Source organism: Haliotis rubra, unplaced genomic scaffold (assembly GCF_003918875.1).
Source record: "Haliotis rubra isolate DU_JTF1 unplaced genomic scaffold, ASM391887v1 Scf1634, whole genome shotgun sequence".
In the NCBI taxonomy this organism is placed as follows: domain Eukaryota; kingdom Metazoa; phylum Mollusca; class Gastropoda; order Lepetellida; family Haliotidae; genus Haliotis; species Haliotis rubra.
In genome coordinates this window covers 1-138044 of record NW_025765597.1, presented here as the reverse complement: position 1 = coordinate 138044, position 138044 = coordinate 1, and the positions used below count along the sequence as shown (strand labels likewise).

General features: G+C 40.8%; 2 protein-coding genes and 3 long non-coding RNA genes across 5 annotated transcripts; 3 read left to right on the top strand and 2 right to left on the bottom strand.

Annotated features, from left to right (window-relative positions):
* The first annotated feature begins 30469 nt into the window (after positions 1-30469).
* Positions 30470-31332, top strand: LOC124271800 (putative ankyrin repeat protein RF_0381). Its single transcript, XM_046706952.1, has one exon. The coding sequence runs from the start codon at positions 30541-30543 to the stop codon at positions 31330-31332; it is 792 nt and encodes a 263-aa protein (XP_046562908.1). The 5' UTR covers positions 30470-30540.
* Positions 31333-31723: 391 nt separating this feature from the next.
* On the top strand, positions 31724-33025 carry LOC124271796 (serine/threonine-protein phosphatase 6 regulatory ankyrin repeat subunit B-like). The gene has a single exon (XM_046706949.1). The coding sequence runs from the start codon at positions 31724-31726 to the stop codon at positions 33023-33025; it is 1302 nt and encodes a 433-aa protein (XP_046562905.1).
* Positions 33026-35597: 2572 nt separating this feature from the next.
* On the bottom strand, positions 35598-41718 carry LOC124271798. The gene is made up of 3 exons (XR_006897140.1): positions 41642-41718; positions 41042-41090; positions 35598-35653 (listed from the first exon to the last, which is right to left on the bottom strand). It is a non-coding gene; the product is annotated as an uncharacterized LOC124271798 (long non-coding RNA).
* LOC124271799 lies at positions 37442-60435 on the top strand. The gene is made up of 3 exons (XR_006897141.1): positions 37442-37452; positions 43158-43161; positions 60317-60435. It is a non-coding gene; the product is annotated as an uncharacterized LOC124271799 (long non-coding RNA).
* Positions 60436-63713: 3278 nt separating this feature from the next.
* LOC124271797 lies at positions 63714-64709 on the bottom strand. The gene is made up of 2 exons (XR_006897139.1): positions 64601-64709; positions 63714-64005 (listed from the first exon to the last, which is right to left on the bottom strand). It is a non-coding gene; the product is annotated as an uncharacterized LOC124271797 (long non-coding RNA).
* Positions 64710-138044: the final 73335 nt, after the last annotated feature.

Sequence of the window (138044 nt, the reverse complement as noted above, 5' to 3'; positions counted from 1 at the left end):
CCCGCGTTACGTATTGTTACGAATATCGACACAGAATTTCCTTCGACAAAATGGGATCATCGCGTCAACTCAACACGTTTGTGATTAACGCAGCGTAACAATTGGGGTTAATACAAACATGTTGTATCGCGGAACATGTTCAGAATTGAAATAAAGCCTGGGCGGCGAAGTTTCGTTAAACCACGCCGAATTCGGAACATCACGGGTACAACGAGCGAAGTCATTTCGCAACCGCCGACAGCCGGAATATCATGGCGTAAACAGTAAACTGGTTACCGTACCCGGTTTCAAAAATACTATCAGAATATTTATTATTGCCGGAATATTACGTAAATCATGAATTACCATTAGCCAGAAGTTCAATAAATCGCGGAAAATGTAAGATTGAGCGAAAGAGTTGAAGTATATTTCGCTCACGCCCCAGCAACACGTTCCGCTAAATATCACGATGCGGGACACCAAATCGGCTCGTCAATATCAAAACCCAATGGAATCGAACCCGGTCTTCGCCTTCGTTTGTTTAAACGTTTCATCACCAGGTTACCATCGTTCCCCACATTTGCTGAATATCCGCAGCGCAGCAGTTCAACTGCCAGACATCACCAGCCTAGTATGCATTTCACCGCGTTTGTTTCAAGATATTTTCCTTCCTTCATCCACTTCACCGTCATTAATAAACGCATAGAATACGCGTCATAATATACCAGTCAGCAATAATTTTATATTATTGACGTTTATACAGCACAGACCACGCACTTAAAGACAGGCGCCAGGCTTTTTCCTCGAAGTCAATTAACGGTACAGTCGTCTTCAGTTTGTTGAACACGACTTCGCCGCATCATGCCGAAGTTGCCGGGAAGTTTTCCCCATTCCGCGAGTACCATCAACATAATCGCCAGTTCAACGGATATAGGATTGTTCTTTTGAAATAGGTCGCATCGTACACCGATAAGTTGCATCAACACGGAAGAGCTCATATCGCAAAGTTGACTCAATATCTGTCCGCCGGATATCACCGTCATTCGCATTAGAGCCGCGCTGCCATAAAACAGCAGGTAATATACCGATGATGATTCGAAATGAAGTGATGACGTCTTCATTACCGTAGACCGTGATCCGGTCAGAATTGTTCAGTAACATGCCAATGTAAGAAGTATCGACACAGGTCGCCGACTTAGCGCCAGCGAAAGTTGAGCTGATTCCTCAGTAGCTCAATGATCTGTTGAATAGCTGTCAACTACGTTTGTTTCATTACGCTGGTCTGCAGTTTCGTAATGCCTGGTCATCGAATGAAGATAACGAATCATCTATAAGTCACCCGTCGGTCCTCGATCATGAGAAGCTGATATTGCGATTGAAATTTAAAATAGAATAACATTTTCTCGAATTTAATGCTGTGTCTCAAAAACTTCCTTCATTGATATCGCCACAGATGCGTGAGTTTAGACATCATTAACACGCATATGTTCTTTGCTTTACTGGATATTTATTAGCTTTCACGAAACTGTTGAGGAAATACTTCAGGAACGTCATTACGTCATCACCACAGCCATGTTAGATCATCACGCTCGACGCCAATAGATGTTATTTACGTAAATTATCTCATCATCTTAAGAAGTTGGCGTCGAACAGCCAGTACGAAAGACGTACCAAAATCAGTTGTTAAGCAGTCAATCGCATTAGCGTTTGAAACACACTTTCAAAAAGGCCGGGCAAGTTTCGACTCGTCGATACAGATGTGCGCCGTTACGTTTATCTTCATACAGCGTCGCAGTCTCACTCGTTATCAGAAGTTCTCATACAACTTACCTCGTTATCAGAGTTCATAATGTCAGTCTCTGGCCTGCCGTCAGAGTTCATATCGCAAACTTCCGTCGGTTCATACCGCAACTTCACTCGTTATCAGAACCATAAACTTCATCGTTATCGTATCTCATAATGCAAACTTCACCATACGCAGCGCCTACCAGCCGTCAGAGTTCTCATATCGCAAACTTACCGTCATCAGAGTTCATACGCAAACTTCCGTTAGTCGAGTTCTCATAATGCAAAACTCGCTCCGTTATCAGAGTTCTCATATCGCAACTTCTACCATTAATAGAAGTTCCATAACGCCTCACGCCTTCATACGCAAACTTCACCTGTTATCAGAGTCTTCATAATGCAAATTTTACTTCCGTTATCAATGCAACTTCCACCGTTACCAGAAGTCTTCCATATCACCAGAATCCGCCGAGTTAACCGAGGAAACTCACCGGATTAGTGAGATGACGTCAATATTAAACACCCGGAAAATATTTTGAATCAGTCAGTTGCGATTATACGTTTGATGTAAAATGCCAAAACAAAGTCAAACAGCAGCGGAACACGTATCACAAAGCGCGCAAGCCAGTGGCGTAAATTAAGCGGTGGGGACATCTACGTTACAACATCGCCGAGCCGAGTTGTCATTGCGTAGAACATAACGCCGACAAAGTCAAGGGTTTGGGAATGACAAGTCAAGGAAAATGTCGGTTCGGCCGTCGGCGTTGGGAACACGTTGGTGATGGTGAAAACGTTTCAACGGTGATTGTTCGCGTAACGATTCTCAAAGTCGTTCATCTTCGCTGGTTCAATCACCAAAAGCGACACCGACAGCAACGACGAGATCGTGATACCGTGTCGTTTTCGACAACCACAACGATTTCATCAAAGACAAAATCATCAATAGTACCAGGCGATCACGAAAGGGTTAACGTTACATCTTCGAAGTCGACATGCTACCGATGATCGTACCAGTTACGAAGCCGTTAAGAACCGCGGCAGCGCGAATGCGTTCCGTCGTTTCGGTTAAAGAATGGCATCGTCGTTTCACCACCTCCATCTGGCTAACATGGTTCAGCAATCTCGTGAAACCATACATACCGGCAATCAAACATACATTTTACCAGGTCGGGGCACCAGAACGTCCGGTTAAGGTTGAGCCAACATAATGCGGGCGTCCGGTTCATAATGTTATTCGTTGCTCATAACATTCTCAATAGTTATCGTTCGTTAACGACAGCTCAACAGGCCTCGGTCAGCACCGATTCAACATATAAGTATTTCAAACATAACATCAACATAATCAGTTATCTCAAAACATAACATGCTCGACAGTCGGGCATAATGATTTCATACCAGGCATAATTACGGCAAATCGGGCAAGGTTATAACACATAACAAGAGCAACGTCATTCGCCCATATAACCGGGGCATCTCAGCCATAACGACATCAACAAGACAGACCAAAGGCGTAACACCAGGTTTATAACGACATCGTCGATCACCAAAGCTTATAACGATAACGCGTTCGCAACGCCTGATCAACAGGTAATTACCACCAAACAGGCATATCAACATATCGGGGTATCTCAGAGCTCATGCGAATCCGGTACAACAGTAATCAAAATAGTTAAGAGCGCGTCGGCGATAATGGGCCGTTTCGGCGTCTCACTATCATTACTCAACAGGACTGGGGCAACAGGTCATACGATAAGCCTTCCAGAAATATTTGACTGGCCGGTTGCATCGTCAAATGGAACAGGCTTCACGTCGATTCAGCAGCAATTTTATTTGTCTAATAACATTAGTCCGGTCGCGGCACCGACCGTTCCATCGTATTATTTGACGCCAGTATTCTGAAGAAACGACGGTCAATAACGGGTTCAGCAGACAGGCCTGGTTATCGGCGCCGGTTACCCGGCGCCGAGGTTTCAATTGAGCTAATGCGGGATGGGGGTCATTATCTGCGGAAAGCCCGACGGAGCTGGGGCCGTTATCTGCACGGAGCTGGTCGGAGTTTGCCGGTTTCGAGGCTTCATTATTCGTTAATGCGGAGCCGAGGTTTGCACGCAATGGGGTTTGAGTTCAGCACGCGAGCTGAAAGAATTCGTTGAACCACACGTGAGTTGAAAGCTTCGATCTTCGTTTATCGCGAAAGCCAGTTTCGTTATTCAATGCGAGCTGGAGCTTCGTTGATCCGAAGCCGGGCTTCACCACGGCTTGGCAATGGCCATGTCGTTGCTGTGCTGCGTCGCGAAAGATAAAACATATGTTACCATAAATCAGTTACCGGTTCGAAAGGTGCTCAACCATGCGCCTGGCGCAGTCGCGTATATCGTCAGTACCGTTTCAAACGCCTGATAGCGAAATTCGCGTTCATCCACCAAACAGGTTCAGATGGCGGGCCTACTGGAATGGCGGAATGAAAATGGCCGGGAGCGATTTAAAAACGTGAGAAGCTTGCCAAACATGTCGCATCATTGACGTCAATAAAGTTATTGATACTGAACAAGATCCCGTATTGCATTTATAGCACAGCGTTCGCGACATATGTCCATCACAAACGGACGAATGGCAACTGTTTTGTTTCGTGCCGACAATGCGCTTGTCAACAATACGAGCGACACCGAGGCGACCGCTAAGCAGCGATAAAACAATTTTGGCGTAGTAACATTGAGTTTCGAAACGTAATGACAAGCGATACAATACGGTCGAAGGGTACGCCCATCCGCTCGATTACACGGTGAACGTTGCCTGTTTTCGCCGGAATACCTTCGTTCATCGACTGTATCCCCGATGCCGCGGACGCAAATAGACTTCACCGAAATGCAGTGGCATCGACAGTCGTCTCTTTATGTTACTCGTTGCTTAACCTGCCGTCATCGTTTGTCAGAGCATGAGGCGGGAGCCGCAGTCAGCGTAACGGTTCGGTTGGTTGTTCGATGCCGCACCGGCTACCGGTTTGGCGACACGAGTTCGATCAGACAAAGTCCAGCGATAAACAAAGTGTTTGTTAATGAGCCCAGTACCGTGACGTTATGAAACAACCGTTTAGTCTTCGATCAATTCTCCGTTAGACGTATACAAATGTTAGCGCCGAATAAAAGCGTTTCTTTTCCTTCCACTGGACGCGGCAATATCGCACCACCGAGTGGGGACATACCGTAAAATATGTTTGCCAGTTACGTACAGCCAGTTTGCTTCAGCCAATGGCGCAATATGTCCAGCCGACTCTCGACACCAACAGCACGCACGCTGCCATGAGGCCAATTAGTAAAGAACACGACAGCACTCCGCGAATCGACAGATGGTCGCGACTAAAGCCGTTGAGCGAAAATCATCTCAGTTTCACCGCAACAGCACGGTAGTCGCTAATAGTCGTCGCGTCGCCCAGCCATCACCGGTAAGCAATGCCATATGCCAGCCCCGTACAATTGGTTATTTCGTTGGCAATAGTTGCCGGGTATACGGCTTTTTGGTCCAAATCGCCATCACCTCACGGTCAGCATCTTTGATGCGTCCGAAATTTCACCACACACAACGGCTGCCCTGCTCAAGCACCGTCACTGCAGGTGCCGCTAACCGGCACCAGCCAGAACAGAGATGAGTCTGCGAAACAAACCAGAATCACGTTAAGCGTGAGATCGATAATCAGAAATGCCGCCTTTCCGCACAGTTGGCGTGGTGACAATGACGCCCGCACCACAATCTTCTCACGCTAACTCGCCGGTAAGCCGTAAAGCTGGAGAGGTATACATATTCATTTTTGCCAGTATCATTGCCATGCGCCGCTGAGTCATCGATGACGAATAAAAACTGATTTTACTAAAGATTGTGCCGTACCGAAGCCGTCAGGCTGCGCCAGTTTCAGGTCGCAATATCTTCCAAATACAGTTGTCAACAGTTGCGTCACGCTGGTCGCCGACTCGTGCCGACAGATTACGTTTGTCGTTCGAACAGTAAAATGTTGATGGTCGTCGTTTTTGTTATCAATTTTGGTCAGTTGACCGTTAACATAAATGAAATCATACCTGAATAGTAAGTGTTGCAGAAAGTTTTGTTCAAGGCACAGCACAGCTCAGCCAAAACGTTGTGGTCATTCGGTACATTGGCAGACGAAGAATAATATTGCACGATGAAAACGAATTGGTCAGATTACCTGTTAATAAGCTTCGCAACCATGCATTGCAAAAATACTTTGAAAAGTCACTGTTTATCGTTTCGTTAAGTATGCACAAAATACTGGTATTTTGGTATTGACTGCTTTCTTCATAACAATATCAGCAATATAAGAAGTATGTCGTTATCATATGTTCAATAACAGCCGGCGCTGGCAAATGTTAAAGCTATGTCAACGTTGATTGCCGCGGCTGCTTTTCAAATGATGCGTTTATCAATAAACAGCTTTATCCGCAGCTGAATGCGCCGTACATACAAACAGCTGACAGCCAGGCTGGTTCAAACGATATGTTCAAAGGATTGCCGTTAAAGCCATCCGGATTGCCGCACAAAGCTATCCAAACAAATTATTGACGTTAAGCCGCCGTATATCCAACACGACCGCATATCCGGAACAAGCCGATCACGTAGTACCAAACGTTGACGTAAGCCAGTTCGAAATGTTGATTAAATGCAATATCCAAACAATTAAATGTCATTATCACGTTAAATCACCAGTATCGGTTAAAGCCATTGTACGGTATCAATAGACGCACGCATGGAGGGATATTGACGATGCGCACACATGCACATTCTTTACCATTCGACGTTCGACGAAGTCATGAAATTACCATTAATCAATATGAGTCGGGAGAACAGATTATCAAGATAACAAAGTTCCATTAAACAAACCTCTCAAAACAAAGTGTTGTTCATCGACCAGTAAAGTTTCAGAATTGCCGGTGATAAAATGCTAGCCAGTCCGTTTGCCGGTAAAATAAACGGACGTCCATCACGAACAAGGTTAACGAATAGCAGATTGCTGGTTGAATGATTGTTGAAGTTCGACAACAATATTGTCACGTCTGGGTGTCAATGATACATTGCCGAACGGTCAGCTGCTGGCATTGAAAGAAGTATGTCCAAAGGCTCTTCGTTCTCATCGTCTTCATCAAAAACGACGTAAGCGAACAACAGGGAGGGCAACTTCAAACGAACAAGCAAAAACGACATATCATAATATCAAAACAGCGTTCGGGGAAAGTTCAGTCGATATCGTGCCATACCGGTCGGATGGTGTTTCGCATGTCCGGTGCCATGTTTCGAAATGAACATCGATAACATTTCGAGATGCCGAAGTCATCAACGGTTCACGGGCGCGTAACTGGCGTCCCAACGTCGTCGTATTCAGATCGACGTAACTTACCCAACAAGCTATAGTCACGTAATATATCAGCAGCAATCGTTACTGAGCTGCGTTCGTAACGGTAAGAAACAGAAGTTTATTCACCGAGTTTATTACGCTCGTTCCACCTTCCATTGCGTTAAAAGCTGACACTTACGTATTGTTCACCCGATATAAGCTTTCCGATTACGTCATCATCGATATGAATATTTCGTATTTCTCGTCATCATTACGGTTTTCCGTATTTACCGTTTCGATTAGTTTTCTCCGGCATTTATTTCGTATGATTGGTTCGTCATCAATTTTGTTTCTCCGGCATTTACTATATTTGCGATATACCGTCACGAGCCCGATATGGTTTTCTCCGGCATTTATTTGCTGCGTTTCGTGATTGTTTTCCTCCGCGGTTTGGTTTGCTGCGTTTCGGGATTATAATTCGTCACGATATGGTTTTCTCGGCATTTTATCATTTCGATACCTTCGCCAATATCTGATGTTGTTTTCTCGGTGGATATTCGACAGGTTTTCCGGTATTTCATTATTTCGTGGTTTTCGATTTATTCACTTTCAGTCTTGGAATCATTCATAATACGCAACGTCGATGAAGGAAATTACGGTTTTAAGATGGGGATATTGTTCATCCTCGTTACGACGGGGCGCTTCCTCAACCATTAATTGCTCTTTGCTCTTTGAATATCGTTGCTCGGGTATTGTCGATGAATATCCAGTCGATATGATGTCATCGTCGCGTTACGCGTCTTAATGATCATGACATCATAATGTCGGTCGGTTCCACAACGACGTTCGTAATGAAGTCATCAAAGGGATTGAACAAATACGCCGCCAATATGCAGGGCAAACATCATCGGCATTGAGCAGTTAAAGTCGATTATGCAAGCGGAAAGGCTCGGTGGGGAACGCCGACGCCCCTTCTCGAAATTAGCGTATCGCGACGCTATCTGGCGGATGATTATCTCGTCCAGTGTTCGTCCAGAATTTCAGGTCAGCAAGTCGGGTCGCCATGTTGCATGAAATTGCTGGAATGTTAATTCAGGGAATATGACGCCGTATAGCCAGTCATCGGTCGAAATAAATCTGAGTTCTCGGTTCAATACCAATGAACGTCATCAGCGAGTTGTTGGCGTGCCGGTAATTCAATTCCAACACGGAATCATCGACGACTTTCCGAAGATAGTTCGCGCATATGTCATCAACGGTGTCAATGTTCGAGGATATGATTTTCGTTGTCATAGCTATGCCGATGACGCCATAAATACGCAGGATGTCAAAGTCCGATCCCACGTAAACGTTGCGCTGAACTGGGTGATACGGTGATGAATTCGCTAAATATCACCGCAGTTCGAAGTTCAGCTATTCATTCGTCTCGTCGGAGTTCAGGACGTGTCGAGTCGATTTGTCGAAATTCACCAGCGAAATGGACATCACGAATCATATTCATTGGTTCTTCACGACGTTGTGCATACGCATGCTGGCGCAGCCACCGAAGTTTCACTTGAACGACGCGGTTGGTAATGAAGCCAAAGTTATCAGTACAGTATATCACGTACGCGCACCAGTATCGTTAACGTCGGGCGATTTGTCACGAACGCGGCATACGCATAATACGTTCAACTTCCGAAGTTTCAAATCTTTATGTACATTGCTCGATTAATAATAGATTTCCAACAGTACGCACAGTTTTCGATGTTCATTCGTCACCATATCGCACCAGTTCAATAGTGGTTATTCATTGTCATCTTTCCGGAGGAAAGGAGACGGATGAAGTCACCACCATTCACAAAGACTGTATAATGTCAAATAAAGGGTAGAGAAGCACTCCGTGTCTTACCAGCGTTATCATCGTACGTCAATCGTTTGATAAAATCAACAGAAATGTTACGTGTTTGAAGATTCCGTTATTTCGTGAAATCCAGACTTTCAAATCACGCCTATTGACCAGGGGATAAATCGGTATTCACCATTTTCAAGAATGCCATGCTCATGAATATTCAGAAACAAATATTGCCGGCAGATATTCGGCCCATAGTTAATATCGTTCGCTGCGCAAATATCGTTATCGGGAATTTCGCGATTCGCCACCCATCGACTGGTCTATCTCGCTGAAAGAAAAGAACACAGATGACGCTATTCATAACGCACCAGCTTCCACGGCTGTTGGTAAAACATACCAGTACGTACCGAATAAACATCATCGAATCAATGAATGACCGTTTTCGTCCAATTTCGCCCGCCGTTTCGTCAATATGTTCCGCTGACAAACGAATGAAATGTTATCCTCATTGCCAGAAAACGATACAACAATATGTCACGTGGATTAGTGCGAGTTCATGTTATGTCACGACAATATTTCGTCAATGCGATCGAACAGTCACGTCTTCAACATTCGTTGACAGCCATGCGCTCAGCGAACAGCCGTTCAACCGCTTCAAAAATCATGGCGAGAAACGGAGCCATTTCGTCGCGATTCTCCTCGTCACGACGAATGGGATACCTTCGTATCGTTTCAAAGCGTTGTTCTTAAATCCGGTTTTACTTTACCATCAGGATTGTTCCTGTCGTAACCTTCGGTTAAAAGCACAGGTGCGAAGTTCGAGTTGTGTTGAAAATGTCGTGTCGCGAGAGGTGAAGAGGTCCGCATCAATTTCATAACGCCTTTGGCGCTATTCTATCAACCAAACAGCCAACAACATTACCCTCAACACGATCATCAACCGATAATACAAAACAATACAATGTGAGTTTCGAGCTTCATTATCTTTGGCACAATATTACAGCGCATCAACGTAAATAGTTACCTATCACCCATGCAGAAACAAGGCATGAGTCTCGATACCGACACTTTCCGTAATACGCAGCGACAAAGTTCTTCAGACCATACCGCACGCGATCGTCACCGCATCTCGATATCACGAAAGCAAGATACTATCAACATAAATAAAGCCGTACGATGTCAAGTTCGAACCGACAACTAATGACAAACAACATGATAAAGATAACAGAAAGCTACGCGCCGGCGAATCACTACGATAAGTGCTCGAGAAAGGAAAGCGTGTCCGCCCTCATCGGCATCACCGTCATTGCCATAAATTCAAGCCGATTCATCGCCCGGTTCGGGAACGTATGCAGCATAAACAACAGAATATCGCATTTCAATGACGCAACAAATGATGGAAAGTTCGATGCCCGCTCCAAACTTCGAAACTTCGAAATGTATTAATGCAACATATTAAACCAACTTCAACAACGTCAGCATTAAACGTTTTATCTCGTCGAGAATATCGTCAGACGGCGACCGAAGATCAAGTATAGCAATAAAACACAGCTGTCGCCGCATGGAACCAGCGTACAAAAATGATCGCCACGTTACCAGAGCCAACACGGTAAACACAGCGCACTCCGCCAGCGACCAATGGTCAGCCAACAGAAGTTATCAAGGCAATCAGCGCAGGTTTCGCGGAAGGAGAGCGCGAAACAGGTCAACATTCGCTCACAAAGTCATCATTGTGCCACCGCGAAAGCCATACAATCACCGAGCAATACAGTCGGGGAGTATCCACGGCGTCAGCAGCCATACCAAAGACAGCTGGCGACCACCGAGGTTCTCCGCAATGATGACAGAACAATAAATAAGCACGCATTAAGACAGAAAGGCGAACTGAATGCCGATCAAAGTTCGGAACGGTCATTCTGTTGCAACAGAACGCAACATGTCAATACGACCATCGCCTGATGACCATTACGCATATCGATATTTGCAAAAACAATATTGCAAGCCTTCATTCGTCTTCATCAAACAGCCCGCCATCCATACAGCTGGTCGGTCTCCAAACCGCTTCATCCGAGACCACCACCACTTTAGCCAGACGCAACTGACAACAATAAACAAGAAATAAGTCTTTTATTAAATCAATAGCTTCCGAGCACTTTGAGGAATCGATAGTCCTTACGACAACATGTCAACAAGTTCGAACATTGCCGAGCCCGCAGTCGGTAATTGAATATCGACGAATCCATAATAACGAGACAGACTTTCAACAATCGCATAGATATTCATACATTCCATCTTATCATGGTTATCAACATACGTTTGTTCACAGCGCCAAACCAATATACCGTCCTTATCGATACATATCAGCACTGCTCCAGACTTCGACAGTATTGCGAAGCGATCGAAGTCAGCCTGTTCATTGTTCACATAAGACTCGTCATCGCCAGAAGATCACAGTTCCGCCAAATAGAAGAAGAAACCATTCGATTCGTAATGCCGCTTCCTTTCTCCGCGAAGCTGAACACCTTCCTTCAGCCATCCGCAGAATTGTATGGTCAATTCCCGCACGAGATATGAACATCCGGCGACGATGAAGTCAACGTCAGCTCGTCGATAGCTGTTCCGTCAGTTCATTAAATTCCGGCGATATTCCGCAGCAATCAATATCAGCGGCATATGAAGGGCATTTTCCAGTCAACTGTTGATTTATCGGTAGCCGTATCTCGAAAGGACAACTGCGTGTCGTGCGGAAACTGCGACCGCGATTCAGTCCGCCCGTTTCGATGATAACGTTAATCTTTCCGTTCGTTCGTTCGAGATCGTTATTCGTTCAGCCGTAATCAACGTTCACATTTGCTTCAATAAAATCCGTCTCGAGAATCGTTATATCTTCATCAACGTTTCAAATTGCAGCATGGATGGGGATAACCAACATCATCCTACCGCAGCATTGATTGTCAACAGAAACAAACCGCCGTTAAAATACGACGCACAACAGCTGGAGTTGTCGGCGTTGTCGCTAAACAAGGACGTTCTTCCAGTACTAATCAATCACCAAAGTCCATCAATAACCTGTTTAACAAAGTTAACTTTTCAGTTCAACAGCGTTCTTCAGAACAGCGCCGATTTCAGACGAAGCAGAAGCGGCAGTTCATTATCTGAACCAGATCATCGGCAAAACCAGCTACAGTCAATAATATCGTCCTTCCGCCGCACAGTATGAACCCGAAATATTACGGGATTCCATTGGGTATAAAGCAATTTACATCGTCCTCGGTCGAAGGTAAAAATCGTCCGTTCTGGATCGCACTGCTCAACAAAGCAAATATCATACACGCACCGTTTCGTCGTTGTTTCGAACATTCGTTCGACACCTTTGCCCAACAGAAATTCGGTTGGCGTTTGAAAGGCAAACCAACGTTAAGGAAATGAAAACGGTCCATCTACCAAACATGAAACCGTTCCAGCAAAGAACAAACAGCCGCCGCAAATCGCAAAGCCGGAATTCTTCCTCGACGTCCGCCCTTAAAGGTTCCGAGTTTATATGTCGATATTCCACAACGCCAATGGCGACATCGTCAAGGGAAGTTATTCCACCGCAGACATTAATCATCGGTGCCTTTGCCACGCCGTTACAGAAAACGATAATGCCCGTTTCAGCAGAAATCCAGCCGTTGTAAAGGATTGTTCGAAACACCATTCCGGTCGTTCTCGATATCATCAAATAATGCTTCACCATATGAGGCAATGATGTTTCACCATATTGAATATCCCCGGAACATTAGGCGCATGCTTCGATCATTTCCATCCATATCAGCATAGATAGATATGGCGTAAAGCCGTTATCTCCAGTCTGACATCTGTCGGAACTCTTCGTCCAGAGTCATATCCAGTACAATTGCTTAACGGCAACGAAAATCAATCGTTGCGATCTGGTCAACAGTTCAACAACCGCAGAGCCGCCACCGTCGGAATCGTTCACATGCAGCATCAATTTAACCGTAAGTGATTCGAGAGCCGAAAGTCGCCGTTATCATCGTTCAACGTCAATATCATAATAGATGCGACGATGATTCACCAACACCAGCCTTTGAATAATATCAGACAAACAGTATCCGTTCGTCCTTCACACATTCAAATAAATCGTTAAAATTGTGCAATATTGATTGAAATCACGCCGTCCAGATCGTCTTTCTTTCATATCAGACAGCTGCCATCACCGTATCGCATCACGTTCCTTGAACCACCCCGACATGTAGAGAAAGCCGACTCGACGAGATCGTCAGCACGACAGCAACGCTGAAGTCGCGCTCAATATTGTCAACAGAATCACCACCGTATCGAAAGAAGATTCCATCTGTAAATACGTCAGTCGTCACAAAGTTATCAATTTCCGCTCGAAAATGCCGATGTTCATTGTCTGACCATGATCAAATGCCGAACGAATCATCTCGTTAGTATGACGACGATCCGGTTCGATGCGTTGTATTCACCGATCGCCGTTATCCATAAGCTTTCCAAGATATCGCCAAATTAACGTCATTTTGTAGCCTTTACTGACAGTCGATCGTTGTTTGATACAGAAATAATAAATGTTCGAGCGGGGACAAAGACGATTTGAAAACAATCAAAGATGGATTGATGTTGAAACACAAATCCGTTTTCATCGTGTTCCAGATATGGTAGTCGCGTTAGGTGATTTTGTTCGATGTTGGTCAACCGGTGATAGTAATCCGAACAGATCTCTTCAATACCGGTGGAGTCCTTTCGGAATTCCTTCCGCCTCCCGCCAGTGAGAGAGCCCATAAACAGACATCCTCCTTCAGTTACCAGCAACAGAACAAAGAATCACCGTGGCCTGTTCATTCCAAACGTCATGTGTTGAATTCCCAGCGAAAATATGCTTCGTTAACGTAATCGGCGAAGTCGTTTACGCCTCGGTTTTCTCCGTGAAAGCTGGTTCGTTTTAATACGACCAATAACCTCGCCTTTCATTTGCCCAGCATAGTCACGTTTATTACCGCAGCCACCACACCGGTTATCGATCTCGATGATCAGTAAATCAGCATATTATGCCGTCAGTCTTAATCATCGTCGATTCGACAGTTTACCGAACAAAATGCTGGATATTGCCGTCTCCTTTCGGTAAGCTTCATTTCGGCCGACGTTAGCGAGTTTCGTCCCTCTTCGGTTTTCCGACAGTTCCAGTCTTATTTCGCCAGAACCGCATCTCCTCGAGATGCCACGTTACTACCGCAGCAAGAGTTGTTTGATTCGCCGGTCACGATCTACGTTGTTTTATTTCGGAATATCGAAGACGGTTACACCAGAAACAATCAGTTTGTCAGCCGATGACACCAGCCATACCACGCAGTTTATAGGAGCACTTTCCACAATACAGTTTCTACCAGCTCATAATACCAAATACCCATAAAGCAGTTTCGATTTCCCGCAACTTGACCAGCCATTATTGTCAGATCGAATTGCTGCAACATACGATACGTCAGGTGACGCATAGTCACGTATCGTTACCTTTAGCGCACAAATGATATCTAAATAACAGAGAACTTTGGTTTACGGCGCAGAAAGAACGCAGCCCACAAAGAAGAGTGGCTGTCGTTCGACTTTTACGGCGAGGTAGCGGGTCAACAAGTCATTTGACTGTTATTACGCACTCAGCATACTTCGGTAAAAATTACGCTTGCTCAATAATAGTCAGCCGACGCGTTCGTTCGAAAGTACCAGGTGCGGACAACGTTCACGAAAGATCGAACAATACCTCAAACATCTACATTTACGTTAAACAAACAGCATGTATTGTTTTGACTGCCATGTTGTTTAACCAAATTACAAAGCCGGAATGACACCCATTAAAGTTGCCGTTCTTTCGACGGATTACGACATGAATCGCTGTTAACAACACGACACCATAAAGTCGAGTCCACACCGTATAGCCTGACCGTTCTTCACGAATCATCCTGTCCCCAGCCACGATATGTTCGTCGAAATTGCCCGATCAACGATTATAACAAGCGTCAGTTTTCAGCCCGCAGCTGATAACACGTTGAGATAACCGTATGAACTGTTAGCACACTTCACCGTCACGTTCTTCCCGTTTGAACCAGCATCGGTCATTGCGTTGTGCCGAATGTTTATATCGCCCACGGTAAATCATACCGCTCACGAAGCTCGTTACAGCCAGCACCGCTAATTTGTGGCGTACAGTTGCCGCAGAAATGTCACGCTGGTTTACCTTTGGCGTTGTTGCCGCATTGCTGGCACCGCTGGCATTTTGGCGCTGGCGTTCCAGTTGCCGCAGAAATAAAGTTAACGTTTCTTTTCATGGCTGCCGTTATAAATGAAATGATGCCCGTAAACGCTTATATCCAGCTGAAGATGCCACTGAATAAAGCAAATACGGTACTGAGTAAGCGGTTTCACGTGAATGCCGTCGTTACTGGTTTATCGGTCGCTTCGATTTGTTTGATGACTTTGCCGGAATACAGGTGGCGTTTTGACGCCAGACTATTTACGAAACATGCCGGAATTGATGATCTTGCGAGCGAGAGTGGTATTTAGTGGCATACGAACCGCTAATATCCGCATTGAGTATCGGTAGCACACGTCTTCAAACGAAAATTCGTCACGCATTTTGCGCCCGCGCAAAAGAAAGGTTCACGTGCCACCCGCTGTCAGCGTTTCATAAAGCGTTCACTGGCCAGCTGAGTTTGTTTGTCACGGGCGAAGACAAACGCCGTTTGCACAGCTTCAGTTAACAACATACGCGGTTTTAATGTTCACGGCACGCATTTGCCGCACGTAGCGTACATGGCGACTTCATATGGTATACGCACGCAATTATTAGTTAGTGATTTAGTGATCGACTTTGAAGAAAATATCTATCACTTTCATCATTTAACATCAGCACGCATTATCGCACTTCGTTCGAACTGTGAACATTAATATGCAACAGCTCGAAGTGACAGCAGAATGTAACATGGCAGCCAAATAACGCCTCGTCATACCGGTCAAAGTGTTTGTATTACGCATAGCTGGCCACCTGCATTACGGCCGTTATTACATGAGAATCTGGAGCGATGACGTTTGGCCAGGCATTTTCTGTTAACAATACGCTGCGCGTGTTACCGTTTGTACCATTTGGAGACCAACGCGTTAGTTTTTCACGTACATTGGCTCCCGCCTTTCAGAACTGCTCGGGAGAAAGCGGAAGAATGCGGAATGATCTCATCGCGTCAGCAACAACAGAGCGAAAATAGCGGTACTGTTACCCTGCCTGGCGCCGGCATTAATGGCACAACAGTGAATGAGCCGCCACTAAAGGCTGCCATCTGGTACCGAAGCTGCGTTCGCAGCATAAGCAGCTACGCATGCACGTCGCAGCCTGTACACGACAAATCTCATTACTCACCTCTTCAAAGATATCACTTGCTGGCGTGAAGCGTGGTTATACTGGAAAGCACGGTCATGAAACACAGAACTTCCGAAATTGACATCCAACCAGCCGATAACCAGAAGAAGAACATTCGTCAATCGCCTTCAACAGTTGTTCATCGTCTCCATCGGTCGAATTTTGACGTTTTGAAGTAATATCGTTAAACAACGGTAATAAACGATCATTGGCGCGACGAATCCATAGTCATAGAAGACAGCAAACCAGAACAAATCAAAGACACAAAGAACCACCAACGACGAAACCGAAGAAAACACGGTGAAACTATCGCGCAGACGCTAACCGGCGATTTATCAAATACTTAACAGATCCAGCACAGATATCGAGGCCGGTGAATAACCGGGATGAACAAGACAGAAACACGCCAAACAGCGCGTATCAAACCAGCGATACGTAATGTCAGGCGATGTTTTTATTTAAAACATTGCGCAACCATTATAGTGTTCAACCTGGTCATTGGTATGTATCTCCGATGTTAAAGTCATCAAACAGCCAGGATATCCATGTCAGAAATATGAATTGGATACCGTTATCACGTGAATTGTCATCGAGACAGCCGATACGATTATTTGTTCATCCAATCACGATCAATTACCCGCCATAGCCGCTAAAGAGTTAGTAACACTATTGAATGGTTTACGATCGTTACGAAGCCGATTGGCGTTCGCTCCGCCAGCGGTGAAGGTATGCCGAAATGCATGCGCCGAAGTTCAACGTTAGAAAGCAGAAATACCGGAAAGATGTGATCATTTGCGCCAGCCGATGAAATGAAAGCTAAGAATGATATTGGGGTACGAACAAACATTAATCGGAGCGATATAAAGAACACTCATCGCAATGGTCGAATTGCATGGAGAATTGCGTGGATGAACGTATCAGTCACGCATTTAACAGCGGTAACAGCCTGACGAACGTAACGTACACTTTACTATGCCGAGAAGATGGTGCTTCGAGTTAAAGTCAAATCCACCTGAATAATCGAAGACGACGATTCGAGCTGGATAAAGATAAGGTTTGATCTGATTCGTCACCAGCAAATGGTGGAAATATCAAGTCATCTGGCATTTATCATTAACAGCATCTTTGATATGCATTACGTTAGCCTATCGTTCGAACGAAATAAATGTCATTCAGCCGTCGAGACAGACTGTGCGAACAAATGATGACGACGATTTATTTATCAAGATAATTTATCAAGCGCTGAGCAGGCGACGCCGATTTGAAAATAAGCTTCATTCAAAGGCATGAGACAATATGCGAGCGTTGATCTGTGATTATCAGGCAACAACAAGCAACATGAATAATATTGTCAAATTTTCAGCGAGGCAAGGCATAAAATTTATGCGCGGCCGGGTGTTGGCATTTATTCATGTCACGAAGCTTGACTTGAGGCTTCGCCCTGCTGGATCGGCCTTTGATCGACGATCACCAGGTTGCCGAATATTCCTTTAGCTTTACCTTCACCACGGGGAACCAACCCTCGGTTTATAGTGGTAAAAACATTTCCGCCATCGTAGCCACCAAAGCGCCGTATAGCTTCATACGTCGTCGATGGTAGTCTGAAATTACGGTGAAAGCAATGGCCAGATCGCTTTCGGTTGCGCCATACTTATGCCTTCACTTCGCATTGTAAAGTTATTAGCAAACATTTATATTTACAGAGGCCAATTTTGTTTAAATTGTGATATTGTCGTTCTTTCGCGCCGATCGATTTTTGTTCTAACCTTAATATCAAGGCGTACCAGGCACCAGCTGTTCGTTAAAGTCGAACAAACGTGATACAAAGAATCATATGAATAAACATTCACATTTGGCAATATTTTTGTTTGCTTCATTAATGCATTACGCCCGAAATGCCAGGATGGTCGATACCGTAGCCGAAAATGCGATTGATCAGCGAAGAAATTAAAGTTGTAGCAATGGTTTCATTGAATCGTTATTGCTTCGGTATTAAGCCAAACCACATAAGAACAGCCCGCTATCAATAAATAGTTCATTGGTTTGTTTGCCGATCATATGTCGGGTGAGTTAGCACTGCGACAAACATGCTTTATCATCAGCTGATACGTGCGAGATCATTATGTTCGCCGATATTGTTGATAAAGGTCACTTCTACCAATTGTCAATATATAATGCGCATGGACATATTTTGTGTGATCGTTGCCGGAAAACTGAAAGTTGTTGTTTTATTGCATTGTCGAGTTGCCAGTCGCAGGGAATATTGACATTTTATTTAGTGGATGTACAGCTCATTATTTATGTTTTTACGCCGAATATAGCAGCGTATTTCGCCGTCCCGCATGACGGTCACCTGACAGGTGGTGAAGGAAAGGTGATCGACGTTATGAGATTTCGAACCAGCGCCTGCCAAAATTAAAAGTGATAATGGGGAAACATGTTTTGAAATAAAGCATCGCCGTTAGTGACGGCCACCTCGTTCATCTGCGCATTCAACGCCCACGTCAATAGGTGAAAGTTCTTTATGAAGACCGAACATTGTCGCATGCTATCCTCTCATCCTTATGGTATAACGCAGAAAAATGAAGATATGAAGAAGGGATATGTACTGTTTGTTAAATAAATAGAATGCATGTTTTTGTTATTCATTTATTATTAATATCGATTTCAGAGAACTTGCCAAACAGATGTTTTCTGGTTCTTTCTATACAACAAAATATTAGAAACTTCGTCGAACAATGATGAAAAGTTGTTTCGACGTTAGCATGGAATATTGAGAGAGAAATATTGCCGAATGCACATTTGTTGTGACAGGAAAGTTGAGAGGCATAAACTATTTCCTGTTCCTTTCAATTGACCTTGGTGATGATGACGAATTCGTTATTGAATTCCTTAGATGAAGAATAGGTCATGATGGGTGTTTAGAATAATATGCTCATGTATTTATTGTTGCGAGAGTTGATATTATTATTTCAGTGGTATATGATAAGCCAGAAAGTGATCGATAATAAAACGACATTGTCACGAATAATTTTTGATATTGTCATCCCTCTGAAGAGTGTAAATATCACAATGAGTTCCGGACAGCGAATTTCCTCACAACAATTTCTGCAATCACAAAAGTTTCTGCATTACGGGTAATCAAATCGCATGGGAATTTATATGTACGCTTTTTTCGCCGACAAAACAGCACGTGCTTTATGATGAAAGAGATGAACACTTTAATCGGAACCTTTATTGCATTATTTTTGGCACTTCTTTGGGGGTTATTTGTCACAATATACCGGTTATTTCATCAAAAAGATTTCAATTTCGTGACAATTAATGGTTTTTACTTTACTATCAAGCTTCGAAATATCATATACCTACTTCGTTACCGATTTGAAACTTAAAGTAAAGTAAATGTGAATTCAACTCTCTTGTAATAGGTTCCATTTCCAGGATACGGCCACGTAATTTAACGTACCTTACCTCGTCCCTTTGATGATGCTAAAATCAACAAAGACTCTGCAGTCAGATGGCAAAGTTTCCGTCGCAAAAAATCACAAAGACTCACCTCACTACTAATCAAGGTCCCTACCAGTTTAATGAAAGGGAGACCCAGAATAGTTTATGCGTCTTCTGCCCCAACGCAAAATGCAGCTGGAGCGAGGAACAGGTACTCGAATTGGCTGCATCTGAGTTTGAGTATGTTTCTTCTCCTCAATGTCCATCCTAGTACGACATTCGGTAGTCAACTTTTCTTACTCACGTCATTACTTACGATCGAGGACACAATGGGGTTTGTTCATATTTTGATTGTATAGAAAGAATGAAAAGTAGGATGCATCTCTACACTTTTGCTCTTAAAACAACTACTAGTAATCAATTGTCTTGTTCATTTGTATAGAGTTCTTCTAAAAGTCTGAAGTAATTATTAATAATAGAAATGAATAACAAAAACATGCATTTCAGTTATTTTGTAAACACCCATGTGGTAAGTCGTCCACTGTACCATACACTTCAATTATAATACTATGTTATTAGTTCAGTTTCATTTTTCACACACCGAAGTACGTAGTCAGGTTATATACCACAAGTTGAGGTTAACTTCTGTCGCCTTTCGTGCAGGAACAGTTGAAATAGCCTGAGTCTCGTGGATAGTGGGTACTCATCCGTCTCGCGATTTCCCCAGATAAAAGAGAATCACTGGATCATAAAGATAATGGCTGCTTCCTGTTGACGTGGGAGCGTTGAATGCACAAAGATGAACGAGAGTACATCACACTGGCAATGTTAAAACGAAACGTACTATTTTCCAAAACTCACACGGCATGATGTGACGATAGGAATACTTTCTATTATAGACCACTTCAGGAGTACATCAGACAGCAGGTTAAAGTCACGCCAAACCTGGTTCGAATCCTCACATGTACAAAGTGGAAGCTCGTATTCTAGTCCTGTCCACGCACTGTCCAATCATTCACCCATCTCATCAAGCGGAGCTCGGATCAAGACACACGGAGGACCTTGATATATGCCGTTGATATTTACCCCTGCTCTATGTCTGGCAGCAGCAATAATGAATCAGCATCCCATTTTCGCAAATGAGTGGGCTTTCCATGAACTCAGACATTATACATTTGTAACTCAGTGGCTCGCAATATAAAACTGGTGAACTAAATCCTGACACCAAAGTGAGCAGTCACAACAAATATGTCCATGGTCGACTATATAATCCGTAATTCGAAAGCTATAAACCCACCCGATCCTGATGAGTGGTAAGAGAGGAACATGGTTTTACGCCGCTTTGAAGCCAAAACTGCTAATATCACGGCGGTATAACACCAGAATGGGTCCACATCAAAATAATGTGAATCGAATGGGTGGTCAGCGGACGCGATCGCTGCGAATTCATCTGAATTGATTTACACCGCCTTTGATTCTCATACGGATCAACGCTGGCGAAGCAGTTGTTCATTGCATGTCATGGATATGCATGGCTCTTGATTACACCGTTAGCAGGTTGACGTTCCAAGTGATTTACCCACCGACTACCTCCGCTGTCCGCAACCTGAAACAAACCAACAGGTATCACGAGCTTTTCAATGCAGTCGGCATCCCTTTCACCTATATGCGTCATGCACGTATGATGTTTCAGCTTAAAACAAAGCCAAATCCAGCTGGAATCGGCGGTTTCTACGAGATTGCATTTGAGATAGTCGGGCGCATATTCATAAATGGGATGTTTATGGCATGATTCCGAAGACCACGTTTGTTCTTCACCACCATCTTTGGTGACGAAACAGTTACAGATTTACATATATTGACAGTTGAATATAAAAATCATCAACGAAGACAGTTAAAAAAGAACCAACATCGACGAAACAAAATTAACTGTAACATAAATGTTCATTATTAACAATGCAAAATAAAAACATATTACAGATCGCCAACAAACCCAGCCGGATGGATCATAATAGGGAGGATGGGAACCCACAGCACATTTGCTTCCTGCACGGACCCTTAGCTGACTTCACACCATCCCTTTAGCCTGTGCTGGATTTGTTGTGTTGAAATTTCACCACAATTAAAAACACAATTGTACTACGATGAAGGACTCGATGGGCTTAAACTGAATGTTTTAGACTTTACGTACCCCTCCTCATGAGGGGTTAGTCTCCCATGAAGCAGAATTGTAAAACAAAGGAACAGAAAGGGGTGGGGATTACCTCTGCGGCTCCGAGATCCGAAACAAAGGTCAGTCAATAAGTTTTAACATGCAGGTGGGCTGATCCGGAAAAGCTCAAGTGGTTAAGAGATGATGAAATGTTCAAGCTGATATTTTGACATTTCATGACATACCTTATACCTCATGCCAATAATGGTTGTCACCCCTCCCCACCCCCAACCCCCAATAATAACACACCCTCAAACCCCAACCCAACACCCCACCCTCAATTTCCTAAAAAAAAAATTTGAAGGGAGTGACAACCATTACTGGTGCATGAGTATATTTGTTGTTGCCAATGAATAATCACAAGAAGATCAAGCTTTATCACATGAAATATATCTCAAATATCATCTCGAAAACGATTGGGCGGGTCTATCCAATGATCTTCTTTAATCTCACCATGCCAACCCTCCAAGTTATACCAAGATAAATAATTTTCAAATCATGGTCTAGTTCATGGTCAATGCCAACACTAAGGGCTCACGCAAACTCTAGCACTTTGTCAGTATCTTTGTTCGTCTCCACCGTCGATCATCAGGAACTGTTCCCTTTGAGTTCGTCCTCTGCAAACAAGATTGAAACATATTTATTTCCAATGAGAGGAACCGGATTGGTAAACGCAAGCATAAGCCTCATATGAATACCGCTCCGGATATGATTGAAAGAAGAGTAACATATGTCATCTGGGATGGTAACCGTCCTCCTGCATTTGGGAATGGAACGGAACATGGATCGTCTGGTTCTTGTATACTTGTTCTAGCTCTCATAAGGTCGCTCACACGTCTTCATTGAAGAGAGGGCATTGGTCTGAGGGTGGATTTGGCTCTTTAACTTCAAGCTCGCCAGTGTCTCTCGAAGTTAGAAAACTATATACATTACATTTCGTCAAACATTTTATATTGCATGCATGACAATTACATTCATATTACACAATTCTCAATGCAAGTTCGATAACGAGAATTATTACATTACATTTGGGAGTGGTGCTTTATATCTATTCATACATTAATACTAACATTCTATTACATACCCTAATATCATTCTGCACTCGCTCATGGTACAACACCATTGATGGTTGACATTGTAGCAGTACAATCTGTGGAGATACATCTCCAGGAAATCAATTCTTCTGCTTTCCTCTTGTTGACTCTGTACATGTAACCTTCAGCATACATACCACCACTTGAAGTAGGCAGGAACTTGTAATCAACTCTCATAACTGATCATAGGCCATTGTGAAAATGTTACTAGCTCTTGTAACAATATGTAAGATATGTAAGTGTACTGTATGGCGCTGACTGAGTGAACAAATTGATCATTTTCATTCACATTGATTGAGTGAACCATTAATCAGTATCAATATAATCTCAGTGAGCTTAAACTACGTAAATTAGCTTAGTAAATCCAATTCATATTTCACAACATAGTTCAGAATTTACAGCACCCAGTGACTCTAATCCCTTTATAACAAACATTGGCACAACATCAAGGAGATTATACTGTATTAACAAAATTTTACCTCACGGGAATACCCTCATGAGGACATAATGACAAATAAACATCACCTGAGCACATTGCACGCACATGTATATGGACATGCATCACGCATCGCCGTAACTTTTAGCATGTGTTTCTGTCTTGATGAAATCAGCGACACATGTCCCAGTTACAATCTGAAGGAAGTTTTCACATCCGTGCGTTATTCACCCCAGCCTTCAATCTGTAACAAAGGATCTGGTCAAAATATTTTGTCATCGCCAGTTGAAAAGATCTGCATCGTGGATTTCACACGGCGTTGGCATACTTGATGTTTTCTTCAGTTTCGTCATTACTTGAGGTAAGTTTAATAAGCTGTGTGTGTGTGTCTTTACAATTTTGTTTGTTTTGCTTTGTTTTAGCGCATATGCATCTCCTCCTGTGGAGGTGGGTAGCCCCAGTAGTTAAAGCGTTGGCCGTCACGCCGAAGACCCGGGTTCGAATCCCGGACATGGGTACAATGTGAAGCCCATTTCTGATGGTCCCGCCGTGATGTTGCTGGAATATTGCTAAAAGCGGCGTAAAACCAAACTCAGTCAGTCAGCCCCTGTGGAGGGGCGGTGGGTAGCCTAGTGAGTTAAAGCGTTGGCTCGTCACGCTGAGGGCCCCTCTGGCTGCAAAACGCAAGCATCAATCCTCAAACAGATGCCTTCTTCTTTCCCAGTTTGCATTTCATCAGCTCCCTTTGACAGTGCAATAGAACTCTAAGGGATCTGCCATGCTTTATATATATTGTACTTTCCAAATTGTGTGACGTTACAGCTTCACACCTGTAAAATCTGATGATATATCTCTTTGAGAAAGGAGAAATTATAGGTGAGGTGAGGTGAAAGTGGTTTTACGTCGTGCTTGAGAATATTTCGGCTCATATGACGACGCATGCATGTATGTAAGTGGTATGGCTGCTTGTACTAGCCCAGACTGAAGCTGGTTTTATAGTGCTAGCCCACTGGAGATACCATGCCGCAGTGAAGCATGAATACCCCACTCAGACACATTATACTGACTCCGAGCCGACCAGTCCTTGTTAAAATTCCATTAATGCCGAGCGCCAGGCAGGACCAACAAGTACCATATTTTAACCCTCTGTTGGTATGACGCGGTCGGGGATCGAACTCCGCGACCTTCCGCTCTCCGGGCGGACGCTCTAAGAGAACATGTAGGATTCAATGTACATGAAAAAATAACACGTTCTAGTGCACATTGTGCTCAAATGAATTACCGACAGACTGGTGCACACACACGCAGCATGTGTTAACTTAGGAAAACATTACAGCCAAACGTCCACATCCGCTCTAAGTTCCCGCGTGTCTTAGCGGCCATGTACGTGATAGCAACGGAACTGAAGAAGTGATCAGATGTTGTATTTCCGGCATCGTTATCTTCTTCAAAACAATCATCTTATGCGTAATACAAACCACACTGAGTTGGTGTAATAAACAGATTTGTCACTGTGAAGGCATTCACAATGAAACAGAAACACTACATGTTACGATTCTGCTTGTGTTCACTTCAGAGTATTGCACTGTGTTAATGTTCCTACCTTGAAGTTCAAGACAGAGTGCGACATGCGTTAGCGACTGAATATTTAATGATAAGAAAAAGGGAAAAGTGATAGATATTTTCACGTAACATGAGGAAAGAGTGCAAATATGTGGCCAAGGTGTGATCCTTTCATCACTAAACTAATAGTGCGTGCGTGTACCGTGTCTGTGTGCGTGTATGTGAGAATGTATGTACATACGTGCATGCGTGCGTGTGTGTGGGTGCCACTGAGGGAGAAGAGAGAGAGAGCGATGGACGGAGAGAGTGCGTGCGTACATGTGTGTGTGCGTCCGTGTGTGTGTTGATTTAACTGAAATATTGCAAACTGTAGCGTTTACAATATTCACCCCATGACAAAATAAAATAAGCTAATAGTGAACGCTTTATGAGAACTAGCAGGGGTGACAAAATAAAACAAACTAATAGTGAACGGTTTAGGAAAACTAGCAAGGATGACAATAGCTATAACACATTAGCGTCCATGACTTCCAGATATGGTATTAAGATACGCGTGCGAATGTACAAAATGCATTGACGAATTTTCGTTTGAATGCATGAGGTGAGGTGACATGGGTTTAAAACACTTTTTGCATTACTCGTACGGGATAATGCCGATTTCATAATGCCAGCACACTGAAATACCACTGCTCTGCAACAGGATCTCATCATTTCAAAGCCTCAACATGAGCCATTTATGAAAGCTGTGCAAGTAGATGATGCCTTTCTTTCGGGCGTCAGTACGAGGGACATACTTTTCAAACACACTGTTGTTGTATTCGTTTCATAAACTTCAAGCAGAGTCTTGGAGTGAGAGTGGGGAGGTAATCAGAGTGCAAACAATGAAAACAGGCAAATCCGTTGAGAAAAAACGACCGATGTGTAATAGTTTTTAAGCAATGAATTGAATATTCTTATTTCACCAAATAGCCTGACACAGGCGCATTCAGACATTAAATTACTTCTTTATAGTACCATGTTGCTTTGGTAATTTTATACATTTTCAGTACTTATTAACATCTTCAAGCAAGGATTAAAACATTTTAGGCATCGACCATTTTATAGCAACACCTGCATACTAGGTCCTGGTTGGAAGCTTGCAAGAAAGAAGCATTAACTATTTCACACAGCAAACTAGGACACCTTATACACCCTAAAGTCTGCTTGGTACTTAAACCAAGCATGAACTATTTCCACACCTTACACACAGCAACTAGCACACCTTATACACCCTAAAGTCTGCTTGGTACTTAAACCAAGCATGAACTATTTCACACAGCAACTAGCACACCTTTATACACCCTAAAGTCTGCTTGGTACTTAAACCAAGCAAGAACTTAAAACTATTCATGAAAAGTAGTACATGGTTGTATTCCCTGTACCGTCACATATAGGTGAATACTCAACTATTCAACTGTACGTTAATTGATACAGTATAGTTTTCGTTGACAGCTGAGAGTACAATTCTACGGTTCAAGAGAAGCAAGGAGGGTTGACAATGGCCGTGCACGGTTGTGCTGGTGAGAGAGTGTTATACTTCAAGTTCATACAGTTTATCTCTAACGTGTTATCTATTTCTGAATTTGGAAAACTGATAACATTCAGTTTTAGCCCTAATTATATTAAATCGATTCGTTGATCAGATGAATTTCGATGGAAGAATATCAGTAAACTTAAGGATAGGATGTGAGATATCTCAAGTGTTTCGGTTCGTGAAGAGGACAGGTCAAGGTATACCTGAGTGCGACATTGGCTGTCCTAGATATGGATCTGACTATGAATAATCATGTTATTATCAAACCTTTGATTCGGCTATAGATCGCCATATCATGGCTCGTCAAAGGGCAGCAACCTGTCTTTATTACATGATTAATCACATTTCAGCTATGGTTTGGCATGGAAATAGTGAATTTAAGTTCACTGACATGAAACTGTCAACAACATAGCATTTGGGAATGTCAAAAACGGCAAACATTTTACTCTTACATATGTTTTAGTCACATGGGCGTAGTACAGCATAAATGCATAGATGGTTTATGAAGTGAGCAACGATTGTCGTTGTCATGGGGTGATTTCCTCATTCTCATGGAGGACGTTTAGTCTCCACCTGGGTACCAGGAAAATATTAACATGTTATCTTTTTTTTTCAGACAGACGCTTTGTCAACATTTGTGGTGAGGCAAAACATTAATTTTACCAAGTGCTTTGGAGTGCATGTGCGCCGGAGATATCGTGACTTGTGTTGATTGCCCCACATATATACGTAAAGACATCAAACGATTGCATGAAGTGACAACTTATCTTCCGCAGCAAGACTAAAGATATTTTCATCAAATAATGCATACATGAATAAAAGTTCTCTGTAACTAAGATATCATTTGTCGCTAAAGATGTAATACAGTAATCAAAGCTAATGCGACAGTCCGCGAATACCTTGACAAAACTGACATGTCATATGTTACTAGCATATAAAACCTTGGGCTAACGCTCAGTCTATGAATCTACACATTTTTGATAATAACAAATAAGCCAATTTAAAGTTAAAAGGAACCCCAATGATATTGGCAATTTAGAACCTCAGGAAATCAAAACTTGCTTTACTTAGATATTTAGTATTATGGAGGGCTAGGTAGAAGGGAAAATAATGTGGCTCAGAGGGTCTCCCTCTCTGAATACATGAAACATGAAAACAGATATCCTATCTGGTAATAAGATAATTGTTTCTGAATTGTAACGCCATCTTTGTTATATTCCAGAATCGACCAAAGCGTTAATAGATCATGACCATACAGAATACATGTCTACTTACTTTGAGAGGTCATCACTAAGACTGTTAAAACAACATGGCATCATCTTTATCAAAGGGAGATCTGGTTCTGGTAAGTCGAGACTGGGACTGAGACTCCTGTCAGAGGTAGCCAAAGAGGAAGGACGAACTCCACTGATACTAACATCAGCCAAAGAATGGAAGCTTATACCACAAAGAAGGAGACAACTTAAATGCCAATATATTATAATGGTCGACAACATTTTTGGGTTCGAGCAACTTTGTCGAATCGACTGCAGACGAATGGTCAAGATTATTTAACGTAATATGGCCCTCTGTAGAAGCTGGTCATGTTTACCTGATCATAACATCGAGACCGGAAATCAGTGCTCAGTGTGAGAGACAACTGCAGAGTAATCGCTTAATGAAGAATATCACCCATGTGACAATTGATGACGGACAGTATTCTCTTCGACCAAATGAAAAAATGAGGATGCTGAAGATCATGTGTCAAAACAAAACCAACTTCACGGAGAAAGAAATGGAACTGGTGGCTCATTCAGGGTCAAGTATTGGCTTTCCTCAGTGTTGTAAATATTTTGCTGGGAGCAAGCAGGCACAGAGTAAAGGAGTTGAGTTCTTCCTGAAGCCACATGATTACATTTTGGAGGAGGTAGACAGGTTACAGGAGAGTGATGGACTTGGTTATTTTGTTCTGTTGCTGGTGCTGCTGAGAGGAGGATGTCTACAAACACATGATCTCCTCACACGGCAGGGTACAGAGGAATTCCAAGAATCCCTGCAGATTGTGAAGGAGATCTGTTCCGGATTACCTACTTATCACAGTTTGGCCAACATCAGACACAAAGCTGAATCCTTCTGCGGTATATATCTGGAACACAGTGAAAACGGATTTGTGTTTCAACATCAATCCATCTTTGATTCTGTTTTCATCAGTCTGTCCAAGAATTATCCAGACATTTGTATCAGAACGTGCTCTGTGTCAATGCTTGTCGAACTTGTCAAAACAAAACAAAATGAAGGCGATAATGATTTGGCGATACATCTTAAGGAAGAAAACTATGGGATGCTAGCTGATCGAATTACAGATGTACTACTAACACCTGCACTATCAAGACAGATCGTCGACCACCCTTCTCTTAAAGATGAAGTATTCATTCAGCATTTGATCCATAAGTGGATAAATGAGAACAAAAGTATCAGCATTTTCAAACAGAAATTAAACAATAAGGTACAGCTTTGTTGTGACGACTTGACACATGGAATCGAACAAAATGAAATATTTACAGTGGAATATCTTCTTTCTTATGTTGTACAGAAACAGTTGAAAGTTCTGACAAAGAATATATTTGCATTGGGGCTTGACCATTTTGAAAGAGACATTTTGCAGGAGTGTTTACCTTGTGCAATCTTTGTGAACAACAGTGTCCTCGTCAGGTCTCTCATTGATTTTGGCCTGAGACCAAATGCAGCTTGTTTCAGAGCTCTCTGCATGTCAAGGGGCATGGACAAAGACATGTCTGATACAGTGTGTAGCTTTGTCCTGATGCCAAGAAAAGACGAATCACAGTTTGAGGACAAGTTCACATGGGACTCAATATCCAATGTACACAATTTTTTTAAACTGGCTGTTCTATTTGGAAATGCATTTATTGTGGATTTCGTTGTGAAACATTTGAAGGACCAGGACAGACGTCAGACAGAGTTCAAACACTGTTTAGTGCAATTATTCAAAGAGCTGAGTGTTGGTTATAGATCATCTGCATATCAGCCATACAACATGGAGCACATAAGCGAGATAATCACCACACTCCTGAATACTGGGTGCAATGTTGACGTTGGGCACATGACATTGTTAGCAGCGACTCATTTATCCACTGCAGCTCTCAAAATCCTTACGGTTCGTGGGGTGAACGTGATCAACATACGTGCCCAAAAGGTTGACCCATATAGTCGTGAGGAGTACTATCCCACTGCTCTACAGCAAGCAGCTGCTTATGGTGTAGGTGCATGTCTGCTTGAGTTGTTGGAGCTGGTGGGAGACAGTCACCAAGAGATACTTAACATTAGTACATCCCTACTTTTCATTGCCATTAAGCATGGTAATACTGGATGTGCCAATCTACTTCTGGACAGAGGAGTTCCAGTAGATGTCCAAGATGGAGATGGCAACACACCACTACATCTGTCTGTCTGGTATAATCAGTTAGAGTGTGTGAAGTTGCTGATCGGAAAGCATGCACCTGTAAATATTTCTAACTTCCGGGGATGCATTCCAATGCTATGGGTAGAGCATCTGTGCCGTCCATACATAGACATAGTGCGAGCGTTAGTACAGGCAGGTAGTGATATCGAAGGTGTAGATATAGACAACAAGACAATCCTTTACAAAGCAGCTGAATGTGGAGACCTAGCAATGGTTAAGTTTCTGCTAAAGAATGGTGCTGATGTCAATGTTGATGTTGATGACATTGTATCAAATTTTCCTGCAAAGATTGATAAGCATCAAGTCTGTAAACGTGCCATTCTTGCAGCATGTAGGAATGCCGATATTGACGTGGTGAAATGTCTGCACGAGTCGGGTGCTTCCCTTGACATGACAGATGTCACCGGTGAGACAGTGCTTCACAAGGCAGCAAGATCGCCGACTGACACTATTGACAAACTCAGATATCTTCTGGATATCAGAAAGGACCTTTTACAAATTGTGGACAGTCGGGGAAGAACAGCTGCATTTGCAGCAGTACTGTCTTGTATGGAGACTGGAGACGATGAGCCTCTGTCTTTTTTGCTGGAACGAGGACTTACTGTGAATCAGACAGACAAAGATGGACATAAATATAACCTATTGTTTTTTCTATTTCATAATACATTTGGGGTCACACTTCATGCACGCACTTTAGATAACATAACCAGATTTCTGTTGGGTAAAGGTGTCGACCCGAATGTTCAAGAAGCAACTGGCAAAACGGTTTTGCATTATGCAGCAGAGAAACAGACTGGACTATTGAACACTTTGTTGCAAGCAGGTGTTGATCCAAATATTAAAGACAAGGACGGGAAGACTGCTTTACACTATATTGTTGAAGGACGATGTAGTGACAATGTTAAATTGCTACTTAATGCAGGAAGTGATCCATGTCTTCAGGATGCTATGGGTAAAACAGCTCTACACTGTGCAACTGAAAGAGGAAGGACTGACATTGTGAAGCTATTGCTGGACACACCCATTGATCTGCAAGTTCAAGATGTAAGGGGCAAAACTGCCCTTCACTATGCATCTAAAATCAACACTGATATTCTGAAACTACTGTTAGATGAGGGAGCTGATCCTTGTATTCAAGATGGGCTTAGAAAAAAGTGCTTTGTTAAATGCAGTTGTGATTAACAATTATGCTGGTGTTAAGTTACTTCTGGAGAGAGGAGCTGATCCTTGTTTAAGCGACCAACGTGGCGTAACTCCACTTCATTGTGCATCATGGCACAACGACGGGGAATGTCTGAAACTTCTGTTGGCACACAATGTAGATCTGCATGTGCAGGATGAGAATGACAGGACATTACATCATTATGCTGCTGAAAGTTTAAACGTTGATAACCTAAAGGTTCTCCTACAGAAAGGTCTCACTGCATTCTCAAGAGACAGATTTGGCCAAACACCTCTGCACTGTGCAGCCAAATGTGAAGACGTTGATAGTATAAAATTTTTAGCTGAGGCAGATGCTGACATCTCTGGGCAAGATTGTGACGGAAAGACAGCACTGCATTATGCATCAGAAATGAATTGCTATAAAGGTGTTCAACTTCTTTTAAAGGAATTGGCAGATCCAAATGTAACAGATCACGAGTGCAAGACTCCACTACATTTTGCTGCAGACAATCCTTTCAGCAGTGCAACTACCACTCTTCTCTTAAAGGCAGGCTGCGACCCAAATCAACAAGACAACCTTGGAAAAACACCCCTTCATTATGCCGCTGGGTGCAGTGACAGTACTGCCGTACTTTTGGAGAATAATGCGAAACCAGGTGTGACAGATGGACTTGGTAGGACTGCTCTTCACTATGCAGCAGAGAAAAGCAACGCTGAACATTTGAAGCTCATGCTGCTTAATGGGGCTGATCCATGTGCCAAGGACAAATTTGGCAAAACAGCTCTTCACTATGCCTCTCATGCAGATTACAGAATTTGGAGTGACCACCCTAATTCTGCAGATGAGACTAGAAGGGAAAGTGTTCAACTTCTCTTGGAGAAAGGAAGTAACCCTGGCATACGAGATCAAGATGGAAAGACTGCTCTTCACTATTTAGCAGAGAAGCAAGGCTGTGAATGTATAACTCTAGCATTGGCCAAAGGTGCTGACCCATGTAAGCAAGACAAACAAGGCAAAACAGCTCTGCATTATGCTTCACAACTACCCAATAGTGAGTCTGTGCAGCTGCTATTGGAAACAGGTGCTGATGTATCAATAAGGGACGAACATGGCAAAACAGCTCTTCATGATGCAGCAAAACATGGAAACGTGAAAACCGTATCATTACTCCTGAATCAAGGAGCTGATAAATGTGCCTTAGATGAACAAGGAATGTCACCTCTCCAATATGCAGTGACACGAAGAGTCTGTGTTATTGCTAAACCTCTCATGGACCACGGCTCTGATGTGAATTTACTGAGTTATTGCGGGAAGACAACTCTCCACTATGCAGCAGAAAAAGGATGTTCAGACAGTATTAAGCTGTTGTTACAGAGAGGCGCCAATCTTAATAAACTAGATGGGCAAGGCAGGATGCCACTTCATTGTGCAGCACTTGCGACTGAAGGCTGGTGTACTCGTAATGTAGAGACACTCTTACGCTTAGGTGCTGATCCATCTGCTCAAGACAAAGAGGGAAGGACGGCTCTTCATTACGCGGCTCAAAGTGAAAATCATAGAGCTGTGAAACAGATTTTAAAGAAATCTGACGTTGCAAGGATAAAAGACCAAGAGGGAAAGCTAGCTCTTGACTTTGCGAAAGAGACTGGTAACATTGAGATTGCGAACCTGTTCAAAGATCTAGCTAAAAGTACTAGCTCTGCAAGGTGATTGTAGTGAATCTCAAGTTCAGAAATGGGTTGAGGACTTTTTAAAATTTGGAAGACCAGTGCTGTGTATATAAGATTGTAGATGACAATGTCATGTATAGGCTCGTCCTGAAATAGAAAGACAGATATTGAAAAAGAGCTTACATCTTCTGCCTCAATGGTGTTTTTGCAAACTTTGTACAAAGTGTCGAAGGGATATCATGCATGTAGTGTATCAGGCAGTAGTCAGTATTGATTCAACGTGTGCAGTCTGTTTACTAACTGGAATATTGTTCAGAACTGATTCACTCAGTAATTCAAAGACATGTTCTCAATGAGTATTGAGTGACTTATTGTTTCTGCCTCTGTCGCCTGTCACACCAAAACCGCCTTGAGCAAACATGACCTATTCATCAGTACGGAGGCTTAATCCACAGTGGTGCCAAACTATGCTGCTGGTTATTACATACTGGTACCATGGATGCACTCCCCTGACAAATATTACTCAATGATTGTATAAACCATAGTGGCGTCTTTTACCTAATGATAACTATGAAACAAAGTGTGACCATGTTTGCACTCTCCTTCCACAAACCGTGTGGTTGGTACTACTATTATACACTGATGCCTTGAATGCTCTGTGCTGTGGATTATGTCTCAATGGATCCTTGGGTACACTATAGTGGCGATGTTTACCCGATGACAACTCTGAAATAGCATGTGATCATTTTTGTACACTGGTTCCACATACGGTGTGCTGGTGACAATTGCTATATACTGACGTCTTGGATGCACTGTCCTGACAATTATTACAAAATAATACCTCGGGTAGGATTTCACGTGATTTAATGCTGACATTTGACAAGTTGGGAACAAATATGACACATTAATACATTTCAAGAAGTTTCAAGAAGTTTTAAGGTAGACATGTGAAGGAAACTTCCATATTTGTTGCATCAGTGACAAAAATGATGTCCGATGCAATTCCCTATTTTGATTTATACCATACGTTCCCGAATTATTTCAGGCGAACAAATAACTAGATTTATGCTAATGACGGGTGTCACCGGTGGGGCAGGATACGCTCACTTTTTCTCGAACACCTGGTATCATTACCTTTCATAGTGATTCACCAACACATGCTCTGTTATCGTATCACATGGTGACAATCATTGGATTGTCTGGTTCAGACTTGATTTGTTTACAAAACATCATACAGCTGTAATACTGTTGAAACAAATATCTGCTCATGATATAGTCACAATTGTACAATCCACTGTGCTTTTGGCAGAGATTTCTTATGAATCTGGAAAGGGTTTTGTCACTTCTGTGTACAAGAATAAAAGTGTCAATTATCAGAAACTCATACACTGATTTCACCGTGATGTCAGTAGCTAACATTGATACCTTATATCACCCAATGCATATATTTAAAATCATAAAAGAGCTCAAGCTGCATTGTAATTGTTTGTATTATTGTATCAATAAAGGTTGTATTCAGTGTTGAAGTGAAAGTGGTGTTACCGTCGACAGTGACAGGACAGAGGCTACGTGGAAGCTATATGAATGAGAATAGGAGCATAAAGGCGTTATGAAATTGATACGAGTAGCTATGGGTTTTGACGGACCTCACCTCACCTCGTAATACAATCACGGCGTCAAATCTCACGGTATTTAATGTTGAACAGCAATTTTTCCTTCTTCCGAGAACTGTTTACCTGTACTTTTTAACCAAGGACTTTTTGACCGAGGACTTAATTCCTATAATCTGTGAGAAAAACCGTTCCTCTTGGAGTTAAAAATTAAACCGTTCATTTCTGCTGCTGGTGGTGGACGTGTGCAGGGGAACATCCGCCATTGTGTATTCATCGTGACGAGAGAATCACGGCCAAGAATGTCCGACTTATCTGTATGGTTTTAAGCGAGGATTAGGACAAGACAACTGTGTTTCGCTGAGAGAACGCACCCAAAACCCTTTCTTGATAATCCAACAGAGGCTAAGTGCTTGACGATTTAGCTTCAATGTTAAAATGAACACCACACAAAAAAGAGTGTGTATTATTAACGTATGGCCTGTTTTAGTCACGATTGGCTGAAATATTGTCGATGTGACTATAACTCATAACTCACGCACCTGAATCCATAGTATGTGTTGTGTATGTTTTCACAATAATGAAAAGGATGCCTACAACAGTTTATGCGCTTAGTCTCTCGGTCTCCAACGGTGTCTGTGATCTCATCAGGGGAGGTAACCGCATGTAAGACATAAACGATACTGAAACAGGTAAGGGTGGACGAAAACCCGGATATTTCATTCGAGTGAGAAGTTTGTTTCCTCCTCAGTGTGTTTATTCAGTAATACTGAGGACACAAAAGTGTTTTACTAACTGTATGGAAAATAAGTGCATTCCAAATTTTCGTCGCAGTCATCTGTGACTCTTTCTTTTTTTCTTTTTTTTTGATATGTGAAGTCGTTAGTAGTCGAGTGTTAGTGCTATCAAAACCCTTTAGATCACGAAACGTTTCAGAAAATTTGTCACATTAATGAATTTGCACATACAAGATGCGGTCTCGTCTGCGCCTCCCTATGACAGATGACCTCTGCCAGCAAATCATTTTGTTCTGAATGTGTCTATGTAGGTATAACATTCTGAAAAAAATATTTTGTCATCGCAATGTTTTCAAAATATATAGACGAATGAACGATTTAATCCCCTAGTCTATTCGTATGGTGTTGTGAAAGGTCTAAGGTTTCTACAAATAACAGAATGCTAAACACATGTATTTCTGTTATTTTATAAACAATTGTATGTGGTATCTAGTCCACTGTATCATAACCTTCACGATAATAATTCTGATATTAGTTCAGTTTTATTTTTTTCACACACTGAAGTGTCTTTTGTTAGATTTTACCGCAGCCTTTGGAGGTGCTTCCTGCCTTGTTGCAGTGAACATTTGACATAGCCTGAGTCTTTGTGATAGTGGTGACTCATCCGTCTCCACTTCCTCCCCAGGAAAGACTGATAATGAATGCTTCCTGTTGACTTGGAGCGTTATATGCACAATGATAAGTGATTGAATATATACTAGGCACATAAAGAAACTGTGCATACACAAATTTAAAATCTAAATGTATCAAACCTGTGTATACACATAAGGATTTAAACTCAGAGATTAGTGACATGTATGCATGCATGTGCCACGTTCCGTGACGTCAGTGGGTTCATCCTTGAGACGTGCAATACGTTGTTGCACGTGCATTCCGGGAAAGAGAAACAGAGCAAATGAATGCCACACAATACTGTCACTTTGGAAAGCTCAACCCCTGCCCTTGCGATCGTTCAAAAAATTAAACGGCTATTGAAACGCATAGCATGCCAAGGCTGACGTATGCACAACGTCATGAGGCCAATGGGATGGTCCAATGGAGGAATGTCTCAACGACAAGTGGCTGCACATTTCCACTGCCACCGTGGGGGAATATCCATTTCTGCACTGGTGAGACTCTACCAAAACACAAATGACGTCATCGATCGGCCACGTTCTGGACGTCCACGTGTAACAAGGCCAAGACAGGACAGATGGATAAGGCTGACCCATCTTCGCCACAGGTTTCAGACTGCAGTGATGATTGCCCGAACCATCCCAGGACTTCGCCGTATCCACCCCAACACAGTTCAACAACGTTTACGTCATCACGGGATCAGACCACGACGTCCCGCCATACGGCCTATCCTGACATAACGTCATCAACAAGCTCGCCGAATGTGGTGCCGAAATCATGTCCGCAGACCCTTGTTTTGGTGGAGACATGTTGTTTTTACAGATGTGTCCAGGTTTAACATTTCCCATAGTGGTGGACGTCAACGTGCCTATAGACGCGTGGGAGAACGTTATGCACAGGCCTGTGTCTTGGAGAGGAATCGCTTTGGTGGTGGTTCCGTGATGATTTGGGGTGGAATAACAGCACGCCAAATAACTCCTTTAGTGATTGTTCAGAGCAACTTAACTGGTGTGGGCTACAGGGATCAGATTCTTCGACCGGTGGCAATTCCTTTTCTGCAACGTCATGGCCCTGGGTTAACATTCCAACAAGACAATGCCCGCCCTCATACGGCAAGAGTTGCTATGAATTTCATGCAACACCATAACGTTGACTTACTGCCTTGGCCTGCAAATTCACCGGATTTCTCCCCGATAGAGCAATTTTGGGACGAGATGGATCTACGTCTACGCCGTCTTCCTCATCCGCCAGATAACGTCCTTGACCTTGCAACAGAACTCGAGAGAATCAGGCGTGACATCCCACAAGCCTTCCTTGCACGTTTGATAGGCTCTATGCGTCGTCGATGCACTGCTGTTCTCAATGCCGATGGTGGACATACCCGTTATTGAGCTTGTGGCATGGTCGTTTGACCCCTGTCCCGCTTGTTGACTCGTGACGTCATTGTGATTGACTTTTCAATTGAAATTCTCCCGACTTGTTATGGTCTCATGATCCCTCCATTAAAGTTTATATGTACCTTTGACATTGTTATCGTACTTATCAACTGGGATAATATTTGACAATACACAGTTTCTTTATGTGGCTAGTATATGACCTGACAATATTAAAATAAAGAGCAGAATTGAAATGGACTCATTGAGTCATTGGGATAAGCATAACCAGGGCTTGTTTCGCCCCATCATGGCAGGATCCCTGCACGTCGACGTCCCGACTACGTAGACCGAATGTGGCTCGTACGGGTTGGAATCCCATCTTAAAACCATAATTTCCTTCTAATGTTAGCATTCGTATTAATGAATAGAACCAAGACTGAAGAGTGGGAAATAAATCCAAAAATACAGAAATAAATACCAGAGGAAAGCCATATCAAGATGTGGCAGAATATAATCCAAAAATACATAAATAAATACCAGAGGAAAGCCATATCAAGATGTGGCAGAATATAATCCAAAAATACATAAATAAATACCAGAAGAAAGCCATATCAAGATGTGGCAGAATATAATCCAAAATACATAAATAAATATATCAAGATGTGGCGGAATATAATCAAAATACATTGAGTAAATGCAGAGGAAAAAGATGCCATATCAAGATGTGGCAGAATATAATTCAAAAATACATAAATAAATACCAGAGGAAAGCCATATCAAGATGTGGCAGAATATAATCCAAAATACATAAATAAATACCAGAGGAAATATAATCCATATCAAGAATATAATTCAAAAATACATAAATAAATGCCAGAGGGAAAGCCATATCAAGGCAAAAATATAATCCAAAAAATACATAAATAAATACCGGAAAAAGCCATAAAAATACCATAAGATGTGGCAGAATAAATCAAAAATGCATAGAAGAAAGCCATATCAAGATGTGGCAGAATATAATCAAAATGCATAAGTAAATGCAGAGGAAGCCATAAATGTGGCAAATATAATTCAAAAATACATAAATAAATACCAGAGGAAAGCCATATCAAGATGTGGCAGAATATAATCCAAAAATACAGAAATAAATACCAGAGGAAAGCCATATCAAGATGTGGCAGAATATAATCCAAAAATACAGAAATAAATACCAGAGGAAAGCTATATCAAGATGTGGCAGAATATATTTCATACATAAGTGTCAAGCACCAACGCAATGGAGAGTGGAACGAACATGGAGAGTGGAACTAACATGTCATCTAAATAGTGGGTAGTCACGTAGCTTCTTCTGTTTCTTACCATTTTGGAACTGCGGGTAACTCAATGCCTGATTCTGCTGCTGATGCCTTACAGTGACTATAAGCTTGTTGTTAGAAGTTACATCCGACATCTAGTGCAACAGCAGTGGGACACCCATGTAGTTGTACCCATGAACCCATTGGTAACAAGTAGCTTCAACATCTCAAGTAGTTGTATCAATGAACATTCATACTGTGATTTTCAGAAACATAGCTCGGACATACAGAAGCTTACCTACATCCATTAATTGCCGTGCTGATCATCAGCTGGGACTTTTCCCAAACACTGTTGCAACTGTTATGAGTATGTGTTTTTGCTAATTATAATGTCACACTACTTAACTTTTAGTTGTTGTGGGTCACAAAAGTTTAGAGCGCCGAGTGTGGATTTAAACTCACACCTTGAACTTAAGCTATGCAAGTTCACTTGTAAAGAGTTCGTTTGGGGGTTGCCTCCCCTTTGTTTGTTCCGCTTACGGTGTTTTTGATGGAAGACGGTGGGATTGGGAATACTTTGGATTTTCGCTCTTCTGTCTGCCAACATTTGACGTTTCAAGCTCGACCGTTTGAACTTTCAGCAGCTGTTAACAATCTTCAATCAGTACATCTGTTTTCACTGGGAATATCAAGACTTTGGTCAGTCAGTATTTTAGATTTGTGACCCAATATTTTAGATTTGTGAGCCTGTAGTATTTGTATTAGCAATCTGTACTGTCATTCATTGTAACCTTGTTTATTCAGTATACAATTGAATATTATAGACTAGTCTGTGTTTATTTTGCTGGCTTAAACGGGACTAACAAGCATTTTATCACAGCAATTTCTAAACTGTAAGGCAACAAGGCAGTTTTTCGGTCAATTACAGAACAAACACTTGTTTTGGAGGTTTGTTTTATTAAGACTTGTTATCTTGTCATCTCTGACCTATCCACGACTTCCTTAAGCCCGAGTTAATTGGTTGGAATTTCATAGGCTCCTCATTGGATAATTTGGCGCAACCATCATGGACCATTTTATTGTCTTTACAATTTCAGATAGTAAAACTGAATGTGCATGTGTGCGCGCGTGTGTGTCTCCATGCGTGCGTGCGTGTGTGCGTGTGTGTGAAAAGAAAGAAAGGAAGGAAAGTATTTCTTATTTTAGGTGGTTGTAAACGTGGTATATGTGGTAATTTTAATTGTTTGGATAAGCTATACGACAATCAACGTTTGGATAAGCTATACGGCAATCAACGTTTGGATAAGCTGTACGGCAATCAACGTTTGGATAAGCTATACGGCAATCAACGTTTGAAAAAAGCTGTACGGCAATCAACGTTTGACATAAGCTTTACAGCAATCAACGTTTGCCGAAGGGATGGCGTAAATCCACCCGGGGTACCATGTAGGTGACATTGTGGACCATATGATAACGACATAAATAATGTTCAGCCTCTTTCCTTGCCTTTATGATATTGTTTATGGAGAAAGCAGTCTATAATTATAAAATGCAAATGTACATTAAATGTGACTTAAAACATACTTAACGAGTATTCGTAGTGAACTTTTTTCAAAATATTTTTTGCAATACATGGATTTTCAAGCTATTGAAAATAAGAATTAATCTATTAATTCGTTTTCGTCAGTTGCAATTAACATGTTCTTTCAGTCCTGCCAATGTACCTCACACAATAATTCAAGATATTACAAAAGTACAAAGAGTACAAACGTTTTTGAAACCAGAACAGTATGTACCTTGAATAACAGATAAAACTCTGCAATATACTCATCAAACTAAGACATGGTTCGTTTATGTTAATAATAACGAAAGTCAACTGTTAAGAATTGATAACAAAGACTTTGATGATATCTATAACAATAAATCAGTGTATTTTACTTGTTCGGGCAACAAACAGCAAATCTGTCAACAGGGTCGACATTACAGAAGCTGTGTACAGGGCAGTTCCCCGAGGAACCGAGTCCACAATAGAGATCTGTTCCATCGTTGCCCTTCAGTGGCGCCCGGCCAGCAGGACACAACTGGAGATCAGAAAAGAGGCACATATCTTGTTGGAGAATCTTGTTCATTTCACGACTATAGGGCTTGGCTGTACGTTGGCATAACATATACACATAAGAGCAAAAATGATAAAATAGACACAGCAATACACACAATTAACCTTTTTACAGTAAGTAAAATCAGTTTTTGATGTTTTTCATTGTTACGTCATCAGGTGTAATCTATGGGAGCAAAACATAGGTTTCTGTAACATGTTAACCAATGATATATTTAACAATTTAAAAAATGGAATAATAACATACCTCTCTCCGAGCTTGCAGCTATGCCCCTCAGCAAAAACGGGGTTAGCAGCTGAGGAGACAGAAAAAACAAGGTGCAGGGGGCGTGTATCACACATAACTAGGGGAATTGGTCACGGAGAGTTGTTGGATGGGTGACCGTGTTTGGCAGCTTGACCCTAACGAGTTTCTAGGATATCAGTCCTCCCTCACAGCAAAGCACATATAACACATGTGGTCTCAAGTTTGTTTCACAAATCATCTCTGTTCAGCAAGCTGTAAATGGGTACCCGGTGGGATAGGTCAGTATGACTTTTAACCTTCTAGCGCCTCACAGGCAGCTTGGGTTAACAGGGTAATAGTGAGTTAGCGCCTTGAGAATGCACGTGCCTGGATACAGGGCTTTATAAATAGCCATTAATAATTGTTAATGGTGAAATTTGGTTACGTAAAAGGTCTGTGTATTAGAGGTGAGGCTTAGTTCAATGCTTGAGCCCTGGGGCATGGAAGTTTGGATTAAAATACATAGGATTTCCTTGACCAAATACCTAACCCAACTATTATAGCAAAATAATAGTGTAGGAAGGAAACCAACGAGTTGACACAACGTATGGCATTGCTTACCAGTAGGAAATACAAGTACTTCATCTCAAACATTCTGTTTGACACGACCGTTCCCTTGTGCATTTGCCGTACTGTATTTGCAGACAGACTGAAGGATGGTCTACATGCAGATGTTACTCACTCAACAGCTGGAGGTCGGTTATCTCGATATCGATTCGCAAGGTCATGTGTCATTCTTATAAAATTGTGTAGCCTCAGCACAAAGGTCTATCTTCACATGTGGTATTAAAATAGGGATAGTAGCTGTGTGCACATATATTGGAATTGTCAGAGTCAACTTCGTTTATGTGCAACACACCTGCAGTGAAAACAAAATATAAACTAACTGTACATAATGACTAAACACATATTTTTGCAGCCGTATGATCCCCTCGGAGTTGAGACTGATAACACGATGTGCCGCTTGAGATTGACATCCAATGATCGAGGAAAAAACAAAAGCACTTTTGATATTGGCGCTAAACAAATATTAGCAATTTATAAATATCCCCTTGTAAGAATACATTCTAACGGGAAAGGGTGGTCAGGTTCATTGACTTGGTTGACACTCGCATCGTATCCCAGTTGCGTAGATCGATGCTCATGCTGTTTATCACTGGACTGTCTGATCCAGACTCGATTATTTACAGACCGCCGTCATAGAGAATATTGCCGAGTGCGGCATCAAACAACCAACCAACCGTTACATACAATTTCCGCAGCTCAGTAGGTCGCGACACCTCAATACTCTAATAAGCGAATGACTTCAGCAGGGTTAAATAGCGGAAATGAACAGATAACCCATAAAGGGACAACTAATCAGTGCACTTACTTCTGATTGATGCTTTTGCTCAGTGGAAGATGTATGTCTATTCTCTATTTACGTCCCTTACGAGAAGCATGGGTTACTGAAGATCAATTCCAACCCGGATCTTCGCGGAACGAGAGATAGAGAGAAAGAGAGATCATTCCACCACAAGGTAAAGAATGATTCAAACACGAAAGAAACCAAATCTACAGCGACCACACTACTCTTTGGCTTCATTAACTAATCAGGGTTATCGACTAATGGGATATTTCGAGCAGATAAAGATTGTTTATTGCCTATGCTATTGTGTATTGTATCACTTTATCATTACATTTCCAAACTCAACAATGTTCTCACACTAAAGGGTGTTTTTATCAATATAAGCAGTGCTATCTGTGTGTTGTGCTCGCTCGGAATAGGTTCATCCTGGAACAGTAGGTCCTTGATAATACTTCCATGAATTGTTGATAAACACATTGTCGGCACAGAGCCAAACAGAGTTGCCCATTTGTCCGTTTGTGAATGGGACGTATAGTCACTTAATTTGCTATTTTCTCGTACAATACGGGATCTTGACAAACATCAGCAAATAAACCCCTCAATGGCGCTGTGTATCAATGATACGGTATATGAACATATAGCTCCCTCGGTCACACACACCATGCCGCCCCATCTATCCCGGCTCATTTCGGTTCCACCCATTCCAATTCGACCCCACCCATCCCCAAGACAAGTCTGTGGATCGCCTCTTTGGTTTAGTGGATGGACGATTTGCCTTACGAGCAGACACATCGCTGATACAATTCCAGGTCACACCATATCAAAAGACGTTTAAAGGCGGTACTTGTTGTCTCCCTGCCTGACCCCTGCACCAAGAGTATGGAACAGGAACTGCTCGGGTCAGAGTCAATATACTGTGGCTTGGTTGACTATGAAACTCTGGTAGCATATGGTGTTGTGCTGGCACTGTCACAAAAGCTTTTGTCCTTGTCCTCGCTGACCCATGAAAGTTCATGTTGCTTTTTAACTACTTGTAATACGACATAAAGCCCCGTGCAAACCGCAGCTCCACGTGTAAGATGTAAACCCCAGCTCCACGTGTAAGATGTAAACTCCAGCTCCACGTGTAAGATGTAAACCCCAGCTCCACGTGTAAGATGTAAACTCCAGCTCCACGTGTAAGATGTAAACCCCAGCTCCACGTGTAAGATGTAAACCCCAGCTCCACGTGTAAGATGTAAACTCCAGCTCCACGTGTAAGATGTAAACCCCAGCCCCACGTGTAAGATGTAAACCTCAGCTCCACGTGTAAGATGTAAACCTCAGCTCCACGTGTAAACCCCAGCTCCACGTGTAAACCCCAGCTCCACGTGTAAACCCCAGCTCCACGTGTAAACCCCAGCTCCACGTGTAAGATGTAAACCCCAGCTCCACGTGTAAGATGTAAACTCCAGCTCCACGTGTAAGATGTAAACCCCAGCTCCACGTGTAAGATGTAAACCCCAGCTCCACGTGTAAGATGTAAACCTCAGCTCCGGGTGTAAACCCCAGCGCCACGTGTAAACCCCAGCTCCACGTGTAAGATGAAACGTTGACAGACGCATGTGTTTTATCCACTGTTGTCGATGCTCTGCTGAACCTACATTCGTGGCCATCGCGACTTTCTTCAAAGTACCCTAACATAAATATACAATGGAACGGGTCCAGTGCGACAAACAAACCACTTAGCATTACACGATTAAGTTCATGTTAGAATTATGATCATCGTACTGCTAAGATCGATTTGTGGAAAAGGGCCCTGTGCATTTTGTTGTGCAACTCATTATTGAAGTCATCTGGCTCTGGAGAGCTGTCGAATATGATATGACCTTTGAGATGCCCCCGGATACCTGTTGAATGTGTCATGAATTTTGAGATGCCCCCGGATAGCTGTTGAATGTGTTATGAACTTTAAGATGGCCCCGGTTATATGTTGCATATGCTATGTACTTTGAGATGCCCCGGATTGCTGTTGAATGTTTTATGGACATTTGGCATGCCACCGGATTGCTGTTGAATGTGTTATGAACTCTGAGATGCCCCCGGTTATATGTTGAATATGCTATGAACTTTGAGATGGCCCGGATTGCTGTTGAATGTTTTTAGAACATTTGAGATGCCTCTGGATTGCTGTTTAATGTGTTATAAACTTTGAGATGCCCCCGGTTATATGTTGAATGTGTTATAAACTTTGAGATGCCCCTGGATTGCTGTTGAATGTGTTATAAACTTTGAGATGCCCCCGGATCGCTGTTGAATGTGTTATAAACTTTGAGATGCCCCCGGTTATATGTTGAATGTGTTATAAACTTTGAGATGCCCCCGGTTATATGTTGAATGTGTTATAAACTTTTAGATGCCCCCGGTTATATGTTGAATATGCTATGAACTTTAAGATGCCCCCGGATTGCTGTTGAATGTTTTATGAAATCTGATATGCCCCCGGTATATGTCGAACATGTTATGAACTTTGAGATGCCCCCGGTTATATGTTGAATGTGTTATGAACTTTGAAATGCCCCCCTTATAGCTGTTGAATGTGTTATGAACTCTGAGATGCCCGCGGGTATATGTTGAATATGTTATGAACTTTGAGATGCCCCCCGATAGCTGTTGAATGTGTTATGAACTTTGAGATGCCCCCGGATTGCTGCTGAATGTATTATGAACTCTGAGATGCCCACGGTTATATGTTAAATATGCTATAAACTTTGAGATGCCCCCGGATAGCTGTTGAATATGCTATGGACTCTGAGATGCCCCCGGTTATATGTTAAATATGCTATAAACTTTGAGATGCCCCCGGATAGCTGTTGAATATGCTATGGACTCTGAGATGCCCCCGGTTATATGTTAAATATGCTATGAACTTTGAGATGCCCCCGGATAGCTGTTGAATATGCTATGGACTCTGAGATGCCCCCGGTTATATGTTAAATATGCTATGAACTTTGAGATGCCCCCGCCAACCGTAGTACGTGTAATATCACTTCGAGAAACGAGCCGATCCGTGATGAAGGTTGCATATTTTCTCTGCTTTGTTCTGCTCGCTTTGATATTTCTAAATCATTCAGAAAGTAATATTCCTATTCCGCCAGTGCAAGCCACTGCTTCAATAAAAAAAAAGCTAAGGGGCAGTTTAACTACTACCATGAAACTACGCAAGCCCTTTCTCAAACTATACTGGGTAAATCAAATTGGAATTGGAATGTGTGCCGATCTTTGTAAGGAGACAGCAAATTGCAATTCGTACACCTTTACCACGGACGCCTTGAACTGTCGACTGGCTCATGGCTCAGGTACGGATCGTCAATTTAGACACATATCGACTTCCGAGGTAAGTTGAATTAACATTTAGCCCTTTTCGACATGGTCACTGGTACCTGGTGGTGTGGGGTATTACAATGCTGGTAGAAAGTCGTGTTGTGGGGACATCAAAACAACCTGGTAAATCTCCTGATCTCGTGAAACATCTGAACTACTTTGTCAGTGTCACTTTTTTGGATGTGGGATGACTTTAGACCCAGCAGTTTAGAAGGTCATCACACCATGACTTTGACCCAGCAGTTTAGATGTTTCCAACACCATGACTTGAGACCCAACAGTTTAGATGTTCCCCACACCATGACTTTAGACCCAGCAGTTTAGATGTTCCCCACACCATGACTTTAGACCCAGCAGTTTAGAAGGTCATCACACCATGACTTTGACCCAGCAGTTTAGATGTTTTCATCACCATGACTTTAGACCCAGCAGTTTAGATGTTCCCCACAAAATGACATTGGCCCAGCAGTTTAGATGTTCCCAACACTATGACTGTGACTCAGCAGTTTAGATGTTCCCCACACCATGACTTTGACTCAGCAGTTTACATGTTCCCAAAACCATGACTTTGACTCAGCAGTTTACATGTTCCCCACACCGTGACATTGACTCAGCAGTTTAGATGTTCCCAACAACATGACGATGACCCAGCAGTGTAGATGTTCCCCACACCATGACTTTGACCCAGCAGTTTAGATGTCTCCCCCCCCTACACACACACACTATGACTATGACCCAGCAGTTTACATGTTCCCCACACCATGACATTGACCCAGGAGTTAAGATGTTCCCCACACTATGACTGTGACACAGCAGTTTAGATGTTCCCCACATCATGAGTTTAAACTGTCATCCACTTAGCAATAGTTGTTGTCAGCATTCACATTCAAATATTTTCCAAGTGTTGAGAATAAAATGTACTAACAAACATATGGCGTCATCATATAATCAGAGTTGGGTTTCCTCAGTTAACTCAGCAGTTTCTGGGAATCAACAGAGTAGAGTTTGCATTATGGGAGACTCTGATAACAGAGTAGAGTTTGCATTATGGGAGACTCTGATAACAGAGTAGAGTTTGCATTATGGGAGACTCTGATAACAGAGTAGAGTTTGCATTATGGGAGACTTGATAACAGAGTAGAGTTTGCATTATAGGAGACTCTGATAACAGAGTAGAGTTTGCATTATGGGAGACTCTGATAACAGAGTAGAGTTTGCATTATGGGAGACTCTGATAACAGAGTAGGGTTTGCATTATGGGAGACTCTGATAACAGAGTAGAGTTTGCATTATGGGAGACTCTGATAACAGAGTAGAGTTTGCATTATGGGAGACTCTGATAACAGAGTAGAGTATGCATTATGGGAGACTCTGATAACAGAGTAGAGTTTGCATTATGGGAGACTCTGATAACAGAGTAGAGTTTGCATTATGGGAGACTCTGATAACAGGTAGTAGAGTTTGATAACAGATTATGGGGAGACTCTGATAACAGAGTAGAGTTTGCATTATGGGAGACTCTGATAACAGAGTAGAGTTTGCATTATGGGAGACTCTGATAACAGAGTAGAGTTTGCATTATGGGAGACTCTGATAACAGAGTAGAGTTTGCATTATGGGAGACTCTGATAACAGAGTAGAGTTTGCATTATGGGAGACTCTGATAGCACGATATGTATGAAAAGGGTCAACATGTATCATAACGGTACATCTGTATATGTTAAGTCAAACTACCCAGCCTTACACGACATAATGTATTACATTTTTTTTTAAGAAAGTGTGTTTCAAGGCACTAAATACGTTCTTCAATATGACTGACTTGGCGGCTATTTTGAAAATTTGAATTAACCTTGAACAAACTGGTTTGAACACATCTTTTTCGTTTTAAATTATGTTGTTCGATGGCTTCTTATAAATGATGTGAATGAATTTACATGCAATAACATCCTAATATTGTGAAAAACCATGTCAAACACGACCTGTTAATCAAGCATGAGTAACATATTGCAGATCTATAACATATTTCTGTAGTGATAGAGATTGTCGATATCACGTGTGACTGTTCTGCATGAAAATATGTTGTTCCTGGAAATATGAATTGTAGGTCCTTCAAACTGTTTCACTCCTCAAGCCGTTGTTTTGTATAGTTTTTCACGAGACTGTCATTTTGGAGAAAGCAATAAAATATCCGAAAGAGTTAAAATAAAAGGGGAACATATTCACATTGACTTAATGAACATCCTAAACTCACACATCTGTGGCGATGTCAGCAGCACTTCGATCTGTGGAAAGGAGTTTTAGGATTTTAACATTAAATTCAGAAAATACTCCTGATTGGTCTGTCTAAGTTTTCCAATCACAATATCAACTTCTCACTGTAACAGTCGAGTTGACAGAGACGACCTCGTGGTTCGTTCTCATTCATTGTTGATAGGCATTTTGAAACACGGACCAGAAGAGTCATAGTAAGTAAGTATGGATTGAGCAATATTCCAGCAAGATCACGGCTCGGGTCACCAGAAATGGGCTTCACACGCTGCACCCATGGGGGGAATCAATCCTGGCTTTTCGCTTTAACCACTAAGTCAGCGAGCCTGACCAGCTGATCCCTTTAGTCGCCTCTTACGACAAGCATGGTTGCTGAAGACCAATTCTGACCCAGATCTTCACGGTTCTACAGGTAATGGGGAACGTCATCACTCATTTTCAGGAATCCATCATCAGACATATTTTACCACTGTTTTGCCTTGTACAACCAAGGCATGGAACGGATTTCTGCTGACAAATGGTACGGGGGATGTGGTGGGCGAGATGACTAAGGCGACAGGCTAGTGATCCAGCGAGGTTGAGGTGTCGGGATTGAGCCCACCTGTGACCGGATGTAAAAACCTTGGAGTCAACTTTGCGTGCAGACTCTTTCCGTGTTGTCACAACCCCTAGTGTACAGTACACAACCCTGTGCACTTAAAAGAACCCACGAATCCGTTGGTATATATCCGTTGGACAAAGTACTGTGACTATGTGTCCCAGTCCACCCAGCTGTGAATGGGTACCTCGTAAGGATGGGAAAGCTGCAATAACTCGGCGCGCCTTGTTGCAGCAAGAGTCGTATGTTCCCCAGTGAGCTGAGATTGATAATAAGATGTACCGTTGAGATTGACATCCAATGATCGAGGGAAAAATACAAGCGCCTTGAGTATGCACTAGTGCGTGGATATGTGCGCTATATAAATATCCAATAATAAACTTATTGCTGTTAAAATGGTTTAACTTTGTTCATATAATTGCTGTACATTTTCCAATGCATTTTATTGTGGCAGATGATTTGAAGGACTGTCCGAGGGGCCTATGCAAGACGAGAGAGAAATGTCTGAGAACCAAACATGGAGTGAGGAAATGCATCGCTATAGAACTGGGTAGTGTGACTGGCTGTTGTTCTTGAACTGCGGATGATTCCAGTAAATACAATCTTACATGAGGGGCGGTGGGGTAGCCTGGTGGTAAAGCGTTGGCTCGTCAAGCCGAAGACCCGGGTTCGATTCCCCACGTGGGTACAATGTATGAAACCCATTTGTGGTTTCCCACATCGTGATATTGCTGGAATATTGCTAAAAGCGGCGTAAAACCCAACTCTCACTAACTCACTCACTCAATCTTACATTTTCCACTGATTTCTACTCCACACGTGTGTGGACTTCTTAACAATGAGAGTATGAATATGGTTATGTAATATTCCAGCAATATAATGGCGGGAGACCAAAATGTCTATTAAGTATTTTTTTAAACCAGGTTTGGTATCAAACCCGGGACTTTTGCGTGACGACTGACTGACTGGCTGACTGAGTTTGGTTTTACGCCACTGTTAGCAATATTCCAGCAATATCACGGCGGGGGACACCAGAAATGGGCTTCACTCATTGTACCCATGTGGGGATTCGAACCCGGGTCTTCGGCGTGACGAGCGAAAACTTTCACCACTAGGCTACGTGAACACAGACATATGTAGGGACAATTCTAGGCATGTTCCGCACGTGCAACATGACATAGACACATGTAGAGGAACCCCAAGGCATGTACAGCACGTGCATCATAACACAAATACGTGTTGGGACAACTCGAGTCATGTAGAGCACGTGAGTCCCACATACGACACATGCAGAGGAAATTCATGTACAGCACGTGCGCCACTCATATCAACACAGACATGTGTCGGGGCAATTCTATTCATATTCAGCACGCGGGCTTGGATAACGACAACTGCACAAACAATGTACAGCACGTGAGACATAATAGACACATGCGGAGACAATTTAAGACACAATGTGTCGTTAAACAACAACCAAATTGCTTTATTGAGAGGGTTTTTCGCCGTTTTAAAGTCACAGAGTCACATATTTGTGACAATGTTTTGGCCTATATTATACATATTGGGGCATGTGCACTCACTTAAGCATCATAGTGATGCAACAAAAGACTTATTATCCCTCACGACTTGACTGAAATCGATAATTGAAACTTTGAGGTGAAAAGCTACCAAGCAGAGAAGACTTGCCATATGAGGAATGTAACAATTGCTCCGTACATCAACAACTGTAGCACGCGGTGTTGTTGGTGTTTGCCTAACTGGTTTCATTCACATACTTGTGCATAGGATATTCGTAAAGAGCGCTCCAAGGGACATAACTCTATGGGTTCGCTTGAAATAATGTTAGGCCGGTAGAGGGCGCGAAATTCGATTTACTGCAACTTTGAATTAATTCTTAAGAACATTTTCATTTAACATTGTAATCTAAATACATTGTACATAATTGTTTTGCGAATAAATTTTATGGTAGCTTCCCCAAGGGCTGATAGAGTTATTGAGAGAAATACATTATGTGCTTTTAGAGAAGTGTGGTGTGACCTTAAGGAGTACAGTCAACAGCCTTCAAACACGCCTATCACGAACTGACGGATATAAGGAATTGTTTCGGGCTGCCTCTGTCCAGATCACTCCCTGTATATTTCAGTCGAAATGCATTATACAGAACCATGGTTATAACGAACTAAAATCTGAGCAATCGCCACACGTCACAGTGACCAATATATCTCACTTGGCTGTCAGTATTTTCCCAAACAACAGGTAATGTAATGTTTATCGAGAAGGTAGCTCCAGCCAAGTGTTTTAATCCCATGTTCATGTCTCTCCTAGATTCGAGATTGCGTCCATGGCACTAAGCGTTGACAGAAGCATGTGTGACATTGGCAAGGAATCACAGTCAGCGATCCTATTCACTTATCAACTGTAACTGATGGTTCACCAAGCACCACAACACGAATTTCAATGGACAATGGGATGGTCTCAGTAATTGTGATCGATACCTGGGGTCTATAGCTGGTCTGTAACACAGATGTTGACATTATTCGTGTATCACTGAACACTAGAAACAAAAATCAAGGACAAAACATCGACATGAACGCCCTTATTTGTTTAAGTTTTGATTTTATAAACTTGTTTTGGTTGAATGTTCCAACATTCAACATTACTCATCTCAGAGAGATCATTGCATCATAGGATCATCAACGACAGGATTTAGTCATTTTTTGAGAGGTTGGATAGGGTAATTATTTTATCATCTTACAAAAGCAAAAACGAAACCGATCAAACGTTTTATAATTCAAAATGTATTTGAGAAAAATAAACGAAATATTTTAGGATGTATTATTCATCAATGTTACGCCTAATATAGAAATGTTGAAACACCCGTATTGCTTTAAGCATGGTCTTACCGTTTGACTTACATACATCAAATTAACCTTATAATATAGAACAAACTTTATGGATAACAACTTCTTTTTATTCGTGAGTGCGACGTTTCGATACAGATTCTTGTACCGTTGTCAAGCATAATGGGACATGAGTGAGTGAGTGAGTGAGTTATTATTTAACGTCACATCGGCAATATTTCAGCCATATCGTGACGAGAACACTTGACATTAAATAGAATATATATAGAAATAATAAAACCTGTCGACGAAGGACAGTAAAACAACTAGAATATCACAATTACAACTAAAACTAGTACTGAGAGTTAAAACTGATAGCACTATTTGGACAATACAATTTAAAAACAAGCTATAGATCGCCAACACCAGAAGGTAGATCACCAAACTAGGGACCATGGGGACTTACAGTACTTTGGCTACCTGCATGGACCCTAGTTGGATTTACACCATCCCTTCAGCTGCTGGCGATTGTAAGAAATGTTAGCTATAATTAAAAAGACAAGAATGCTACGTCTAAAAATCCTGGTAAGTTTAAATTGACTTTGAAAGTTTTGGGACTTACGTACCCCTCAGGAGGACAATAATTTTACACTACGTCAACCCCTTTGAGGGTACAGCCACTAACAATCTCAGTAACTAATATAAACTACCAATAATAAAATATTTATCTATTTACAAATCAGTTAACAAATCTAATTCTCTTAAAAATTCAACTATTAAATGATAATTAACATTATAAAAAGATCCTTCAATGTTTTGACACTAAAATATTTATCCCTTGTGATGGAATATTCAACACAGTCAAGCAGGACATGCTTGACCGTGATTCTTTCATCACAAGGGGATAAAAAACGGAGGATCCTCACCTTTCAATAGGTACTCATGAGTATATCTTGTGTGGCCAATACGACATCGTCGTATGATGACCTCTTCAAATCTGGACTGACAACCCAAGTAGGTGTAACCAATAGTTGGTTTAATTGCATGTAATTTATTGATACCTACTTGGGTGTCCCACTTCTTTTTGCATTAGATCGCGGATGTATGTTCTAATGCTGGCTTTATAATCAGAGTATGGGATAAGAAGTGGTGTCACAGATTTGTTGAGGGCTGCCTTAGCAGCAAGATCAGCCATGGTGTTCCCAGAAATGCCAACGTGGCTGGGTAACCAACAAAAGACGATGTCGCATTGGCCAGTAGCAAGCTCATTATGTAATTCGATTATTTCAATTAAAAGTGGATGTTTGCAAGATATATTTTAATAGCCTGAAGGCAAGAAAGAGAGTCAGAAAATATTATATATTGTTTATGTTTAGGATGTCTTTGAATATATTTAAGAGCTGTTAATATGGCGTTTGCTTCTGCTGTGAAAATAGAGCTGTTATTGGGTAATCGAAAAGAGATTGTTCTGGATCCAATGACGGTGGCACAAGCAGCCGCACCACCATCCTTGGACCCATCTGTAAATAAGGATGTGTATGTAATATATTTAGTTTTTAATTGATTAAATTCTTGTTTATATTGTAATTCATTTGTTTCTGATTTTTTAAATGTTGTCAGTGTAAGGTCAACCTGTGGCCTCACCAATTGCCAAGGAGGAGAAGAAATAAGACGGGAAGGAGCTATATGTTCTAGCTCAATGCCAGCAGCAGAAAGGAAAGGTTGCACTCTTATACCAAGAGGTGGAACAAGAGAAGGCTTCTTGTTATACAGATCTTCATATATTGGATTAAAGACACAGTCATATGCAGGGTTTGACTTATTGGAATAAAGTTTTGTTATATACTGTAAAGTTAATTTTATACGGCGTTGTGTAAGAGATGGCTCATCAGCCTCGATGTAGAGGCTGTCAACAGGTGAAGTTCTAAAGGAACCAAGACATAGTCTTAGACCTTGGTGGTGGACAGAATCTAAAAGTTTTAGGTTGCTTTTGCAGGCTCCACCATACACGATGGAGCCATAGTCAAGTTTGGAACGAACCAATGATCGATATAATTGTAGTAGGGTAGCTTGATCCCCTCCCCACTTAGAATTGGAAACGACTTTCAGCAAGTCAAGTGCTTTCATGCATTTAGTTTTAAGGGCCTTGATATGGGGAAGAAAAGTTAGATGCGAGTCAAAAAATTAAACCAAGAACTTGGCTTCCTTAACAACTTTGATAGGAGAGCCATTTAGAAACAGTTCCGGTCTTTATGTGGTTTATATTTTCTACAAAAATGGATACAATTAGTTTTGGATTTAGAAAATTTAAATCCATTCTCAAGACACCATTTATCTATTTTGTTTAAACACAACTGCAGTTGCCGTTCAATAGTATGCATATTTTTCCCACGACAAGAAATATTAAAATCATCCACGAATAGTGACCCATCAATTGAATCACTTAAGACCTTTGATAAACTATTGATCTTAACACTAAACAATGTGACAGACAAAATACTACCTTGTGGGACACCCTGATCCTGCTTATAATGGTCAGACAGGGTAGAACCCACGCGGACTTGAAATTGCCTATCAGTTAAAAACTCGGATATAAACTGAGGCAAACGGCCTCTCAAACCAAAAGCATGTAAATCTTGTAAAATGCCGTGCTTCCATGTCGTGTCATAGGCTTTCTCTAAATCGAAAAATATCGACACTGCATGCTGCTTGTTAAGAATGGCATTTTTAACGAATGACTCCAATCGAACTAAATGGTCAATGGTACTGCGATTTTTACGAAAACCACATTGAATATTTGTGATTAAATTATTGGACTCTAAGTACCAAGTTAATCTGTTATTGACCATGCGTTCCATGGTTTTGCAAACGCAACTAGTCAAGGAAATGGGCCTATAATTTGAGGGATCTGTATGATCACGTCCAGGTTTAGGCATGGGTACAACAATGGCATCACGCCAAGATGAAGGAAATTGACGAGATGTCCAAATGTCATCAAAAATATTTAATAGTGTTTCTAAACAGGATTCAGGTAAGTGTTTCAGGAGTTGATAATGAATGTTATCAGCTCCTGTTGCAGTATTGTGGGCTTGGTCAAGAGCCGTATGAAGCTCGTGGATAGAAAAGATTTCATTATAGTCTTCCCATTATCTGAATGAAAATTGATTTGTTTCTTTTCTTGCAATTGTTTGTATTTTTTGAAATTTAGGAACATAGTTTGACGAGGAAGAATGCTTTGCAAGTGTTTCACCCAGTTTATTTGCAATATCAGATGTATCTGTTAACAATTGGTCCCCAGTTTTGAGATGATTAATGCTTGATTTGGTACCCTTACCTTTAATTCTCTGGATCATGTTCCATACCTTGGACACCGGCGTCCGTGAATTTATTTTCGAAACATAATTTTGCCAAGACTGGCGCTTATTTTGCTTAAATGTTCGACGTGCTTTAGCGTTTAAAATTTTAATTTATCTAAATTATGCACCATTGGGTGGCGACGGAAATAGTGTTCAGCTTTTTTCCGTGCCTTTCTAGCTTGTTTGCAGTCATTATTAAACCATGGTTTACGTATATGTGGATTTGTAGAGGACCTAGGAATACACTCATCAGCTATTTTGTGTAGTTCATCAGAGAATAATTGTACTGAATCAAGAGCATCAATAAAACGAGCAGGAGTTAGTTTGTCAATACAGAGTAATTCAAACAAAGGCCAGTTTGCTTTGTTGAAGTTCCATCTTGATGATGGAGCAACATCAGCAGGAGGATTGTTTTAAGAATGGTCGGGAAATGATCACTGCCACACAAGTCACTGTGGACAGACCATTCAAATTCATTAAGCAGACCGGAATCAGTAAGAGATAAATCTAGACAAGAGTACGTACCTGTACCAGGATGTAAGTATGTTTTCGAATTATCATTGAAAATACACAGATCGTTGTTAGAAATAAAATCTTCCAATATGTTCCCATTTCTGTTTGTATCAGAACTACCCCAAAGGGGATTATGACCGTTTAAATCACCCATGATGATACATGGCTTGGGGAGCTGGTCATAGAGAGTCTGAAGATCAGTCTGCTGAAGAGAAGAAGATGGTGGTACATACAGTGAGCATAATGTGAAAACGATGTTTAGAGTCAGTCTGACAGCAACAGCTTGAAGACATGTAGTTAGGGGAACAGGGCTATGTATAACACCCCGTCTAACCAAAACGGAAGAACCCCCAGTAGCTCTAGGCCCTGGAGGAGAAAAGTAGTTATATGAATTATATTGTCTTACATCAAATTGATCTGTATTTTTAAGATAGGTTTCTTGTAAACAAAATGCCGATGGTTTTAAATCTTGAATCAGTAACTGTAAATCATTATAATTGTTCCTTAGTCCTCTACAATTCCACTGAATAATATGATTTGAGCAGTTCATGGAGGCTCAATGAGAGGTCGTACATTAGAGTGGGGTTTTCTCCCATGGCTAGGGAGAGAAGAATTGACCTCTATCTCCAAAGGTTCAAACTGATTTTGAACCTTTACTGAAGGTGTCTGAGAGGAAGGCACCTCCAAATGCTGAAGAGTTCTGGTCTTCATTTTTGATTGCTTTTTCTCCTTTTTGCCAATTTTTGATATGTTGGACTGTGCTGGTGTTGATTCCGGCACGAATTCTGGTTCAGATGAATGATCCATTGAAAGTTGTGATGCTACACGCTCTGTCTGGGAAGCTGCACAAGATATAGTTGACGGAGATGGAGAGATCTGATCATCGATGATGATTTTTCCATGAACCCAAGATAGGGATGTTTGACAGGCTGTTGAAGTCAGGGAAGGTCTGGAGGCAGTGGTACGAGAGGACACTGCATCTGAGTACAATATAGTTGAGGTAGTTGAGAGAGGAACAAGTTTTTTCGCTTCAACATAAGAAATGTTGTTCGTGTGTTTGAGTTTTTGAATTCTTGTTTCGCGATCATATAATGGGCAGGATTTGGATGAGGCCAAGTGGTCTCCGTTGCAGTTCGCACATTTGATGTTATTGGTGCATTCAGAAGACTCGTGAGCGCCTCCACAACGGGAACAGACCGTGTTGTTACGGCAGAACTTGGACCCATGACCAAACTTTTGACATTTGAAACATCGGAGTGGAGTTGGTACATATACCTCCACCCCAATGTTAAAGTATCCGGCTTTTATACACTTCGGAAGAGTCGAAAGTGCAAATGTAAACAGATAAGTAGTAAGTTTAGTAATAGTGCCATCATCTCTTTTTTTTGTGAATCGCTTTACAGCGATCACCCCTTGATTGTTCAGCTCAGCTGCAATGTCCTCCTCACTCATATCAGAAAGACAATGCGCCCTGTCTCGGACTATACCTCGGCAAGAGTTTAACGTTCTATGTACCGAGACAACAACGGGTGTATTGACGAACTGTTTTAATATTAACAGATTATCCGATTGTTGTTTCCTCAGACATTCCACTAACAATGATCCGTTGCGGAGACGTGTTACGTCCTTCACCTCCCCACAGACACCTTGAATGCCCTTTGAAATAGCGAATGGGTTCAGTTTCAAAGGATTGTCATCTGAAGATGAAATCACAATGAATCTCGGCCAAGATTCGACAGCGTCAGGAGATCCATCATCTGATGATGTAGATACCACATGTCTACGTTTGTGTTTTGATGAACCAGATTGAATGGAAAAAAGCCATGGTGTTTCAAAAGTGTTCAACATCCCTGCTCCCCACCCACCATGGAGTGTCAACAAGGACGGTGTTACAGCGGAAGCCAGGCTGTTCCACCAGGGCTACAGGGATGTTATACTCCAGCAAATAAAAACATAAATAGCTGTAGAATCTGAAAGAAAAAATGTCAGGCTGGTTCGCCCATGACATCATTCTGGAGAAACACAGAATTCAGCGGTTTATATTGCCAGATTGGCCCATGAGCCACCGCCTTCTGGCATAGGACTCTAGGCATATTAATCTATTAATAATTTGTACATGATAATTCAAAATAGCCAAGACCAAAATAATAAAGTTTGTGCAAAAAAGATGAACCATGCACAGGGCTCGGCGTGACCAGCCGATTGGTAGAACCGGGCCCATTCTACCACCCGTCTAGGTGAAGTAAGGGTCAAAGTGGTGTGTTGGGCAACAGGAACACGGTTCCAGGCTCCTATTGCCCTCAACCACCAGAATCCCGTCCTCCACCGACACAGGGGCGCAACCCACGGCAAACGGGTTGGTGGACCAAAATATCCCCCCCGGGTCCACAACGGGGGGTTGAAAGGCGCTTAGCGTTACCCAGCACCCACCACGAGGAGGTGGCCTTTCATGGGTGCCAATGTGAGCTTGCGTTTAGTGAAGTCTGTTTGTTTGTTAGAGAGAATGGTGATGTCAGACCACTCTATTTGATGATTGGGGCTTGCTTTGATGTGGTCGGAAATGGCTGATTTGCTGTCGGAATTGGTAACAGAGGTCTGATGTTCTTTCACTCGGGTGTTGATGGGTCGGGAAGTTTCGCCTATGTAGCCCCCATCAAGATATCCATCCCCTACCTTGGCAAACCGTCACATCAAATCAGCCGCCTCCTGAAAGATCAAGCTGGCATAGATACCACCTTCTCCGCGTCCTCCAACCTTAACAACATTCTCCATGCCAATGGAAGAAAACCCGCCACCGTAAAGAACAACAACCCAAAATGTGTCATCTACAAAATAAACTGTAATTGTGGGCAGAGCTACATAGGCGAAACTTCCCGACCCATCAACACCCGAGTGAAAGAACATCAGACCTCTGTTACCAATTCCGACAGCAAATCAGCCATTTCCGACCACATCAAAGCAAGCCCCAATCATCAAATAGAGTGGTCTGACATCACCATTCTCTCTAACAAACAAACAGACTTCACTAAACGCAAGCTCACCGAAGCCATCCACATCAAACGCCAAAAGCTCACCATCAACCGAGACCAAGGATACTTCATTCCATCCGCCTATGATGCACTCATCCACCAAGCCCAATCTACTGTATAAACTCACTGCTGTATAAACATATCATTATCACTTGTACATCATTGGCTTCTACGCCTGTCCTTTGTCTACTTTCTGGCTTCATCAGCCTTCTGCCTAGCCTTCTGCCTAGCCAATTATGTTAATTATGTTGTTTTCTTTGTCGCATTGTTACATCCAGTATATATACACTTCCCCCTTCTATTTCCCATTATGCTTGACAACGGTACAAGAATCTGTATCGAAACGTCGCACTCACGAATAAAAAGAAGTTGTTATCCATAAAGTTTGTTCTATATTGTACTTCCCAACTTCTAAAATGCCACTCAAAGAAGTTATAGAGCTGTGTATCGTGGCCTAAGTGGCGAGACGATATATCCCGATACTAGTTTAATGAGGCGAGACGATATATCATGAAAGTATTGGCAAGGAACCTGCGAGACGATTATCATCACGATACAGTGATGGCGATACGATACGTATCCCGATACTTTACAATCCTAAAAACAGGACATATATGATAGATAAAATGACTGAATCTTTATTTGTTATTCAGCAGAACATGTGTTACATTCACACACACTTAAAAGGCTGTTCATGTAATAAAGTTTCAGCATTTAATGCTTAAGAAAGTACAATCAAACATATTCAGTATACCTTGCTCTAGGTTTCCCTTGGAAAGTTGTGTTTCTGCACCAATGCTTGCACAGGCAATTTATACAGTAATTTATACCAGAATCACTGCAAAAAACTCATAAGTATGCTTTCTAAATTTTATCTTCTCTTTCTTAACAAAGCTAAGACATCGTTCATAGTTGTTAATAAATGGTGTTATTTGTCAAACAACTAAAACATGTTTCAATTACTTAAAGACAAGTCTTTACAGTTCACAGAGATTGTTCACATGCTTTCACTGATACACTAACTCCTTTGTTCATGTAACAAAGATGGCAGACACAAACAAATTCCTTTTAGGTTCAGTTTGTTTTTAAAATTCAGAAAAATTTCAAAGAGACTCCCTTCCTATTACTTATGCAATACTCCCTACAACTTTAAGTAATATTTAAGTAGTATCGGGATATATCGTCTCTTGTGGCGATACATCGATGTATCATGGACCCTCGCGATATAAATATCCTGATATATTGCCTAAACGTGTTTTGTATCGATGCACTCGTATCGCGTAGTTGACGATGCAAACATCGATACTATCGATGAATCGTTAACTAATTGTTCCGTACTCACAAATAAAAACTCGCCTCTGCGTACTTTAACTTTTTGTTTTCTTCGTTTCCAACCTACAAACTCCGACGAACAACTATGAATTAATGGCGAACGTGAAATTGTTTGGCTTTCACGCCTCGAAGGGACACAAAGACAGACATAACATATTGCCGCGCACTGCACTGGTCTAAGGGAGATAACTCGTCACATTACCTGCTACACCAATAATAAATAGTAGGGAAGTAAGGGACTATTACGGTCTTCAGATAATTTTGGGGGGCATTCTAAGTCTACATCTACGCATCCTGTGACTGATTCTGAGGAATCTCAGGCAGGTCTGGAGGAGCTAACCATTGAAAACAACCCGTGTGTTTAAGTGCAAATATCTGATTAATATTTTACATATAAAAATATAATAAATCATGTTTTCAAAATTTATAACATGTAGCGAAGCACTTTTCATGAAATTTGATGTCACGTATCGCCCATGGTTCATGTACGTTGTGCACAATTAACTTGCTCACATTTTGCACGCCTTTTGACATTTGAAGTTCACACACCTCGTTTTGAAAACTGAAGAACGGTTGATTATTCTTACAGTTTGACGTCATGCTAATATTGTACCACAGTATAAAACTCTTCCGCAACCTCTTTATGAAACCGGTTTCGGTTTGAAACCAAAAACATAACAAAAATACGCTATTTTGTCAATTTAATGCATGTAAAATGTGGGTAATAAATAAAATACCACACTCGGTCTCATTACATGCGAATAATACGAAACTCGTGACCTAAGGACACTCGTTTCATATCATTCGTATGTAATGAGACCTCGTGTAGTATTCTCTATATACCCTTTATGTTTATATTCTCCTTGTTCACAGTGATGGGTTCTACTTGGTCGAGGCCCCTGAAGATCCGGGGTAGAATAGGTCTTCAGCAACCCACGCTTGCCACAAAAGGCGACTTGTCGTAAGAGGCGACTAACGGGATCGGGTGGTCAGGCTCGCTGACTCTGTGACACATGTCATCAGTTCCCAATTGCGCAGATCGATGCTCATGCTGTTGATCACTGGATGGTCTGGTCCAGACTCGATTATTTACAGACCGCCGCCATATGGCTGGAATATTGCTGAGTGCGGCGTAAAACTAAACTCACTCACTCACTCTACTTGGTCGATAACGGTGTTAGCATCTGCACCGAAATGTGACATCTACTGCAATAAAGAAGCTGTCTATGTAATCAAAGATCGTTCCTGTGCTTGGTTTGTATAGCTGGCGAATATACTGAACGATATATATGATGGAAATAATCCTGTTGTCGTACTCTCGTTTTGAACCAGATTGACTAATTCCTGCCAAAAGTGGAGATATTCTTTGGCAAACGCCGTATTACCCAATATTACGTCATATGGATATGACGTCATAATCATGTGTCGTCATAAAGGGTCCCAGAACAGTTTGGGCTTCCAACATGCGTGCGTACTTTTTCGTTCAGCAGCTTGCATTCCAGCTACATCATGGTGACCTTTAGTTGTTGAGTTTTGGTCTGACAAATCAGTGGTCGATATCATGACCAAAGAACCACATGCGGGCTTAACCACAGTCTGCCAGGGCATATTCTAACCTGACTAATCACTGGCGGCGTGCATGCGGGCTTAACCACAGTCTGCCGGGACATATTCTAACCTGACTAATCACTGGCAGCGTGCATGCGGGCTTAACCACAGTCTGCCGGGACATATTCTAACCTGACTAATCACTGGCAGCGTGCCTGCGGGCTTAACCACAGTCTGCCAGGGCATATTCTAACCTGACTAATCACTGGCAGCGTGTATGCGGGCTTAACCACAGTCTGCCGGGGCATATTCTAACCTGACTAATCACTGGCAGCGTGCCTGCGGGCTTAACCATAGTTTGCCGGGACATATTCTAACCTGACTAACCTCTGGCGGCGTGCATGCGGGCTTAACCACAGTCTGCCGGGACATATTCTAACCTGACTAACCTCTGGCGGCGGCGTGCATGCGGGCAACCACAGTCTGCCGGGACATATTCTAACCTGACTAATCACTGGCAGCGTGCATGCGGGCTTAACCACAGTCTGCCGGGACATATTCTAACCTGACTAATCACTGGCAGCGTGCCTGCGGGCTTAACCACAGTCTGCCAGGGCATATTCTAACCTGACTAATCACTGGCAGCGTGCATGCAGGCTTAACCACAGTCTGCCGGGGCATATTCTAACCTGACTAATCACTGGCAGCGTGCCTGCGGGCTTAACCACAGTCTGCCGGGACATATTCTAACCTGACTAACCTCTGGCGGCGTGCATGCGGGCTTAACCACAGTCTGCCGGGACATATTCTAACCTGACTAATCACTGGCAGCGTGCATGCGGGCTTAACCACAGTCTGCCGGGACATATTCTAACCTGACTAATCACTGGCAGCGTGCCTGCGGGCTTAACCACAGTCTGCCAGGGCATATTCTAACCTGACTAATCACTGGCAGCGTGCATGCAGGCTTAACCACAGTCTGCCGGGGCATATTCTAACCTGACTAATCACTGGCAGCGTGCCTGCGGGCTTAACCACAGTCTGCCGGGACATATTCTAACCTGACTAACCTCTGGCGGCGTGCATGCGGGCAACCACAGTCTGCCGGGACATATTCTAACCTGACTAACCTCTGGCGGCGTGCATGCGGGCTTAACCACAGTCTGCCGGGACATATTCTAACCTGACTAATCACTGGCAGCGTGCATGCGGGCTTAACCACAGTCTGCCGGGACATATTCTAACCTGACTAATCACTGGCAGCGTGCCTGCGGGCTTAACCACAGTCTGCCGGGGCATATTCTAACCTGACTAATCACTGGCAGCGTGCATGCAGGCTTAACCACAGTCTGCCGGGGCATATTCTAACCTGACTAATCACTGGCAGCGTGCCTGCGGGCTTAACCCACAGTCTGCCGGGACATATTCTAACCTGACTAACCTCTGGCGGCGTGCATGCGGGCAACCACAGTCTGCCGGGACATATTCTAACCTGACTAATCACTGGCAGCGTGCCTGCGGGCTTAACCACAGTCTGCCAGGGCATATTCTAACCTGACTAATCACTGGCAGCGTGCATGCGGGCTTAACCACAGTCTGCCGGGACATATTCTAACCTGACTAATCACTGGCAGCGTGCCTGCGGGCTTAACCACAGTCTGCCGGGACATATTCTAACCTGACTAACCTCTGGCGGCGTGCATGCGGGCTTAACCACAGTCTGCCGGGACATATTCTAACCTGACTAACCTCTGGCGGCGTGCATGCGGGCTTAACCACAGTCTGCCGGGACATATTCTAACCTGACTAATCACTGGCAGCGTGCATGCGGGCTTAACCACAGTCTGCCGGGACATATTCTAACCTGACTAATCACTGGCAGCGTGCCTGCGGGCTTAACCACAGTCTGCCAGGGCATATTCTAACCTGACTAATCACTGGCAGCGTGCATGCGGGCTTAACCACAGTCTGCCGGGGCATATTCTAACCTGACTAATCACTGGCAGCGTGCCTGCGGGCTTAACCACAGTCTGCCGGGACATATTCTAACCTGACTAATCACTGGCAGCGTGCATGCGGGCTTAACCACAGTCTGCCGGGGCATATTCTTACCTGACTAATCACTGGCGGCGTGCATGCGGGCTTAACCACAGTCTGCCGGGACATATTCTAACCTGACTAACCTCTGGCGGCGTGCATGCGGGCTTAACCACAGTCTGCCGGGACATATTCTAACCTGACTAATCACTGGCAGCTTGCATGCGGGCGTGCGTGTGTATGTTGCTGTTTTTTATAGTGCTAGACCACTGAGAAACCATGAGACCCTATTAATGCCGTGTATAGGGCAAGGAAACATGAAGTACCATCGTTGAATGTCTTTTGGTATGACGCGGGCGGGAATCGAACCACAGAATTCCGAACTGCAAGCTGACGCGCTCTGCACTAGATCTGGGTATTTCTTTTATGAGTATTGAATGTACAAATAATTCCTCGTTACTTAAGATGTACAAGTATTTGAATGTTATCGAATTCATCTATGCAACGATCGCCTTCCCCACGGATTGGACTCCTTCAGTTGGCGTCAGGTGAGGGCCCCTGTTGCAGTTATCTCCCTTGCAACAGAAGGAGCACGTGATCGCATAGCCTGACACCTGGTGGTCAATACCAAGACAACGAGGCTGGGCTCGGGTGGCGGAGTAACTCTGCTGGCACTGCGTTAGTGAGGCACATCTGGAAGTTGATAGATATACAGATAAATTTGTTTTAGTCACTCTATTCAAAGGCCTGTGACAGGTATATCATTTTAGCTAAGGTTCGGCACGAGAGTCCAGTCGTCAGGAGCAGAGTTGCGTCCCTTGGACACGCAACAAACCTATGATCGTGGCTTCGAATCCGGTCCACCGAGATTGTGTTTCTAGATATGCCGACGCCATACCCGTACTCGTTTGTTTCAACAAGACTGTAAAGATCTGCATCACTGGGTCCTTTACCTGATGTCATGTAAACTACCGGGCAAAAGAGAGTTATCACTCTGGGATCATTTGAATTGAATGTCATTGAACATGTGTGAGTGAGTTTGGTTTTACGCCGCTTTCAATACTATTTCAGTGTAGATTGCCTCTAATTTCTCCAAGCCTTCCTGACCACATGACGCCACAAAAATATGTTCTCAAATGCTACTTCTCCTTCACATGGTTAAAAACGGCAGCTTACTATACCGAGTTTTCTCCCTTGCTTTAGTCACGTTAGGCTTTCCTTACCCATTGATCAATTAAATTATTTATTTTTTAGGAACAGATGAATTACAATGTTTGATGTTTTGTACCCTTTGATGATGTCTCGGTTGCCGTTGCTGTGGTCGGTAACTGTGGAGATGCAGTAGGTGTTGTTGCCGACATAGTTGGAGCTCACGGGAGACGTGTAGCAGCTCAGATCAGTGCAACGATGCTATGATTTACTGTCCTGTAAGGGGACACCTCCACAGGAACATTAGCTAATAATGTGGTTTTTCGGAGAATCTTTGATTGGAACTCTTTCCTGCATTCAATTAGCAAGGAACCAGATCGCAACTTTTTTATTTCTTTCACCTCTCCAGCCAAACCCTCTATGCCCTTTGATACGGCAAACGGATTTAACTTGAGAGGGCCACCATCAGGTGCACACATTACCAGGAATCGAGGCCAATTATCAGGGTTGGTGAAAGTTGTTTGGACTTCATCTTCTGAAGACGACGAATCGTCAGATTCGTGTGTACGTTCTTTTAGTGGGGTGCCATGGTTGAAATATATATATGATTCACCCTTCTAGCTCCCCACCCACCATGGAGTGTCAACAAGGACGATGTCTCATGTCTGTGGATCTCCAACAGACGACACCAAGGATACTAGGAGGGTATACTCAAGCAGGAAAAATCTTGAAAAGATGAGTCCTACCGGATTGGCCCATGAGCCAACGCCTTCTGGCATAGGACTCTAGGCAAAGTAACAATTCAATAACTATGTTTTCAACAAAAATTTATCGCCAAGACTATACAGTTTATTTTGGAATAAATCAAAATTTACCATGCACAGGGCTTGGCATGACCAGCCGATTGGTTGAACCGGGCCCATTCAACCACCCGTCTAGGTGAAGTAAGGGGCGAAGTGGTGTGTTGGGCAAAGGAACACTGTTCCTGGAACCTGTGCCCTCAACCACCAGACTCCCTTCCTCCACCGACACAGGGGCGCAATCCACGGCAAACGGGTTGGTGGACCAAATATACCCCGGGTTTACAGGTAAGTATATTATATAAGTTTGTTTTTATTCATTTATAAATTTACAACTTTCTTAATCACGATATGGCTGAAATACTGACACTGTGTGTTTTGCACTGGATCGAAAACAAACTAAAATTCTAATTTAACCCAACTTTTATTTTCCTTGAATTGTTGATTTGTATATACAATGAACTAATTAATTCAATACAATGCACGAAAGCTGCAATACCTTACTAAGGTCCGATTATGACCGAATAATGTAACATCTAACACACAGATGTTCGTTCGACTAACAATCTCTAACACATTAATATACTAATACCCTCTAACATTCTAACACTCTAACACACTGATGTAGGATCACAAAATACGTTTATATAAAAGAAACATGCATGAAATTCACGCGCAGTGGCGTATCCGCGAAGCGTTATGTGTTCGCGCGTTTACAATATTGTCTGAAAACAAAAACATCTATAAGACATCTGAAAGTTCCAAAACGCAGCTGCTATACCTCCACCGAGAACGCGTGCATCTGGTGTCTGCGGTCGAAGTGTTTCAAATATTCTATGACCTGTTCTTCAGTCCATTCTCCCCTCCCCTCAGATGTTCCGTTGATAGACATGAATCATGAATCACACAAAATGAAAATGCACATTTCAATAAATATCACATCACATCACATCACACACATCCTGTTTCTTGCTCCTCGAACATGGTCCTTTGGTATCCTAATTCGAATCTTCCAAAGTCAATCCTTTTTCAACGATCCTTCGAATTCAATCCTCTATACGATCATCCAGACGACGAACGATCCATCCTCAAGCCGTCCCCAGTGTGCCGATCTTCTCGTGAGTCCTCCAGACGACGTTCCTCCTGGAGCCACTGCTTGCATGAATATATCTCACCTGAACCTCCACATGACTGATCTGCTTAATGTTCTATCAGGTCGTCCTCCGAGTTCCACTCGAGTGGACATACCTTCGTCACCGGTCTCATCAGCGTAGTTTCCCCATATTTACTTGTACAACCCAAACATGCCCATCCATGCCTGGATATGTGTTGACGATTCTCCCCCAAAGGCCAGCTTCCACGTGGAGAATCTTGTGACACTACGATGACGACAACATTTACCTTCAGATTGCACTTAGCCTCTCTCCACTTCTTTCTGACTTGAAGAGTTTGTAGGAGGTGCCTCACCAGCTCTTGTATTCGTCTCCATCGTTTCTGGGGTTGTATGGCGTTGTATCAACACTATCTGGAGCAAATATTTCACCAAGTTGTCCGTGCATAAGATGATTTGGAGTTAAGGGTACATCATCTTGGCAGTTAGCACTTTGATAAGTGAGGGGTCGAGAATTGATGAGTGCTTCTGCTGCAGTAAATGCTGTTTTTAGCTCTTCATCCGTGACATCGCCCTTTACCCAGAATGGCAAAGATAGCTCTTTTTGCTTACTTAATCATACATTCAAATGTACCAAAATGTGGTGCATGAGGAGGGTTGAATATACAGATGTCCCCCTTATTAGCCAAGGATGATTTAGCAGTCGCATCAAGTTGTTTAACCAGATCTCGCAATTCTTTCACAGCACCTACAAAGTTAGCAGATACTACTTCTTTTGGCATTCCTCGTCTGTTTATCATGCGGAAGAAAGCATTAAAAACGAGTCGCTATCGAGACCATATGACATGGCCAGATGTACAGCCCTATTGGACAAACACGTGAAAAGACACAAATATCCTTGTCTCTTCTTTGACCTTCCTTGAATAGTCAGAAAAGGCCCTGCGTAGTCCACTCCAACTTGTGTAAATGCTCTCAGTGAATAGCTAACTCTCTGCTTTGGAAGTGGAGCCATAATCTGAGGTCCCAAGCGCGAATCTCTTCACGAGCAGCAATGACCCAGTACTTTGAGGATCGAGCAGCTAAAGTTTGATTAGTACCTACTGCATGCTTACCAGTTTCGTGGTAATGTTTCACAATAAGTCTTGTCACCCAGTTTTTTCGAGGCAAGATTATTGGAACTCGTGCTCCCCAAGAAATCAGCATATTTCAGCCTGCCACTGCATCTGATTAATCCTTCTTCATCGATTGTTGGCTGAAGTCCAATAAGTTTGCTATCTTTTGGAAGCTCTTTGCAAATTCCTGTTGTTGTATCTGAATGATGATTCTCATTTCATCTTCGATTTCCTCAACCTCCAAATTGCCCAGGTGTCGTAATCTTGGTGCAATACTTGCATTGGTAACAAATCTGCACACCCAAGCATATATTCTAGTCAACCGCTTCAAGTCAGAGTATCTGGATGGATGAAGACGCCATGTATCATCCTCATCTTCACACATTAGTGTAACAAGTTCCCTTTTCCTGGACAGTTTCTTCATTTCTAAAGTACTATCACTTTGGAATCCAACTAATTGTTCTGGCCATTCATTTTTTTTTCTGTGAGTGTCAGAAATGCTGGTCCTGTCTGCCATGTACTACTGGCTATGTTCTTCACTGATGTACCCCTGGTAAGTATGTCTGCATGATTTACCCGAGATGGAACATATTTCCACTGACATGGACTGGTATGTTCCTGAATGTAACCAATGTGATTTCCCACAAAAGACTAGTAATTACTCCTCTGGCTTTTTATCCAACATAACACATTTATACTGTCACACCAAAAATATGTGTTGACAGTGGACATTTCTAACACTTTTGCTGAAGCAAAAAACACTTTTACCCCAAGGACTGCCGCCATCAGTTCCATTCTTGGAATGCTTACAGATTGAAGAGGAGCAACCCTGCTTTTGGATGTAACTAAACGACTCACCACTTCCCCACTCTGGTAAGTATAGACTGCATATATTGCTGCCCCATATGCATCTTGTGGTGCTTCTGCAAATACATGAAATGTTTTGTTTTCTATTTCAGATTTGATTCTCAAGCACCATGGTACTCTGATATTGCACAACTCTTTAACCTCATTTACCCATTCAAAGTTCTAAGATTCAGATCCGGATCAAGCTCTTCGTCCCATCCGAAACGTGCTATCCACATATCTTGAATTCATCATCTTCCCCACAATGGTGAAAGGTGTCAAGAGTCCAAGGGGATCAAAGATCCTTGCTATTTCACTGAGAAACATTCGCTTGGTCATTCTCACAATGTCTTCAGGAACATTCATACAGAAACTGAACTTATCATCATTTGCAATCCACATACGACCTAGCGTTTTCACTTAAGGTAATGCATTTTGGTTTATATTTACCTTCTGTGCCCTAGATTCTAACAGAATTCCATCAAGGACATCCAACGAATTTGAAAGCAATTTAGGGTGTTCATACCTTTTATGCACCTTAGCTCATTCAGCTGATTGTACAGCTCTATCCCAGTCATGTCATCTTCTACCGAATCCACACTATCGTCCATACGTGAAGTGTGTTACAGTCTCAGCAGCCAGTGGAAATTCACTGTGATGTGCTTTTGCATGTTCTTGTGAAATGTATTGCCCGAAGAATGGTGAACAATTCAACCCGAACAACACTCTGTTAAACTCATACACTTGTGGTTCTTCTTTTGAATTCATGGATGGCCATAGAAACCGTAGGTTTTTACGATCTTCAGGTTTCACCTCAATTGTACGTACATCTGAGATGTCACAAACAAGTGCTATGGGCTGCTTCCTAAAACGAAGCAAGATTTCAAAAAGATCATTCTGCAACTTCGGTCCTTGATGCATTATGTCATTGAGTGAAACTCCCTGACACTTGGTAGAAGCATCGAATACAATGCTTACTTTGGTTGTAATTCTGTCTGGACGGACTACTGGAAAATGAGGAAGAAACCATTTACTCTCATTTTCCTCTGGTGATACTTTACGGATGTATCCCTTTTGCCCATAATGATCTAGAACTGAGCAATAAGCTTCAGCCATCTCTTTGTCCTTCAACAGTTTCTGCTCAGTGCCAAGAAGACGATTGAAAGCCATCTTATAATTATCTGGTAACCTCTGATTGTCATATCTCCAAGGTATACCTACTTGATAATGAACATTGTTGTAATGAAGTGTCTGTTTAATTTTTTGAACTGCAGACAATTCATCATCATTGTAGTCATTCATTGTGCTACATGAAAAGTCATATACTTCCCAGAACTTGTGCACTAAAGCGTTTAGATTCTGCAATTCTGTTCTATTGCTATCAGTGAGAAAAGTACTTGCAAAATGTGTTTCATTTTCACCATGAACACGTCCTATGCATGTCCACCCAAGAGGTGTAAGTCTTGCAACAGGTTCTCCTTGACCACCACTTACCTCTTCATATGAACGATGAAGATCAATGTAGTCAATGCCTATGAGGACATCAACCACAGTACGAGAACTAAGTTTTGGAAATTTGATGTGATTCAAATGTTTCCATTTATCTCCATGTTTCTGACAGTCTACTACTTGCATTTTGCCTGTAACTTTTGTTGTTGTAAGAGCTGACATTGATACATCAACTGAACCATCAATGCTTTCTAGCCCAAAAGTCACAGTCATTGATTCAAAACTCTGCTTTCTACCATTTAGAACATTCACTGACACTTTCTGATAATGTCCTTGTAACCCAAGTTCTGCAGCTATATCTTCATTTGTGTATGTCTGCGTACTTGCATCATCTAAGAGAGCGTTGACTGTAATTCTGCGATGTCAATTTTTGAGAACTACTGGGACAGTTCTCAATGCTGTGTATGACATGTCACACCGAGAAGTAACCATTGTGGTTGTTTGTGTTTCATCTACTGGATTAAGGGGGCGACTTACCTTTACACCATCTGTCCAGTCCCTTACTTTCCTATCAGTGTGAAGTAAGCGATTGTCATTTGCTGAAAAACCACCTATCCCACATTCACTAAACCTAGTGCAACTCCTACAACAGTGGTTAGAGCCTAAACAACGGAAGCAAAGATTCAACCTCTTTGCAACCTCCCACCTCCTACTAACGCTCAATGCTTTGAACTTAGTGCACTTCCACATCTCATGATTTGCACCTGGACACATTTGATATTGACCTGTTTGATTTGTATTCTCTTTATTGCCAAAGAAAGTCCCATTTTTGCCCGATGTTTTACGTTCATGTGTCCTCTGCTTTTCAGCAACCCCACACTGGCAATGACCTGAAATTCTGATTCTTGCAGAATCCATTCCCTAAGGACTTCAACAGACTTGTTTCTGGGTCTCAAATATCCACCTCTGATATTGTATTACCATGCATTCTGTTAATTTCTTAAGTAATTGTGAGTATAAGGTCCCATCACCCAACTCTTCTAACTTGTCCGATTCTCTGAGGTTTGCCACTAAAATATCAAGCAAGTCTGCAAACTTCTCTACGTCCCTTGCATTCGTCTGAACTTTGTAATCTCTTCTAACTTCAAAGCAATGTTGCGTCTTTTGCCACCATATCTGCGTTCAAGATGTTCCAATGCGATGTCATATGCAGCCGCACTATGACCCAAATGCGCTATCACTTTCAATCCGTCTCCGGTAAGACATTGTCTTTGTTGTAACAATTTGTATTCGGGTGTGGCTGGCGCCATGTCCACACAAGCTACACATGCTGCTTTCCAGTTCTCATACATTTTAATGTCGCTATTAAATGTGGGTATGGAAACTCTTTTGAGTTGTTTCCGCATATCTATACCAAGCTCAAGTTGTGTTGTGACAGGATTCGTTCTTCTGCGAACATCATATTGTGCTCCAGAACTTTCGAACACATTCAACTTGTGATCTACACATTCGACTTTCTTCTCATGTTTTCCCGTGACCACGTTCTTATTTATGCATTGTTCAATGTCACTGTTCTGTTTGGAGTCTACATTCTTATTATACTGTGATTTTTGTTTTGTCTGATCTTGAGAATGGAATAGCATTGATAAACCTGTTCGTATGCTGCTTACAGAAGTAGCATCTGATCTGTCATTCAAATATGCTTGTGCCATTGTAACAACATCTTCATTAGTCCCTTCCACGGACGCAAGTCCTTTGTAGACATGACTTTTGTTTTCAGTGTCCCCGCTATCTGAATATGCCTGAATCAAATCAACCATGATATCCTCTGTCTTAAGATGAAGTGAACTTACCTTGTCAATTACATCTCTTACCTCCCGACGGGAAGGAACATCAAGTTGTTCTATCAAGTTATACAACTTGTTCTTGCATTTTGTAAAAGCAGTTTTAGCTGCTGCTTTTTGTTTCTTTAATTTAATAATTTTGTCACCAACGTCTATTTTAGAAACATTTTTGCTCATCCTTTGAAGCTTTTTGCTTGCTCGAGTTCTCCGACATGATGACAAACTAACCTGACCTGCATCTGAACTAACCTGCAACTAACCTAACCTAACCTTACCTTACCTAACCTAACCTAACCTAACCACGCTCTGCTACCATTTTGTTTTGCACTGGAATGAAAACAAACTAAAATTTTAAGTTAACCCAACTTTTAATTTCTTGCAATTGTTGATTTGTATACACAATGAACTAATTAATTCAATACAATGCACGTAAGCTGCAATACCTTACTAAGGTCCTATTGTGACCGAATAATGTAACATCTAACACACAGATGTTCGTTCGACTATCAATCTCTAACACATTAATATACTAATACCCTCTACATTCTAACACTCTAACACACTGATGTAGGATCACGAAATACGTTTATATAATAGAAACATGCATGAAATTCACGTGCAGTGGCGTATCCGCGAAGGGTTGTGTGTTCGCGCGTTTACAATATCGTCTTAAAACAAAAACATCTATAAGACATCCTAAAGTTCCAAAAGGTAGCTGTTATACCAACACCGAGAACACGTGCATCTGGTGTCCGCGGTCGAAGTGTTTCAAATATGCTATGAACTGTTCTTCAGTCCAATGTGCTTTTAAACTGTGACTCACTCACTCACTTTGGCTACCTGCATGGGCCCTAGCTAGATTTACATCATCATTTATTCATTTCTCAGTTTACAACTTTCTTAGGCACGATATGGCTGACATATTGCCAAAGTGACTTTAAATTAAATCACTCACTCACTCAATATGGTGTTTGTTGAAAAGGAGGCGAAGGCGCAGGTGTGTGACACCATGGATAGACGCACACACCGTAGACTGGCTGTGATTGTCCTTGCAGTACATGAGTACAGTGATGCATACCCGGAATCATATTTATTAAGGAAAGACAATGCGTGGGAGTCAACTCGATCAGTGATTCAGGTATATTGTGACCTAACAGTTGTACGATATTGCTAAAAATAACTGTCATGGAAATACAGAATAAGGACACATATTGGATTACAACGCACAGTACAAAACAATGTATAAAAGCTTTAAAAGCCTTTAGGTTTTGCCACAACAGGATTGCAAATCACACATATTAAACCTTTCCTGCGGACAAGTGCTGATGAGGTTAGAGTGAGAGAACGGTCAAAATGAAATTCACACAATCAATGACGTGTATGTCCACCATGAGCGACAAACTATTTCGAAATTTAAAGAAAAACTAGAACAAAAACAACGTTTGATGTCCATTAAAGGCTTTCGTACTATTCCAGAACAATATGAAATAAGTATGAGTCTACAGATCTCCATCAGGTTAGGTAGGGTCACCGGACGAAGGGTCGTACGGTTAGATCGATAAAGTGCAATACGTTATACAGCAGTAGGTCAGGTCAGGAGTGATAATTTCCGGGGGCTCAACACATCAATTGATATGGAACCAACGGCGAGGAAAGCGAAACACAGCATCCCGTTCGTGGTGATTTAGTCGTTTTACGAAAGTAATTAGTATGTTAGAACATGCATAAAAGCAATTGAAGTCCCATTAGCGCAATAAACCAAAACGGATGCATCGGTGAACACAAGTGCAAACCTACTCCTCCAGTTATGTTTTACGTCAATAATGACTTGCTCTTTGTCATTTATTAAATATAAGGTCGTAGAAGATATTGCGAAAGCAAATGTACCTTCATTATTCCATTTAATGTGCTGAATATCTTTCAGTCCTTCAACAGTTGTCATCTGATTCAACGAAAATGCACGTTCACCTTCCTGAATCATGTACTTTTTTGTTGCAGAATCGTCATCTTGAGAGAGGTAGAGGACTATTCCGAACTTCACACTGCATGCAAGTACACTTCCTTCGTATGAAAGGTGAAAACCATTTCTGTAACAAAATACCAGAAAATAAATATGTCATATCTCAATTGTTTTGTGAAAGGTTCTGAAAATGATTTTTTTTCTGTCTTACGTTTGCTACGGTGCAATGTATAAACAGAACTTGGTCTTTCCTTCTAAAATAGACAAAAAAGGGAGTTCTTGACCTTTCCAACTTGTGGCCGCCAGTGTGTGTCAAGGCTGCGATTCATTTTCAAATTATTACAATGTTTAGCCATTCCTTCAAGACATACAATTGTACCACTGACATCGAGATCACATTTGTACAATTGACCCCAAGTTATGATCGCCTTAAAACCAGAGTGTTCTTAGTCCACCTTTGACAAAATTAGAGTTGGTATGCTCGGGGTAGGTTTTAGAGCATAATCTATTACTCTAGCAACTTTTTACAGTGCTATCTAGCTTTACAAGTGGTTTTTCAAACACAAACTTTGTTCTATCTCCATGAAAATTCACATGTTGTTAATTTTCGAGTGTTCTAAGTTGTCAGTTGACCAATGAGCAAGCACAATTTGATCATGTGACATTGAGATTTACCAATTTTGAAGTGATTGTCATCATGGAAATGGAACATTTTAACTCTGTTCTTATTTCTGCTTTATTAATTAAATACAGTCCTTATGAAAGTAAAACAGGTTTAAAGGACCAAATACAACCTGGAAAAAAGAAATAACAATCAAATATCGATATAATAATAATAAAGCCGAGTTTTAGTGTGTTTTTTTACACTTAGAACACTTTGGTTTTGAGAAAAACACGATTTACTTTGGTCAAGTGTTCTATCTCCAATAATTTTTTGTGAATTTCTTATTTATTTCAATAGATTGAGCATATAATTTGATATTTTCTGATACTGTTTAACATGTCACATGCATGTGCAAAATTTGAAAGAATTTAATTGAAAAGTTTAGAAGATATTGTTGTCCTAAACTTCAAGATCGAATTTCTCGAAAATAGGTTTTTGTGACTTAGTACACTCTGGTTTTCAGGCGACGACATTATAAGTAAGAAGTCCTTGTGATGCTGGAAGAAAAAATGGAGGGGCGTAAATATTTTGCACTAAAGGGAAAATAATGTTGCTATCCATAGAGCTATACATACGATTTGATGTGTTTTCTCCTTTCCAACACCAGATGACGTGGGCTCTTGACTTCCCGATAAGATAAGAGGATAAGCTCGCTTACTGTATTTCCGAATAGATGTATGCATTTCATGCTATTATTTGTGAAACATCCTCCTGTGTCAATCCTTCCGTTACACATACGTCGGAAGGAACCGAAAATACTTTCCGACGATAACTGTTTCTGCAGTGAACCACCTTTCAGCGTATAAAGCTCTATATAGAACCCCATGAACACACTAATCATGCCATATAATTTATCAGCAAACAAGGGGCTCCAAGTCATCGAAAATTCATGAGCAGGTTGTTTAATCCGTGTTGTTTTCCACTTGTCTTTCAGGTCTGGAATGTAAGCAATTCAATATTGCAGTGTGCCAAGAACAGAACGTCTTACTCTCATTCAATGGACGTGCAGAACTAGCTCCTCTTTGCGCTATCCATCCAAATGTCTTTTGTTTCGTTTTACACTGTAGCATGTTTTAACTTTAATTGAGTCTAATTTGTACTATTTGACCATTTAATTTATTATCACGCGTCAGTGTACGTTTGGTCTTAATTAGGTAGGCTTTTGTGTGTGTTTCGGGGTGGGTTGGGGTGTGCGCACCAGAAGAGAAGACGATGTCATATTGGTCAGTAGCAAGATCATTGCATAATTAACAAATGTTGATCAACAGTGCATGTTTACGTGGCTTATGGTTAATAGCCAGAGGGCACGAGCTAGAATCTGAAAATAATATGTATTGCTTAAATTCAGCCTGTTTGTAGGGTTCCTACAATACTGTTTGATTCTGCGGTGACTATGGAATGTTGCCTGGTAATCTGGAAGATACTGTTAAAGATCCAATCATAACGGCAAAAGCAAGTAAATCAACATCCGTCTGTAAATATATCTCTGTGAGAGGCATGTCTGTTTCTTAATTAATTAATGTTTTGTTTATAAATTAGTTCATTTGTTTCTGAATTTTAAAGTACTGTTAACGTGAGGTTTACTTCTGCTTTTCCATTTGCCAAGGAGGTGATGAATTAATTGGATCTACTGGATCTTATATAGTTTTCAAATTGTCAGGTGTTACTTTTTCCATACACATTGTTTGGTCTTTGTGAAATTCCACCGTGAATACATTCTAAAAACACGTTTAGAATACATCCCCGTTGTAGGGTGTAATTATGTGCTTGAAACATCATTAAAAACATGCACATTTTATCAGAGATAAAATCGTCAATGACCTTGCCATATTCTGTTGTACTTTAACTTAAACATAGGGCATTTGATGGTATGAAACACCCTTGAAGCTCTAGTGTTACCAAATGCTTTTTTGACACCCGGTGGCGCGTGAGGATCAAGGGTTCTGTTCACACAGCATGCCCACATAGCCTAACGCTGGTTCATTTCAGACCAATAAACGCCACGTCGTGGATTAGTTAGTCGTGAAGAGGTTTCGCCAGATGTTGCCAATTCTTGGCCAGTGATAATTTTAATCTCTTGGCCATTTTCTGATGGAAACTCTGTCGCTGTGTCCATGCCTGGGGTGAGATGAAAAGTGTTACACGTCTCCGAAGTGGTTCATTTCCTGTTTAATGTGAATGGAGACAGCACTGTGTTGATATTCTGGGCCTTCCGGAGTTGATATTTCCGGACACTAATCACTGAATTAACAATCTTTCTGACTGATTTATCTTGTTAAGTTGCAATGAGTAAACGTAATATTGAACACACCTGAATTTCTGCACTGTCAACTGAATTTAATAATCTATTGTATATTGATACTTAATCTGAACAAAACAGTTGTTGTGCATGTATAGAGATATTTCTGAACATTTTAAAAAGCTGAGTTCAGAACATTATGTACAGATACTACAATTTTGAACAATGTATTTTTTTAAAAATATGAAAAAAGTGTTTCTAACAGAGCATTTTAAACAAAATTGAAAATAACATAAATGGAGCCTTTGTACCTTCAGAATTGTATGTGAGTGCATCTATTTTTAAAAAAATTGCCGGGCCCCTCGAGATCCTCGGATGCCTCGAGACCTCGAACATGGATAGTGCATGGATATGGTTTGGACTAAGTCTTAAAAGGGAAGGGTGGGTTTCGTTTCTAGAGCACAACTCGAAAACCGTTCAATATTTCTCAACAAAAAATTGGTAAACATATCAAACAGGACCCAAAGTGGTGCCTTTTGCTATTTACAGATTTTTGTTTTTTTAATTTTACTCGGTTTTCATGGAACAGGATCGGACTTAGTCTCAAAAAGGAGGGACAGGCTTCGTTTCTGGAGCACAACTCAGGAACCTTTCAATATCTTTCAGCAAAACCTTACATATATATGAGGCAGATCCCAAAGTGGTGCCTTTTGATTTTTAAAGATTTTTGTCATTTCTATTTTTCTCGGTTTCCATGGAAACGATTTCGACTTCCTCTCAAAATTGAGGGGTGAGCTGAGTTTCCAGAGCACAAATTGAAATCGTTTCTATATCTTTCTACAAAACAAGACATATCAAACAGATCTTGAAGTTGTGCCTTTTGCTCTTTACAGATTTTTGGTATTTGTATAATTCATGATTTCCATGGAAACGATTTGGACTAAAAAAGGAATCAAGCTGGACTTTCAATAACTGTCAGATGATTGTTCTTTGAAACATGTTGGGGCTGGAGGGATTTGTCATCTTCTCATGACTCTTGTTAACGTATGGCTAAATTGTGCAAAAATCGCCAACATAATCTAGTTGTTTTACAGTCCTTTGTTGACAGATTTTACGAAATAACTTTTGTTTATTATTAAGGTATATAAATGTGTTATAGTCAGGATATGGCTGCTATATTGCCGACGTCACTCTAAAATCTTAACTCACTCACTCGTTGACAGGCCTTTTATGATTTACATGTATTGAATGGTGAAGTTCAAAACTACTTTCAATTCCAGCTATGATAGTCTAGTTATTTTACTGTACTTAGACGACAAGTTTTATAATAAATACATATTCTTGAGAAACGTCAAATTTGTTCTCGTCACGATAAGGCTGAAATATTGCCGGTTTGACATTAAACATTACCTCACTCATTCTCCAACTTTATTTTCACATTTATTTAGCATCGAAGCTAAGACAAATTGCTCTCAAAAAACTGTAACGTGTTACCTTGTGGTGTTATGTTCAGTTCATTACTATTTCGCCCTGGTTCTGTGGACATTTTGCCTCTCCTTTGTACTTTCTCTTGTAGGTCTGGAAACAAAGTATGACAAGCCATCAAAAGCCAAGTCGAATAGAAGGAAGAACATGATTAATCATGTCTCATACGTTCCTGCAGGGAACAATGTCAGCAATGGTCATGGGAGTGTTTGTGGCTGTGGGCCGAGCAATATTCCACCTTAACGAGTCTTAAATTCTGACATAGAAGCCGAGACCTTTCACACAATGAATGGGAATTAGGTGAGATATGTACTAATCAGGAAACCAATGTCGTCTTTTTCCGACGTCGCAAAATGCATAAAACAAGCAATGACGTCAACTAAAATGGTGTATTATTTTCAGCAATTTCATTACATTTAAAGATATGGCTAGTACTCTGGTAATAACGATGCAAAAGTAGTCAAAATACATCTACACAAACAGGACAAGATGGGAATCTAAGAACTAACTTATCTATCGGATAGGGCCATCCAAATCGTTATGACGCTCTTTCACATGTACTATGTTGTCATCTTTTCTTATAAATTGTGAAACTACCAAAGCGTATCCGCCCACATTGAGGAACTTTGAATTGGAATAGTTTGGTTCACCGTAAACAAAAAAATAACGAAAATATAGCGTCCTTATCCACAACAAATACTGTCCATGTGATCTGAGTTACATTGACCTAGTGTTAAGCGTATAATGTTGAGCGTATAATGTTATGTATAAGCATATAAACCCAATTCATATACACTTATGTCGTTCAGATATCAGGCTGTATTTTCTTCGCTCACACTTTCCGTAAAGATGAAGAAAAATAATTCGTAGCACAGTGCTTTTATCGGTGCGCAATAAAAAGCGGAGAAATGTACTGTTTTTCAACGCATAACAAAAAAATTGACAACATTTAGCACGGTCTATTTCTCAAACCGAGGAGGTAGTTGCACTTATATTTATACTAACGGATAGGAAATTTAATATTCTACATTTCTGTGTAATTGTATAGCCTTACGTAGATCCAGCACCACGCGAGCGCAATTCTCGCACAACGTTCACTTTTCAAAGCGTATGAAAATGTGCGCCTGAAAAAAACCTCGGCAGCCAGGGGGTTAAATTAGGAAACCTACACAGTCTTATTTATTTCAACATAACCATTCAGACGGTAGCGGTACATTTAACTCTCCATGGTGACATAACCATATATTTCCTTTTCATCCATCCAACTTCAGCTACCATCACCAAAGATCTTGATAATACTGTCAAACAGCTTCCGTGGACTTTTCGGTTTGTTGTCCCCCGCCGCAACGCGGAACGGGGGGCTATGTATTCAGCGGCGTCTGTACATCCGTACGTACGTCCCGTTTCTTGTTAATGCGATATCTCATGATCCGTTGTACCCAATGTCTTCAAATGTGGTGACAGCCTACATTGGGACATTACGCAGACCCCAGTGTATTTTGGTGACCTTGACTATATTTTCAAGGTCACCACACTACTTTGTTAACGCGATCTCTCATGAACTATTGTACCCAATGTCTTCAAATTTAGTGACAGCCTACATTAAGAGATTGCACAGACACCAGTCGATTTTCGAGGTCACCACCACACTTTGACCACTTTTCTCACTCTGTTAACGCAATATCTCATAAACTCATAAACCCAACTAATGTCTTCAATTATGTTGACAGCCTACATTGGGTGATTGTACAGACACCAGTCATTTCAGGCATCTTTTTTATATGACAAAAATATAAAAAAAGTAGTAAATAAGTGATAAATATTTCGTTCTTCTTTAGCGGCGGGGGATATTGCCATTTTAGTGGCAAACACTTGTTGGAGACTTAAGTGGTCACAACCCACTGTGGAGTTAAACAGGTCACACAGACAAAGGTGGAGTGTTAGAGAAATCGCTTCAGAAACATAACATATGTTTGTTTAACGATTTTTGAGATACAAATCTACATTCAGCAACAGGTACACACAATAATTATTTTAGATAAAGTTTGAACAATATGTTTTGTAAATAGCTAAATGTTATTTTATTGTAGATGGTAGCAGAAATAAGCAACTGCGGCTGTTATTGGTAGTATCCTCCAAGGGGGTGAAACTATCGTAAAATTTATTGTTGTCCTGAGAGGGTACGTAAATCCCAAAATTTTCAAAGTCAATTTAGTTCAACTATGATGTTTTAATCGTAGAAAACGTTTTATTTTAAGTTTCCGCTATATTTTCCTACAATCGCAAGCGGCTGAAGGGATGGTGTAAATCCAGCTAGGGTCCATGCAGGTAGCAAAGGCATTGCGAATTGCCATGATTCCTAGTATGGTGACCTACCCATAGATCTATACTGAGTCAAAAAAGAAACTTCACAAAATGTCATTTGGAAAATAATAAATATTTTGCCTCTAATGATACATCTATGTATCCGAAATGGGATCCCTATCTTTCGACTCTAGAAAAACGTTAGCAAAACCCACTCAAACCCATCCATTCGTCATGCAAATGACGTTAGTACCAAATCAGGTTTTGCACGAGCAGTCGATCACGTGATCTTCGCATCGAAGTCATCTTCATATGCACGTGTTTGCATTGGCCTCAAGAATTGAAAAAACACTTTTAAACCATAGTTCTTACGGTACTTGAAATGCCACGATTGTCAAATGTGCAACTTGAACCTGCCGTTGGCATGTTGCAAGCGGGAAGATCAGTTATTGACGTCGCAAGAGCAATGGGATGCAACCGTACTGTGTATGACTTGCGAGGTCGTCTACAACAAACTGGCACCACTTCTGATCGCCCATGGTCGGGTCGTCCACGGGTGTCGTCACGAGCAGAAGACCGTCAAATCGTCCTACGTCACCTACGTGACAGATTTCTGCCGGCTACACGAACCGGGGCTGAGATGTTTAGAGGTCGATTGTCCTCACAGACCATTCGAAATCGGTTGCGGGCTGCCAATCTCCATTCTCGACGTCCATATCGTGGGCCTATATTGACGCCGTTTTAATCAACGTCAACGTCTGCTGTGGGCCGAACGGCACCTCCGTTGGACCCAGAGAGACTGGAATCGAGTCGTCTTTAGCAATGAATCCAGGTTTACCCTCAGATTCGCGGACGGCAGGCATAGAGTCTGGAGACGACGCCATGAACGGTATGCCCAATGTTGTGTACAGGAAGTCGATAGATTCGGGGGCGGAAGTTGCATGGTGTGGGGTGCTTTCTGTGGGAACAACCGTTCCCATCTTCTGGTCATCCGTGGAAACCTCACAGCTGCTGCTTACCGCGACCAGGTGCTCACCCCTGAACTCGTTCCTTTCATGGCGGCTCATGGCCCAGGTCTACAGTTCCAGCATGATAATGCTCGGCCGCATACCGCGATGTTGACACGAAATTTCCTTCAAAATACTGGAATCAACGTCATGGACTGGCCATCGAGGTCCCCTGACCTTAATCCAATATAACACGTTTGGGATGCACAGGAACCAACCTCAGAATTTGCAGGAACTTGGCGCTGCCTTGCAAGAGCAATGGCGCAGAATCCCCAACCACGCATCAGGCAGTCGATGAGTAGACGGTGTTTGGCAGCGGTGAATGCGCGGGGCGGCCATACACAATATTGAACTGAGAAATTTCGCATTTGTATTCTTGTGACTTGACATTCTGTATACCCATGTTTTGGAACGGCGGTGTAGCCTAATGGAACTGATTGTGGCACTGTCAGTGTATCGAGTACATCACACAGATCTCAGCAATGAAATAATAACTATTTAACCATCTTACCATCTCTTGTTCTTTTATAGTGCCCTGAAAAAAAGAATGTATATATCCTATATTGTATCGTCTTCTATAGATAATCTGCATTAGATTTAATTACTAGTTTTAAATTCATATCTGTGATAGTTCAGCTGTTTTACTTTCCTTCGTTGACAAGTGTTTATAATTTGCTATTAATTATCAATAAATCCATACCTTGATTTAGTCACGATACGTCTGAAATATTGGCGATGTGACTTAAATATTTACTCACTCACCATTCAGGTAGCAGAGGCAATCTAGATCATCATTGTCCCAAGTATGGTGATCTACCTTCAGTTGTTGGCGACCTATAGTCTGTTCTTTTATTGTGTTGTCTTCTTGTAATTAAAAAGTTTCTTTAGAATTGCATGCTAGGTTTAAACACCATCTGTGATACTATAGTTATTTTACAGTTTTTCGATGACGAGTTATTGAACAACTTGTATATATTGTGTATGCAAAACCTTTCTCGTCACTTTATGGCTGAACTATTGTCGAGGTGACATTAAATTTTAAGTCACTCACTCCATTTGCCTTTTCAAATTTGGACATTCTTTAGAAAGGCACGAATGACTTCCGGTACAGTTTCAAAACTTGTTTATCATTTTTTTTCTTTTACATGTGTATTCTTAGCACTGCAACCCATGTAACCAACAATGTACAAGTTTCAACACCATGTCCTTACTTTTGACAGTAAAAGCAGCGCAGAGGATATAGAATATATATGTCGACGTACAGATCGCAGTAACCTGCCTTGATTGACTTTGGAGGATTTGCAGTAGAAAATGAAAATGGTTGTAAATCGTTTGACTTAAGTTACTCCTTGATCTTTCATCTCGGATACAATATGGAGCTCAGGCATAGTGATAAAAGATGCTCAAGATCTCGAACAAAATATTTGTTGGTGCTCAGAGTTCTGTAAGCAGTCAGGATCGTAATGGTGTATTGGGCAAAGTAACGGTATTCCCTCAACCGCCAGAATCCCTTCCTCCACCGACACAGGGGCACAACCTACAGGAAACAGGTTGCCCAATGTGATCGCCTCTTACGACCAGCAGTTGGGGGCTGTGGACCTTTTCTACCCAGAGTCTACACGGGCAAAAAGCTATTAGCGTTTTTCCAGTACCCATCATAAGCAGGCTGCTCTTCACGGATGCCCCAAATGTCTAATGGTTGTTGACATATTAAAGGTAGTTTCCAACCCGAAAACCCTTATCTAATCGTACAAAGCGCTAATCCGATCTAAACCTGACTAAGTCCCCATCATTTAGTCAATGTTTGACAGGATCTCTAAATACAATCCTGGTAAGTGCTTCACGGGTTGTTTAACGTATTCTATCAGCTCATGTAGCAGTGCAGGGAACTTTTCAAGAGCAGCATACAACTCATGAACAGGAACTATTTCATTGAAATCTTCCCTATTATTTGAACTGAATTAATGTGTTTTCTCCGTGCCCTTTTTTATATTGTTGGAATGGAGAGGCACGATAATATGATATGAATATGAACTTTTCGCCAAACTGATCGGAGCGCATTGGGGCAGTGGTATGGCATCTACCTATCATGCTGAAGGCCCAGGTTTGATCCCCAGCAGAGGCACCTAGGTTCGGGTCCCAAGGTGGGCACATTTGCGAAGTATCCTTGGACAAGATACTAAGTTCCACATTGTCTCAGTTCACCCAGCTGTACAATGGGTACCCGTGAGGATGTGCTGGCAATGTGAGCATTAAGTTCATTGCGCCTAACACGCAGCATGGATATATGATCCCCAGGGAGTTGAAAGAGTATCGGAAAGTACGATAGTGTCCTACTGTTATGAGAGTTGGGTTTATTTGTTTTGGGTTTTTGGTTTTTGTTTTTTTGCAATTGTATTATCATTGATTAGGTGATAGTTATTATGGGTCACAAGGTTAAAGTTTTGTGGGTTTTGGCTCGCATCTCACATCATACATGTTCAATGGCAATAGTACTTGTAGTGGTACGCCTTTTGAGATAGCACTTCAGAGTTGCCTCCCTTGGCTTGCTTATTTTGTTTTGACATCCGGTAGTGTGTTCCAGATGAGTTCTCATTGTTCTGAGAGAATAATGGTGCAGCCTAGCTTTGCCAGAATGCTCGAGAACTGTGTAAGAGCTATATAAAGGCTGGTTGTTGAGTTGTGCCACGGGACTTATCACATCACTGGAGTTATACACATCTGTCTGCTATCGTCAAGGCTGCTCAACATCGTCAAGCCTGACCGTGCTTGCCTATATTCAGCTGTTGTCATTGTAAACAACCTTCAATCAGTATATCTGCTCTCGCTGTAAATGTCAAGACTCTGGTGAGTTAGTAGTCTATATTGTCACCCAATATTTTAGATTTGTGACTCATTTGCATTGTACTAGATATCTGTATTGTCATTCAGTGTAGCTTGTTCATTGTTTGTTCAATATATTATTGAATATTTTAGACTTGTCTGTGTTCTATTTTGCTGGTTCAAAGGGAATTCTTAAAACTTTTGTCACAGCAAATTATTAATTGTGACACTATAACCGTGGATAGTAATGTACATAACGCCGCGAGCAGGCAATATGCCTGGATATGAGCGCCATATAAGCGGACTATTACTATTACTTCTATTACTATTTAATTTGGTATAAACATCACCTTTTTTCCTAGCCACAATGGTTAAACCATTGTTTTCGTATTAAGGAATTGCATATACACATGCCGCTATGTTGTTTAGTTCATCAGAAGACATTAAAAAACAAAAGCAGCATGAAGATAAAGTTCAGGTGTTCTTCCAGCTTTGCTGCTTGATAAAGTCAATCCCTTTTTAGTCCACACAGCCAAGCAGAATATGCTTGATGGGGAACACTTCGTCGTAAAAGATACACTTAAGGACGTCCATATCCATCTTTGTTAAGCAGATAGTCATGAGAAACCCGATCGTAGCTAATTCGAGATAGGACAAAATTCAGCAAGGTTTTAGTAACATAAGACATCAATCTATCAGCTGGTTTAATACTCTCTATTCATATTAATGTATTGGTCTGCCATTTCACTTCGGGCAATGTCCAGGTTCGTATATACACCCGCTATTAATGCCTTTTTAAATTTACAAAATGTCGTATCTGTGTGGGCGGTGCATTTGTCAAAATGCATTTCGTAAAATAAGCAAGAACACTGTAGATGAACATAATATGTTACTAAAGTCGCAGTAAGAACATACCATAATGGACACACTTTCGTTGGCCGCTTCGGGACTCAACGTAAACGCTTCCTTGCTGACATTCGGACCAGGGAACCTGTGAAATGAAAGAATGGATTTGATGAGTGAGTGGGTAAATTAATATTTAGCGTCACATCGGCAATATTTCAGCCATGTCGAGACGAGAACAATTTAATTGATATCATCATTAAAATCAATAAATTTAGAACATGAAACAATCTGTCATTGAAGGACAGTAAAACTACTAGAGTATCACAGCTTTTAATTAAAGACTGGTATGCTATCATAAAAAAAGATATCACTATAGACAACGATACGATATAAAACCGGGTTATAGATCACCAGCAACTGAAGGTTGATCACCATACTAGGGACCATGGGGACTTACAGTACCTTGGTTACCTGCATGGACCCTAGCTGGATTTATATCAACCCTTCAGCAGCTGGCGATTTTGGTAAAAATTAGCAAAAATTTAAATGACAAAAATTCAACATTTAAAAGTCGGGTCAACTTAAATTGCTTTTAAATGTTTCAGGACTTACGTACCCCCCAAGAGGACAATAATTTTACAATTCTTTAACCCCCTTGAGGGTACAGCCACTAACATTCTAAGACACTAATCTAAACTACCAATCATTCAAAATACATTTATCTACAGAACATAATAATCAAAATTCATCAATTAAAACAATTTCTTTAAAGAAAAAAATTTAATGAAAATTGGCAGTGTTAGAAAGATCCTTAACAGTTTTCACACTGAACTTCTTATCCCTTATCATGGAGAATTCAACACAGTCAAGCAGGACATGCTTGACCATGATCCTGTCATCACAAGGGATACAAAATAGAGGATATTCACCTTTTAACAAGTTGTTGGCGATCTTAGCTTGTTTTTATAGTGTATTGTGCAAATAGTGCTATCAGTTTAACTTTGCATGCTAGATTTAGTTGTAATTGTTATATTCTAGGTGTTTTACTGTCCCTCGTCGGCAGGTTTTTATAATATACATATATTCCATTTCAATGTCAAGTATGTTCTCATCACGATGTGGCTGAATATAAGTTGATCATAGAGTGATTGAAGTTCAGTCTGCTGAAGAGCCGATGAAGGCGGAATATATAGAGAGTATAATGTAAATGCTACACCCAGAGTAAGTCGCACTGCAACAGCTTGGAGACTAGTGTTAAGTGTAACAGGGCCGTGAAAAACACCCTGCCGTATATGGATAGTAGATCCCCAGTTGCCCTATCACCTGGAGGAAAAATAATGATAGGTTTTATACTGACGTAAAGTTAAAATGATCTGTCTGTTCCAGATATGTCTCTTGGAGACAAAATGATGATGGTGTTAAATCTTGGACTATTAGCTGTATTTCATCAAAATTGGCCCGTAGTCCTCTATAGTTCCACTGCAGGATATGTTTTAAAATTTTTTTTATTTAGGTGGATTGATAGGGGATCTATCTATCCCTATCTAAACCTTTTTGGAGGGCGACATACCATGTGTCCTTGAATGGACGTTTTCGGACACATCCATGTCCTCCAGGGAACCATATTTGTTAAAGAATTTCATTCTATCGCCTGAACCTTTGGGGCTCTGCTACTTTGTTTCTTCGAAGAATCTGTCTTTGGTTTGCTTTTGTATTTAACGATTTGTTGAACGTTGCCGTAGATTGAGACCTTTGAGTTGAGTGAGAAGATGGATCTTGAGAAAGAGATGACGACTGTGATTGAGCTTGAGAGTGATTTTGTGTGACTGAAATTAAGTCAGAATTTTGTGTTGCCTATTCACTGGTATAAATCTGAGGTGCTTCTGTGCTTACCCACGTGAGATCTGTTTGACAGTCTATATAGATATACTTTTTGATCTTATTGATTTCCATCTGTTGTTTCCGGGTGGGACAGTCTTTTGAATAGGCTGAGAGGCTCCTGAAAAAATTGTCCATTTCTTAATATCGCTGTTGCAGTCTTCAGTAGTATGAGTCTTTTCGATGAAGTGTGCACATGTGACAGGTCTTCTACAGCAATTGACACCATAGGCCATACTTCTTACATTTTGAAACATCTAAAAGGATATGGAATGAAAATGTCAACTTTGACATTGCAGTAGCCTGCTTTAACTGATTTGGGGGCAATTGGCCATGAACAGGAAAAGAGGTAAGCGTAGTTGAGTTTGAGAGATTTTCCTGGTTGAGAATCGTTTAACGTAGATCATATCTTGGTCTCTCATTGCAAATGCTATTCTACTTTCAGTCATCTGTGTGAACAATTTATCTCTATCACGTATTATTCCTTTGCTGGTATTGAGAGTTCTGTGTTCTGTGACTGAAACTAGAACACCGACAAACGAAGTGATTGACTTAAGCTTAACAGATTGTTGTTTCTTGCTACATTCTATCAATAAAGAGCCTGATCTCAATCTTTTAATGTTATTAACATCACCAACTAAGCCATGAACACCCTTCGATATTGCGAATGGGTTCAGTTTAAGAGGTGTCTTGTCACTTGTCTCAACAGCAAGAAAACGTGGCCAATATCCAGTTTCTAGGCTCATTGTCATTATCAAGTGGACGTCTGGTCTTTTTTGAGTGGGTTTCGTATTCCATTTGGAGATGATTTGAGTTCGTCATCCCAGCTCCCAACCCACCACAGAGTATCACAAGGACAATGCTAAATACAAGCGGATTTCCAACTTGCAGCACCGGATACCGGATGATATACTCAAGCAGAATAATCAAAAAGTAACTCTCCAACCAGATTGGCCCATGAGCGAGCGCTTCCTGGGCATACGACTCAAGGCACAAACATGCATGAAATTGTGCATTTGAAAGTGAGTTTAAAAAATTCGCTCAGACTAAAAACAATATCATCCATAATTCTCATTTTTTATGCAACAGTGCATAGTTGTAGCACAGGGATTGGCGTGACCAGCCGATTGATAGAATCAGGCCAATTCTAACACGCGTCTAGCTGAAGTAAGGGGCGAAGTTGTGTTTTGGGCAAAGAAACGCTATTCCTGGAACCAGTGCCCTCAACCACCAGACTCCCGTCCTCCACCGGAGCGCAACCCAGGGCAACCAGGTTGCCCAATTCTGTCGTACCACCAGCAATTGGTGGGTGCTGTGGACCAATATCCCCCGGGTCCACACGGGGGATTGAAGACTCTTAGCGTTACCAAGCACCCACCACGACGAGATGGCTCTTCACGGGTGCCTTCAGATAATGACTTGTACATATATAATCATGGGTCCAAGACATATTTTCTGAATGAATCTGAATGGTCACCATGACGACCTCTGTGGAAGTGTCCATTTCCCGAAATTGCTAAAACCCGTGAATCCAACTGATGTTCCTCCATCATCAAAATGGAATTTTAAAAAGTCTAACAGACCTTTAATCAAATCTCTGTGCTGAGAGTGTCAAACCTGAACTTTTTAATGATATTCCTTATGCCATAAAAAAATTTTTTTCAGATGAACTACAAAACATGGCTGACGAGTGTATCCCCAAATCCTGTGCAATTCCTCATGTACGAAATCTATGGTTTTAACGATGAATGCAAACAGGCTCGCAAGGCACGGAGGAAACCTGAACATTATTTCCGTCGCCATCCTATGGTCAACAATTTAGACCAATTTAAAATTATACAATTTAGACCAATTTAAAATTATACACGCCAACGGTGTACTTTAAAGCAAAGTAAACGCCAATCTTGGCGAAACTATGCATCAAAAATAAATCACACATATACACATTGACACACATTGATACAGCACGTATATACACACACTGACACAACACCTATATACACACGCTGACACACAACCCACTGACAAACTGCACGAACATACACACACTGACACAACACGCATATACACAATCTGACATACAACACATATATACACAGACACACAACACACATTTTGACACAACACCTATATACACACACTGACACGACACCCATATACACAATCTGACATATAACACATCTATACACATTAACACAGACATACTGACACAACACCTATATACACACTGACACAACTCGCATATACACAATCTGACATACAACAGACATACACACACAGTAACATATACACATACTGACACAACAGGCATATACACAATCCTGCATACAACACACATATACACACATATACACACTGACACAACACGCATATACACAATCTGACATACAAGACTTCCATACACACTGATGCATATATACACACACGTTTGAAAGTAAGTTATAAACATCTGTCAAAGAAGGACAGTTAAAATACTAGATTATCACAGCTCTTAATTTAAGACTAGTACGCTATCACTAAAATAAATCACTAGAGACAACAGTTCAATATATAAAAGGGCTATAGATAGCCAGCAACTGAAGTTAGATCACCATACTTGGGATCATTGGGACTTACAGTACCTGTGCTACCTGCATGGAACCTAGCTGGATTTTACACCATCCCTTCCGCCGCTGGCGATTGTAGGAAATTTAGCCTAAATTGTCCCTTGTGTTGGAAAAAGAAATACATAATATATTACTAGTTTTACATTTATATCTGTGTTATTCTAGTTGTTTTACCGACATTCGTTGACAGTTTTTTTTACAATTTACCTTTAATTATTATTAACATGTACTTTGATTTAGTTACGATTTGGCTGAAATATTGTCAAAGTGACTTTGAATTTTAAGTCACTCACTCACTTTGAATGATTCAGTGGATGAATCACTTTTCGTGGATGATTTTAATGTTTCTTCTCGTGGAAAGAAAGTATGCATACGATAGAGAGTTAATTACAACTATGTCTCAGTAAAATTCATAAAAGGTCAAATGAAAACGGTTTTAAATTTTCTAAATCCCAAACAAACAATACAAATTGTATACATTTCTGTAGTAAAGATAAACCGCATAAAAACACACCCATCAAGGTTGTAAAAGAGACCAAGTTCTTGAGACTTACTTTTTACTCTCATCTGACTTTCTCACCACATATTAAATACTTTAAAAATAAATGCCTGAAGGCCCTTGACTTGTTGAAAGTCGTGTCTCATTCAAAGTGGGTAGGGGATCAAACTACCCTCCTACACCTATATCGAGCATTGTTCCGTTCAAAACTTGATGTGGTGGACCCTGCCAAAGCAATCTAAAACTATTAGCTTCTGTCCACCAGCAAGGTCTAAGACTTTGTCTTTGGTCCTTCAGAACTTCTCCTGTCTCTACATCGAGGCCGATGAGCCATCTCTTATCCTTACAGTATGAAACGAACACATTTTCTAACAAAAAATTTAACCCTGCATGTAACTGTATCTTCAATCCACTCTGTGGTGATTTATTCAAGAAATCTTCTCTTGTCCCGCCTCTTGGGCTCAGAATTAAACAATTGTTTTCTGGTGGGGCATATTGAACTAGAACATGCCATGCAAGATATACTCATTTAGAATATTATTTAGAGAGAGATGCTAGTTTTATTGCTTTATACTGTGATATTCCAGTTGGTTGTACTGTCCCCCGTTGACAGTTTTTAAAATAATTTACATGTATCTATGGGGAATTTAACCACGATATGGCTGATACATTGACAATGTGACTGTAAATTTGAACTCACTCACTCACCGTTAGTGGAGCTTCGGGAACGTATTGACTCCTTGTCCCAATAGGACTTCATTAAGTTAAAGTCAGTGTCAGATAACCATACCTCATGCTTCAGATTTCAGCAGAAATATACTTACAGAACCTGTTTTCTTCCAGTAAATCCAACCTGGGTCATTCGTTGAATTCTTGGGTTTGCTGGACGGCGCATTACTGGATATTCTGCAAATCAGCTCCTTTGGGTGGAATAGTACATGACTACAGCTAGGAAACTCTTCACATTTAGTGAAGCACTGTAGTTTCCCGTATGGACTGAATTCAAGACGAGTAGTAACATGAGGACGCTGTTGTTGCTGTACATATTTTCGCATTACCTGCACATGCTGTGTCACAACTGAGACTCTGTCCATTGAGATGCAAGACAAGATAAAATACAACCAGCGTGCTTGAGGCGTCATTGTTGAAAACCAGGTGTCAACAGTTTGAGCGGCTTGATCTTTAAATTGTTAAATTGTTATTGGCCAAACTGTAGAACGTTGTTCCTGCTTCGATCTTCTACAAAAACATAAATGTACAGTGCATGACACTTTTCACGGATTTCTAAAAAGTACTGCGACTAAATATTTAGAGAAATCGTTATAGTTCATATAAACAGCGGTACAGCGGCAAAAATCGCTCAAAGAATTAAATATAATCACTTAAATCTGTACTTGGTCTCAAATGATGTGTCAAGAGATATGAACACATGAAATATTAAATTATGTTTTCCCCTTTTCATTTACTGTGTTCAATCAGATTAAAATAAATTAATCAGTGGAAATTAATATATAATGCACACACTTTCCCACGGGACACTTTCCTCACGTTAACTGGAAATTAACAAAAGGGCTGTCGTAAATTTCAAGTATCAGTTGTTTCCTGCTATGAACAATGTATCACATATATGTGAATCTTCATATACGTGGAACCTCGATTTTCACAGAGTATCATTTCTATATATTCAAAAATTACCACTGATCTATTCGTCTACAACAGAAGTGGCTTTAGCATTTATATCTGTTATCACTACCTCAGAAATTTCTTGCTCAGGAGAGGTATTTGATAGGACAGGAACTTCTAATTGGTTAATTATACTGGTTAATCACTAACTGGTTATCATTTGATGATTGGTACTTTAAAAGAAATAGAATTGTTGGGGAAAAAAATGAATAATATGTTTTATTAATAGATCAAAGATGTATATTTGGTAGATAAATTAGTTACTGAGATTGTTAGTGACTTTATCTATATCTGTGATATTATGGGTTTTTTTCCTGTCCTTTTTTTTTGTGCACGTGTGCACCCTTGAAGAGTAACCTGCTCATGGTGGGTGCTGGGTAATGCTAATAGCTCTTGCCCCGTGTGGCCCAGGGGTCGAATAGGTCCCCAGAACCCTTTGCTGGTCATAAGAGGCGACCGAATTGGGCAACCTGTTTGCCGTGGGTTGCACTTGTTTTGGTGGAGGAAAGGATTCTGGTGGTTGAGGGCAATGGGGAGCCTGGAACCGTGTTTCTTTTGCCCAACATACTACTTTTGGCCCTGACTTCACCGACGGGCCCTGTTCTGTCAATCGACCTGTTACGCCAGCCTGCGGATAGAAAATATTGTTGCACATATTCGATATATTATTTGGTCTTGGTTGTTTGTATGGTCTTGTATCTATAAAATTGCCAAGAGTGCTATGCCAGAATGCGGTGGCTCATGGGTTAATTTGGTGCTGTTGACCGCTGAATTCTATAAGTCTTCTAGGTTATTGTTATGGGGCCCATCCGGCCTTACATGCAGTAGACACATATAGCTATTCATGGCATACTTACTGGATTAAATCACGTCTGAATCCATGATGTTAGCATCCTGGTGATTCTGTGCAAATTGACAACGTCCGTGTTGACAATCCGTGGCGGGTGTGGAGCAGTGGTGCTGAAAAAGACAACAACTCGCAATGAGAAAAAAGAGATGACTGGACGAACAAAATCGTTCAAATATGAAACACATCCTACAAACGTTGATTCATGGCCTCAATCTCTCGCAATTGAAGCTACAGACTTTCTACCGATCAAGTTCAACCCGTTTGCCATTTCTAGGGTTATTTCTGGAATTTGTTGAGAGGTTAAAAATGTTACCCGTCTCCGTAGTGTCTCGCTTCTCATGGAGTGCACTGAATTTGGTGTCAGTCAAGGTTTTAGCCAATATGGAGGCTGCTGTGTCCGTGCACAGGACGTTAAACTCTTATCGTGGTATCATACGAGAGACAGGGCTCTTTGTCTCTATGATATGTCAGAGGTGTAAGCATAGCTGCAGAGCTTGAAAATCAGGGTGTCACGGCGGTAAAACGTTTTCACCTTCCAGAAAGAGGGCATAATCACTAAAACGAGCACCTGTCTGAGTTACTTTTTCTCGATCTTTCCTTCCACAATCAATTAATGAAGGTTATTTTAACATTGGAGTGGATGTTGTATGTCCCCAATCTGCTCCGATGCTACAAATGTCAACATTTCGGTCATGGATCGCAGTCTTGTCGAAACTCTGTTGTGTGTCACCGTTGTCACCATGAGAGTACCGACTGTCGGAAGAATTCTCAGACAGATAAGACTGCTCCCGAGACGACATCACCAGCTAGCAACCAATCTAAATAAATAAAGGAATCCAATTACCAAGAAACAAACCCCCTATTGTTCTTTCACCTTCAGAGGTTCCAAAACAGAAAGAATTCGGATCCCTCGATATGGAGATTACTCTGTCCTCACACGATAGGCGGAGGAGTAATTCCTCCTCACATTCCCGTAAACGACCGCCAATTGAACCTCCATGACTCAATTGTCGACTTAAATGCACTCAAATTGCAGGGGACTGGAGAACAACTTTAATGAGATACAAATATTAATACAAGATTTTAATCAGTCAGCATTATATCTACAAGATGCATATCTACAACAAGTACAGATATCTTTAATCTAGGACAGTATAGTGATTATCACTCCTTTTCTCCTTCGGGAGATAAAGCAAACTGGAGGTGCTTCCCTGCCTCACTTAATACAATTCTTCAGACTGTTGATGTTTGTCTGTGCAGCTTGGTAATTCCTCCTTTAATATTCGACAATCGGATCTTCAATATCTCTATGATCAGTTCCCAAAGCCATATGTTATCATGGGCGACCTCAACCCGCTTTGGGGAAATGTTCATACTACTAATTAAAGTAAAATCATTGAGTAATTCATTTCCGATGACAATTTCTGCATTTCCAATGTTGATTCAGCCACTCGTCTTCATCCAACTACGGGAACATATTCTTCCCTGGACCTATCACTCACTGATTCTACCTTATATTGGTCATTATATGAGACTCTGTGCGTTTAACACATAAAACATTATCTTTTTAACAACGGTGAAGATGCTATACATTTTTGGGATATACTAAATGACATTGCTGACAAGGCAAAGGCATCTCCATATCCGTAAACCATATTTCATGAATGTAAACAGGCCACAAAATGTAGGGAAAGAAATAAGAAATGTATTTTAGCCTATATCCTACTATCCATAATGTAGACAAAGTTAAAATTGCTAATGCTAAAGCTGGACATGCTTTTAAACATAATAATCGTCAGTCCTTGAGAAGTTATGTTTCCAAAATAAATTCATGGACACCCATGTCAAAGGCGTGGAACATGATCCAAAGAGTAAAGGGCGAAGGTTCCAAATCTACTGTTTATCATTTGATGGACGGTGATAATTTATTAACTAATAAAACTGGCATTGCAAAATAAACTTGGGAAACTCTTGCCAAGCATTCATCTTCAAATTATGTCCCTGACTTTCAAAAGTATCAGAAATAAGGAGGAAAAAAGAATACAATTTAACTCATACAATGGTGGAGATTATAACGACCTTTTTTCGTTATATGGGCTCCAAACTGTCATTGCGCAAGCTCATGATACAGCAACAGGGGTTGATAACATACACTATCAGCTCCTGAAGCATTTGCCAGATTCATGTTTAGAATCCTAGACAATTTTGACCAAATGTCCAGCGGATTTCCCAATTTGGACCATAATGCCATTGTTGTACCTATAAGTCTGGCCAGGATCATACTGATCAGTCAAATTACAGACCAATCTCCTTAGACTCTACTAAATATACTAGAAACGTTAATACCTGTGTAATTATTTACATCATTTGTAGATCTTTTTTTTATAATTGAAAGATAACTCCAAGGCACCAGTTCTTCGAAAAAGAAGTAGAATCTAAAATCGTTTGTAAACTACGTAGGTTTATAACAAAAACGGTTATAACGAACTATGTTGCTGGCTGTATATTTTAGTCGAAATGTGTTAAACGAATCATAACGAACTAAACTGAGTGCTCCCTTTTGAGTTCGTTATTACCATAGTATTCAGTAAATAGTTATTACAGTTATTCTAGAAGTATTACTTTAAGAACACGCTTTACAATTTCTATAGTTAACCAACCAATCCCTCCCAAGCCTGTTATTCTTTTTTTAACTTTTTAATAACAGATATATTTTTTCGACTCGGGTTACTGGAAAATCTAAGATATTTGAGGCAAGTATCAAATTGCAAATTTCACTGTGTGTCGACAGCAATTCCCTTATCACTGAAATATTCAGGCCATTCTTGTACTTCTATATTGTTACCTGAGTTTTTCAATTATAGTTTTTAAGTGTATCCCAGAAAAACTTTCAAGGTAAAATATTTCCAGCATCTCTCTGTTCTTATCAAAACAATTTAATGAGCTCATTTGCGACTTTTGGTGTAGGCTCTGACACCGTTATCGCTTTGCTTGAAGTTGTCCATCAATATATTATTATCCTCCTTACTGCCCCAAATTCTAAATGCCTCTATAGGTAGGACAACGAGATAGTGAGAGGGTTTAGTTTTACGCTGCCTTTAGCAATATCCCACCAAGAATTTGCTTTACTAAACCAAAGATAACAGCATAAACGGTGAACAATGATAATTATATGATGTGCATCTTTACGTTGGGGACTGTTATAGAACTGACGGTTAGTTGGAAGAACGTGAGTATGTGAGTAAAAGCACTAAGATAAACTGCTTGTTCCAACATCTCACAAACCGTCACTGTCACTGTGTAAAATCAACATGGTTTGTCGTGTTGGACTTGTCTGACTCACTCAGCTTTCCATAATAGAGCGATGCCATGTTAACATTCTCGAAAGGAGGGGTACACAAAGTACGTGATTCAGATTATGTGCTGATCACTTAAAACATGATGTATTAACATTTCCACATATTCGGAAACCATAGTTTACTAATGACTGTAAACAGGCCAGAAAGAGTAAGACGAAAGCTGAAAAATATTTGCGGTTGAATACATGAACTCAAAAACTGTACAACAGTATGGGATATCTTGGTACACAAGCTGTGATGGGTTCGAGATACCCATGATCACCTCAATGAACACACACTGTGCAAAGATGGTCCTTCAAGGATAGACAAATGTCCTGTAACATGGCAAAGTTGATAATATTTTACCAGCTATCATATTTGCAAATGTCACCATTACTGAGGAGGGCCTTGTTTAGGCAATCTTCCTATGCCCTGTTGAATGTGATAGGAGCCTCTGCCCTTTGTACACAATGTGGTATAAAGTCTTATAGCAAGAAAACATATTTAGGCCGACATCCTATAGTCCATAATTTAGATAAGCTAAACATTGTCAGTGCCAAGGCTCCACGCACCTTTAAACAAAATAAGCGCCAGTCTTGGAGGAACTATGTTTCCAAAAATAATCCCCGAACACCGATTTCAAAGTTGTGGAACATGGTTCAAAGAATAAATTGGAAAGGTTCAAAATCTACTGTTCACCATCTCGCGTGAGTGAGTTAAAATGTATCGTCACATCAGCAATATTTCAGCCATATCGTGACGAGAGAACCTTATACAGCAATAAAAAAAAGTATGAAATATATTCAAAGGTTATAAAATCATGTCGCCAAAGGACAGTACAACAACTAGTACATCACATTTTATTTAAAACTAGTTCTCCCGTAAACACAGACTGCATAAAGAGACAGAACTATTTTTAAACCTGTTAAGGAAGCCAAGTTCTTTTACTCACACTTAACGTTTCTGCCACATATTGAATCCCTAAGAGGAAATGCCAAAAGGCACTTGACTTGTTGAAAGTCGTTTCCAATTCAAAGTGGGGAGGGGATCAAGCTACCCTCCTACACCTATATCGATCACTGGTCCGTTCCAAACTTGCTTATGGCTCCATCGTATATGGTGGAGCCTGCAAAAGCAATCTAAAACAATTAGATTCTGTCCACCACCAAGGTCTGAGACTAGGTCTTGCTCTACGTCGATAAGCCAGCTTTTCACCAACGCCGTTATAAAATTATCCTTGCAGTGTATAGCAACATTATATTTGGAACCAGTCAAATCCTGCATTTAACTGTGTTTTAATCCTCTTTATGAGGATCTGTACAACAAGAAGTCTTCTATTGTTCCACCTCTTCGATTAAGAGTCAAAGCTTTCATTTCTTTTTTCTCATTGGCAATTGGTTAGGCGACTTAGCATTAACCACATTTTAAAGAATTAAAAACATTTAAAATGAATTACAATATAGACAAGAATGTAATCAATAAAAACGGGAATTTAGTACATGCAAATCCGTATTTACAAATGGGTCCAAAGGTGGTGGCGCAGTTGCTTGTGCCATTGTCGTTGGATCCATAACAATATCTTCTGGAATACCGGATAACAGCTCTATTTCTACAGCAGAAGCAAACGCCATGTTAACAGCTCTTAAATATGTTCAAAGACACCCTAAACATAAACAATATATAATCTTTTCAGACTCTCTTTCGTGCCTTCAGTTTATTAAAAACGTATCCAGTAAACATCCACTTTTAATTGAAATTATTGAATTATATAATGAACTTGCAAATTGGTCTTTTGCAGGTTACCAAGCCACTTTGGCATTTCCGGTAACACAATGTCTGATCTTGCTGCGAAAGCAGTACACAACAAATATGTGACACCCCTTCTTATTTCATACACTGATTATATATAAAGCTGGCATTAGATCTTATATCCGTGATCTGATGCAAAAGACACCCAAGTAGGCATCAATAAACTACATGAAACAGAATCAATTTGTTACAACTACATGGGTTGTCAGTCCAGATGATGGTCCTCTGATTTGCATCCGTTGTGATGAGCGATTCACGACCAAGCATGTCCTTCTTGACTGTGTTGATTTGTCCATCACACGGGATACATATTTCAATGTTAAAACAATGAACCATCTCTTTAATCATGTTGATCCTCATTTAATCCTTGGATTTTTAAAAGAAATTCAATTAGATTTTAATTATGTGTAGATAGTTGAGTTTGAATATCGGTAGAGTTTAAGTTCCAACCTCGATGGTGAGAGGCTGTATCCGAAGGGTGTTAAAGTATTATAAAAGTAATACGTAAGTCCCTAAAGCTTCAGAGTAAATTTCGACCTACAAAATTTTAGTCGTAGAATATTTGTTATAGAATATATATCTTTCTCTCTCACACACACACACTTTCTCTGTCTCTCAAACACACTCTCTCTCTGTCTCTCTCTCATACACAACAATATTGAAAGTCAATATGCCAGCATTAAGGGACTGTGTTGCATTCAAACAGCTACATCCAGGCAGGAAGAACCAATATCTACATATTGGATGTAATCAAGTCGCCTAAATTATTCAGGTTCCACAGAATTGTTGTTATACGTCGCTGAGTTCAATACTGTATTATTCCTTCCGTGTAAAATAGGTGTGTTGTACGCACACCACAACATAATCTACTTTTGTTTTACAGACAATATACTTATGGACCTTAGTTAAGTACCCCCAACATATTTCATCACAGTAATGTAGCTATCGGTGATGATGGTGTGTCAATCATGCCAGTGTTTAATAGCGCATTTCAGGTATTGAAAATACAGTTTCATTTTGAAAGGGTTTGTCGAAACCGAGCCCACAAACATGTAAAGCTTGCTACCCAGTCAGTTATGTGACGAAAAGCAGCGAACGTTGTCGTGCTGTTCTCAATCAATGCATATAGATAAATATGTATCAGTAAAGGCTATTTCTATTGATGTTTTATGTCTAATTCCGCTGTAGAAATCAGCGGAACTCATTTTGCAATCTTGCGGGTTTTTTTAGAGTGAGTGAGTTTAGTTTTACGCCGCACTAAGCAATATTCAAGCTGTACGGCGGCGGTCTGTAAATAATCGAGACTGGGACCAGACCAATGATCAACAGCATGAGCCTCGATCTGTGCAATTGGGAACCGATGACATGTGTCAATCAAGCCAGCGATCCTGACCTCCCCATCCCGTTGGTCGACTCTTACGACAAGCATGGGTTACGGAAGGAAAATTCTAGCCCGGACCTTCACGGGTAGGCGGTTCTTGAACAACATCAGATCAGTTTTATACCTGAAGTTCACTTAAACATGTTTGTCAAATTATCTTGTTTTCACTCTGTCAAACCAAAAAGAAATCCCCATCCAAAGGCACAAAGAAGCAGATTCGAGATGAGAGGAGAACATCTGCTGCCCAGGAGAATGCTGTCTCGGTGTTTCACACCAAAACGATACGTAGATAGTATCAACGAGGAAGTAAAACATTTCCACATATTGTTTTCTTTGGATGACATTTTCTTTCAGTTTGACAAATTGTCCCAAGACTGTGCACTTAGTTATCTAACTATATCTGAGCTCTTCACGTTTCGTAACAAATGTATCATCAATGAATGATTACACAATGCCATTTAGAAAGAGATCAAATGTAACATATGTTATATTTGGGATTACACTTTCTTAGCAAAGTACAAATTCAAGTAAACAAGACGCGGTGGGTGAGCGGGTTAGGTGGCTGACTTGTGTACTGGCGATTAGGTGCCTGACTCTGAGGATGTGGGTTCGATTCCCGGATGGGACTCAACCCAATCTGTACTCGAATATGTACTTTTCTAAGAAAGTGTGAGGTGAGGTGAAATTGGGTTTAACGTCGTGCTTGAGAATATTTCGCTCATATGACGACGTGCATGCGTGTGCATGTGCGGCTGCTTGTACTAGCCTAGACTTAAGCTGGTTTTATAGTGCTAGCTCACTGAGATACCATGCCGCAGTGAAGCATGAATATCCCACTCAGACACATTATACTGACTCCGAGCCGACCAGTCCTTGTTGTACCCATTAATGCCGAGCGCCAGGAAGGGACCAACAAGTACCATATTTTAACGTCTTTTGGTATGACGCGGTCGGGGATTGAACCCGCGACCTTCCGCTCTCCGGGCGGACGCTCTTACCACTACACCACGGAGGCGGTCTCTAAGAAAGTGTAATCCCAAATATTACATATATGATATATGATATCTTACATAGTCAACGAAGTTCATCATGTTGTACGGTGCTGTACAGCGTTGACATTTTCTTTTCTTTTTACCTATCTGAACACCATCCGTTTCTGAAATTGTGAAGATTCCAGCAAATCTTTTGAGCTTTTGAGAATCAACAACCGAGGTGATCCTTGTGCAATAGTACTCAACCCAGAAGGCCGGCGACGTATTTGAGGTTGCGGTGTCGCAGTCGCAGTGCGACCTTGTATGGACGTGGCAGACAAGTCGCGTTCTAGTTCGGTTTTCCATAGGCATGGACCTGTCGCCTCAACGTGGCTGTACTACGTTTGAAGGTCAACAATAGGCGACGCTTCGATCAGTGCATTTTGTGCGGAATTGGCACCATTCCAATGGGAAATTTTAACTATATATTGCATATTTATATACTTATCCTATCTCACGCTTACCACCTCTCTCTCTGGCTTTGACACTGAGTGGAACGACTGCAAACGTTTACCCTTGGGCCTCTCTTGTCCATTCGCCCGTGCACTTCATACTGCTCTCCTTATTAGGCAACGTACCACAACTCTAATCGAAGCATGCAGTACACTCCAATACCCACCCTCTGAATGCTCATGAGTAGTGGGGAGGCCGGGTGGGCATCCATCTCGTGAGATATAATAAGTATATAAATATACAATTTCCCAATTTTTAAATCTCATGCTTAGCACTTATTCCATGATTGGACGGCTGGTCGCAGATAACCCTATGTCTTGGATAGTGTGAACAGCAAATAGAACAGTTTGTAGTTTATTGACAGCCTTAGATAGCGATGCACATGCGAGGCCTGTTACGACTGTAAGGAATTGTATGGAAAACCCATTGGCTTACTAAGCGCAACGACTCCAGGGAGATGTGTGCTCCCGGACGATGTGGTTTTCAGCCGCAACCTTTGTACAAGACAAAGAGATGCAACTCGGCAAGTAGGCATCACCTCGCCACAGTTTACAAGGTACCCCCGTAATTAAAGTCTTTCAACTAATAATAGGGCCAGCTCCTGCTTCGAAACAGCCCCTAAGGCCACCATGATGTAGATGATTAATAGAAAACTGAATTAGAAAGCTCACAAGTTGTAATGTACAGTCAAATTCACCCTCACTCCTCTACATAACTTTAGTCAAAGGATGTGCCTGGCAACTTTGGAGCCAGAACGGAACAAAATCCACTGGAATTCGAGAATGACACACTTCACTGATGTAATTACTCCTAGGAGTAGAGGTCAGTGAATGTGAATGTTGAACACCTCTGTATCGGAGGTTGGAATAAACGTTGACATAACATTCATACTTTTATTCAGCTGATACAAGGGAGCAGTAGACCGGATGTGGTACCGTCCTTCATCTGCACTGGTGGGCCGATGGAAGCTGCTGAGCCAGTATGGGGTCCAAACTGGTGTGACTATTGGACATCCGTGACGACATGTCCCGCAAGCAATGTGAAGAGAAGAATGTATCAGAATGCCAGAAGCAGTTGCTTTGAGGAGCCATCGTCGAGGCTAATACACGTGTTTGGTGAGAATTGGTGTCGGCTGGAGTTGGTAACTCTGCAAAGGTTTAAGCTCGCATCCAGGATATAGTAGTCCGGGAAACTTCAGCACTAGAAGCAGATGACAACGGAATGAAGAGGCGCTTCCGTAGCCGTCTATGGTCCTTGGAGGCGGCAAGACAGATGCGTAGAGCCCTAACAGGGCAGAGTGTCAAGTCTTCAGTATCATCAGGCCCATGTATGGTGGACAACCGGGGATTTATGAACGTTCGATCCAGTTGCCCTGGCAACTGATTTGTCGCGATGAAGTCCCAATGGAGGGCTAGGAAAACCATGTTATGCTTCTTCCGCTTGAACCTCACGTAATTGACATCAACCTCGTGAAGTTCTGAAATATGAGTATCAGTAGCCAAGACTACAAGGAAGAAAGTCACGAAGGTCACTTGCTCAAAATCCTTGTCCCCCAACGGTTCGTAGTCTCCGGACACCAGATGAAGTATGACAACAGAAAAGACCCTGGCCGGAGGTCTGAACTTCCAAGAGTGGTCCATAAGTCTGTAAGAGTGCACAGATACTGGAGCTCGAGAACAGTGAGTGGGTGAGTGAGTGAGTGAGTGACACATCCTCAATATTGCTGCCATATCGTGACTAAAACTAGTTCTTAATTCATTATAAATTCATTATTCTGCGACCTTTCGGCGACACAGGGTTTTCTATAAAATTCTCTATCACCTGGATATATGTTCAATAAGAAACAATAGAGAAAGTATTGTCTCGATATATACTATTAGGTTTTGTACTGTTTTTTTAAATATACATATCAATAAATATTTTCTCCGTAACATTACTGTTTCGCTCTCACTAACTTTCGGTGATATGCCGGTACGCTCTGTGCGTCAAAAAGGTGGAAGTTAAAAAGCGGCAACGTCGAAATGAGCACTTAGCTAATAATTCAATAATGCCTATAGATATTGTGGGAGCTGACAGACAATACTAATATGCCACCAAGAACATGTTTAAATACTTAAAACATTGATACTTCAATCAAAATAACACTGTAATAATCTGTAAATAAATTGAATTCATGTTTCACACGAAGGCCCGCTCACGTTTTGTGTCAATTCGGATCCCGTTCGCTCCAGTTTTCGCGCACTACACGAGGTGACTTGGCAGCACAAAGCTATGGGAAATGCATGGTTTGTATCGTAATCGGTGTATTTTGTTGAAAACACCTGCATGTAAAATTAAATCAAAGGCGATGCTTGCCTGATGACAGAATTTATTTCAAAATTTCGCAAGTGGAAGAAATTGTTTGCTAGTAATTTGATCACTACTGTGAGGTCTCGTATCATTTTGCCGCTTGATGCACACCTAGATTATCGTTAAGTCTTTGAATATATAAAGGTTTGATAGTAACAAACAAACCCATTATAAATTGAAAAGGAGCCCCAGGGAGACCAGAGATTCAGACCTGAGGAAATCTAGACTTGCTTCATTTAGGGCCTAGCATTGCAGAAATTGCTAAGCAGTAGGGAAAATAGTATTGTGGTTCAGGGACTGTGAGACAGACTAGATCCACACCCCGAATCACATCGCATTATATGTTCACTCAGTGGGTGAAATTGACCTTTTACTTTTAAGCCAGTCTACATCCTTGTACTTAGACGCATATCTAGTCGGTCATCATATAGGGAACCAAATGATTCATGAACCACTTGTGATCAGTTCCGGTGTGGCCAAAAAAAAACTCAAAACGGCTCTCATTCTGAAGCCTGATATTCAGGGTATCAGACTGACCGATATATTTTTTTCTTATTTTAAATATATATCTACCAAATAATAGATAAATTAATACAGTCCACAACCATTACTAATTTCAGGAACGAACCAAATCCGTAAGACTTGAATTCAGTAAAATTACATATAGGCCAAATGTAGAGATAGCATAACACATTACAATCGGTTTTATCGCCCACACTGCATATTTTGACTGCATCAGTGCTTGTCACCCTCTATTAGACCATGGGGCTAGTACTCATTGACTTGGGTTTACTCAAATAATGAGCTGATACTGCTGTGTTGAGGAAGACTTTTAGATATAGTTTCATGATGTCACTCTCCGTTGTCGCTCTTTGCTGTTTCCTCTGATAGCTGGACTACACATTTTTATATCAGCTACACATTTCCTAAATGTTCATGCAAAGGAAATATGCATTTGCTCTCTTGACCATAATATGTTTCAGTTCCATTATTTATATCAAGAGTTTCTAACTTTCAAATATAACATTTTGAACTCATCCTTTGAACCCTGCCCCTTTGGGTGTTTATGTGCAGTATATCTCCTCCGCTGGTCTATCAGGGTAAAAATATTAGTGTATAGTGATGAAATGTATATTTTGCACCATTTTCATGTTAATATTACTAATTACCTTAATCTGGGTACAAAGATTGTAGTCTACAACCTTATTACCTACAAGTAATGGCTGCCTGGGTCAAACCTTGTTTGTTTTTAGTAACCTGATACATTTAGTGGCTGGTTATGACAAGAATTTATAATTACCGGATAACACTTTACTGCTGCTGAGAGATCCTAAAAGATAAAAACTTTTCTTGCATTTGGCCCAGGACTATAATCTTGTCAGTCTACATGCCACTGCCACTCAGCCAGCAGAATTATGACCAATACACCCTCCTACTGAGTGTGACTCAACTCACAACCATAAATGTTGGTTACGTTGTATTTTTCTGCACTCGGTCCAAACTTGGTATAGTTTCAAATGCTAGAGATTTTCCACTTCAGTTTGACAAACAAAAACATGTACTGATGCACTTGAATCTGTTAATTGAATAGTGAGCATGAATGCAATCAGAATTCCCTTTTTGAGCTTTCGTAATGCCATTGCAGATATATGTTTGTATGTTTAATGCAGGAAAATTTTCTCATTTTAAAGTCTAAATCCTGTACATTGTGTAACATAAGGAAAGAGGGTAAACACCAGTGGACAGGGTAAGATTAAATGAAAAATCAAGGATGAATCTCACTAAAGACATTAAGACATGTTATGATGACTTATTGGTAGGTCAATAGACCAACTGTTTCTATGCGGGGATATGTTATTATTAGTCTTTTATGGGTTTTTTAAGTTCCCTTAGCGGTCAAATTGAATAAAAGGGAAATTTTGTTCAAAGTAGGGGTTTCTTAACCAAACTTTTTCTTTTTTTAAAATGGAGGTGAAGTTTAACATTTCTTTCAATACAAACAGTAAGAATTAAAGCCTCTTCCTGTTGTTAATGGCTTTGTAAAGGTAACTTACAACAGATTCAGAAATGCCTCTTTGATGCATCTATTCAGGTAGTGTGCTATTCATCACTGGCCCATCATTGGCTAGTAGTTTGCACTGTCGACCAATATCAACATCTCTCAACAGCACTGGGCAGACAGTATTGATATAAATCATAGAATCGATGATCGTTATTAGGAATAGTAACTTTGAACAAAAGTTAAAAAGAAATCTGAAAGAAATCAACATATTTTGTATTTCTGGTGAAAAATCCTGAACATTATTTAGAAGCAACCCATGAATAAAGACAAAACTTTGTATATTGTGTGAGTAAATTGAAACTATGATATTATGGGTATTCTTAAATTCCATTCAAATTGACTTGATGGAACAAGTTTTCTCCTTTGGTCACCCTTTAAATCAAGTTCAAAGTTGACAAAGACTGTAAAAAGTCAGGAAAGGTCTAGTCTGTCGTCATAGTTCCTGAACTGCATTATTTGTACTTCCGTCTATGCTTTTCTGCAATGATAAAGCCCTAATTGAAGCAAGTCTAGAGACTAGCAGGAACTTGGGCTCGAGACGGTGTGATCTACGTTAAGAAACTAGATGGTTCTGTGGCCCTGATCACCAAGAGATCCCAATTCACTAGGCTCACCGAGTCATTGAGGCTTAAGATTCGTATCAAACTCACCCAGGGTCCAAGGGATACTTTGGAGTATACGGACGCAGATGACAGTGATAATGACTAGATATCTATCTAAACTTTCAACAATCGTTTTCTCGTAAACACACTGAGAGATAAATTCTTGAGTGTTGTATTATTTTGATTTTGCTTACTTTAAACTTAAACATAAAATGTGAGCCGGACTGCAAATATATATCACCAATAAATGACAAGTGCTCCATCAAAGAATTCACACAAACATTATGAGCATTGGCAAGACATTCCATCTTGTAATCGAACTTTCGGGATTCCGTTTGTGATATTTATACATCTGTATTCTTGACTGGACAGATCAATATTGTTTCATGGAGCAGTTGTGTTTTACGATCATGTTTCATTGATGGACACACAAACATGGTAAGTCAACCATCAGCATACGTGTTATAACTGTTACAAAAAGAAAACGGTTTTGCAAATAATTGAAATTACTTATCTTTGATGTAAGATATAATCAATGCTCAAGACATATCCAGTGGGAATTCTGACGACGCTTGCCGATACATGTGTATAAAACTATGATCCGTCAAGGTATCTTCTCGTTCGGGCATCACGCGCTTCATGTAAATGGAGCAAGATATCATCATGCATCACCAACGTAGTAATGCTTTAAAACATGTAACGTAGCGCCGGACTGACAATATATCGTCAATGAAGATACATGTACGTGTTCATAAGTGGATCGCATGTCCTTTAGATGGAGGAATTACTGCTTATAACATCGTTATTTCTATAACGGAGGAAAGTTTTCAATAGTGCCCTTCAGAGAACTTACACAGACACTTTGAGCATTAGAAAGGCATTCCATCTTGTTATCGAACCTGTCAGATTCCGATTGTGATAGTTGTGTATTTTGTATTCTTGACTGGATTGGCCTGTATTATCTCATGGAGCAGTTGTGCTAACATTCATGTTTTCATTGTTATCCGTAAACGCCTGCTCTAGGCAATTACAGTGGGAATTCTTACGACTCTTACCGCTACATGTTTATAACACTATGGTCAGTCAAGGTTACTGTTAGCACGGAAAGTCCGTGCATCTCGTGCTTCATGTAAAGCGAGCATGATATCTCTCAGTGTATCAGCAACGTTACGATGCTTTAAAACATGTAGCGTTGAGCCAGTTTGACAATATATTTTAATGAACATACATGTACGTGTTCACATGTGGATATATGTGGGTCGCATGTCTTTCAGATGGAGACATTTCTGAGTATAATAATGTTATTTCTATAACAGAGGTCAGCTTTCAATAGTGCCCCATCAGAGAATATATACAGACACTTTGAGCATTGGAAAGGCATTCCATCCTGTTATCGGTTTCCGTTTGTGATATCTGTACATTTCGCATTCTTGCCTGGATTGCTCGGTTTTGTTTTCATGGAGCAGCTGTGTTTGCGGTCCTGTTTTCACTGATAGTTTTGTTAGCACGGAAAGTCCGTGCATCTCGTGCTTCATGTAAAGCGAGCATGATATCTCTGTGTATTAGCAACGTTACGATGCTTTAAAACATTTAGTGTTGAGCCAGATTGACAATATATTTTCAATGAACATACATTTATGTGTTTTTATGTGGATCGCATGTCCTTTAGATGTAGAAATTACTGTGTATACTAATGTTATTTCTATAACGGAGGACAGTTTGTTTGGTGTTTTTTGGGGTTTTTTTTCTTTGATTTGGTTTTTTTTCAATAGTGCTCCATCAGAGGACTTACACAGACACTCTGTGCATTGGGGGATGGGGGGGATTCCGTTTGTGATATTTGTATATTCTGTACTCTTGATTGGACTGACCAGTATTGTTTCATGGAGCAGCTGTGTTTACGGTCAACGTTTTCACCGATAGACACATATAAAAATAGTAAGGCAACTACCAGCATATCCTATTATAAAATGATTTTGTAAATAGTGAATTAACTCACCTTTGATGAAATATATTATCCGAAAAATCCCTGCTCCTGTCGTTACATGTTCACTAAACTGACCCGCCTGGGATTTTGTTAGCACAAAAAAGTCCGCTTATCTCGTGCTTTCTGTTATACGAGCCAGGCATCATTATGTAATGGCAACAGTTATGATGCTTTTCTATTTTGCTCGTACAAGCCTTGATAACTTAAGTTTGCAATCTTGACTTAAAAGCTAAACCAGCTCAGTCTGGTTTTACTACTTGACAGTTTACTGCATCGTCAACCTTACTAGTATACATTTCCCTATTTACTGCATATTACTTCTCTTCCCTCCTTTCTTCTTATCCACTGTATGACAATTTTCTATTTCAACCCCCAGTATTTCAAGCCCCTAAACAGTATTTTAATATTTTCCATTATGACTTATGGAAAATTATTTTATGTTGAATTTGCGTTGTATATTTGTTTCTTGTGTTTTGAATACACACACATTGAGCTTGTAAAGGTGAAACTTGTTATCTTGATGAAATGGAAGCAGCAACCTGAGCGTATTTCACATCCTATGACAAATAACCCCGTCTGTCCTCAAACTGATCTGTTTATATTCATATTTGACGATGCCGGTTGATATCTCGACATACCGACAGACAATAGGGTTTTTTTAAATGATTTCACAGTTAAATTCCTATGCAAAATTTAAAAAAACTTCATATGCCATAATGACGTTATGTTTATACAATCTGCAAGTGCAGCTGATTATGTTACTTATTCTTCTATGCTGTGGTGATGTGCACCCAAATCCAGGCCCACTTGCTTATCCTGACTTAAAAATAGTTCATCTGAATGTGCGTAGCTTAAGAGAAAAAGTTGATTTAATCCAGGCAGAATTAAGTGACTATGATGTTATATGTTTAACAGAAACATGGTTGAATGTCACAATTGATAACAATAATATTCTTATCCCCGGTTACCACGCCCCTTTTAGGAAAGATAGACCATCAAAAGGTGGAGGTGTTGCTATCTATGTGAGAGAACCTGCATGTTACACATGCTGATGAGTTGTCTCCCTTAGGTTTAGAAGCGATCTGGGTTAAAGTTGTGTGTAAAAACAAGAGCTATTTGATTGGAAACTTTTACAGAGCAGATAAAAGTGATCTTTATTGGGAACTAGTCCTCCAATCAATTGGTAATGGCATTGACATGGGCATAGATATTATTATTGCTGGTGACTTTAACATCAATATACATAACCAGACTAATAACATGATTGACAATCTTCTTGATACATATGATTTACAGCAACTTATCACAGAACCAACAAGGATCACCCAAACGACTAGTACTTTAATTGATTTAATCTTTGTTTCAAACCCTAATTGTATTCGCACTTCGGGTGTGCTTGTTCCTTTTTGTAGTGATCATTGCCCAGTTTATGTCTCTGTTGGGGGCTCTGATTCAACGCCTTTAAAATTTAAAAGGAAAGTATTTTATTATGATTTAGCTAATACTGAGGGAATGAATCGCGGCCTTAACAACGTTGACTGGGATTCCATCTTTAGATGTAATGATATTGATTTACTAACACATGAATTTGTTGATGTTTTGAGAAATATATGTGATATTTATGTCCCAAACAAATGTGGTAACAATAAGACCTCGGGACAATCCATGGATGAATAGTGCTATAAGAATACTTATCAGGAAAAGAAATAGACAGCATAAGAAAGCAAAGACTCGAAGTTATGATAAAGACTGGCAAAAATTTAGGCTTTTACGGAACAAAGTAACGGCAGCCGTGAGAGCAGCCAAATTGAAATATATTTCCGATTTAGATGATAAGATCAATCAGGGAGTAATTCTAAATTTTGGTGGGCTTTAGTGAATAAGTATATAAAATCCAAAATGGAGATTATAAGAAATTTCCTTCGATTATTCATAACGATAATATGTTTAATGATAGTAAAGATAAAGCAAATATATTTAATGAATATTTTGCTGACCACGCACAAGTTGACTATCCTGATAAGGAGACTCCTACACTTGAATGTAGAGTAAAGACTCAACTTGGGTCTATTGTATTGACTACACAAGAAGTAAGAGACATCCTATTATCAGTTGATATTTCCAAAGCGAGTGGACCAGACAAAATAGGTAACAGATTTATCAAAATGATCGTGCCATCCCTTTGTACTCCTCTTACAAATCTATTCAATTTATCCCTAGAATATTGTAAATTCCCAACAATATGGAAGGAAGCTATTGTCATTCCTATTCATAAAAAAAGGTAGTTTTAATGAATGTAAAAACTATAGACCAGTTGCTCTTACCAGCTGTTTATCAAAGGTCTTTGAGAAATGTATTTTTAAACATGTGTTTAACTTTTTTGTAGATAATAACGTATTAACGAATTTGCAGTCGGGATTCATGCCTGGGGATGGAACTGTATACCAACTGACATACTTGTATGATTTTATACTACATGCATTAGAGAATGGCAAAGAAGTCAGGGCAGTTTTCTGTGACATTAGCAAGGCTTTTGACAAGGTTTGGCATAAGGGAATCATAGCGAAATTAGAAGCTTATGGTATTAAGGGTAAGTTACTTGATTGGTTTTCCAGTTATCTTGACAATAGATTACAGAGAGTAGCTATAGACAATTCCAATTCAGATCTAAGGAAAGTCACTGCTGGGGTGCCACAAGGATCTGTCCTTGGGCCATTACTGTTTTTAGTCTACATAAATGATATCATTGAGGGTATCAGTAGTAACATTCGTCTTTTTTGCCGATGATACTTCGGTATATGTTATTGTTGATAATCATGTTGTTACTGCCGCTTCCTTAAATAATGACCTAAACAGGATCTCTCACTGGGCTGAACTATGGCAGGTTAGCTTTAATCCTGGTAAGACTGAAGCTGTTTTATTCACTCGCAGAAATACCGGTAACCAACTTCCAATTCCTAAGCTTAAAATGCATGGAGTAGACATTACTGAAGCCGGCTACCATAAACACCTAGGAGTAACCTTGCAATCAGACTGTAAATGGAATTCCCACATTGGTGAATTAGTTAAAAAGGTTCGTCCATTGGTAAATTGTCTTCGTAGTTTTAAATATAGATTATCTAGAAAATCATTAGAGCAAATGTACAAGTCATATATATTACCAACGTTCGATTACTGTTCGCACTTTTGGGATAACTGTACTAAAGAACAAGAAAAACTTGTCGAAAATCTACATTTAGACGCACTGCGGACGATTTGCGGGGCAGTTAGAGGAACAAATCATGACTTAATATATAAGGAAACTAACTCTATGCCCCTAGTTGACCGTAGACAAATGAGCAAGTTATCATTATTTTACAAAATGGTTCATCATATGACACCAGTTTATTTAACTGATCTACTGCCCGGAAAAGTATCACAGTTAAGTGACCATAGATTGAGAAACAGAAATAACATTCAAACTATAAGGTGTCGTAGTGACTTGTATAGCAACTCGTTTTTACCTGATACAATACGACAATGGAATGATTTGCCTGAGAATATGTACGATATTGAAACCATAGGCCAATTTAAAAATGCATTCCAATCATCTAAACCACCCAATTTAAATATATTCGATAAAAACTTTGGTACACGTTTCTACACTAAGTCTAGATTTACTTAGGTTGGAATCTCCCATTTCACTGGGTGTCCTTTTCAGATTAAAAGGAATTGTTTGTTTCTATCAAACGTATACATATTCAGAGACTAAGTGCTAGTCTCAGGTGGTCCTGTTAGACGTGGAAATTATATCAAATCCAGTTTATGCCTGGTAAGTTCATAATCATTTTGAAAATAATATTGTTAACATTTTAATGTTACATAATGCAGACAATTATGTATGGGATCAAGAGACGTTGAGGTTGGCAGAGGAGAAATGTCATCTTCAAATTGCGGAATCAGAGGAGGAGCCTTGACTTGGCGAAAACGGAACCATAAACATTTTATCAATTAAATATTAGCTCTAAATTAAATGTATAAATAAAACTTTACGTTGCCTATGTATAATATTGGCAACGTTGTATAATAACTAAGTGCTCAACGATAATGATTTAAAATGGATACTTTCTGTTGACATGGTTTAGCTCTAAATTAAATGTATAAATAAAACTTTACGTTGCCTATGTATAATATTGGCAACGTTGTGTAATGGCTAAGTGCTCAACGATAATGATTTAAAATGTATACTTTCTGTTGACATGGTTGACTCTTCCATTCACATCTATCGGCTGACCCAATAAACTTGTCTCTTCTCAAAACATTAAGAACCTGTTGTTTTTAATGCAGTTATTAGTTTATTCTTGGTACTTAATGCACAGGCTACAAGCATAAACATGTTACTTATCAAAACATTTTATAAACACTAGTTAACGAACACGCCTCATGCATATTATTCCAAAGAAAACAGCGGCGTCTTTGATGGGTTGACAAGCTTCATTAAAACAACAACTCATGACTGCTCTGTTACAACTCAATGTCATGATACATGCTATATAAGACGTGGTCATTCGTACAAGCGACAATGGCTGTTAGGTGCTGGACTTGCGAGAAGAAAGTCCGCTGAAATCAACACGCTATCACTTGTGATGGATGCGGAGGATGGACACACAGGACCTGTGGCACTGGCCTCAGCGTCCAGAGATACAGGGAGATTTGTTCAAGCGGCGAGGACTAACCCTTCCTTGCAGTAAATGTTCAAGGCCTTCAGATACAATTGATGAACTCATTGAAGCGACAGGCATCAACTTAGAGATAAGTTTGCAGTCGGACCATCCAGAGGACCAGTCAGTCGAAATGGAGCAGGAGCAGTCTGCTGAGGACCAGCCGGCCGAAATGGGTCACGAGACCAGAGTCCCAGACCTGTCTGATATAAATATCTCTTCAGCTTACATTCCCGATGCCCGATATAATGTAATGTAATGATATGGTGATGTAATGTAGACATGTCCTGCATCGGTGATACAGAGAGGGGAAAGCTTTTCAGCCGGAAAGCACACACACAACCATCATGCAGAGCCGGGTATATTGACATCTGCGAAAGTTAGAGCTGAGGTGAGAACAATTGGTTAATTAACTGCTTTCGGGGATTAATTAGGTGTGAGCTACTGAGAATATTTAATTGGTTAATTAACTGACTGCTTTGCGGGGATTAATTAGGCGTGAGCTATAATCTAGCATATCTAACATATTGTATTTTATATTTCTAGCTTGCTGAGGACTTTCTTCCCAGAGGCTTTGTGAGGGCAGACATTGAGAACAAAGGCGAGAGGCACATACTCCCAGCTACTGACCAGCAGTTATCCATGTTAAGCAGGAGCAGACAATGGTTTGTAGATGGAACCTTTAAAATTGTACGGGCTCCCTTCTACCAGCTGTTGTCTGTTCATGCTTTTGTGAGATCTGGACAAGATGCAAAGATGTTGCCTCTCGCTTTTGTTATCATGTCTCGTCGACGTACATCAGATTACGTTAAGGTGTTTCGTCGATTGCTGGCCATCTTGGAACCTGAAGTGAAGACTGTCATCCTAGATTTTGAGCTGGCTACAAGGAAATCTCTTGCGATGGTCCTACCTGCCGTCCTTCTTCGTGGATGCCTTTTCCACCTTACGCAAGCAGTCTGAAGAAAGTGCCAGGAATTTGGCCTGCAAGGTAAGTTGTGTTTTTATTTATACTTATCATCACAGTTTTATTTTTATTTATGTATTTATATATATATTTCCCTAAATTGTTCCCTTATTTTCCCCAGGTTGCCTACCAGAAGGATGACGTTTTTGCCTTCTGATCACATTCCTAAGATGTTTGCTAAGATTGCGGACCGGTTGTGGAGAGGCATGGACGACTGAATCAGATGGTCAGCTATTTCGGGCGTCAATGGATGGAGCATACAGTTTTCGCGCCATCTACATGGAGTGCATACCGCGTGACCATCCGCACCAACAACCACGTCGAAGGTATATTATTATTAGTAGTAGTATTATATTATAGTATTATATATTAGATAAGATAAGATTTTGTAATGAATTGTATAGTATGCAGTATCTCATATTATTTCAGGATGGCACCGACGGATGGTTGGGGAGCAAGCTCTGGGTATCTATAGACTGATACCAGAGCTACACCGAGAAGCTGCACATCCAGACACGCCTGATCCAGGAGGGGAGACTCAGGTCTTACCTGAGGAAAGCAGCAACAGCACGTCAGGAGGAGATCTTTGCCGCCTGGAGTATAAAAGAACAGACCTCACACTCAGCCAGCTGCTCTCCTGGTGTGCCATGATCCACGGACCAGTCATCCAATGAAAACGTGATGATGCAGATTATTGTTATTGATGCGATAAAATGATTGTGTTAAATAAATAAATAAAAAATAAAAAAACTAGTAGTGTATTTTTAATAATGTGGTTCCGTTTTCGACAGAGAAAATTGGTTCCGTTTTCGCCAGAGTGGTTCCGTTTTCGCCAATTGGTTTTTGGTTCCGTTTTGACGCGGTTCCGTTTTAGCCCGCACCCGTGGCATTCCTAACCTTACCAATGTTCTGGCTAACTTTAGAATTCAGCACCACAAACCTGCAATACCCCATGAAGTAATGCCTCATGAATCTTTGCAAAATATTGTCAGTTTTTGTCAGAGGGTGTCTTGTAATTTTAATAACTAGACACAGAATTTTGAGTGAGTGAGTGAGTTAAGATTTAAAGTCACATCGGCAATATTTCAGCCATATTGTGACTAAAACTAGTTCTAAATTCATAATACATACAGATAATATATAAACCCTGTCAGCGAAGGACAGTAAAACCACTAGATTATTATCACACTTTGAGTTAAAACAGGCTAGCATATATCTTTAAAAGTACAAAACTATTTTTGGACAATACAATGTAAAAGGGGCTATAGATCGCCAACAACTGAACGTAGATCACCATACTAGGAACCATGGGGACTTACATTACTTTTGCTACCTGCATGGATCCTAGCTGGATTTACACCATCCCTTCAGCCGCTGGCGATTGTAGGAAAATTTAGCCAACAGTTAAAATAACAAAAATACTACGTTTAGAATGTGATAATTTATATTTGACTTTGAAAGTTTTGGGGCTTACGTACCCTCTCAGGAGGACTATAATTTTACGCTACTTCAACCCCCTTTGAGGGTACAGCCACTAACAATCTCAGTTTCTAATCTAAACTACCAATAATAAAATATTTAGCTATTTACAGATCAGTCAACAAGTCCAATTTCACTTAAAAATTCAACTATTAAATGAGACCTAACATTATAAAAAAAAGATCCTTCAATGTTTTGACATTGAAATACTTATCCCTTGTGATGGAATATTCAACACAGTCAAGCAGGACATGCTTGACCGTGATTCTTTTATCACAAGGGATACAAAACGGAGGATCCTCACCTTGTAACCGACAGTTGGTTTTATTGCATGCAATTTATTGATACCTACTTGGGTGTCCCACTTCTTTTGCAGCAGATCGCGGATGTAAGATCTAATAGCAGCTTTGTAATCAGAGTATGGGATCAGAAGTGGTGTCACAGATTTGTTGAGTGCTGCGTTGGCATCAATATCGGCCATTGTGTTCCCAGAAATGCCAACGTGGCTGGGTAACCAACAAAAGACGATGTCGCATTGGCCAGTAGCAAGCTCATTATACAATTCAATAATTTCTAATAAAAGTGGATGTTTACAAGAAAGATTTTTAATAGCCTGAAGACACGAAAGAGAATCGGAAAAGATTAAGAATTGTTTATATTTACGGTGTTTATTAATATATTTAAGAGCTGTTAATATGGCGTTAGCTTCTGCTGTGAAAATAGAGCTGTTATTGGGTAGTCGAGAAGATATTGTTTTGGATCCAATGACAGTGGCACATGCCACCGCACCACCATCCTTGGACCCATCTGTAAATCAGGATTTGTACGAATTATATTTATTTTTTAATTGATTATATTCTTTTTTATATTGTAATTCATTAGTTACAGATTTCTTAAACTTTGTCAGAGTTAGGTCAACTTCAGGCCTCACCAGTTGCCAAGGAGGAGAAGAAAGTAGACGGGAAGGAGATATATTTTCCAGCTCAATGCCGGCAGCAGAAATGAATGGTTTAATTCTCAAACCAAGAGGCGGAACAAGAGAAGGTTTTTTGTTGTATAGATCATCATAAAGAGGATTAAAAACACAGTTAAACGCAGTATTTGACTCATTAGAATATAATTTTGTTACATACTGCAAGGATAATTTTATACGGCGTTGTGTAAGAGATGGCTCATCTGCCTCGACGTAGAGACTGTCGACAGGAGAAGTTCTAAACGACCCAAGACAAAGTCTTAGACCTTGGTGGTGGACAGAATCTAATAGGTTGAGGTTGCTTTTGAAGGCTCCACCATAAACGATGGAACCATAATCAATTTTGGAACGTACCAGCGATCGATATAGATGTAGGAGGGTAGCTTGATCCCCTCCCCACTTTGAATTGGAAACGACTTTCAACAACTCAAGTGCCTTCAGGCATTTAGTTTTGAGGGTTTTAATATGTGGCAGAAACGTTGTGAGTCAAAAATAATACCCAAAAACTTGGCCTCCTTTAAAACTTTGATGGGTGTGCCATTTAGAGATAGTTCTGTGTCTTTATGCGGTTTGTATTTACGGCAGAAATGTATACAATTAGTTTTGGATTTAGACAATTTAAAGCCATTTTCGAGACACCATTTATCAATCTTGTTTAAACACAACTGCAGTTGTCGTTCAATAGTATGCATATTTTTACCGCGACAAGAAATATTAAAATCATCCACAAAATGTGATCCATCTATTGAATCATTTAAAACCTTGGATAAACTGTTTATCTTAATGCTAAACAGTGTGACAGACAAAATACTGCCTTGTGGGACACCCTGATCCTGATTATAATGGTCAGACAAGGTAGAACCACTCGGACTTGAAAGTGTCTGTCATGTAAAAAGTTGGATATAATTTGAGGCAATCGGCCTGGTAATCCAAAATCATGTAAATCTCTTAAGATACCGTGTTTCCACGTAGTATCGTATGCTTTTTCTAGATCGAAAAAGATCGACACTGCATGTTGTTTATTAATTATGCCATTTTTAACAAAAGATTCCAAACGCACTAAATGATCAATTGTACTTCTGTTTTTTACGGAAACCACATTGTATATCAGTTGTTAGGTTATTGGTTTCCAAGTACCAAACTAATCGATTATTGATCATGCGTTCCATGGTTTTGCAAACGCAGCTAGTGAGTGAAATTGGTCGATAATTAGAAGGATCAGTATGATCACGTCCAGGTTTAGGAATTGGAATAATAATAGCATCACGCCATGAAGAAGGAAATTCCCCGGATGTCCAAATAGTATCAAAAATATGTAAAAGTGTCTCTAAACAAGATTCTGGTAAGTGCTTCAGGAGTTGATAATGTATGTTATCAGCTCCTGCAGCTGTATCGTGAGCTTGGTCAAGAGCTTTATGAAGCTCATGAATAGAAAATAATTCATATAATCTTCCCCATTGTCCGTGTTGAAATTAATAGGTTTCTTTTCTTGTTGCTGTTGATATTTTTGAAATTTTGGTACATAGAGGAGGAAGAGTGCTTAGCCAAAGTTTCACCTAGTTTATTTGCAATATCTGAAGTATCTGTTAATAATTCATTTCCATGTTTAAGGTGGTGGATGCCAGGTTTAGAGCCTTTACCTTTGATTTTTTGTACCATATTCCATAACTTGGACATGGGCGTACGGGAATTGATTTTTGATACATAATTTTGCCAAGATTGCCGTTTACTTTGTTTAAAAGTACGCCTAGCTTTGGCATTTAAGATCTTAAATTTATTGAGATTATGGACCATAGGATGGCGACGGAAATAGTGCTCAGCCTTTTCCCGTGCCTTACTTGCTTGTTTGCAGTTTTCATCAAACCATGGTTTTCATATGTGAGGAACAGCAGAGGCTTAGGAATACATTCATCAGCAATTATATTTAGTTCATCAGAGAAACATTTTATGGGATCAGGGGTGCCCATGAAAAAGTTCAGGTTTCAATTTGTTAGTGCAAAGAGTCTCATATAAATGCCAGTCAGCTTTTTTTAAATTCCATCGTGATGACGGAGGAACATCAGATGGGGACACAGGTTTCAAAATAGTTGGAAAGTGGTCACTTCCACACAGGTCATCGTGGACTGACCATGTGAATTCACTCAACAAAGTTGAATCTGCAAGTGACAGATCTAGTGATGAATATGCACCTGTACCAGGATCTAAGTACGTTTTTGAGTCATCATTAAAGATGCAAAGGTCGTTATCAGATATGAAATCTTCGATCACTTTTCCTTTTTGATTAATATTTGAACTTCCCCATAACGGATTATGTCCATTTAGGTCGCCCATGATGATAAAGCGTTTAGGGAGCTGGTCGCACAATTTTGGGAGTTCAAGCTTCTGAATATTTGAAGAAGGTGGAAGGTATAAGGAACAAAGTGTGAACGTAATTTGCAGTATAACTATCTGTATCCTTAGCCCTTGCATCCCCTTTCCGATCAGGAACCCCCTTTACAATCCTTAGGGTTAGCTGTGTTAGGGTAAGGGCAGGATGACTCTATCTGTATCCTTAGCCCTTGGATCCCCTTTCCTAAGACGAACTGCTACAGCTTGGAGGTTTGTGGTCAGGGGAACAGGACTGTGAATAGCACCCTGTCGCACCAGAACATAAGCACCGCCGGTAGCCTTATCATCCGGTGGAGAAAAAGAATGAGAAGAATTATAGCGTCTTACATCACAATTATCGGTTTGTTGAAGGTACGTTTCCTGTAAACAAATAGCTGATGGGTTTACTCTATCTGTATCCTTAGCCCTTGGATCCCCTTTCCTATCAATCATCCCCTTTACAATCCTTAGGGTTAGCTGTGCTAGGGTAAGGGCAGGATGCCTCTATCTTTATCCTTAGCCCTTGGATCCCCTTTCCTATCAATCATCCCCTTTACAATCCTTAGGGTTAGCTGTGTTAGGGTAAGGGCAGGATGCCTCTTTCTGTATCCTTAGCCCTTGCATCCCCTTTACAATCAATCACCACCTTTACAATCCTTAGGGTTAGCTGTGTTAGGGTAAGGGCAGGATGCCTCTATCTGTATCCTTAGCCCTTGGATCCCCTTTCCAATCTATCACCCCCTTTACAATCCTTAGGGTTAGCTGTGCTAGGGTAGGGTTGGTTACCTCACCTCACCTCACAGGTGACACAGTTCTGGTAGCCGCGCTGGCTGAATGGGTTAGATTGGTGTCCTTGAATCCTTGAGTGATGGCAATTAGGTGCCTGACACAGAAAGTGTGGGTTTGAATCTGTCACGCTATGCTAGGATACATAATTGTAAACACTTACAAATAATTCACAAATTCTACTCACGTCATGAGATCAAACCAGCCACTTGTTCAACCAGCCATACCGCAACCAACCAAACCACAAGTGTACCCTGTTATCACTGCACTTATTACACCTGACATTCACCTTGTGTAGCGACATTTTCTGCACTCAGCTCAACTTGCATCACCTTGTATGCTTTCCACTCATTCCTACACCAGGGGCGGTGGAGTAGCCCAGAGTTCGCTCGTCATGCCGAAGACCCGGGTTCGATTCCCCACATAGGTACAATGTGTAAAATTTCTGGTGTCCCCCGCCGTGATATTGCTGGAATATTCCTAAAAGCTGCGTGAAGCCTCACTCACTCACTCACTCACTCACACTCACACTCACACTCACACTCACTCACTCACTCACTCACACACTCACTCTAAAAGTCAGCATAGTTCTCTTGGGACCACACACAACCTCCACACTTGCTCAAATATAAGTGTCAACGGCATCTCTGAGTGGAGGCAGCAAACGTAAAATCTAATCTACACCGCGTCAATAACACATGAGTGTTGTCCTACTACAAGCAGTTGTACCCCAGTTGTATCATGAAAACCGACATAAAGGAACTTCTGGACAATGCGATCCAGATAAATCAGAGCAAAAGAAACGTTCACAGTCATGAAGAGAGATGTCTAAGAGGTCACACATTGTTACTGGCGAATCAACATTTAAACTCACGAAGTTTCCAGTTGTCGAGTTCTGTTGTTGGCCGTTGTACCTCATCTTTAAACTTGAATTACAGTCCGTTTGGCTCAAAAGCGGACCGATGAGTTGCAATCTAACTCGAAAACTAATAAACATAAAATACTCAATGAAACGCTGATCATAATCAAAACATCATACCCACTCTGTGAGGTTTTTGCAGAATTTTTGTTCTAAAAATAATGAAGTTGTTTAACAAACTATCATTAAAATATTGACACAGTTCACTGTTTGTTACGAGGGAGGAATGAAGAGAAAATGACATCCAGGTGTTCGAGAAGCACGTTCACAGACAAAGTCATTTATTCATTAACCTGTGCTGTGCCGTCTCCACCCGTTCTCGAACACCTGACTGTCCCTTTCTCTGCACTGAGTGGGGTGGGTGATTTCATCTTTTCCTTAATGATTCAGAACATACAAGAGTACCGGATCACATTAAATCTCAAGGTTTAAAACGCCCTCGTCTTGTCTATTTTAGCTTGCTTTTTTTCGTCTTTATTTACATATACTAATATGGCGATATAAAACAGAGACAGTTTCTTTCAAGGAATCTGACACTGTCCCCAACCACACCGTGTAATATTAAGCATTCATTACGTCCGTCAGACCACTGACAGATCATATGTCTTCACCAGTCCCTGTGACGTCATAGCTCGGCATGGTTGTCCCTGTGTAGTCGGTAAATTGTGTCGAGCTTCTCGCATCGGTGGCATCCAGGTGGGTGGTGTTTTTAAATCGTTCTGATGTGTGTGATGTATTTCTGTTGTATACATGACTTTTTGTACAACCTTCGGCTGTGCTGATGTTTGTAGGTGTTTCGGAAACGGTTGAAATGTGCCATGGTCACTGTGTTGAAATGTAAGGAATGATTGTGATAGCGGACTTTGTCAGTAATTGTTGGTCTGCACACCGGACAAAAGTTAGTAGTATGTAATGTGGTCGAAGTAGAAGTTGACGCAGTATTATGTACAGTTGTAGTACTACAGTACAACCAGAAATTATTGAGAATATAAGATTGTATTTTTTAAAAAAAATTTCACTCATTACTCACGTATTAAATGTGAATATTAGCAGAACATAACTCCAGATTCAAGGACAGGTGAACAGTAAGTATTTTGTCAAGTCACCATGGGCAGCAATGCAGGCTTCAATGCGGCGGGGCATATTACTGATCAAAGAAGTTAGAAAGTCGTGGTCCATGCTGTCCCAATATCGGACCACCTCTTCTTTCATTTCAGCATTATTTGTCAGATTTTTCTTATTGACACTTTCCTTCATAAGTGCCCAAACATTTTCAGTTGGGTTTAGGTCAGGGCTATAGCTTGGCCAGTCTTATAATGTCATATTTTGGGTCCGAAACCAGGCCTGTGAATGCTTTGAACGATGTTTCGGGTCGTTGTCCTGCTGGAAAATCCAAATATTTCCATAGAACGCATGAGCAGATGGAAGTAAATGTCCCTCGAGAATATCTGTGTACCGCTCACTGTTCATATTTCCTTCAAATACCAGAAGGGCGTTGCCCCTAACTCAGATATACCACCTCATACGTTAAATTTCGGACTGTACTTTGGGCGCTGATACAAAGGTTTTTCAGTTTTGAAACCCATTGCATGCAGCTCAGTTCTAATTGTCTCCTTACAGACAGCCACAGTTCCTCTATCAATCATATCCAGCCTTAAGTTTTCTAAACTCCTTCGTTGGTTTTTAGAAACAAGAATAGCAAGCCGCCTCCTGTCACCGACAGTCAAATTTCTGGTCATAAGAGTTGTCTCTCTTTTATGTGGTAGTAGTAGCAGTAGTAGTGGTAGTGGTAGTAGTAGCAGCAGTAGCAGTAGTAGTAGTAGTAGTGGTAGCAGTAGTAGTAGTAGCAGTAGCAGTAGTAGTAGTAGTAGTAGTAACAACAGCATCGAGCGACAGACTTGAAACCTTCAAGTCCCACTTGTACTCTTAATCAAGATTGATTTTTAGGTATGTCAGGCCTTTGCTTGTGGTCAGTGACAAATGTCAATGTGTTTTCCTCCAAAAGAGTCTTGTTAGTCGGGTCTGACATCTTGTTTTGCTACTGGATACAACAAATCGTGTCTTTCTGTTTTCTGCTATACCTGAATAAGTGGATGTGCTTTTCCAGGTTCCCTCCTATGTTTAAAAACATATAATATTTGTTCTTGAATTTGTATATAAAATGTATCAGTGTTAATGACTAAATGAATGTCAGTACATGTATCCCTGACATGTGGAGTCGTTTTGTAATCAAATGCCTCTATTCACGATGTCGCTGTTCAATATTTCACATAATTAGGGGCGTTGTCCAATGAAAGTTCAATATTTCATACAATTAAGGGCGTTGTTCAATATTTCAAATAATTAAGGGCGTTGTCCAATGAAAGTTCAATATTTCAAATAATTAAGGGCGTTGTCCAATGAAAGTTCAGTATTTCATATAATTAAGGGCGTTGTCCAATGAAAGTTCAATATTTCAAATAATTAAGGGCGTTGTCCAATGAAAGTTCAGTATTTCATATAATTAGGCGCGTTGTCCAATGAATGTACAGTATTTCATGTACCATTTAACCAATGGCGTTGCGTAATTCATGATATCTAAGGAATTTTATCAAATAAAAGTCCATATTAATGTGTCTATGGACGCTGTCAAACGAAAGTTCAGTGTCACATATCATTAGCTGTGTTGTCTGATGAAAGTTTATACCCATGTGTCTAATGGTATTCAGTATTACACATGAATATTACAATATTACATATCATTAAGAGTGAGTGAGTGAGTTTTGGTTTTACGCCGCTTTAAGGAATATTCCAGCAATATCACGGCGGGGGATACCAGAAATGGGCTTCACACACTGTACCCATGTGGGGAATCGAACCCGGGTCATCGGCGTAATGAGCGAACGCTTTAACCACTAGGCTACCCCACCGCCCCATGTCATGAAGAACCTTGTCTGATTGTGTCTGAATATTAATGTGTCTATGGGCGCTGTCAAATGAAAATACAGTATTACATACCATAGGGAACGTTGTGTGATGAAAGTGCATATTTTGTACTTATGGGCGACGTCAATAGAACCTTCAATATTGAGTGTGCGTGGGTGTTGTAGAAGACCAGGAAACCAAATATCACCTAGCATTTTAGGTTCAGCAAAGTATAGAATATATTCGCAGTTTGACATCTCCGTATATCATATACTCATGAACTGGCATTGTCAAAGTTCAGTATTCACAGTATTTGTGGGCATTTGTCAAAAGAAAGCTCAGTGTTCAATGTGTCTGTGGATGGTGTAGAAGTCCCGGTAAGCCAGTATCACCTATCATTCCTGACTGAACACTGCTACGTCAGTGTAGAATGTAGTAGAAAACTAGTGAAAGTCTCATGCTTCAATGTATTTGATCGTGACACATATCTCAGGGAAAGTCGGATCCTTTTTGGTGGGTATCGTTCCGTCCAGATGAAAATGCGAAGGACAAAGGAGGTCGCATCACGTGACGTTTCTAATCCGCTACCTGGTCGACCTTCAGTTGTTGATCTATAGCCTATAATCGTTCTATTAGTTTTAACCTTCCACGCTAGTTTTAAATATAATTGTGATATTCTAGTTGTTTTACCGTCCTTCGATGACAGGTTTTATAATATACACATGTTCTCGTCACGGTATGGCTGAAATATTGCCCATGTAACGTTAAATATTAACCCACTCACTCACTCTAATCCGCTACCTCCCAGACAGGTGTCCACAGAGTTTCACGCTGGGTTAGTTTGTATTTTAGGTCGCAATTAGCAATATCCCAGACAACCAGACACCAGAAATGTATCCACATTGTATCCATGTGGGGAATCGAACCCGGTCTTCAGCGTGACGAGCAAACGCTTTAACCTCTAGACTACCAAACCCCCACCCATGTAAGCTGGTAAGGAGTTTCGCGCTACTAAAATGGAATTTTATTTATATTCCACTGTAGTAAGCATGGGTACAGGTAACGTCTGCACCCTAGCAAGCAAAATAACTTGTTTGTTGGACAGGTATTTTCATCTGGCAGTTGTCACGTCATTTCTGACGTCACACGTTATATTTTCAAGGCATTGAATTCTTTTGCCACCACCTGCTTAAAACCTGTTACATAACACTTAACCGGTTCGCGCATTGAAACCGCAAACCGGATTTAGTTGTTTGGGAGGAAAACAATAGTTTACTTAACATATGGCCGTTTATGTACTCCATACTCGGCCCAAGCAAGCGATGCCTACTAGAGGCTCCGTACACCTGGGCGCTAAGAGTTTAGTAGATGGGTGCTGTTCCATTCGTTCTGACATTGCCCAAGGCGAGTGCACATTGGAATCTTACTTGGGAGTACAACGGGCTTGTGTGTTGTGTTCTGAGGAAGCGTATGACTATTTTGGATGGTCAGAAATGTGTCCTTGATGGAGGAATATGATTGTCTTGTTGCTTTTCATATTATGATAAACATGCTGCGAGGATATTCTACATCTGTAAGTATTTCTGGAATATTTTGGTATATCATTGCCTTGTATTTGTACATACATGTTGTGAATGTTCGTTGACTATTCTGAAACGAGAGGCTAGTGTTATGATGACTTGTACATAGTTGCGTCCCTTTCTTGTGTCGGGATTCGCTTATTGTGGATTCGATTCTCAAGTGCTCTCCTATTGAGAATTTTGATTTGTCTTCCTGAAATATGAACATATATGAAGAAAACTTATGAAAATACGTCATGAATAAACATGAAGATGTTTTGCATAACAATGAACATAAAATGTCATAAATCCTAATTAGGTGCAAACTTACGTCATGATGAAATATATGCGTTTCAGTATAAGAGCATGTGTGTCATACGGATTTTGCGAAACGAGAGTAATTATTCTGGTATTTCACGAGTGAGATGGAAGGTAATATATGAATTATGTGAACACTCGTCATGCATAATGAATAAATGTGTATTCATGTCTTGAATGTATGTTAAAACTCTCCCTAATATCAAAATAGGTCATGAATATATGTTCAAATAGGTCATGAATAAATACTGACATAGGTCATAAATATATTTTTAATTTGGCAGTGAATAAATATTAACGTAGGCCATGAATATACATTAAATTAGGTCATGAATAAAAATCAACGTAGGTCATGAATAAATATTAACACAGGTTATGAATATATATGAGGTCATGAATAAATGTTAGGATAGGTCACTAAAAATATTCGTATAAGTCATCAAAAGACATAAACACCAAATCATGACTAAATATAAACATAAGTTGGAATAAATATAACATAGGTCATGAAGAAAGTACATATGGAATCCCGAATTCCAACTTTTGGCATTTATTACGGACCTGAAACGGTTGTAGGGTTTCATGTGAAGCATCAACATGCGTCCAGAACGCACAGATTCGTTGTTCCAAATTCTTGTCGGTATGTATAAAGTCTATTTAATTAAAGTAACAATGAAATCTTACAGTACACTAAACCATCTCATTACTTACAAGATCGTCATATTTTACGCCAGGACCTTTGAAAGTAGCAACTTTGGGTCCTTTGGTTTTTGTAGGTCAAGTAAAATGCTGTGGTTCCATTCGAAAAATATTATTAGTTGGAATCAGTTAAAATCACAAAACAGTTTGGAACCAGTCTTTCATTTTTGTCCTAATGGACGGAGATATTGTACTGATAACACTGAGCTGAGCTTCGAACACTCTCAGAAAAGATAAACAAACGATCGCGATGGCCACGCAACGAAAATTCCAATCTGACCGTTCAGCCTTAAACCCCTTAATCACACGAACAGAACCTGTTAAGTTGTGCATCGGTGAATGCAGATTTCGTTTTAATCATGATCCGGTTATGTGTGGACCCGTCCCGATATATTAAACCCTTCTAGAACATGCGATAATACCCATCAGCAGGAAGGGTAATTTAAATCGAGCCTGATAATAATTATCAGAACCGACGTGGCGTACAGTCACCCTGTGGAGGCAGGTGTTGATAATCTGTTATATTTAAATTCATCCAGCTCATTAGATTTGACCACCGGTTGATTTGCAAGATTTTCATTTTTCAAAACCTTTAAACTGAATGTTGAAATTTTAATAAATTTTAATAAATTCGTGTTTTAATAGTTTATTAACTTTCTCCCGGCAGATATTCTCAGCACGTGGATCATTCAGTGATGACATCCACAATGTAAACTTTTCAAAACCAGTCTGATTTTTGTTTGTTTGTTTGTTTGTTTGTTTGGGTATTTTTCGTTTACGTCATTACATTTCGTTAAAAAGACGATCATCATCCGGTATATTTTCCTGTCAGTGAAGGAATAAATGAATGTCACTTAATGAAATATAATGACATGTCCATGTATACTACACCGCCTCCGTGGTGTAGTGGTTAGAGCGTCCGCCCGGAGAGCGGAAGGTCGCGGGTTCGATCCCCGACCGTGTCATACTAAAAGACGTTAAAATATGGTACTTGTTGGTCCCTGCCTGGCGCTCGGCATTGATGGGTACAACAAGGACTGGATGGCTCGGAGTCAGTATAATGTGTCTGAGTACCACTGGGGCATGGTATCTCAGTGAGCTAGCACTGTAAAACCAGCTTCATTCTGGGCTAGTACAAGCAGCCACACATACACACACACACACACGCATGCACGTCGTCATATGAGCGAAATATTCTCAAGCACGACGTTAAACCCAATTTCACCTGACCGCACCATGTATACTAATCCCGAGAACAGTATGTATCCGGTTCCCTATATCCGTGAAGATCCGGACTAGTACTGATCTTCAGTAACCCGTGCTTGTTGTAAGAGGCGACTAACGGGAAGGGTGATCAGGATCGCGGACTTGGTTGACACATCGTATCCCAAATGCGTATGCTCATGCTGTTGATCACTGGATTGTCTGGTCCAGTACAAGAAGGGTTCAGGAGTAAGAGGAGTTTTAGATTAAAGGGATGTAGGATTAACAGGAGTGCGGACTAGAGACGTTCTGGATAAACGGATTCAAATTAAAAGGATGCAGATTAAAAAATTCTTGACAAGAGAGATTCAAGGATTAGCGAAATTTTGGATTGAAAGGTTCAGGATTAACGGGTTATTGGATTAACGCGTTCCGTACTAGTGACGTTCAGGAGTTGACGGAGTTTTAAAATTAAAGGGTTGCAGATTCGCAAGTTCCTGACTAGAGAGGTTCAGGATTAACAGAAGCTTGAATTAACGGATTTGCAGATTAAATAAGTTCCTGACTAGAGAGGTCAGGATTACCAGAATTTTTAGATTAAAGGGTTCAGGATTAACAGGTTGTAGATTAACAGGTCCCGAACTAAAGATGTGCATAATGAATGAGTTTTAGATAATACAGTTAAGAACTAGACATGTCCAGCATTAACAGAATCTTAGAATAACAGGTTCCGTACTATGGAGGTTCAGGATTAACGTCGATGCCATTTATCCAAATTATAAAATTGTAAACCTACAACACCCCCTACAAGATAATCAACCCATTATCTTACCTTATCAATGAAGGTTTACTAAAATAGATCCATGAGCCATTTGCCGGGCATTACATCAGCGTTTGCTCATTGTCTATTAATCAGCAGGTAAAGCACGGTCCAGAACACGCGCTCAAGTGGGACTATATTTGTGCAGTTGTTTAATGCCCTCGCCGTGAACACAGCTGGTGGCTATTAGAAAACACCGATCACACCCTGACCCGGCATTTTCTCAAGGAAGGAATTTCATAAATTACCCTTCTAGTTGGACTCAGACACAGGAACCTTCCTTAACGTCCCACAAGGCGCTTCCCAAGTCGTACCAGGTTGAACGGGCTATAACTTGCCAAGCCCTATATTTCTGTCCGAAAAAAAGAGTAAAAAACTATTTATACATTTTAAATCATGAATATGTCAACCTTCATCAGCACAACCACTGTCGTCGTCGTCGTCATCATCATCATCATCATCATCATCATCATCATCATCATCATCATCATCATCATCATCCTCGTCGTCGTAGGGGCGGCGGGGTAGCCAGGTGGTTAAAGCGTTCGCTCGTCACGCCGAAGTCTCGGTTTTGATTCCCCAAATGGATACAATGGCTGAAGTCATTTCATAATTTATGGCTACGGGGTCACCCATTTTGTTCTGGGGAGCTAGGTCATCAATTTTGTACACACGTACTAAGGGGGTCATCAATTTTATACATAAAATATGTTTAGAATTATGCTTAGGAAATGGGAAGGGGATGGGGGTCATTGATTTTGTACATGACATGCAGGGGCGTTACTTATTTGTACATAAATTTTAGGGGGTCATCCGCCATTGTACATGTTTATGTTACTATTCACTTCCCCTGTAGCCATAAATTATGAACGGTCCCTAAACTCACTCGTCGTCGTCAATAACAATACTTTTAACGATTCGAGATAATAAAAGTCGATATGATATAAAACATGATACAAAAATTGAAGTTTCGTGTTGCCATAGTAATACATCATCCGGCCATTATACATAGACCGGCAATGCATGGACATATCCACACTTTTCTAACCTTTCGCAGTAACAGTCTTAGTGTGTGGGCGGCACACTGCGCGGAATAACCTGTGATCAAAGCCAGGCATGAAACACTTGATATGCACTGTGACTCAGTATTTGTTCTCAACCGTTCTCTTTACACCATCGAAACACGCCTGTGCCCCATTATCTGATACTTCCTGAAACAAACAAAATGTTACTTTAACGTTTGACAACAAAAGTCGAGTTTCTTATACAATATTTAGACCAGAAGGATCGTTCGTCATGCCGAAGCCCCGGTTCGATTCCCCACATGTTAAATGCAGCTCCTTTCGCGTCCCCGCCGTGATATTACTGGAATATTGCTAAAGCGGCGTAAACCATACTCACTCACTCACTGTAGCTAGAAATGCCTGGAGTGCGGTGTCAGTCAAGAACTTAAATGTACAGATTAAATTGGGATTTTTTTAAATATGATTGATTTCGATTTATGTGTTTCTGAAAGACATTACGATGACTCAACATGCGGCGTTTCAGGTACTGTGGACGTGGGGCGAGCTGGCTAAGACGCCAGGCTAGTGCGATCCAGCGAGGCTGAGGTGCTTTCGGGATCGAGCTCCACCTGTGACTGGGTGTAAAAAACCTTGGAGTCAACTTTGTGTGCAGACTTCTTTCAGTGTTGTCACAACCCCTAGTGTACAGTACACAAATCCTTGTGCACTTAAAAGAACCCACGAATCCGTTGGTGTAGCACCAGATGGGTGGCCACATGAATACGCGTGCAAACACCTAGTTGCGGGTACAGCAACGCAGTGAACTTGGACAAAGTACTGTGACTATGTGTCCCAGTCCACCCAGCTGTGAATGGGTACCCCGTTAGGATGAGAAAGCCACAATAACTCGGTGCGCCCTAGTAGGTTGCAGAGTTGTATACCCCCAGGGAGTTGAGGATTGATAATACGATGTGCCGCTGAGATTGACATCCAAATGATCGAGAGGGAAAGTACCAGCGCCCGAGCATGCACTTGCCTGCCCGACATGTGCTATATAAAATATCCTATAATAAAAAGACAATAACTAAGCCGAACACTTAAGCACGAAAGCCATTTGAACCTTGAACCCATCCTGGCGTGCATGTCGCAAATGACTCTGCAAAGCAAAAGGCCGCAGAACCCCGTTCAAGGCCAATGAAGTGAAAACAAACCGCCCCGATTACGCGTGCAGATATGCAAATTCATCTCCGTCTCAGGAAGAGTTTGCCATCATACTTGTTACTAACGTTTAAACATTACTGTTCATTGTCAACACATGGCCTTCCCTAGCATGCTTGATTACTGTGGTAAACAACTTTGACCTTTCGACGCCATATTGTTCTCAGCCTGTTATAGGTTTGTTGGTTAAATATAAACATAATGACTGTTTCACATTAACTTTCACTTTGCAGCTTTAGTGATTATTCGTTGCTGGGGCCGTAATGTGGTATTTGAACTGTTTCACAATGCCTGTTGGTGTCGATTTGAAATGATCGTTGTTTTGAGACCGAATTTAACAACAGCGCAGTTTAGTTTGAAATTCAGAATATTATATAACAATATGTCATTTCAAAGGTATACGTGCTCAGTTAAGTGCAAGTATAGATGTATAGTGCAAAATATTCTTAACTTTAGTGGACTAGACTAGTGTTAAAGCGTCCACCCGTCATGCTGAAGACCCGGGTTCGATTCCATGTGTGAAGTCCATTTCTGGTGTCCCCCGCCGTGATAGTGATGGAATATTGCTAAAGGCGGCTTAAACCATACCTTCTACTCACTCACTATAAACTTGAAGCATTAGTGGATCTAACATCCAGGGGGCGTTGGGGTAGCTCTAGTCGGTTAAGGCGCTCGCTCGTCACGCCGAAGAAACGGGCGTCTGATTCCCTACAAGGGTACAATGTGTGCTAAGCCTACTTTGGTGTCCCCTGCCGTGATATTATTGCTGGAATATTGCTAAAAAAGCGGCGTAAAACCAAACTCACTCTACCTTAACATCCAGCGCCAATATTTGCACCAGCATTAACACATCATGAATATAAAAATGTCAATCATCAAAATCAGAAAACCTTGATGCCTCGGACGCTGACCTTTGACATGACACCCTTCACTTGTGGGTAACGTTAAAACGTTTTCAGATTTATTGCTTCTATTGGGGATTCTATGTCCGCATGACAGGCACCAAGCTATTGACGTAATCTCGACAAAAGCATGATGTTTACCGGTGTTGTGACAACGTGAGCTACAAGGAGAGCCATGTTCATTTCACAACTCGGTATACATTGTGCAACCGCCTGACAATATAATTTCCTATACAGACGCTTTTTCCTTTCAATGTCAAACTGATATCCTGTTAGTATTAAATGTATGACGTCATATAAAAGTCATTTTGTAGATTTTGGTTGAAAATACAAGAGCAACCTCTTTTTAAAACTGATCTTCGCTTCATCCTGTTTTAATGTAATTCTGGGAACACTTTATATTTAATCTTATTTCAAACCAACTTCCCCTGATGAAATTCAATATAACTCTACTTTAACCAATCCCACAACTGGTTCTAACAATTCTCTATGTTTAAACCCATCCAACTTGCCTTATCAAACTGTATTTATTCCTTGTGGGTTCTGTGACATCTTATCAGTATCCTTGATCCCAGCTCATGTTAAAATATATTTCATTTTGAGGGTCAGCCAAAGGCCCGGGTTAGAAAATTCCTTTTAGCAAACCCATGCTTGCAGTACGAGGCGACGAAGGGATCGGGTGGTCAGGCTCGCTTTCGACTATTACATACGTCAATGGTTCCCACCGCGCGATCGATGCTCATGCCGTTGATCACTGGATTCTCTGGTCCAGACTCGATTATTTACAGACCGCCGCCATAGCTGGAATATTGCTGAGTGCGGCGTCAAACTAAACTCACTCATTCACTCATTTGAAGCGCTAACAATCATATCTAGTTCCGTACAGAAATGTTCAGTGTCAGGAAAAACTGATCAGGAAAAGTGATAATAGTCATTGGCCACTTCTCCGTCAGTCAACACTGGTGTCCCCGCCGTGATATTTTCTTCCTGCACCATACCCAGTCAGATCTATAAACGTCTTTGAACGTGTTGACTCCAGATCAAAGTGGAATATTTCCAGCAAAATGTACTCACTGAGACGGATATGGGGACTTGTGTTATGTATAGAAAAATACGCTTAATGTGCAAATAGAAGCGCTTTTTTAACATAAGAGTTACGCTTGGTTCATCACTTCTTTGAACAACATCAGGATGTGAGCATAACGAAGAAGGACAGACCAAATCGGGGCATTTATGAACAAGGATGTCGCAGAGATATTAATGGCTGTGTTATTAATTCCGGTCCAAATATATAGTATTCTCAGAAATTATTGAGAAAGTTGATTCGGCAAATACCTAATACATGTATAAAAACTACAGTAACAGACGTTTTACTTGAATGAATATGTTGAGATATGAGTCTCTACAGTCTAAGTGTAACGAGATCGGTGATCAGGCTCGCTGACTTGGTTGACACATGTTATCGTATCCAAATTGCGTAGAACGATGCTCATGTTGTTGATCACTGGTCTGATCCAGACTCGATTATATACGGACCGCCGCCATATATAGCTGGAGTATTGCTGAGTACTGCTTTCAGCAACAACCAAACCATACCAAAGGCATTTAACAAGGAAACAAATCCAAAATAATAAATCTTTATCCTCCTTCTTTTCTGAGTAGGACTGAACACTGTGCAGAGTAATCTCTTAGTTGTGCCAGGAACGAATGATCACGTACTCCAATCCTAAATCTGTTTCGATTTTCATCGTTGATCAGGCAGCACTATATCGTATATCGGCAAAACCGAACTCAGTGGGTGAGTCAAATATGGTTTACGCTACATTTCGCCATATTTCATCAACATCACGACAAGGAACACTCAGAAATGAACTTCACATGTAGGGAATCAAACCCGGGTCTTCGGCGCGACGAGCGAACGTGTTAAACGCCAGGGTTTCCTACGGCCACCTGCTAATATTATAAATGATATTCTTGTTATTTCCCTAGCCGGAGTGGGGGGTGCGATAATTGTGTTTCTTTAACGACCTTATGGTACAATCATCAAATTCCGTGTGTCATGTTCAGAATTCCCAGTTAAAAAAAACTACAAATGTATATATTTAGCCTAAAATTAATGTAATTTCAGCTTAATTCTAAGCACACTTTTACATAACAGAAGGTGATAGACACTTCAAATTCCGTGGGCAATATTTGTGATATACACTCATTCCACGGAGAGTCAAATTAGCTGTCACTTGGTTGGGTTCCGACGCCCGAACTGCATATAATACCACGCCCTAGAAGCTTAAAATTCTAGGGGATAGGCAGCTTTCACTCATACTTTTCACTTCAAATCGATGGCGTGATTTCACTGTTGGAGCACATCACTAATGATTTTTCTTTTCACGAAAGAAACTGTTACACTTCATGACAGAAGTTCTGACCTAAGTAAAACATTAAGTGGGATCTGTTTTTTCTGGATATCATCTCGTCCTGTTCAGAAATAGGCAAGATGTGGAATGTCAAAGGACATCACAACTGGTTGACCTTTCTAGTCCAGCAACTCCTTCAGAGAGAGGTGTAACAGAGTTTCACGCCCGGAGCTAGTGAGTGAGTTTGTTTCACGCCGCTTTTACCACCCTTCCAGCAATACTCACGGCAGGGGAACACCAGAATGAACTTCACAGATTGTAGCCACTGAACCGAACATTGCGAATTCATGGAATGGAACATTGCACCACGAATGGAACATTGCACCCATCAAATGGATCATTGCAACCATGAAATGGGAACATTTGTAACCCATGGAATGAACATTGTACCCATGGAATGGAACATTGGTCCTCGTAGAACGGGAACTATTGCCATGGAATCGAACATTGTACCACGAACATCTTTCAGTTTTCGAAGGTCAGTCAAGGAAATCAAGCATGCCTTTAATGGTGTGCCTATGTATAAGATATCGGTGTCATTCTAATCCGCTGAACAGTATTCAAAATCCCATGGTAGCGAATGTCATTCGTTATCGTGCAACCTAAAGATTCCAGAGTCGTAGCTGTTCGGATCGAAATTAGTCTTCCGACCTTGCTTTAAGTGGTAGCTCAGCTGAACCGCTTGATCTGGTCTGCTGTTTGTGGTGTTGTTGTTGGTTGGTTGGTTGGTTGGCTGGTTGAACGGCGTCGCAATACCCTTACAGCTGGTCGTACGTCGTGTAATACCTGGGGCCCGTTTCACAAAGCGATCGTAGGCTACGACTGTCGTAAGTCCATGTTGAAGTAACAGGAGTTACGATCACCTTAGCGCTACGATCACTTTGTAATTTCTTAAGATTCGCATCCTTTCCTTAGTATCTTCGAACTTCCTATGTCACAGTATGGGAGGTACGACGTTAACAGAAAAGTTGCGAGATCTTAAGCTTGAGAGTTTTGTTAAACGGGGCCCAGGGCTTCTATTGTTCAGCAACAGACTTCATTGTCTACAGATTTCGTCGTTCAGAATATTGTTAGTATTAACATGGGGAAAATTAAATGAGCTTAGGAACATTTTCACGATCATCATATGTTATTGGAAATATCATAGACTAACTGACTACGTTCCACTATCTTAAACCTGCCAAGGGTCACAAGTCACAATCAACATCGGACATAATCCGGGACCAGTATCTCTTGCTAACAGAGCCAAGGTGCAATCGATGCGTTTATCTCTATTGATGTTTATGTTCATGTTGGTTTGTCACGCGTATGCCACACACCTTTCGTGGCATAATTGGTCACCCATTATACACATTTATCGTCGATGCTTTCTGGTCAAACTAAATGATATAATCTCAAGTTCACAATAACAACTTTATCGTCGGTTTAATCAGTAAATGCGATTATTCAGATAGCTGGAATTGGTATGTACCACGGTTATCAAGACAGTCACAAATCTTTCGGTATTGTCCAACAAACTCACGTCATTTTACCAGGTAAGAAATTTCTCGTCTACGTTATCAAAAATATTTACCATGTAATGAGTATCACCAGACCTTTGGCAGGTTTCGATAGTCCCGAAGATCCGGGTTAGAATTCGACTAAAGTAACCCATGCTTGTCGTAAGAGGCGACTAATTAGATCGGCATCGGGATGACACACGTCATCGCATCCCAACTACGTAGATGGATGCTAATGTTGTTGATCACTGATTGTGGTCCAGACTCGATTATTTACAGACCGCCGCCACATAGCTGAACATTGCTGTGTGGCGAAAACTAAACTCACTCACTCACGAGGGGTCAAGCTAGCTCCATAACATTTCCAAGTTCCAATACCATATAATCGTCAAAGATATTTCCAACCCATCATTTTCCCCATGTTAATATTAGCGGCGTTAATAATAGACAAAGATAGTACTTCCTTTAAAGTGCGAACATGACCCGACTGCGCCTGTTTGAAGTGACTCATTGCTTCAAACACCTTGTTTTGTTATTACATGTTTTGACTAAAATTCATTAATTCTGTTTCGTTTCAGGAATGGAGTCTCTTATGACCCGACGCCCTCAGGTTAGAATGCCGCCATCTTTGTCAGTGATGATCTGTTTGTTGCTGCCATGACGATCATCTACCAATACCGGGTGGCGACAACGTCACTGGGGGTTTTGGTCGCTTCTCCTTGCAGCGTGAAGGAAGCGTCTACAAGCCGATGTTCAAGGAGATGTTGATATTTGATTTCTGTACACATCGATCAGCCCGTTGTATCGCCTCGGGTTACTTACCGAACCCTCAGAGAAGGTAAAAAGGTTACCATAGCTAGTATTTATATCTTCAGCCGCACCCAGCAACGTTCTAGTTCGTAAATACTGAGTTCGGACCAAACACCGCGATCAATGATCAATTCACGCCTGAGCACGATGCACACAATTAGATACGATGACACGCGTCAATAACACGTTAATGTCTCCCGATGATCAGCCTTTAACCGCTAAGGATGTCTGCCACACCTGTAAGCAACAACAACAACAACAACAACAGAACAAAACCACCCACGAAAATATAAACAGGTTCGTCTGACTCAACATGGGTAGTACAATGTGAAGTCCATTTCTGGTGACCCTGATAGCTGTTGAATATTGCTAAAGGCGTAAACCAAATCCACTCACTCACTCTAAATATGTGCAATATTCAACGGCACCTCATCTCGCAAGTTAGTCCGAATGAACATTTATTTGCGTGGTGCTTTCAAAGAAAGGCGTTCATGAGCATGCTGGCCACCTTTATTATCGAAAATGCTTTTGAAAGAAATAATTTGATGGGAAGACGAGGGTTACTGATCTGTAGATTCTGTCTGTCCCTCTTAACTGGGGAGTTAATGTTGAATAGTTTTATTGAAAATGTTGTGACAAATATTAACTTGATAGTGCAGAGATGGTTAGGGAATCTGTCAAGTCACGTAGTATTCGTCAAGTCACTTGTATGAACAAGTACTGCTTCAAGAGACAGATATAGGCCACAGCAGTGTTACTCTCATCAAATCACTCTCCAGCTTCACATAAGCTTGTCACTTACAACATAGCGACGACGCTCTTGCTGAACTAAAACCACACTTGGTATTAAAATATGCAATAGCCGACTCTGATCATGAAAAACTCAAGCGTCAAAAGAGATATATCTGTGCCATTAATTCTGTTAACGAACATTTTCCTTGTCTGGTATATGCATAGAAAACGACCAGATTTTCTCAAGGTCTTAAAAAGAAATTTCAACAGTGCACTGATCCGCCGATCTAAAAACATCAAAATTCCTGGAAAAAATTCAACCGGGAATGACAAGGGCTGAACGACAGCACCGCAATGAAACCACCCCTTTATTAATGAAAATTACAATGAATCACAACTGTCAGATTTGGATTTAAAATATTTGTACAGACCAGGCAAAATATTTCTTGGTTGCCACCTTACCGATCCAAATCAAACTTTCAAGTGAAATATTCTTGGTAATTGCATCAATAATCGTTTAAAAATGTTTTTGTTAACGGGCTGTTATATTTTTGTGTGTGTTAAACATACCATTTTATTTATTTATTTATTTATTTACAGTGGTATATGTGGCTTTTTGGGGCGATGGCCGGGAATTTTAGGGGCAGATTCCTTTTAATACTTTTCACAAAATATCTTCAACATCCATCATCACATTCATTGTTTCAATAAGACCCGAGACTTCAACCAAATAGTTTTAGTGTGGATATTCTGATAGCCATGTTCACAGACTCGAGCCTACATCACTTTTGAGCACTCATCGTTCATTCTGATACAGCTGTGATAAAAAGAACGTTGCTATGCGACTTGATCATTCTTGAACGGAAATAAGATTAGTTCAAATAAGTCGGGAACCAGCGCTATATATTAATGATCATGAATAGCATTAATACATTTCCTCAAGACCTTCAGAATAAAATTACTTCAGTGTTTTCGACAACCGACATTATGCTAGCCGACATTTATGACGCAACATTTTACAAGAAGGTAGCATAAAGAGGGTGGCCTCGGTTACGTACAGACCACGTTCCGTCAGATTGAACGATGTTAAAGTCAAGTGGAGAAATATCGCCACTTTCACAAGAAATAAAGCTGTCTGAATATGTGGAAATTGGGATTTGCAATTATTGCTTCAACAATATTTTAATAAGATGTTAGGATTGAAGTCATGGTGTTACTTCCAAGTCAAGAGGATGATGAATAATGCAACTGCGTGGAATATTACCGAATAGGTTTCAAATGAAGCAATTATAAGCGGGTGCATCTCGCATACAGCCTGTTTTTGAGTTGTAAGGAACACTTAGAATTCACCGCCAAGCAAATACGAGATGCAGAGGTTTGACTAAAAATGCATAATGGGTGTCTTTAAAACATTCGGTCGAGGAGTGAGTTTATTTTACGACGCTTTAGCAACATTCATAATATCACGACGTAGGGCACACCAGAAATGGCTTCACATATTGTACCCATGTGGAATCGAATCCGGTCTTCAGTGATGACGAGCAAATGCTTTAACCAATTGAAGCCAACCCATGAAGAGCATTTCTGGTGTCCGCCGCCGTGATATTAAAGTTGGAATATTGTTGAAAGCGACGTAAAACTAAACCTCACCACTCACTTCCTATTAACATTTTAATAGAGCATGGCGGCGTGTTTTGAAATAAAAACACAGTACACATCCTTGTAGTGACAGATTCAGACACTCATGATGTCAAAATTCAATCCTTTTCACAGATAAGGAGTGCAGACAGAATAATCTAATGTTCGAAAAGTGTCAAGGTTTGTGAAATACAAGGGTCAAGGTTCCATTTAGCAGCCTGAGCCTTTCATTCCTCTGTTGTTAAGAACTTAGGGAGGCAAAAATATTAAATTTTTCTTGGAGATCGTGACCACTTTGTATGATACCGCTAATAATATAGGCGCTTAGACAATGCTTTTTAAGGGTTTGGATTTGGCACACTATGTATTCAGTAAATCAGCCGACTGATTAGATCCAGGCTTAATATACATGTAGATGATTATGCACGATAATGATGATGATGATGGCGACGACGTTGATGATGATGATGATGATGTTGACGACAACGATGACGTTGGTTATGACGATGATGACGCCGTTGATGATGATGATGACAAAGACCCCGATGATGATGATGATATGACGACGACGTTGATGATGATTGTGGTGACGAAGACGCTGTTGATAATGACAACGACTCGATGATGATGATGATGATGATGATGACGCCGATGGGG

Excerpts from the sequence above, each read along its gene's own strand:
- LOC124271800 (XM_046706952.1), top strand. The coding sequence starts at position 30,541 with ATGACAGATGTCACCGGTGAGACAGTGCTTCACAAGGCAGCAAGATCG.
- LOC124271796 (XM_046706949.1), top strand. The coding sequence starts at position 31,724 with ATGAATTGCTATAAAGGTGTTCAACTTCTTTTAAAGGAATTGGCAGAT.